The sequence below is a fragment of the Diabrotica virgifera genome, chromosome 7 (assembly GCF_917563875.1).
Source record: "Diabrotica virgifera virgifera chromosome 7, PGI_DIABVI_V3a".
Lineage (NCBI taxonomy): Eukaryota > Metazoa > Arthropoda > Insecta > Coleoptera > Chrysomelidae > Diabrotica > Diabrotica virgifera.
The window spans coordinates 58984901-59129079 of NC_065449.1; positions in this window are offsets into that span (position 1 = coordinate 58984901).

Here is a 144179-nt window from a genome sequence, read left to right on the forward strand (position 1 = left end):
ATAATTTCAGTCAACTCAGTAATACCATACAGTAGAATTACTACTATTAAACATAATATCAATACAAATAAAAAATATGCGATAATCATTCAAAACAACAAACCATATTATTTCAAAAGTAAGATAAACATAGCCTTAATCCTAAAACTTACCATTTTCTGCAATTTCGCGAGCCGCTTTAATTATTAATTTTAACAGTTCTTGATTTAAACATATTTTTCGCATTAAAGATTCAAAAATTTCTTCATATAATAGATATATTAATATTTTAATATTTAAGCACGAACTAATATTGGTCAGTACCTACACGTAAAAACAAAAAGATGCAACATTCCAGGAACCGTAATCGGCATAACAATATCAACCCACTTGGCTGGTACTTTTCGACAGTGCAATGTAATAATATGTTCAGTCACACAAACAATCCAAGTGGGTTGGTTGTCTTATGCGAAATCTTAAGTGAACTATTATTAAACAGAAATAATTTGGAGTAGTATTTTTCATGGTTTAATATTTAGAATGGCTTGGTTGCTTTTTACGCAATGTAGAATACACATTTTTATATCGATATGTGACATTATCCTGTTTTCCTCAAAAATGTGGGTTGGTTGCTTTTTGCATAACAAGGCCCAATTATACATCTGTAAGTCTTAGTCGCATTAATATGCAAATACCCGACAACGAAAACATTATTTTCGAATACTATGTGTAGTAATCACGGATCTATGTGTTGTTTTGTTACTTCCAATTTAACAAGCTAGAGAGAATTCGATAATATATGACGCACTGAAAGATGTATATATCTATGTATCATCATCATGATACCAAGACGGGTTGGGTATGAACTTGGTTGGGGATGTACGTAAATATCTATGTATCATCATCAAGATATCAAGACGGGTTGGGTATGAGCTTTACCCTGTTTTCAAACCAGAAGTAGTAAGCTCAAAAGACAATTTCACACCCAATAATGTCACTAGAAAAATCACCAAATACATCTTATTTTTTATTGATCATGTCGACTTTCGACGGTAACCCATAAATATTATATTGTACTAATACGTCGCTAAAGAGTCCTAATAAAAGCAGACAAAAAATCTAAAAATTAAAGGAGTAACGCAGAAAACACAAAAAAATCGCCGATATAACTTAATTAACCAATGAAATGCAAATAGTGTCAAAATTTCATAAATAACAATGTAGTCCTGTCGCCAGGAGGGGTACAACGGCCTCCTTAATTCAGATGGACTTACCCAAGTTTTTTTATGTATTTTGACCCGTAGAACAAGAATTTTTTGGGTAACAGTTGATCCAGATGTCGATAAGTTTGTTATAAACAAAGAACTTGAGAAATTACATAGCAGCGATTTTTCGCAAAACAAAACATTTTTTTGTATTTTTTGGGTGATTCTCAGCAAAAAATGTTTTTACAAGTTTTTTCGTAGGATGCATAGTTTTAGAGATAAACGCAGTTGAACTTTCAAAAAATCGAAAAAGTGCAATTTTTGAACCCGAATAACTTTTGATTAAAAAATAAAATAGCAATTGTGCTTACTGCATTGGAAAGTTCAAGTCAAATGCTATCGGTTTTAATTATTTGCATTGCTAAAAACTAAGTTTTTATTTGTTAAAAAAAGCCATAAACGTGTTTCCCGTGCCCAATGCATGCGTTTTAATGTACGTAATCTATGTAGAAATTGTGTGTATGCGCGCCTACTCTTTCAATTTCAAATGGGAAATGCATTGAAAACATCATTCAATCACTATGTGTTTATAGCTTTGTTTAACAATAAAAAATAAATTTTTAGCAATGAAAGTAATCAAAACCGATAGAATTTGACTTGAACTTTCAAATGCGGTAAGCAGAATTGTTATTTTATTTTTCAATCAAAAGTTATTCGGGTTCAAAAATTGCAATTTTTCGATTTTTTGAAAGTTTAACCGCGTTTATGTCGAAAACTATGCATCCTACGAAAAAACTTGTAACAACTTTTTTTGCTTAGAATAACCCAAAAAATACAAAACAATGTTTTGTTTTGGGAAAAATCGCCGTTATGTGATTCCTCAAGTTCATTGTTTATAACAATCTTATCGACATCCGGATTGACTGTTACCCAAAAAATTCGTGTTCTACGGGTCAAAATACATAAAAAACACTTGGGTAAGTCCATCTGAATTAAGGAGGCCGTAGTACCCCCACTGGCGACAGGACTAATGGTGTTAAAATTTCATAACAATGGAGTAAACTTACCTGATGTTGGACCAACTACAAACCAACATTACTGCAGGGTAAATTTGAATTACTCCTCCTAATTTAAAAATAGGGTATAATATATACCAACAATCTTATGATTCAATTTAAGCAATAAAATACCTCCTAATAAACTTTTCCCGTACTTTTTTTTCGAAATTTGCCCAGACATAAGGTATAGTTCATTCTTATATTCATTACTCTGATTCAAGAAATGTTCGTTACATAATATTATAAAAACAATGTTACTATATTCTTCTAATCTAAGGAAGCTTCAACACAACTTAATATTTTATGGAAAGAGAGACTAACGCTCTGAATTTTATGTGTTCTTATCTTTTTTTAGCGATATGAGCAGCATATTTTTTTACGAAATACATGGTTATAGATAATATTTTACTGCTCGATTTACTCCATGCCTCTGTGAGTATCTGCTACCATTTGGTATTTGGGAAGAGATAAAGTATAAACTGTGTACTCCAAAGGAAATTAAACATCCTTTCTGCACGCTTTATTCAAAATTATACAGAAAATAATTTGGCAGGGATACAAAAACTTGTGTATACTGTTACTTGGAGCAGTTAAAAAATAAATTTGTGTCCTTGTAATATAAGAATAAAAATGAAAAAAGTAAAAATAAAGACAAGACTTAACAGATGTAAGAGGTACACATGAAAATACTTATATAGGTTAATGAAAAACTTTATCTGTAATTTTTTTTACCACGTACATACATACTAACTGAATATATTATATCTGTATTTTTTTTCCACTTATAGACCTACTAACCTTATGTAGGGATTGTTATATTTATTTATTATATTTATTATTATCACGTGCTCCCACGTCTTTCGAGTTCCAATATCGGTGGGTCGTGGAATAGCTTTTTCTCTATGTCTCTGTTCCTCATCTCTGTATCTATTTCTTTCCTTAAGCTCATTCCGGGTGATTCTGATCTTATTTTTATAAGGATTTCCATGAATACATTTTCTTCTTTTTTATATTAGCTCTATTACTTTACTTTTACAGTCTTTAGGCATTGGCTATTCTCATACCTCCTTATAAATTTTCCATATTCCTTCTTTTACCATGCACCATTTCCGGAGCTATCGTATCACCTCTTTTTGTCTTGTCTGTTTTTTTGTGGGTCAATTTCTCCATTACAAATTTTCTGGTTATTTGCTGTATTTATTCTTTTCTGCTTATTAACATGTTTTACATACGTCATCTATTAGTTTAGTACTAAATTTCACAGTATTCTATCCATATTTTAGCTAGATTTGTTTCGTGTTTGTCGGAATTTGAATTGTTCTTTGTTGTTAACCTTTTCATTGAAGCCTTCTTCTGTCTGATAGTCTCCCAAAAATATTTTATGATTCCCCCATTTGACAATGTCAACAAAAAATGGTGAAAACTGCATCAAAAAGTAAATACAATGACAAATTAGGTGTCGAATAAGACCAAAAATGCAAGGATAGGATGGTACTAACTGAGATATTTTATATATTTTGATGAGGACGACAATCATCTGAGACGATTAGTTTTTATTTAGAGCTGGCATGGGAATGAGAGAAGCCCTCTTCAGTTTACTAGTTCTGACCCAAAAATGCTACGATCAACAGAAATATATATTTATATGCTTTATAAACTTTGAACAAGCATTTGATAGAGTAAGAAACAACCTACTACTATAATGTTTGGAAGAAGTCGGTTTCGATGGAAAACATATCAAATTAGTAAAATACTGGAGGTTTCCAAGGATGGAATCAATGTGAATGGCGTAGATATCAACAGCATCAGACACTCCGATGATACGGTGTTGATTACGGATTCCGACTTGGGTCTACAACGACTCATCGATAAGATCAACTCAACCTGTGAACAATTTGGTATACAAATAAACATTACAAAAACCAAAGTAATGTCAATCCAAAATGTACCTCAACCTTGCACAATAAACGGACACATTTTGTAACAGGTCAATAGTGAAGTACCTGGGATGTTGGATCGATAGCGGCCTAAATCCCCATCTATAAATAAGATCGATAATAGAACAGGTCAGAAAATCATTCGCAAAATTCAAAAAAATGATTTGTGATTCTCGAATAAAACTCCAAATTCCACTACGTTTATAAAAATGCTACATCTGGTCGACTCTTTCGATGCAGTTGAGACACGAAACCTTAAAATATCAACCATAAATCTAGGGCCGGCAGACTAAAGCACATAAGTCAAAAAAACGGATTTTTCTTTTTGTACATGCACATGTCCATATATTTTTTCTCCACCGACTGACTCAAGCACATACATCATACACGTTTATTTCACATTGATTTTAAGTATCGTACTTTTTCAACCTTTCAATTACTATAAATCTTTAGACTTTATAAAGAACATAAGTTGACTTATGTGAAAAAGTACAACTGATATATTCAGTTTTGCTGATTTATAAGCATGCCTTAAGTTGTTAGGTACATCAAGTACTTGACATTATCGTATTCCTTGTTTAAGAATATACAGATATTACCTTTAGGTACCTACTTAAAACATGGCTAAGAGAAAAGCGATATTCAATGAATATTGGGTAATGGGTATATACAGTCGGAACAATGAAAGAATACCCATGAACGATCACATCAATCACTTATTTTGTATTTGCTGTCTCTTTCTATAAATAACAAACGTTTGTCATAGAAAAAGACAGCAAATACAAAATAAGTGATTGATGTGATCGTTCATGGGTATTCTTTCATTTTTCCGACTGTACAAAAGAAGGTCTGCTTACATGTCATCATTAATAGAGATTGTAGAAAAAGCTTCTCAAAGACAACGCGAAGTAGACCCTGAAAACAGAAATTTCGTATGAAGACGAATAAATATTTTGTTGTAATAGATGTACTGCGTTAAGCTATTTGTAGGGTAGCAATGAAGAAACGGTCTTTAGTACGTGGTACAAAAATTAATGATATGCGTAAAACAGGAACAACTGTACCTAAAAATAAAATATCCGAGGACAAAAGGAAGGAAATAAAAAACCATATCTTGTCTCTTCCGTCGTAAGAAAGTCACTACACCAAAAGAGTACATCTTAGAAGTATTTGCCTTTCCTTCTAACAATCACCAAAATGTATCAACTATTTGTCTAGCAAACCTCCTTCAGACCAGATCAAACCAGATCAAGCTTACGAATCTAAAAAAAACGACACACAGATGTATCAAAATGATAGTACCGTATAAGTGCATACAATACATGTGATTTACAACAGTGTTTACCGACTCCATCATTGACTTCTTATGTAGCTTTTTATAAAACTCAATTGTGGACGTTCAATTTGACCGTAGATGACAATAAGACTAGAAGAGCTTAATGATATGTGTGGTATGAATCTACTACTGCTAGAGGAGCGAATCAGATTGCATCTTGTCTCTTTAAAAATCTTCAAACAAACCTACCTAATAACACAAGAAGTGTAATATTTTACTCTGATACCTGTGGAGGTCAGAATAGAAATTCTCACGTGGGTTCTATGTTTACGTGGGCTGTACATAACTTACAGTAGAGAGAATCAACCATCAATTTATGGTTCCCGAACATTGCCATTTAGAAGTTAAACAGTTCATAGAATTATAGAAAGAAAAAAGAAAACAGAAATCCAAATACATCTTCCTCATGACTGGAGTCAACTTATTAGGCCAGTAGTAACAAATTTCAAGTTGTGGAAAAACTGACTTTTTGGATTTTTGGACTTTTACTTTGGTATTGAGAAATAAAGATGTAGATGGAAAGCAGTTTAAATGGTTGGACAAAAGGTGGCTCCGCTATGATACGGAATTTAGAATGGTATCTTACACAGACACTTTACAAATGGAATCAAATTTTCACAAGATACATTTAAGACGGAGGGCATCCTTTATGGGTCGCCCCCAAAATCTCAACTATCATCAACACGCCTAACTTCACGCGCAAATTTGATACATCATTGTTCAATTTCTATAATATTCTAAATATTTATTTTTCTTAATATTATGTATCCGAGTTGCTGTGAATATGATAGGTCGTATCCGACTTGGGGCCTAAGCTTTTTGGATATATCAAAGTTGCGCGTGAAGTTAAGCGTGTTGATGACAGTTAATCTTTTGGGCCGCATCCATTCCTTATATCCAATAACATTCCAATTATATCACTATTGCCCTTAACCATATCAAAAGACAAAAAGATGACTTAGTTTCTCTACTAACAATAATACCAAATTAATGTTTTCCATAAATTTTATGTAGATTTGCCTAGTAAGGAAAATGTAGCTAATATGGATTGATGGAAGAAAATATTGTGTTGTAACAAACTAAAATTCCTAGTTGTGCTGTTAGACATAAGTCATATATACTTGTGTTCTTTTTAACATAAGTCAGGAAAAACAATTTTCCATACTTTTTTATAGAGTCATACTTAGCTACAAGTAAGGATATTATACACACTCTCATAAAATGCAATAAATGTTTTTAAGAAATATTGAATTATTTTTTTATACAGTTTTATTCGATTTCTGAAAATCTATAGTTTTTGATTTATGTGCTTTAGTTTTCCGACCCTACAAATAAACTAGAGGAAATTGAAATGTGGATCTACCGGAGAATCCTTAAAATTTCATGAACGTAGCATACCTCAAATGAAGAGAAGTGCTGCATAGAATAGGCATGGAAGAGAACTTTTCAACACAGTGAGAGGTAGAAAAACATCAACTAATAGTGAAAGGAAAGATTGAGGTAAAACGTGGACTAGGAAGGAAAAGACTATCGTGGCTAAGAAACATCCGACAATGGACAGGGCTAAAATTTGAGCAGCTAATAAGAACAGCTGAAGACAAACAAGAATTTTCAATTGTAGTAGCCAACCTCCATTGAGGAGAGGGCAGTTTAAGGAAAAAAACATGAGGACATATTTAATATATACTGTAGCAAAAGAATGAATCACCGGCAGCAAGTAGCATTCCAAACGGTTCCATCTCCAGAACATTATGACGGAAGCACGATATACGTGAAATCGGTGGAGAAAGACGTGCGGTTTGTGGAAAGTCACACAATAGCTAGAGGTGGCGAAGTCTGGAATGATCGAGAATAACGTTATTTTTGCTATTTAAGCGGAACGCGCTTTTATTTAGTTTAGTTTAAGCTAGAGATTTGTAAAGAAAACTTGTATAAATAAATTAATAAAGTCGTATATAAATACGATTGCTCGTTTGAATATTACAATACTTTCGGTATTTATATCATTTCCAGTTAAAATTTATTAACGGAAGTATGAAAAAGGCTCAGAATTAGTGTAGTCGTATATCAATAGACTCGAGGTTACACGAAGAGTTCAAATATATTGACCTCCTACTTCCGGTCAAGTTGGGTTAATCTTAGGACTTACAAAGTAAGTTTACCAATTGCTTGTTATTTGTTATAGCCTTCATCCAATTATGCTTTGACTCTAAAGAAGCGATGAAACTTGCAAAATGATTTTAGTATAGTAACTGTAACTGTCCAATGAAATGTGAGGTTATACCTGTAGAGATAGAGAATACGAGGGATAGAGAGAGAAAAATGGAGATATAGGGAAATAGAGAAATAGATAGATAGATCGAAATAGAAAGAGATATAGATAGAAAAAAAAAGAGAGAGAGAGAGAGAGAGAAAGAAAGTAGGTACAGGAATTCGATCGATATCAAGAACTTCCAAAGAAAAGACGACGGAAATTACACTGAAAAGTGCTTGTATTCCAGAAGTCATCTAATATGTGTATGCAGGCCGATATACCGGGTAGTGAATTTAAAAACGGGCCATAGGAAACTCAATGTAAAATGCTTCTCTAATTATTTTACATCAAAAGTCATGAGAAACTATTTGTAGAGGATTAAAATCTGTATTAAAAACAAAAGTTAAAATTCTAGGATTTAAACATTTAAAATTCCAATTTCATTGTGACCGAACGCAACTTTATACACATTCTTGCACTGTGTGTGGCCTAAATTTGGCAAATACTTTGATAAAATTTATTATGTTTTACAAAATTTTCGAATGTGTTTAATTCGTAGAACAATTTTAACAATTGATTTCAATAAAGGTTTAAATCCTCTACAAACAGTTTCTCATGTCTTTTGATGTAGAATAATTAGGGAAGCAGTAATTCAACAGTTTAGAATTATACATTGAGTTTCCTATGGCCCGTTTTCCAATTCACCACTCTGTATATACTCCCTTGGTTTATTTACGTATTCTGGCCGTAAGAAGTTTTTTTACAAAAACTTAAAAAGGCAACAATAATTATTAATGAAAAAATTGGCACCCAAAATGAAAAATTATGTGATTAGAAAAAGACAAATTCTTTCGAAGGGAGAAAACGCATATTTTACCTTTATGATATCTAATTATGATGTCGATATAAAAATCTGTTATGTCAATGGGTTATGTCAATGTGATAGAAGATATGGAACGATTCAGTGTTTCACTTCTGGATTTTGACTTTATCCAGAATACAAATTAATTATTTTAAATTTATTAATAAAATGTAATAAATTTTGTATCATTGGAGTAATTAAAAGTTAAAAAATGTGAGATTAGTAGTTATTTATCAAAAATATTTCAACCAACATAAGTTCTATTTTACAAACAACTAGTAAATATATTTCTTTTCGTTATATAAATCCAACCCATATTTTTCAAAATATCTTGCTTCAAAATTATGGTTCACAAAAACTATGCAAAGAGAGTATCGAGGAAATTGACGGCAAATGTTAAAATCACCGGCATAAAAATAAAATAATATGCATCGTCCAAGTAGGCTTATTTTATTACAGACTTTTAAAAGTGTTCAATTTTCCAATAACGCTTTTCTGCGTTGGATGCATTCTGCTTAATTAGGAGACTATAACCTACGAATTATATCGTGTATTTGGCAAATTTCAATATGATATTTTTGATAAGGTTAAATGTTTTTCTGTTTATTTATTCTTATTATTGCATATATCTAATAATATTATTATTTTAAACGTCATTGTTTTATTACATATGTTTCATTTCTAAATACACTCTTTCGTTTAATATTCAGGAGCAATGAAAATTGACTGAGGAATCTTAAGGCGGAAATACATATCCGCTCCGCGAACTCCGCGCCGTGTGAGCGCCGCCGCGCGTTCGTGGCGCGGTTAATGTTCGTTAAAATTTTTCATTTTGACGAACCTTCCGCGATCCAGAGGAAACTTACGAACATTTAGTAATTGTAGATAATTAGTATTTGTTTCGAGCTTCTGTCATGTGTCACATAATATTAATATATCTACGTCATACGTTATTGGTAATAACAATGATAGAAACCAAAGACGTATGGCGTAGATATATTAATATTATGTGACACATGACAGAAGCTCGAAACAAATGACAATCGATAAAAAGCCCTATTGGATCCGTTTTTCTCCGATCAGATCAGATTCGATATCGGCCGACGTCGGGAGTAGCTTCTCCGATTCTCATCGAGAAGTGTTTGGTTTCATTCCGATTGGTTGCAAGTTGAGTTGCAAGTTGGTTGCAAATTGGTTGCAAATTGGTTGCAAATTGGTAGCAAGTTGGTTGCAAATTGGTTGCAAGTTGGTTGCAAATTGGTTGAAAATTGGTTGCAAGATAGTTGCAAGTTGGTTACAAGTTGGGGGTTGCAAGCTAACATGTTTAAATATATTCAATGTCATCATCTCATTTTCACTTTCCACGGTAAACATCAATAAGTTTGATGTTTCCTACCTAACACTCCATTACTAACAAATATTCAACTCAGGCGCCCCAAAACCAACAAAGCACTCGAAAACCCGTCCAAATACGTATTGCGAACCATCAAAGCATTTGTTGAAAAGCCGACAGAAGTTATATCGTGGTGCGCCGTGTGTGAGCCGTTTGTGTGCCACTTGAAAACACGTACTAATCTAACAAATATGCTGCGCGCGAGCGGCTCGCACACCGAGCAGAGCGCATATGTATACCCGCCTTTATGAGTTCCGGATAACTTTTTCTTCAACATAACTTTAAAAGCAATTTCCTACAAACTAAAAAGCAACTTGCTAGTTTATTTGCTTGCCTGAAAGTATAATAGGGAGAAGAGAATATTGAAAACGTTTAAAAGTCTTTATGCTTTGTAATATCTTTTATGTCATAAGTGCGGATCGAAGGATAAAGTCCTGCTGTATAAAATATTCAGAATAAGGGTTTTAAAAGCGTCTACTATTCCAATAATTTTATAAGCCATTGACAGATTTATAAAATATGTCAGATATTTTTTAATCAATCCAACAATAAAATAATGTATTATAGTTATTTCGCTATAAATTTCAAAATAATTACACTGCTTTATATATTACATTCATGTTACCTTGTGTAATGCAAATGTAGATTACATGGATTCACTGTATTGGTGAGCTAACATTTCTAGGGAAACAAACAGTTAATTTTTTTTCTGGTAACCTATTCCTCTTCTTCTTTTTCTTCTTTTTGTGTAGACATGACTGTCGGTTTTTCAATGTGCCTCGTTTCAATGTGATCGTTTTCTTATTGGGGAATCGTCTCTCGCCGCCCTTACTTCTCTATTTGTTATCATTCAGTTTTTATATGGTCGTTCAATTCTACTCTAATACTTTTTTACCCAGTTATTAATTGTGCCCACCTTGCATATATCTGTCATATATCTGCACTTCTAGCTTTGTTCCATAGTGCCTTATCATCGATTTACCATTTACTTCTACGTTAGGTACATATTTAAGATGGAGGTACAGATTGTACCTCCATCTTGCTTGTGCTGTGCTCTAGGAGCAAAAGTATACTTAAGCAAGATTTAATGAAACTCAGTGCTCGATATCTGCCTTTTATTTCCGTATATTTCATATAGGAGCATTCAATCAATTCCTACTTTACTTGATTGCTTTATTACCGAGGGCCAAAAGTCTCTATTACCAACCGTCCATAATATTAATTTTAATAAGTGACAGAGGTAAAAAAAAAGAAAATTGAGTGCGATTTTTAATTTCAAATACCTCATTCAAAATAAACTTTTTGGTTATTCTAAGGGACTTTCGGCCCTCGGTAATAATGCAGTCTTTCATTTTGCGTTTACATTTTTCAAAAGTACTTATTAGTTTCCTCAGGATTCGAAAAAAAAATATAATGCATTTAAAACACTTTGTCGCGAAATTTTGTGCGTCCCCCCTTAATTCGGGAGCAGTTGTTGCGCTCACTTCTGTCACGTAAGCAGTCGCGCGATTAATTTAAATCTAACAATATGAATTGAAATACGAATTTAAAACAAATTTTTATTTTATATTATTTTTATTTACTTGATATGTTAAACATAAATACCTATTTCTAACAATTTTAAAGCAAATTTTTTTCTCACCAAATCCATAAATTCCACAAAAGAAATTTAAAATTTAAATTAATAATTAAAATACCTACGCATTACTACAATCTTCCTCGAGGCACTTACGAGTGGAAAGTTATGTTGCAAAATTTTTCATCAACTTATCACGGAAAAGGATAAAATTTTAGATTTTTTCTATCGACGCGATTGTTCCCGGATTAAGAGATTAGTATTGCATCGTCTGCATAGCAGATTATTTTAAGTTATTTTCCTCGCATTTTGTATCCTGTTCTGGTTCTTACTTTTTTATTATTTCATCCATGATCAGGTTAATCAGTAGAGGACTCACGGAACTCCCACTGGTAACCATAACTCCAAATTCCGAATTTAATCAAAATTTTACCAACGATTTAGTGACAGTATGCTTTCAAATTGTATAGTTGAGGAGCAGACTTTCTATATGCATTTTGTCCATTTTTTCAAATTTCCAACCAAAGATGGCATGGCAAACTATATGTATAGAGCCACCATTTTATGCCACGAAGGACGTTCTAATTATGTTGTCTACAAATTAAATGAAAAAGATACCTTGGACTTTCTATGTGCTGTATGCTGTACATATTTATGTCCATTGACGGTTGAGGAACCAACCGAAGTTTGTCCGTGCGCTGTGGAGTAATTGCGATTTGTTTGTCGTTGGCGATCGTTGTCATTGCATAGTAGTTGGTGTCTATAAGTTAAACAACTGGGTAGAGACTGGTGGATTGTTTATGAGTTTATGATATAAAAACTGCGTTAACCTCTTTAAAAATTGAAGGAATCAGAGCTGCCAAACGAATTATTATTAAGAGATTACAAAACGACAAGGATATTTTGCTTAAGACCGAGCTGTTTTACAGAAATGATAATCCATCCAAACAATTTTAAACGTTATTGAAACTTGGAAAGAAGCTTTTGACTTTACACTTATCTGCTGTAGAACTTCAAATTGAAATTATACTCCAGGCTGTGGGTGAAAAATAGGTCGATTTCAGGATATAATTCAGGAATTTTTGAAACCTATCAGGTGTTGTAAAGCAGAATAACTTATACTAAAATGTGACCAAAAATATTGTGAGCTTTTTTTTCTATTGCGATTTTCATTTGTTAAATTTGCAATTTTTAAAGATTTTTAATTTTGCAGCTTAGGATATTGATTCTAAAGAAAAACTTTTTAATAGAAAGTTGTAGTAAATTAAAAAACCTACAATTTGAGCTATGGAAAGTTTAATTTTGTTTATTGGTTATTGCAAAACAGCCTGCGAAATGTCCAAAATGGCCGTTTTTTACAATTTCGTTATTTATTGTACAAATAATTTTTTTCTATTTTTTAAAGCTCTAAAATAAAGATCTTTCAATTCCAAACATAAAAAAATATTGTAAGACCGGATTAACGATTTTGTTGCTTAGATATTACAAATTGTTTATCCCAAGAGGTCAAATGTCGAAGGTTATAACTTTTTGAAAAAAAATCGTAGAGAGTTGGTGAAACATCCAATCTCCTTCTAAAGAGTAATGTTTTTATATCCCGATGTAAATAAATGCCTAAAACATTTTTAAACCTCTAATTTTTGGGTTTGAAAATAAGGGGGCAAATTTCGTTATAAACATTTAGAGATGAAGCGGCCCTGTACCTCCTATGAGTTTCTAACTTACAGATTATTGTTGCTGAAGATGAAACGAAGATTTATAAAAAAATGAAAATTTTCTACAACCAACTGAAGCCGAGATAATTGTTTCTTTTTTTTTTTAAATCGTAGTGCCTTTATTTATAACAATTAAGAAATTATTTTACAGTCATTGACTAAAGAAAGACTTATTTTATCTTAAAATAAAAATTATTATAAAATATAGTTACATTTAATTATTAAAAATTATTTTTAAAATCGGTGCTTTTGCGAGCGGCCGAATTTTTCAAATCGCCCGGCTCGATTCAAATCCGCGCCCTCGGAAAATTTTTACGTAACTTGTATTAAATTTTGACCGAAAACAATTTAATAATATTACCATCACAGTTACCATTATAATATACAGTCTATTTACCACTGTATTTGTTTTCCTTGATAAACTTTTATATGTGAAATCTCATTTCTGAAGAAATAATATTACAAAAATGATACATATATAATAGGAAATATTTTTTCATTGATATATAAATATAATAGCTATTTGTATAACAAGGGAGGAAAGTGCTACTTTTCCTCCCGAGAATGAAGTTTACTGCCCGACGCGTAGCGGAGGGCAGTAATCATTCAAGGGAGGAAAAGGCACTTTACTCCCATGTTATACATATGGTTTTTCCACCTTCCTCAAATTAATAACAAGTCATTTTTCATTTTTACTTAATTTATTTATGTAACTAACCAACAAAATTTATTAGAACTAAAACTAGCAAGTAGGTACAATATAACTGTCAACTGTCAAATATAAGTCAAATTATTAATGTAAACATTGTTAAATCAGAATAACAATTTACTGTTTTTTACCATTCTGCAAAATACAGAGTGTTTTTAAATAAATGTTAAAATGTATAGATACTTACGTAATAGAAAATAGAAATTGTACAGGGCGTCAATAAGTTATATTTAATGAATGAAATACCATGACGTCACTTTTACTTTTCCTCCCTAGGGAGGAAAAATATTTTCCTCCCTAGGGAGGAAAAGTACAACTTTGCTCCCTACAATCAGGTCCGGAAAAGTATACTTTCGGTAGAGGTAGGTGGAAATAATAATGTTACTTCTTATTATACAATATAAAACTTTTTCTTCTTGTAGTGACTATTCGTTTTGGATGTTGGCGACCATCATGGCAATCTGTACTTGCACACTAAATTGGTACTGCTGCTCTAAAAAGATTTGTAGTTGTTGTGTTGAACGACATACGTAAATTTTCTAGCAAGGTAATCCTTCGCCTTCCTGGTTCTCAGTTTCCAAATGGGGTTTGCCAAATTGCCATGATGGTCGCCAACATCCAAAACGGATAGTCACTACAAGAAGAAAAAGTTTTATATTGTATAATAAGAAGTAACATTATCATTATTATATTTATATAACAATGAAAAAATGAAAAATATAGTTATATATTTCATATAATATATGTATCATTTTTGTAATATTATTTCTTCAGAAATGAGATTTCACATATATAAACTTTATCAAGAAAAACAAATACAGTGGTAAATAGACTGTATATTATTAATGGTAATATTATTAAATTGTTTTCGGTCAATATTTAATACAAGTTACGTAACAATTTTCCGAGGGCGCGGATTTGAAGCGAGCCGGGCGATTTGCAAAATTCGGCAGCTCGCATAAGCACCGATTTTTAAAAATAATTTTTAATAATTAAATGTAACTATATTTTATAATAATTTTTATTTTAAGATAAAATAAGTCTTTCTTTAGTCAATGACTGTAAAATAATTTCTTAATTGTTATAAATAAGGGCACTACGATTTAAGAAAGAAGAAACAATTATCTCGGCTTTAGTTGGTTGTAGAAAATTTTTATTTTTTTTATAAATCTTCGTTTTATCTTCAGCAACAATAATCTGTAAGTTAGAAACTCATAGGATATACAGGGCCGCTTCAGCTCTAAATGTTTATCACGAAATTTGCCCCCTTATTTTGAAACACAACATTTAGCTCGGCTTCAGTTGGTCGTAGAAATTTTTTATTTTTTTTATAAATCTTCGTTTCGTCTTAAGCAACAATAATCTGTAAGTTAAAAACTCATAGGATGTACAGGGCCGCTTCAGCTCTAAATGTTTATAACGAAATTTGCTCCCTTATTTTCAAACCCAAAAATTAGAGGTTTAAAAATGTGTTACGCATTTATTTACATTAGAATATGAAAACATAACTCTTTAGAAGGAGATTTGATGTTTCATTAACTCTCTACAATTTTTTTTCAAAAAGTTATAGCCTTCGACATTTGACCTCTTGGGATAAACAATTTATAATATCTAAGCAACAAATTCGTTAATCCGACCTTACAATTTTTTTTATGTTTGGTATTGAAAGATCTCCATTTTAAAGCTTTAAAAAATAAAAAAAAATTATTTGTACAATAAATAACGCAATTGTAAAAAAAGGCCATTTTGGACATTTCGCAGGCTGTTTTGCAATAACCAATAAACGAAATTAAACTTACCATAGCTCAAATTGTAGGTTTTTAATTTACTACAACTTTAGATTAAAAAGTTTTTTTCGAGAATCAATATCCTAAGCTGGAAAATTAAAAATCTTTAAAAATTGCAAATTTAACAAATGAAAATCGCAATAACAAATAAAGCTCACAATATTTTTGGTCACATTTTAGTAGAAGTTATTCCTGGCATCGTCCTTTACAACAGCTGCTAGGTTTCAAAAATTCCTGAATTATATCACGTTTTTTCACCCACAGCCTGGTGTATTAAACAAAAAACTCTTAGTGGAACTGTCAGGGGCGAATTGGGTCAACGATCCTGAAATAACATGGTTTCAACTATTAATTAGTCTTAATAATTATTATTTCTGACTCTGGTAACCAAAATGAAAATCGAGTTAATCTTGGTGAGACTGAGGATGATGACGTTATCGAAGTAGCTGAGTGCTGCGATTGTAATGATGATGACCATGGGGTCATCATGCATTTATGACATGCAAAATGTCATTACTGTTAAATTAATTTTTAAACATTGTTTTGTATTTAAAAATAAAAGACTATCTTTATGAAGCAACTCGAGTTTTTTTACATCTTTACTACCAAAAGCTGTTCATATCGCTTTGTGTAGACATTCAAAATGCGTTTTCTCCCAGGATGACAATCTAAATGTAGTTTGTCCAACACTTTTTCAAGTCTTTTGGGATATTATCAATATCAGATTTTGGCATAGAGGTATAATATTTGAAAGATTTTTTATCCGAATTTTAGGTCCGAGTTTTTAGTTTAATTTCTTGCCAAACGCCTAGCAGTTTTTCTCTATTTGCCAGAATTACAAAAAATGCATTTAGAAGATCTGCCCCTCAGTTGTTCTCACGTAAATACATAGTGTATGTTTCTACCTAAAGCCGGCCACTCACGGTACTGTGGTGTCGTTTGACAAGATCGTCAATGATATCAATCCTGCAGTACTGCAGCAGACAGGCCAGTCTCTCTGTGGTCAAATTGTACGATTTTATTTAATGCACGCTCACACACGATCAAGATTTTTGTCAATTAGTCGAGTTCGAAAAAATTGAACGACGCCGGTACCGTGAGTGGCGGCTTTAGAATCATCACCAACTTCCCTGATGACACCAGTGCCGGATTAACCAATAGGCCAAGTACTCAGTTGCCTAAGGGCCTCTGCCCCAAAGGGGGCCTCGCAGGGCCCAAAATGAAAAAAATATAATTAGAATTAAATAAAAATTATAAATCTTGTTATGTTGAAAAATTCAAATATCACGCAATAGGGCTTTTCATTCACACTCATTTGTTTCGAGCTTCTGTCATATCTTGTATAATCTATGTATATCATTAATATACACGGATTATACGACATATTACAGAAGCTGGTAATAAATGACAATCGATGAAAAGCCCCATACCATAAAAGTGATGGCGGACATTTAAAACAAATAAAATTACATTACAATTCATACTTTTGTTCACATGAAAAGCTTATGTTGTGAGAATATGTCGCTAATGAACGCCGTTTGGTAGAAGGAACAGTACTGCCTATCAGTCTGCACGGTTTCTTAGAAAAGTAGTAAGAGCAAGAGCAACAAATGAGTCAGCGGCCCCTCGCTACAACCCGTTGGAACAATATCGTATTTTGGATTTGTTGAGTCCGTGTACAACTTTTTTGCACCTCTACCCAGCGTTGGGAAGCTACGATCAAATGCTTAAATGAAATTCAACTAAGCGATCCCATTTGCTACGATCTAAACCTTGTCCTTAAAAGAACAAGCTGCACTAGACGGACTGCAAGGGATGATGCAACAAGAGCAACAAAGGTTACAATGCCTTCAGATGTACCCTTCATCCTCTTGTTGACGACCCTAATCAGAAAGCTGAAACAGTTCATGAGGCTAAGGGCAGGTTGTTCGAACGCTAATCAACAATGATCATTATCAAATATTTAATTACTGTCACTAACTGTCAATGTCTACTTTGTTTGGGTTGCTGAATTACAATTATGAAATTACTTAATTAATTATGTTAATAATTGTTATGTTAATTGATTACCTAATCTCATAATTATAATTAGTCCAGAAAGCCACTGCGGATCCGCTAGGAAAAATATTCTAATTCGGATTTTTTGCACAATCTTACTCAAAAAGGACTCCTTTTAACAAATTTGCATGTTGCCAGGACCAAAAGATGGTCAAAAATTTTTTAAACGTTTTTTTTTTGTTTTTTTCCTAAAATTATTTTTTTTGCATTGAAAAAAGTTTTTTTCGGTTTTTTGGATCATTCCAAACAGAAAAGGTCTCTAGTGACTTTTCTCTAAAAATGATAGTTTTTGACATATAAGCGATTAAAAATTGAAAAATTGCGAAATCGGCCATTTTCAACCCTCAAAAACTATGTGAGAAACTAATAATTTGAATGTTGCTAAGGTAGGTAGATATTCTTTAAACATCAGTTGATGAAATCCCGAAGAGGTTTTTGCAATACAATATTCAAAACTCCTTTGTTTTTTAATTGCTAATCAAGCGTGCGCGACACTATTTTCCACCGACAGTATGGTGCAAATGAAAGGAATAAATTCGTTATTTCCTAAACCGGCGACTTTAAGGAAAAATCCCGAAACAGGTCGATTTTTATTTTTAAGTTACGATATAGTGGCATATATGGTATACTAGTGACGTCATCCATCTGGACGTGATGACGTAATCGATGATTTTTTTAAATAAGAATAGGGGTCATGTGCTAGCTCATTTGAAAGGTTCTTTAATTCGCTATTCAGTAATATAAACATTTACATAATTATTTATACAGGGTGTCCAAAAAATTTTTATTAAATTGAATTATTTGACAAAAAAACAAGTAGAAGGACACGCTGTATAAATAATTATATACATGTTTACATTACTGAATAGAGAATTGAAGAACCTTTCAAATGAGCTACCACACGACCCCTATTCTCATTTAAAAAAATCATCGATTACGTCATCACGCCCAGACGGATGACGTCACTAGTATACCATATATGCCACAATATCATAATTTAAAAATAAAAATCGACCTATTTCGGGATTTTTCCTTAAAGTTGCCGGTTTACGAAATAACGAATTTATTCCTTTCATTTGCACCATACTGTCGGTGGAAAATAGTGTCACGCACGCTTGATTAGCAATTAAAAAACAAAGGAGTTTTGAATATGGTATTGCAAAAACCTCTTCGGGGTTTCATCAATCGATGTTTAAAGAATATCTACCTACCTTGGCAACATTCAAATTTTCAGTTTTTCACATAGTTTTTGAGGGTTAAAAATGGCCGATTTCGCAATTTTTCTATTTTTAATCGCTTATATGTCAAAAACTATTATTTTTAGAGAAAAGTCACTAAAGACCTTTTCTGTTTGGAATGATCCAAAAAACCTAAAAAAACTTTTTTCCATGCAAAAAAAAATAATTTTAGGAAAAAAACAAAAAAAAAACATTTAAAAAATTTTTGACCACCTTTTGGTCCTGGCAACATGAAAATATTTTAAAAGGAGTAAAAGGAGTTTTTGAGTAAGATTGTGCAAAAAATCTGAATTAGAATATTTTTCCTAGCGGATGCGCAGTGGCTTTCTGGACTAAATCAATAATGTTTTCAGCAACCCAATAAAAGTTGACATTGACAGTTTTGGTGACAGTAATTAAATATTTGATAGTGATCATAGGCCGTTCCAAGATGCTGTCAAAATTAAAACAATATGGCTACTGGAAGGCAAACATTGAATATTATTCTATCAGGTTCTTATGGTTTTAGATCATTTTAGTTGTTGTACAAAGATTAATTTAACATTTTCTCTGGAAGTATTAATTTAGAAAGATAATATGCCTCATTGGTGTTGTGTTTTGAAGTGTGAAATGCAAAGTAATCGTGATAAAGTTAGCTTTTACCACTTACCATCAGTGCTACATTCTAAGCACAAAACTGAACCAATTTAACTAAATAAGTTATAGTTATCATCTGAGAGACAACAACAATGGTAAAATGCAATAAAATATAAAGATTTTACTAGCAAAATGGAAATTCCCCTGTAATCATCTTATATCTGGTAAGTTACAACATTTGAACATTAACGATTTTTGAAGATGTTAACAGTCTAATCTTGTAGGAAAACCAGCCGACTTAACTGATAATAACAATCCAGATTGGGTTCCTTCAATAAATATGGGGTATATAAACACAGTGAAATGAGTTCCCCAAAATCTAAAATGGGAATTAAGGTACCAAAGGAGAATTAAAAGAAAAGGGTACCTACAAGAAAAAATTGCTTTTTTTATTCCTCTTGAAATGATTTATAAGACACTGGACTGTCTTATATTCTACAAATACTAGGTAGGTCTATGATTTTACACATTTTTCATTAATGATACATTACTGTTACTTTAGTAGATTTAGAAACAGTGGATTTAGTGGTAGATAGCAGTTATTTGGTATAAAAGCTAGTTTAGTAGAAGACAAGATTTTGCCAAATAGTCAAACATATATTACAATGGAAAAATTAACAAACACATTTTATGTCATTAACATTAACACAGGATTTTAAATATCAGCTTAAGAAATTAGCTTTATCTTGTGAAAGTATAGAAAATGATGATGCCAAAACTAAAAATTATACTGGTTTAGCAAATTACAATGTTTTTAAAATAGCTTTAAAGTATATTACACCATTTATCAAATACCATCAAAATACTGTTTTGTCACCAAGTGATCAAGTATTGCTTACTTTAGCTAAACTAAGCTTAAACTTAGATTATAAAGATTTGGGATATAGGTTTAGTATTTCACCCTACCCGGTATCAACTTATTTCAAAAATACTTTGTATATAATGTGTCTTAGGTTAAAAAAAATTTGTGTTCTGGCCTGATAGAGATATTTTAAAGAAAACTATGCAAAATTCACTTAAAGAATCTTTTCATGGAAATACTACAGGTATAATTGACTTTGGACGAATGTTGGTATGAAACGAATTATTTATTGTTCTGAAGCTAGTTATTTGAGGCATTTTTGTAATTAACTATTCTAATTGGGAAATAAGCCACAATTTAACTTAAAAAATAATTTTATTAATCTTTCGACTTCCAAATCAGACGTCATTGTCAAAATACAAAATATTATTATTTATGCATATTATTACCTGTAAATATTTCTTCTGATTGTTAATTGTAAAGGATAGAAAAATTACCATTTATGTTATTTTTTTAGAATCAGCTGAGAGAAGTGGTCTACAAAAACCCAGGAAGGAAACGGAATATGTGGCTACGAAAGGCAAAAGAAAGGTTTACAAAGCAAATGTGACACATTTTTTTGAAATATTTAGGAATATCAGTAAATTGCATTAAAAAAATGTATGAAAAGATTTTGTTCAATAAAAATGTTTATATTTATCAAGGATGTATTAATTGGTATGGCCACATATCGTCAGTGATGTAATAATACATCCTATCTGTTTTCTCATGAGTTTCGTGAGACTAAAAACTTGTCTTAGGGTCACCTCCTGTTTTCATATGATATTTTTTGACTTGTTTTGTAGTAAATTAAACTATCTATGAACTACAAAACAAGTCAAAACTTACATATGAACACAGGAGGTGACCTTAAAACATGTTTTTCCATCTCTCCTACAAAACTCATGAAAAAACAGATAGGAGGTATTGTCACATCAGCAAGGATGTACAGTGATGAGTGCCCTAATAACCGGCAAAATAGCACAAAAGACGGGCAACATATTTAGTTGTGAGATAAAAAGTAATGAAACTAGTCGAGCTGGGAAATTTAGCGAAATTAACCTTTAAATTTTATTTTATATTGATTGTTTCCCACCTTTACACATATCAGAGGAGTATATCAACTAAAACTGTCACTGTGACAGTGGTAGTTTCCAAACTCGTCTGATACGTCTGAAGGTGGTACACAATCGATACAATCTAAATGTATAAGTTAATATCGCTAAATTTCCCAGCTCGACTAGTTTCATTTCTTTTTATCTCACTACTTAATACGTTTTCCATCTTTTGTGCTATTTTGCAGGTTATTAGAGCGCTCATCACTGTATTTCTGGTATATCCAGGGAATGTCTACAAAATATATTTTGAATGTCCAAAGAACATTCGTGGACATTCATGGAATGTTCCAATAAGACATTCAGGTAATGTTTAAAATGCTGACACAGGATTTTCCTGGGATGTTCAGGGAATGTGTTTTCGGGGATATTCCAGGAATTTTTCAATGTCTGTGTACCTTCTATGGACATATATGGAATATTTTGGTGTTATTAGCACCACACTCCACTTGTGATTTGTAATCAGGAAGATTGAACACATTGTTCAAATAAAAGTCAATCCATTTGTAACTAAATAATCATGGATTGACTTCTATTTGAAAGAATGTGTTCAATCTTCACGACTACAAATCGCAAGTCGAGTCCGGCTCTTAGAGCTACTTCCTCTTCGGTATTATGTATTATACTACAGAAATTAGGAACTTTCCTTCTAAATATATGTATGCATCTTGGCCATCAAACATTTTTTTAAGGGGTTACAAAAAAAAAGTGACTTTTTAAAAAAATTATATCTCGAAAACTAAAATTTATTTTTATTTATAATTGGAACATGTAAAAGTATAGTACTTAAGGTAGTCTCAAAAAAAGTTTCAGCCAAAAATATTCATTTTTGTAGAGTTTAAGTTTTTTGCGGTGGGCAGCATAACTAAGTCCAGTCTCATTTGAAATCAAAAAGTTTCTTGTAGTTTATAATTCTGGCTAGTAAATGAACGAAGGAATTAAAAAAAATGAAATTTGAAGATTTTACATAAGTTTAAACACATTTTTGACCCCAATTTTTCTCATTTTTAAAGTAGTTTTTTTTGATAAAACAAAAATGACTTCATCTAATAAAAAAATCTTTGTTCATTCACTAACCAGAGGTATAAACTACAAGAAATTTCAGATGAGACTGGACTTGTTATGCTGCTCACCGCAAAAAAGGGCTGTTGTCGAAAAATTGCAGTCAACTCTACAAAAATGAATATATTTGGCTGAAATTTTTTTGAGTGTACTATACTTTTACATGTTCCAATTATAAATAAAAATAATTTTTAGTTTCCAAGATATAATTTTTTTAAAAAGTCACTTTTTTACCTGCAAGACCTATGTAACCCCTTAATAACTGCCTTTCCATGCTGTAGCAAACTTAACAAATTGTTGATTTCAAATTGTAACAGTTAAGTTTTGCAAAGTATGCTGCCCTCTTGTATCTTCTGTGTTATCTTCATCATACAATTACTTCATCTAAAAACTTTCTGCGATATATTCATTTTGTTGCTAAAATTATTTCCTGATCCATGGGTTGAATAAGCGATGTATTTTTTGGCAAAAACATACAACTAAAGTTGCCATGTTTTGATCATAGAATATTTTCAGAGGGATGAGCAGGAGCGTTGTCTAAAATCAAAAAACATTTCACCTCTTCCGGCAGATTCTCAGTTTCTTCTCTTGAAATTTTTTCACTGCAGGTACAGTCGGAGAAATGAAAGAGTACCCATGAACGATCACATATTATTAACATAATCTCTATCGTTTGTTATTTATAGAAAAAGAACAGCAAATACAAAATATGTGATTGTACCTGTTTGACGTGACCGTTCATGGGTATTCTTTCATTTTTCCGACTGTACAAATTCTTTAAAAGGTCAATTTTTTAAGATATCTGGGGTGAACCACTATGATGAAATTATTTATTTTTATAGCTCCACAATTATATACAAATCCTACCTCAAAATATTTGTAAGAATTTAAACTCTTGAATGCCTTCATTTGTTGACCTGTGTAAAAACTATTACTAAGCTCCAAATACAAAAAAACTATGTCCATGTAAGTAACTATATTTGTCCATGTTGTCACCCTTGAAAAAGTTTTTCTACTGTAGGTTAACTCATACCCCTTGAGGGAAAATGGATCTATATACCAAAAGCTTTTGAAAATATTTACTTATGTTTATTTATTCACTGCTTACAACTAAATACAGTCGTTAAAGTACTTCTACAGCTGGAAGCTACAGAAGTCAACAGCAAAATGTTCGGAAAATACAACTATAAAAAACTATTATACAACGATTAAACTATTATATAAAAACAATTATATAGACCACTATTTTATAACAACAATAACTATTTTATAAAAAAACTATTAAACGTAAAAAACTTAAGAAACTCAATGCGGTACAAATATAAATAATTTCAATGTTTGCCTTCCAGCTTTCAATTAGTGTCATAAACGTCAAAGTCTTGAAATGGCCTATTGTTGATTAGCGTTCGAATAACCGGCCCTGTGTTTGTTAACAGAAATGTCAAAACAGAAACATTCATAATGCATGAGTTTTGGGCAATAATTTTAGAACTCATTAACGCTGTCAGTAAATCATTACAGAGAGAAGAGATTGGACTTAAAACTGCAGTTCAGCTTAAAATGACTTTTGAAGTTCTTAATATCCCAAAGAGATAATTTTGCTTACTACGAGTAGAAGGTCTGCGATCTACAATACTCTGAATATACCGACGAGAGCAAACAAACGCGAGCAAGAAAACTACATTTTGACGATGCTAATTCCAATGAAGTTTTTCTACAGGAGATTGAAACGAATCTACCAATTTTGGATAAGCTAATTATTGAGCTGAGTCATCAGTTGACAGCGTATGAGTCAGTAACTCATTATATGGTGTTTTGTGTGCTTTTACAAAATTGAGTGATACTCAAATAAAGGAATGTGCTTCAAAACTACATGATAACTATACTGATTATATTGAACCTGTAATTTAAGATGAACTATGTATTGCAGTTCAAATGGATTGTATAGGCCATCTTCAGGTTCAGTACTGGTAGCGAAAATAATTTATTCCTGCTTCATAGTCTTTTTGTGTTCAAGTCGAAGTTTCGAAATTTGTCAGTAGCTTGAAAGATTACGCTAATGATTACAAATGTAACAGACGACCGATCATTTTAAAAAATGAAAATTATTTCCCTCAATTATTCCTATTGAGAATGATGTGCTCGAAAATTTGGAAGTTGAAGATATTTTAAGTAGTTTTGTTTTTATGAAACTCAGAAAAGTTGCTTTTTATGTAATTATAAGGCTTTGGAATCTCAAACTAAATTCAATCCATAATTATTTATTATTACATGATTATGTAATAAGTAATAGTATTTTATTCAACGAGCATGTAATTATGGGTATTACTCACGATGATGAAGTTTGCAACACGAGCCGAAGGCGAGTGTCGTTATTCATCAGATTGAGTAATAGTCGTTACATGTGAGTAGAATACTATACTTTTTTTACGACTTTCTTTTTTTTTCATTATTCGAAAAATTATTATACTTTAAAATGGATCATTCGTTTATTGATAACAATATCAAAAAAATCCAAAATAATTTTTTATTGCAAAATTATATAATAACAATTTCTTGACTCTTTCTTTGTTTTATTTCTTCCAGCGACACGTTTTACAAAATGAAACAAAAATTTAAATTTAAATCTACAAAATGTCCACTAAAATATCAAAGGAACACCTCTCGGAGATGGAGGGGTTATCCGAGATTTTGGAGGGAAAAGAAAAATTTCTTAATGACCTCCTAGCTTGGGTTGCCTAGTGGCCTCAAAATTCTTAATCCGGGACTGGATGACACCATTGAATAATAAAAATTGTATGGTTATTTATTTGCCAATTTACATATATTTTTAAATCTTATAATCCTTTTTCATGTACTATTTATCCATTTGAGTTATCCTATTTTCAATAATAAAATATGTTATTTAAGTTTTGCTTTTTTAGCTAAATGTAAAAATATTTATAAACTCTATGAGCCATTGAGAAGTATTAACTGTTTTCATGATGAATACACAACTCGAATTATTGATCGCAATTTGTTACAGCCACGTGTATAGTAATGAAATAATGTGAACTTTTCCAACAAAGAAAAAAATGGGGTGGTTACATACATTTTGATAAATTAATCGTCGTATCATAATTTATTTACGACAAAATCGATGAAGGAGAATAGTTATTTGGTATAAATGATAAATGTATTTATTATAACGTGTTTTTAGATTAACACGTTGACGGACAGTGCGTCAAATGTATAAGCAAGTGTTGTGACACTATAATATGTATTTTGCAAAGTAGAATGGGAGAAATGCAACGTCTATAGACGTTGTGCCACATTACATCAATGAAAATTCGACGTCTATAGACGTTATGTCCGTCAACGTGTTAACCAAGTATTCTCAAGAATTATTATAAGTACACATAATAATATATAGTTTCAAAAGTTATACCTATCACCTAAAATTATGCTCATTTTCATAGTTGACTTTTTCGTGAGCAGACTAATGGATTCCGCTAATTTTTTTATTACTTTAGATTTTTCTTTGGTATTTAAACACAGTTGGGCAAAGGTTTACTCAAACTTCTGTTACGTTTTCTGAATATTTTATTTTTTAAATCCTGATATCTTTAGAACCAAAGAAAACAGATGGTTTTATTCTATAACATGTTTTTTTACCAGAAGTAAAACTATATTATTAACACAAAATATTACAGTTAACAAAACTTTAAAATCAGAAAAATACATAACGTTTAGTTCTGGTCGACACCTACAAGAGTTATTTGTCGAGATGTCCAGGTGAGCAGTATGCACAGCGTAATATAAGAGAGACGAGATCGTTTAATGGAGGCTCGTGTGATGTTTTGGGGAGAATTTATTTGAGAGTAAGTACGGATTTTATGTCTTTAAATTGCTCTGTAAGAGAGGAAGCTCTTTAAATTGCGAGAGGTACATTATATAGATTTTCTTTCTTTAAACACTGAACGAAAGTTCTTTTCGTACTCTATATAGAAATTAATTTCATCTTAGTGTATGATAAGACATGGCCTCCTCACGTATCGTATGTCGTTACTCCATATTTAAGTGAAGTAAATATTCAGACAGATTAGTTTGAGGACTCAAAGAGGAACCTAGCTTTTGAAGAGTCGATCTGGGCGAAGTTCCTATCGTTGAGATACCAACTAAGATACCGTGAAATAAACAAGAACATGGCGGAAGGTGATAATAAAATAATACAAAGCGAAACAAACAAGAACATGGAGGACAGCGACGACTGTTCGGACGACAGCAAAAGGAAAAGAGATCCGGATGATGCGACTCAAAGATCAAAAAATAGAAAACTCTCACAAATACCTTCTAAAACAAATAGTAAAGAACAAAAACTAGATCTATTAATAGAGATGGTGTCGGAGCTCAAAAAGCAGAGTGACAAAACCAGTGAAGATATAAAAATGATAAGAGAAGAAAATAAGATATTGAGACAAGAAAATCAAAAACTAAAAGAAGAAAATAAAGATATAAAAGAGAAGCTAGAGGAAACAAATGATAGAATTGAATGGCTAGAGAGAGAGAAAAGGAAAAATAATATAGTGATGTCAGGAATTGAAATTGAGACAGAAAATAAAACAGAACTTAAACAATTCGTGGAGAACATAATAAGAAACACTCTACAGATAAATATTAATGTAAAAACAGCTCATAAAATAGGAAGAAAAGTATGCTTAATTGAAATAAATAATGAAGACGAAAAAGAACAAATCATGAAAAACAAATACAAATTAAAAGAACTGCAGCAGGAAAAGGTATACATAAATCATGACATGACAACAAAGGAGCGTAAGAAGAACAAGCAAATAAGAAAAATGGCAAAGAAGAAGAATTAAAAGGAAATAAGGTGAAAATTGGATAAAATAAAATAACTATAAATGGCGAGATATGGAAATGAAATAAGACTATGAAAAAACTAGAAGTAATAAATCCAAAAAACGAATAGCAGAAATTGAAAGCGGCATGAAAACAAACACAACGAACCTGGCAAATAAAATGGACACGAATAAAAATATATATGAAGCTACAAATATAGCGAGGAACAAAAATGGTGAGATATATAAAAATACGGAACATAAGGAAAATGAAAAGGAAATCATAAAAATGGCTACATGGAACGTGCGAGGTATTAACGGTAAAGAAGAGGAAATAATTGAAGAGATGAAACTACAAAATATAGACTACTTGGGAGTAACTGAAATAAAAAAGGAAGGTAGAGGAATAGTAGATCTAAATGATGATTACCGCTTATATTGGTCAGGAGTTGACTTAAAAGAATGGGGCGCGGGAGGTGTAGGCCTAATAGTAAAAACAGAAAAGACAAATAACATAATAGGTGAAAGATATATAAACGAAAGATTATTGGTAGTGGAAGTAAAACTAGATAATACAAATATAACCAGCATAATCGTAGCATATGGGCCAAATGATAATGCCAAAAAAGAGGAAAAAGATGAATTCTTTGAAATATTACAAGCAGAGATGGACAACGAAGGAGAAAACATTATATTAATGGGAGACCTAAATGGTAGGGTGGGAAGAGACAATAAAGGGATTGAACGATACTTAGGGCAACATGGAGAAGAAATGAAAAATGATAACGGAAACAGAATCATAGATCTATGTATAGCAAATGATATGGTTATAACGAATTCAAAATTTATGCACAAAGACATACACAAATATACTAGAGAAATCTCATCGAGAAAAGAAAAATCCATAATAGACTAGTTCCTAATAAAAAGAAAAGACCTAAAGATGATAAAAGACGTAAAGGTAAAAAGAGAGGCTGAAATAAGCAGTGACCATTACTTGCTTATAATGGAACTAAGGGTGTACACACATAACACAACAGAAAAAAGAAAGAAGATAACTAAAGAAAAAATAAAAAGCTACAAATTAAGAGAAATAGATAGTAAAGAGGAATACCAGAAGAAGTTAACCAAACAGTTCGAGACTATAAAGGCAATTAACACAGGAATAGAAAATAAATGGAAGCAATTTAAGGAAATCATATTGAAAACAGCAAAAGAAGTATGCGGAACAACTAAAATCACAAACATATATTCGAAGAAAAGTAAATGGTGGACAGCGGAAATACAACGTAAAGTGAAAGAAAAGAAAAAAGTATGGAAAATATATCTAAAAACCAAATCGGAGGACGATTTCGAAAAATATAAAATGGCCAGAAACGACATTAAACAAGAAATTAAAACGGCAAAAAAGAAGTCTTGGGAAGATTTTGGACACAAAATGAATGAAAACTATTTTAATAACCAAAAATTGTTCTATGGTACATTGAAACAGCTAAGACAAAAGAAAACACATAGATTAAGAAACATAAGAGATAAAGAAGGAAATATATTAACTACAGAAAGAGAAATAATGCAAAGATGGAAGCAGTACTTTGAAGAACTAACAGAATGGAAACAATATCAACATGAAAGAGAGGAAGACATGATCGAAAATACAGAGGAAATGCAGCAAATAACAAAAGACGAAAATTGCAGAAGCCATTGACAAATTAAAGTTGGGGAAATCTCCAGGCCAAGATGAAATCACAGCTGAAATGTTAAAGTACATGAGTGAAAATTCAAAAGAAAAATTCCGAGAACTACTAAATGAAATAATCACAGCAAAGGAAATACCATCTGATTGGAAAATAGATATAATAGTACCACTGTTTAAGAAAGGAGACGCAAGAAATTGCGAAAATTATAGGGGTATTACATTGACAAGCGTTCCTGCCAAAATATTCAATAGAATAATTGAAAAAAGGCTAAGGGAAAAACTAGAAATAAAACTAGAAGAATCCCAGCATGGCTTCAGAAAAGGAAGGAGTACCCAAGATCTGATATTCATATTGAGACAAATAGGAGAAAAACTATTGATGAAAGGCAAAGAGATACACATATGCTTTATTGATCTGAAAAAAGCTTTTGATAGAATAAGAAGGGAAGATATATGGAAATGTTTAAAGAAAAATGGAATAGAAAAGGATATGATAGAAATAATTAAAGCCTTATATAAAAATAATAAAATAAAAATAAGGACTCACAATCAAGAATCTGATGAATTCCAGGCAAAGATAGGACTAAAACAAGGCTGTGTACTAAGTCCATTACTTTTCTCAATGGTACTAGATGACGCAATAAAGCAATGCAAGGAGAAATCTAAAGACATGATATTGGGAAAATGGAAAACGAACAATGTACAAATACAAGAATTACTATTTGCAGATGATATGGTATTGTTAGCTGACACGGAAGAGAAACTGCAACAAATAATAAACACTTATATAAAAGAACTAAGAAAAATGAACATGGAAATAAACACAGATAAAAGTAAAACAATGGTTATGGCAACTACAAAAAAAGTGATAAAAATTAAGGTAGAAGGACAAGTTTTGGAACAAGTAGACAGCTACAACTACTTAGGTACAATTATTGAAGAAGATGGTAAAATAGACAAAGAAATAAACAATAAAATAGGAAAAGCAGGGACAATTTATAATACATTAAGAAATACGTTCTTTGGAAAGAAAGAGGTACCCAAAGAAGTCAAAACACAAGTGTACCAAAAAGTGGTTCGACCATCAATCGTCTATGGGAGTGAGTCGAGGACGCTAACAAAGAACAACAAAAGAAAAATCAAAGCTACAGAGATGAGATTCTTGAGAAAAATAGAAGGGGTCACACGAAGAGACAAAATAAGAAACGACACAATAACTCAAGCTCTAAAGATAAAACCCATAGAGACAATTATAGGGGAACGACAGTTAGGATGGTTGGGCCACATCCACAGACTAAACGACACAAGAATAACGAAAAAAGTATATGAAGTCAGAGTACAAGGGAAAAATAAAGTAGGTCGCCCAAGAATGAGATGGGAAGAACAAGTTAGACAAGAAGCAGAGAAGAGAGGACTGCAATGGAGTATGGCAAAACAATTGCCCAAAATAGAACAGCATGGAAAAGAAGTATCAAAGAAGCACCACAAGATTAAAACATATGGACAGAAAAATGGGTCAAATAAGTAATTTATATTTATTAAAATTGTATTGTTAAAATAAAAGTTTTGTATAATTATTAAAATGTATTGAAATGTAGATATTGAACTAGTTGTAAACAGCCCAACACCGAAAGGTACGAATCGGCTTAACTGATTAAATTAAAAATTAAAATTAAATATTCAGATATTGAATTGGCATGGGGTCTCTTAATCACTTATGGGACATTGTCGATAGACAGTTAAGACTTCGTTAGGCCCTTCCTGTTTCCCTGCAAGATATGGAAACTATAGATACTGTTATCTGAAACTGCATAGACCAAAATCAAATAGCCCATACTAAATTTACTAAATTTATCAAGATACAGTAGAAATAAACAAACCAAGACAAGTTAAATGCTACTAGGAGCACTCCCGAATCATAATTTACAATTTATATACATTGTAAATCCCAAGTCATGATTTCCAAAGTTTATACATTGTAAATTATGATTCGGGAGTGCTCCTAGTAACATTTAACTTGTCTTGGTTTGTTTATTTCTACTGCATCTTGAATGTAAATTTAGTATAGCTTAATATCCAGCATACCTAGGCGATGTTAAGCTGTTATTGGAATATAAATTGCAACACACGATATCTGGTATTAGTTTACGTTGTTTATTTCTGGTTTTTAAGTTTTGTTAACTGTTGTGATTTTTATCATTGTCAGTTTAGTATTTTTCATACACGGCGGAGACAAGACCTGACAAGACCGAGACGACTACTAGAAACAACAGAGATGAAAATACTTCGACGAATATCAGGGAAAAGTTTATTGGATAGTGAGAGAAGCGAAAAAATAAGAAGAGCATGCAATGTAGAAGACATAAATGGATGGGTAACAAAACGGCGAAAACAGGAGTGGAACGAACACATTAGTAGAATGGCAGAAGATAGGAGAATACGAATAGCACGAGATAAGTCACACAATGGATGAAGAAGTAGTGGCACACCAAGAAAAAGTTTGTGCGATAATTTAAACAATTTAGGAGGCTAATATTGAAGAAGAAACAGGCCTTAAGCCTGCATACAAGAAGGAAGACGTATTTTTCAATTAAACACATGTTCAAGTGTAAAATTGTATATTATTATCTTCTTTGTTTTTAAAGATATGAGCGAAATTAAAACTACGAAAATGCTTAAAAAATATTAGACTACAACATTTTTTCGATGAATATCTACTTTTGTACTTTTTCTTCTCTACGTAGGATCATAATTTATTTATCTCAAACCTAACGTAAGAAAAACGTATACTATAGAGAAAAATTACCAAAGACCTTTTCCGTTACCAAATATCCAAAGAAACTTAAATAATATTTGCCCGGCCCGAAAAAATTTATTTTTTTAATTTTGTTTGATTTTTTGTTAAATAAATGCAGCAATAACTCCGAAAATACGACATTTAGGTAAAGGGAATATTACGTGAAAAATAATCAGTATTTATTAAGGATTTCAAAATACAAAAAATGTATAGGGTGTCTTATTTGAAATAAGATAATTTATTAGATATCCAGAAAAACGGAAGATCTGACAACAATGCAAATACCACCATAATATCGGCCATATCACAAGAACTCTGATAACTTATCGTTTCAGAGATATTTGACGCGTTCCACGCATAAAACTCACTCTGTATAATATATCCCAATTGCCGTAATACTCTGAGAGGCACTCTGAAGGTACATACATAGCTACACATACACAGGGTCACATGCGTCCTAATTCATAAAAGACAGATAAAAATAATTTTTATTGGGCCTGCTAGACTCGACTCGGTACCTAGAGGGTTAATTGTCTTTTTATTTTATATTTTAAATTGATATTTATTTGAAAAATGAATAACCATTTTCAATTTCGTTGCAAAACGAAAATACAGCCGAACCATATTCCAGTCCAATCAGAGAGTGCCGCAAGCACCTCTACCGGTTTCGAAACTTATTAGTCTCTCATCAGGAGGCACATATGCTGCTCTCCCTGATCCAACCAAAACAAACCCCAGCGTGCAGTCCCGAATTGCAACGAACGAAATGGCATAGATGCCCTAGCGGCAACTGCTAGCAAAAGACTAAGTTTTCACTCTAATGGCATAATGGTGGGATATGTTATATGCCATTAGAGTGAAAACTTAGTCTTCTGATATTTATTTATTTTATTACAAATAATAATAATAGGTATCGATAACGTTTACCACAAAAGATGTGGATAAATCTAATTTGCGTTCATTATACATTTTCTCTTAGGTATTCCTTTTATTGACTTATCCCAACTGACTAAAGTTCAAGGTCCGCTCTATGTGCCGAAACCTGTGAGTGTATCGCCGAGGGAGGTACAATTTAAACCCAACCGGTAAAAAGATAAAAGCGTAATTTGGGGACCTTTTGGATACTGCCGTCATGGGCACATCTCTGAATTTTATCCTTGTTTTATATTAGAACAAAAAATATATTGTTTTTATATTAATATATTTGCATTTATATTAAGATACATATCTTTACACAGGGTGAGTCACCACTAACGGGACGGAAGATTACAGCGAAATGGTAAAAGATTTGAAAAAAAATTTAAATTAATAGTTTGTAAGTAGATAAAAGCTACATTTTAAAATTATTTCAACTATACAGGGTGTCCCAATAAATGGCGGCGTATCAAAGTTATATTTTTTTTATGGAATACCCTGTATTTTATTGAATTTTTAATTGTCCGCAAAAAATAAGGTATAGTTTCATAAGGCTTCCCTATACCTATGTACAGTGTTCTGAGCTATGTTGACTTTTCTTAAAATGTAAAGTTTTAAAAAAAGGCTTATTCTCAAGTTATTTAAGAAATTATAAAAACATTACTTTTACATCTAAATAGTTGGATATTGGTTGAATGTATTGAATGATTAATTATTACACATTTGTCTACAGGGTGTTCAAAATTTATAGTTTCATTAGTGGCGTATTCAATGTGTCATATGATGCGTATTTTAAATCGAACACCATGTATTAATTAATAATTATACTTAACAAATTTACCTCTTTCGAATGGTATATGGATGTCCTATACCTAGGTCTCATAGTTTTTGCGTAATTTACAATTATTTAAACAAAAGATGAAGTTAATTAATGTCATTGTATGACATTGTCATTCTATGACAAAACCGGGTGGTAATTATGTTGTAATTAATGCATTCCATGATTGATTATTACACATTTATTTATAGGGTGTTCAAAATTTACAGTTTCATTATTAGATTATTCAATGTAGCATAATATGATGGGTATTTTATTAGAACACCATGTATATTAATCAAAGATTGTACTAAGCACAGGTTCCTGGGTTAGGAAGTGCAGCATTTACAATATTTTTAATATAACCTTATTAAAAAAAATGCATCTTGGTCAATCCTGGTGACCTAGGTGGCCAAATATATGGACCGAATCTATCTATCCATTTATTTCTAAATTTTATGTTGAGGTTGTTCTTAACATCACGTCAAAAATAAGCAGGAGTAGGAGTCAATTTACAGTTTCATTATTAGATTATTCAATGTAGCATAATATGATGGGTATTTTATTAGAACACCATGTATATTAATCAAAGATTGTACTAAACACAGGTTCCTGGGTTGGGAAGTGCAGCATTTACAATATTTTTAATATAACCTTATTTAAAAAATTGCATCTTGGTCAATCCTGGTGACCTAGGTGGCCAAATATATGGACCGAATCTATCTATCCATTTATTTCTAAATTTTATGTTGAGATTGTTCTTAACATCACGTCAAAAATAAGCAGGAGCTCCGTCCAATTGGAGCCACATGTTTGTTGGCACGCTAAGTGGAAGGTTTTAAGAAGGATTCAAAAAACTTGTTTTAAGAAATTTAAAAAAGTTGCTCCATTCAGATTTTCAATGTTGTTCTGAAGCTATTTCCTTGTGGTATATTTATAATCAACTATTTTTAACGGGAATAAGCCACAATTTTACCAAAAAAATTAAAAATAAAATAATAATAATAGAAACGTTAATAAAATCATTTTTTTGGTAAAATTGTCCCATGTTTGGCTTATTCCCATTAAAAATAGTTGATTCAGATTTTCGTCAAAAAAATATGGGTCGATAACGTACTGGCTCAGAATACTGCCCCAAATATTAACACTTCATCGGTGTTGGCGATCAACAATAAAATGTTTGTTTACTGTATCATAATAAAATAAAAGCTATGTCTATTAACTAGACGATTATTATTAAAAGTAGTAGTATGGTATAGTTAGACCCAAACCCAGATATCCAAAGTGAAAGTTATCCTCCAACACCAAATTGTTCTATATGGTCCACATAATGTTCAGAAAAAAGTCACACCATTTTGAGCGTCGGGTTTGGGGGGGAGAGGGGGGAGAAATCTGCAAATTCGTAGTTTTTTACGTTTTTCGTCAATATTTCTAAAACTAAGCGGTTTAGCATGAACAACCCTCTACATAAAATTGTTCTACATTAAATTTGAAATAAAAAAAGCCCTATGCATAACCCTTTTAAAATTAACGGTTCCAAAGTTACGGAGGTAGTATACTATAATTGGTCCAAAAAAAGGCCTAACCCAGACATCCAAAGTAAAAGTTTTCCTTCAACACCAAATTGTTCTATATGGTCCACATATTGTTCAGTAAAAAGTTACACCATTTTTAGCGTCCGGTTTGGGGGGGAGATGGGGGGAGAAGTCGGTAAATTAGTAGTTGTTTTAAGTTTTTCGTTAATATTCCTAAAACTATGCTTTAGCATAAGGAATGTTCTATAGAAAAATATTCTACATGAAATTTAAAACAAAAAAGGTTCTATACATAATTGTTATAAAATCAACGGTTCCAGAGTTACGGAGGGTGAAATGTGGAGGTTTTCGATACTTTTTATATTTACCGATTTCTCCCCCCTCTCCCCCCTCTCCCCCCTCTCCCCCCCAAACCCGACGCTCAAAATGGTGTGACTTTTTTCTGAAAATTATGTGGACCATATAGAACAATTTGGTGTTGGAGGATAACTTTCACTTTGGATGTCTGGGTTTTTGGTATAGTTATATCATAAATATTGCCCAAAAAATATAAAAAGTATCGAAAACCTCGACTTTTCACCCTCCGTAACTCTGGAACCGTTGATTTTATAACAATTATGTATAGAACATTTTTTGTTTTAAATTTTATGTAGAACATTTTTCTATATACCATTGTTTACGCTAAAGCATAGTTTTAGAAATATTGACGAAAAACTTAAAAAAACTACTAATTTACCGGCTTCTCTCCCATCTCCCTCCCAAACCGGACTCTCAAAATGGTGTAACATTTTACTGAACAATATGTGGACCATATAGAACATTTTGGTGTTGGAGGAAAACTTTTACTTTGGATGTTTGGGTTAGGCCTTTTTTTGGACTAGTTATACTATACTACCTCCGTAACTTTGGAACCATTCATTTTAGAAAGATTATGCATAGGACCTTTTTTATTTCAAATTTAATGTAGAACAATTTTGTATAGGGGGTTGTTTATGCTAAACCAGATAGTTTTAGAAATATTGGCGAAAAACTTAAAAAATTACGAATTTGCCGATTTCTCCCCCCACTCCCCCCAAACCCGACTCTCAAAATGGTGTGACTTTTTTCTGGACATTGTGTGGACCATGTAGAACAATTTAATGTTGAAGGATAACTTTCACTTTGGATATCTGGGTTATGCCATCTTTTAAATCAACTATACTATACTATAGGTAGATTCGTCTGTACACAATACATTCTTAAAAAAATCAGGATCTTCTCCAAATTCTAAAGTCTATAAACGAAAAGTTAAACGTTCCTGTTCTGTCTAATGCTGGTGTAGTTGAGTTTTATACGGATGATAGTGGTTTTTCTTATGTATTCTACATACACTTGTTTGACTGATCTCCAATTGACTCGACAATTTTCACGTAGGTACTAGTATTTGGGTTTTCCCTAACAGAAAGCAGGACATCAAGTTCGTTGACGTCATCAAAAATAAATGGTTTATTTTTATTTAACTTTTCCTACCTATGCAACATTACCAGCAGCACGGAATCTATCGAGAAATTTCTCAAAAACGTTCTTTTTTGGGTGTCTTCTATCAGGATACTTTTAAGCGTAAACTTTAGAAGCTAAGGGCCGGTATTTCAATAGCTACTTAAGTTTTTGCTTGGCTAAGCCTGTGTCAAAAGAAGGAGAAGCTTAAGCCGGGTGTCGTATTTCCATCATTTCCTTAACTAAACTGATGCTCAACTGTAAAGTTAATTGGTTTGGTACCTCTGAATACGTCAAAATGCCAGAACTAACTGTTCTGAGGTAAAAACCACTGCTGTTGACGTTTAATTTTATATTGTCATCTGTATCAATGTTATTTTTACTTCACTTAATTTTGTGTACATGGTACATGTGTTTTTAGTTTATTGTCTATATTTTCTCTGGTTATATTTTTATTGTTATTTTGCATAAGCAATAGATCCGTCTTTGTAATTTTGTTTATTGGATATATTCCTTAAAATGTCAAATTGGAATGTAAGTTTATTTTTGTAAAATAAATATACCTACCAAGCATTGTAGAAATAAACAATTTTCATGTGCCTACACCTTCCAAAAGTAGTAAGAATTTTAATAATCGTTATTACGATTAATAAATTATTAGATTATTATTTAATAATCCAATAATAACGTTATTACTTAAAAGTTGGTTTTCAAAACAACTCTATAATTAATAATCTATAGAAATAACCTAAAAAAACAGAAAACAAATTTTAAGCAAAGGCTTAAACCAACTCCCGCGCGAGCTTAAAATTATTTGGTTTAAGCCTAGGCTTAAGCCTCAAATTGAAGTGGAAATACAGGCATCTAAGCTTAAGCAAAGGCTTAAATTAAGCTTTGGCTTAAGTGAGGTTGGAAATACCGGCCCTTGAGAAAATTTTAAAAATATTCCCCAATGCAAAGTAGAATGTCTACTCTTTCATAGAGAGTGTGATTATTCATTTTTAGGAACAATTAAATTTGAATGTAATTGGCTCCTCCAAAGCCATTTCTAAGTAAAAAAAAAATTGAATATCATACACGCATGTTTATAGTTTTGATAATTACCAGACCGTACTGTCATAAACTGACAATGTCATACAATGACATTAATAATCTTTTGTTTTAAAATCGATTTACAGATTAAGAATTTAAATAATTGTAAATTACCCAAAAACTGTATAGAACAAGAATTAATCAGTTTATCCAATTCCAGATTTATTTTAAAGGTTTCTTCTTTCACCCCTGAAATGTGGTGAAACTTACACCCAGGGTGAAAGCACACATCGGCACAATATCACTTGTTTCGTTTCACATGTTAGTTACGTGCAAGCCAAATTTCATGTCATTCCAAGTAGTTTTTTAAAATTTAGAGCAACAACCGTGAGTGCACGTACTATAAACCGTTATTTTTGCAATAATTAATTAATAACAAAGTAGGAACGTGGTTTAAGCTATCACGACTAGTGACAATCGATTTAGCGTATAAAAAGACGTATTTAGCGTATAGACTATAAACTTGTTGTAGATAACGCATTTCGAGCTTTTCGGCGAATAATCAATTATTTTGTTATTAACAAAATAAGAACACATTTTGAGTAATCGCGACTAATCGCATTCGATTCAGCGATCAAAAATACACCAGAGAAGACCTTAATACTATCAATTTATTTACAGGGCTTCTAATAATTTCTGAAAAACACCTAATTTTACCATAATTTGTTAATAACAATTAAACGCACCACATTTGGGCTTCCAGACCACTTCCATTGGATTCAGCGACCCAAAAAACCACCATCAAACGCGGCGAACTAAAAGTGTCCACGGGACCCCCTATGTCGCGAATAGCCTACTTCAGACAAACAGCTCCCCACTGCTCAACCTCTTCAGTTAGAGATTTTAAAGTGTTGATTCCTTGTAAAGACGCATCACCTGACAAAGGCACTCTGCTGAAACAGCTGTCTTCTTCTTGCTGGCACAGTAGATGGCATTTGGAAAGTACAATCACCGCGATGGAGGTCGGCAATCATCATAGCTAATCGGACTTTAGAGACGGCTGCTCTGAAAAGTTCATTTGATGTTCATTCGTACCATTCTATGCTTCTTTTTCCTTGAATTTTTCCCTGCATAATCAATTGTAGCAAGTTGTATCTCTCTCCACGTGTAATATGTCCGAGGTATTCTAATTTTCTTGTTTTGATGGTATTTAATATTTTTTTTTATTCATCTTTCTCAGAACCTCTTTGTTTGTGACGTGTTCTGTCCACGACATTTTCAGAATTCTTCTGTACACCCACAGCTCAAATGATTCTAGTTTTTTCATTGATGCCGCATTCAAGGTCCAAGCTTCCATTCCATAAAACAAAGTCGAGTAAACGTAGCACCTAGCCAACCTAACTTTTAGGTCCAACCTCAAATCTCATTATTTTATAATAAATTTTGTGCCAATATTGAAAAGAAAATTTTCAGTATTTTATTACTAGATAAAATGAACTTCTATCAAGTCACGATCGAATCCATCAATTATTACATTAAATATTGTACAGTATTGTATATACTTTTTTTTTACGTGAAAAAATCGCGTCGCTTAAGTGGAATTGGGCAGGACACGTCGCCAGGTTGCCAGAAAACCGATGGATAAAACGTATTGTCGAGTGGAGGCCGCGAGAAGGAGCACTACGGAGCAGAGGACGCCCACTAACCAGATGGGCCGATTATTTGAAGCATGTTATCGGTAACTGGATGCAAGCCGCACAAAACAGAGAAAGATGGAAAGAGCTGAGGGAGACCTATGTCCAGCAGTGGACGCGTACAGGTTGATGATGATGATTGTATATACTAAAATCACAATATAGATGCACTAAAAATAAACAAACCAAGACACGCTGAATGTTACGAGGTACAGTCCCGAATCATGATTTACAATATATAAACTTTGTAAATTATGATTTGGGAGTGCTCCTCGTAACACTCAACGTGCCTTGCACGTTGCTTGTTTATTTCTAGTGCATCTTTATTGTGATTGTAGTATTTACTCGTACTATTATTGAAATGTAGGTACAATGTATAAGCATACATCATAATAAATTTTTTTGAAATTTTTCATATCAAAGATTTTTATTTTAGAATTATAACTTACACACTTATGTACTAATATGATTTTCCTGGCTCCAAAAGTTCAAAAAGATCTGGCTAGTTTCTGACACCTGTCTGCGCTATCAATTTATACGAGCTATTCGACATAACTCGATATATCATCCAAGTTGATATGACACCCGTGTTCCATGACGTTTAGCAAAAATCTTATTTCGTTTTAAAGATCAAAAATAGTAGTCTAAGAGCTGGGAGCGGATTTTGTGCGTGATAAGTAATATGGAAAAACTATACGGGGATATGTTGAATTAGTTGTGTACATGACTTTCACCAACGGCCGGAAACCAGAGTTGGGGCCGAGGGTAGTTATAAGGGGTCAAAATCGCGGTTTTTATTTTTTTTTTATGACGCTCATGATCGAAACTGTTCACCAAAATTTGGGAAAAAGTAGGTCATGACGTACCTAAGTAAAATCTCTAGGGGCTCAACGCTGCGTGGCCGAAAAAGGGGTGGGGGTAGGGGTGAATATAAAAAATATAAGGGGTTTTTTGCGACGTTCGTGATTGAGATAGTGCACCAAAATTTGGGTATAAGTAGACCATGACATAAATAATTAAAATCCCCAGAGCCGGAAACCAGAGTGGGGAAGGAAGGTAGTTATAAGGGGTCAAATTTCCGTTTTTTATTATTTTTTTTTGTGACGCTCATGATCGAGATCGAGCGCCAAAATTTGGGAGTAAGTAGGTCATGACGTAACTAAGTAAAATCTCCAGGAGTGTAACGCTGCGTGGCCGAAAAAGGGGTGGGGCAGGGGTGAATTTACAAAAATGTAAGGGGTTTTTTGCGACGTTCGTGATTGAGATAGTGCACCAAAATTTGGGAATAAGTAGACCATGACATAACTAAGTAATATCCCCAGAGGCGGAAACCAGAGTGGCGGACGAGGGTAGTTATAAGGGGTAAAAGTCGCGGTTTTTATTATTTTTTTTTTGCGCTCATGATGGAGATAGTGCACCAAAATTTGGGAGTAAGTCGGTTATGACGTAACTAAGTAAAATCTTCAGGAGCGAAACGCTGCTTGGGGTACAAAGGGGTGGTAGGCAGGGGTGAGTATAAAAATATATTGGGTTTCTCTTGCCGTCCGTAATCGAGACCACGACTCCGTGATTAGTCCGTGATCGAGTGCACCAAAATTTGGGAATAAATAGATCATGACATTACTAAGTAAAATCTCCAGGGGCGGAACGCTGCGTGGGGACAAGTGTTGTGCCGGGTCACAAAAAAATAATACACACTGCGACTCTGACCCCTTAAAACTACCCTCATCCCCAACTTTGGATTAGCACGTCGCAGAAAACCCCTTATATTTTTTTATATTCACACCTACCCCCAACCCTTTATCGGCCACGCAGCGTTCTACCCCTGGAGATTGTACTTAGTTACCTCATGACCTACTTATTCCCAAATTTTGGTGCACTATCTCGATCATGAGCGTCACAAAAAAAAATAATAAAAACGGCGATTTTGACCCCTTATACCTACCCTCATGCCCAACTCTGGTTTCCGGCTCTGAGGATTTTACTTAGCTATGTCATGGTCTACTTTTTCCCAAATTTTGGTGCACTCTCTCAATCACTAACGTCGCAAAAAACCCCTTATATTTTTTGTATTCACTCCTGCTCCACCAATTTGTCGGCCACGCAGCGTGCCACCCCTGGAGATTTTACTTAGTTACGCCATGACCTACTTATTCCCAAATTTTGGTGCACTCTCTCGATCATGAGCGTCACAAAAAATAAAAACGTCGACTTTGACCCCTTATAACTACCCTCATCCCCAACTCTGGTTTCCGGCTCTGGAGTTTACTACTAGTACGACTACTTAGTAATGTCATGATCTACTTATTCCCAAATTTTGGTCCACTATCTCAATCACGAACGTCGCAAAAACCCTTTATATTTTTTATATTCACCCCCTACCCCCACCCCTTTATCGGCCACGCAGCGTACCACCCCTAGAGATTTTACTTAGTTACGTCATGACCTACTTATTCCCAAATTTTGGTGCACTATCTCGATCATGAGCGTCATAAAAAAAATAATAAAATCTGCGACTTTGACCCCTTATAACTACCCTCGGCCCCCACTCTGGTTTCCGGTCGTTGGTGAAAGTCATGTACACAACTAATTCAACATATCCCCGTATAGTTTTTCCATATTACTTATCACGCACAAAATCCGCTTCTATCTCTCCGACTACAGGATTCTTTATATTATTATAAAAGGATATATCGATACACCAGTTCCAAACTGTAACAAGTCAAAAATTATTAGTTATGAGAAAACATGGTAACAACTCGAAATGTTACACTTCGGAACAAAAATAATTACCGATTTATGACAAAATATAATATGTGTGACATCTTCAAAGAACATTATTTTAGAGTTGGTATTCTTTGGAACTCATAAATGTTGGTTATTAAAGCACTTTTCAATACTTAACTCCAAATCACTAACATTCACACTCTTTGGAACTGGTATGATGATATACTTAGGCATTTCTGTAAAATATATTTATATAAAATGAATTGTTTTATTACAAGTTATCAAGACAGACGCGAAGTATTTACATTTTTGAATACACAAACGTATTAAAATATGACTAGAAAGTGGCAAAACTTAAAATACTACTAAAAATAGTCATCATAATCATCATCAATCAGTCATTTGCATCCACTGCTGGATATAGGCCTTCCCTATTTCCGTCCACTGTCTTCTGTCCTGGGCGCTTAGAATCCAATTAGTGGTCATTCTTTTTATATCGTCCATCCATCGCGTAGGCGGTCTTCCTCTACTTCTTTTATCGGGTTTTGGTCTCCACTCGAGCAATCTCTTTGTCCATCTTCCATCTGTCAGACATGCCACATGACCGGCCCAGTTCCATTTAAGTTTAGCCACCTGATATACAACATCTGTGACTCCAGTTCTCAATCGTAGTTCTTCGTTTGTTATATAATCCCGCAATGACACACTAATCATCGACCTTTCCATCTTACGTTGAGCAATTCTTAGCTTCTTAACAGATGCAGTTGTTAACGCATTTCATGACCAAGCTATTTATACTTTTCCGAAAACTCCATTTCGCAGTCGTTAATGGCAATGTTTTCATTGGGGACCAGGCTTGTCATTAGCTTTATCTTAGATATGTTAATTTTTAACCCAACCTGAGAGCACACTTCTTGAATGTCTTGCAAAATAGTACATACATGTAAAATAATTTTTTGTTGTACTTGCGATTCTTACTAACCTCAACAGTGTAAAGACCCCATGGTACTATCTCTACATGGTAAGTATTTGGTCTTACATTCAGTTTACTCTCAAAATTAACATTAAACTCTGATTTTGTATTAACATGATTAGTAAGTCAATAACATATCGAGGACACATAATTTATATTTTAAAATAATATAGATATAAAATCAGAGTTTAGTGTTAATTTTGAGAGTAAACTGAATGTAAGACCAAATACTTATCATGTCGGGATGGTCTCATTAGGTTTTTTCCTGGTTTTTTCTCGCGATTTACTTACTATGGAATTATCAAAATATAAAATAATAACACGTTGCAATGAAAGATCAAGATAGGGTTCAATTGGTGGCTGCGAATGTTGATTAACATTCTCATTGGTGATATTCTAAACGTGTGAAATATCTTCTGCAATACATACTCTCCTTCTATCAAGTCGCTATCGATTTCTGCATGATTTATTATTATTTCTGCTTCATCGGCATGACTACAGTCAGATAAATCGTCATCGAACTGGTCTAAATTACAGTCTTGAACAGAATCAAATATACTTCTCAATCGATGTGTTCTTTCTCATATTAGTCCAAGTAATGAAGCTTAAAATAGGACAAAAACTCTCAATTTTTACAGAATGGATTGATTTGCTTGAAAATTTAAGAATAAGTAGTGGATAGTCCAAGGATCAAAAGCTACAAGAGGCCGAAAGGCGGCTTTTACCATGGGGGTGGTTGCCACCCTATCTCTGGAAGGAAATTTTGAAAGTTATACTTTTTTACCGGCGATATGAGGGAGAATTTTTATATGGTAAAACCTATGATCCCGGCGCATGCGCATTATAACTTTGTTCTGATTGGATGTTCAAATGACATGTTAAAAATTATTCAATATGGCGGCTGTGGCACAGCTGTAGTTAGATTATTTATGGTTGTTGCGTTTTAAAATTTGTGTGAAAAGAAACAACAAACAAAAGTTAGTTAATAGTTATACTGCTTTTTTAAATAGTTTTCATATACCTATATTTTTGGACTTTTGGACTATTTTGGACAAGGAAAACTCATTCTAATTTGGTAAGTAGTTTTTATTATAATCATATTGTAATTATACATATGGATTAGGTTGAAATACAGTAGAGCGTCGATTATCCGAACTAATTGGGGGACATAGGTGTTCGGAAAACCGACTTGTTCGGATAATTGAACTACAATATATTGATACATATTTATAGTCATACATATTTATCCACAAGTGAATAAAAGCCATATTTATATACCTACATATTTATTTATATCTTGATAATGACAACTAGCAACTAAACAAAAAGTGCAGTCTTTGCAACAACATAATTATTTTTGGATACAATATTGAAGAAAACTAAAGATATTTTAAGCGTCAATTACTAACGCTTGCTCGGATAATCGACGCTCTACTGTACATTTATTTTCTCAAGAATGGGGATTTTAGAGAGAAATCCCAAATTAGGTCCGATTTTTATTTTTAAATTATGACTTTTTGGCGTAGATTTTTATTTTTTTCTATGCATTTTATGATTGTAAGTATATTTGTTATATAATTTTTTTCAGAAAATGCGTATTTAAAATTTTTGCCAACAATTATTATCGTTCAGAAATCATTTTTTCTTTGTGGCATTTTTCAATGTGTTTGTGTGCGTTTTATTCTTTTATTTTTTTAAATTTTTGGTATTGTCTTAAAAATCACATAATATGTAGTAGAAGCATAACTTCTTACGTGCGTACAAAGTACACACACATTCATTTTTTTTTTATTTTATTTTGACCGCAAAAGTTAATAAAAACATTCATCATCAGTACATCACGTTCTATACATTTTTTTTTGATAAAATTAATGGTATTCGATTTATTCGCTATCGTATGTTTTATATCGAAAAAATCAATGTTTTTAATCAGTTTTCTGCTTTGCTTAACAAAAATGTACCTTTTGAAAAAATAAACAAAACCGTCTGTTAATTTTCTTTGAGACCAATACTATACTATATTATATCCATGTTAGCTCTTCTTTGTCAAATGCTAAATATTGTAGATTCAAAGTCAAAAAACGGGAAAATTATGCATTTTTCGAAAATAACTTGTTGCAACTAATTGAAAGTATTTAAAAATATCTATCTCCAGAAATAAAAAAATAGTCTCTAGCTTAAAAATTAAGTGACATAATAAAAATAATGTCAGTCCCTATTTTCCTCAGCGAAACAGTAATTGGAAACTTCCCCCTACTTACCACCCTAATTAAAATTAGTCGTTGACCTTATTTGGTCGTATTTATTTATGTATTGTTAATAGGTTCTAGAGGTTTGACCTGTTTAGAATGATTAGTTTCAAAAAAACTGGAGTTAAAAGTGAATAACGAATGTTTGTAGTTTGTTACAAAATGCCCTTTTCTTCCGAATAGAAAGATTATCATCAGAGATACGAAAAAATATTTAAATATAAAATTGTAGCCTATTTAATTCCCAAGAACACGGTTTAAAAAACTTTCTCTACGGCAAAATTTGAGTGACAATTAAAACTTGTAATAACATGCAAAACCACCTTTACCAACCCTTTCAAAGTCATCTCTTTTTGCGACTGAGGATTTTAAAATTTTATTGTAATATTGAGCGTCATTCTCATTAATTTAACCATCTTTCCTGAAATACCTAAGGATCTCGTTGCTTCATATAGCATATCTCGGCTTATTGATTCGTAAGCCTGTTTAAAGTCAATGAATAACAAGTATAGTCCCAAATTTTGTTCGTAGCTGTTGTTCTGTATTAGTTTTAATAAACATATGTGATCTGTTGTTGATCTTTCTGGTCTAAAACCTCCTTGGTATTCTCCAATGATCTTATTTACCTCTTTTGCAATCTATTTCGGATGATTTTTGCAAGTATTTTATAGGTCACTTCTAATAGCGATATTCCTCTATAATTTTCGCAATTTGTTTCATCACCTCTTTTGTAGATTGGACAGATGAGTGCATTGTTCCATTGTTGCGGCATTTCCTCTTTTTACCAGATTGTTAATATTAGTCGGAAAATTTTTTCTTGCAGCTTTTCTCCTCCTGCTATAAAAATCTCTGCCGGAATTCCGATTTCTCCTGCGATTTTGTTATTTTTTGCTGCAATATTGCTTCTTTTACTTCCTGTAGTGTTGGTTCTTTTTCCCGTTTTTGTTCTGTGTTATCCTGTTGATGTTGTTTTATTTCCTGGGGTTCTGCTTGTTTATTTGCATTTAATACTTCTTCAAAATACTCCGCCCATCTATTCAATTTTTATGTTGTTTCTCCTAAAAGCACACCGTCTTTACCTCTACAGTTACTTGTTTTACTCTTTTCAGTATAATACCACCATCAAATCGCGGCGAACTTAAAGTGTCCACGGGACATGTTGCGACTAGACTAAAGTTGGTCATTCAGAATTATATCTGTATTTTTTAATTTATTAATTTCCATAGATTAAAGATAGCTTAAGTCCTTTCTTTCGAATATAAAGAATTTGATACTGTTCATTAAAAGACTGATTATGATCTAGCAGGTGAAGTTCGAACGTAGAATCTGGTTTTATATTATTGAAAGCCCTTTTGCGTCTTGATGTACTATACGCTGTGAGCTCGTACGTAGAGGGGATATTTACAAATTCGCGAGCGCCAATAGTGGCAAGTCTGTAAACGTTTACCGGAAATTTGACATAAATGTCAAAGTGATTAATTTAAAATTAAAATTAAAAACATTAATTATAAAAAATATTAGTTGGTCAAAGCTGTGGTATATATTTTTACCTTAAATATACTTACGTTTTAAATACTGAATTTAAGTTTTTTTAATGTGCCGTAATATGTAATTATAATTTAATCTAAAAATCTTAGCGCCATCTACACGATAATTGTGAAAGTATCCGAAGTAAGAAATTCATATTTTATCAATAGAACGTCAAAATGATTAGCAAAATCTTAAAAAAATCGATTACAATTTAATTACTTTCTTGCGTTGTAAATGTTAAGCGATAACAGTTAAATAATAAATTTAAAAATTACCGGTGAAAGTTGAATTAGTAATCCGCTAGGAGCGCCACCAGCGAAGCTCAGAGCGTATACGTTTATCAAAAGTTCTGTCAGTTTGATTGATGTAAGTTTTTGGACAGTCACCAAATGTCAGTTTGTATATGTTACAGTTCAAGTTGATTCTCAGTTAGAGTTGACTCCAACTAGTTGGAGTCAACTCCAACTGAAACGAGCAGTCAAAGTTGATTTTAAAAATTGAAATCAACTTTTACTAGTTGGAGTTGACTCTTCCTGGATCGTTTCAGTAAATGTTGATTATACGAGAATCTCAAGTGCATTTTTGATGAGTGTGCTTTTCTTTATTTTGACCGTTTCAACTATTTATTAGTATAGGCTGTAACGTCGCCCCCGTTAGGTAAATTATTCTGATTCGATTTTTTGCACAAACTTACTCAAAGAAATATATCCGTATAACAATCCTTATAACAAATACACAGGGTGTCACGAGGTACCGCGATCGAAAAATTGTTTAACCAATTTTTGTTAACCAAATTCACAAAAATAATTTTTATCTACTCTATCTCATATTATGTAAAGCAGCGGTTCTCAATCTGTGGTACATGTACCACTGGTGGTACATATCATTATTTGCGGTGGTACACAAAACACACAAAAACTTAAAATAGTATAGAATATATAAATATAGAAATATAATAAAAGAAACTTTAGATGGTACATGACTCAAAAAGATTGAGAACCGCTGATGTAAAGGTTTTATTGTGTGAAAATTGTAAATATAGATAGCAGTAGGTACATGAAGGGTTTAAAGTGTGTCTGAAGTAACAATGTATTTTAAATCAGTTTTACTTTTTCGCACTGTTTTTTAGCACACTTTCATATAATTAAACATCCTTAACTTTCGCCTTCGGGAGGAAATCAGACACGCCCTTGCAACGGCAACTGAAATGCTCACAAAACAGCGACCACGGAAGCAAAGATGGATGACAGAGGAAATATTAGATTTAATGGACGTCTACTAAAAAACAACAAATCTGTAGGAATAGATGAAATACCAGCTGAGCTATTGAAGTTAATCAACGAGGAAAACTTAAACCTTCTTCTTGGACTATTTTATAATGTTTACAATACAGGGACTATCCCTAAAATATGGCTTGAATCAGTCTTCATACCACTGCCTAAAAAGAAGAACGCCAAATTATGCCAGGACTTCCGCCTTATAAGTCTATTAAATAACATTCTGAAGCTTTTCTTGCATATCATACAGAAGAGAATATATTATAAAAAATGTGATGAGGTCACCGGTCAAGAACAATTTGGCTTCAGGAAAGGTATGAGAACACGAGAAGCAATATTCTGTCTTCAAACTCTGGCACAAAGATACAAAGATCAGCAAGCAGACCTTTTTATCTGTTTCATAGATTTTGAGAAAGCGTTCGATAGGGTGAAGCACAAAACCTTGATAGAAAGATCGAACGACATCGGAGTCGACAAAAGAGATTTTAAAGTTATAGAGGCTATTTATCGGAATCAGACAGCAATCATAAAGACCAATGGTAATACGTCAAGGCCAATTGAAATAAAACGAGGTGTTAGACAGGGTTGTGTGCTATCACCCATACTTTTAACGTCTACTCTGAGGTAATGTTTGCGAACTATTTATCGCACTCTTCAGAAGGAATCAGGTTAAACGGGCAGAGAGTAAATAACATCCGGTATGCAGATGACACAGTATTAATGACTGATTCGGACCATAGTCTGCAGATACTGTTGGATAGGGTTACTGAGAGTTGTGAAAAAATGGGGATGAATATCAATACTGCGAAAACCAAAGTTATAAGAATATCAAGGAACAAAAATTTACCTCTTCCAATAAATATGTGAAACACCAACAGCTTGAATACGTAAGCCAGTACAAATATCTTGGTTGCTGGTTCAACAATTAACTTGATTATAAACAAGAAGTCAAGAGCGAGAATAGAGGTAGCCCGACAGGGGTTTATCAAAATGAAAAGCTTATTTTGTAACAGTAGCATTAATATCAGCCTTAGATGTCGTTTTCTGCATTGCTATGTGTGGTCAATACTTTTGTATGGAACGGAGGCCTGGACACAACACAACACTGATGAACAAGTTGGACGCCTTTGAACTCTGGCTTTATAGAAGAGACTTGAAAATACCTTGGACAACCCACACCACCAACGAATATGTTCTGAGGAGAATAGGTACAGATAGGGAACTGCTAAAAATCATTAAAGTCAGAAAAGTTAGCTACCTGGGACACATAATGAGAAAGAAAAAGTACCGCCTCACGCAACTGATCATCCAGGGTAAGATTGAAGGAAAACGGGGTCCCGGTAGGCGCCAGATTTCATGGCTTAGAAATATCAGAGACTGGACCGGCCTTGATTCAACATCTTTGTTTAGAGCCGCATTGACAGAGACAGATTTGCCAGTGTAGTCGCTAACCTCCACTAAAGGAGAAAGCACCACAAGAAGAAGAACTTTCGCCTTGTCATGGTGATGACATGTGAGCAATAAATTACAAAAAAAGTTTTGACAGTTTTGTGGTTTGACAGAAGTTTGAATTTTTAAATGTCAAAATGGTGCAATGGTGCATCTCACTCGCACTCACATTGATAGCTGCGTCAATACGCTCCTAGCGCTCATTGTTAATAATTAAAAATAACCGCTTAGTAATAAAATAATAACAAAAATTTCTTCAGTATCTTGTAGGGGGGTCGTTAAAATTCGTATGACAGTAATGACAGATGACTTTTGCATATTGTATACCTACCTAATTACTAAATCTGTAAAGTTTTGATTTATTTTGTATAAATATAATTGCGAAACACTACAGAATTTTACTTTTTGACATAAATTTTATTAATAATAAGATAAATTTTGTACAATATTTTTAATAATTAAAGTAAATAAATTTTAATTTCACTCAAATAAATAATCGATTGCTGCTATTGACCACTTACATTCAATCTCGGTTAATTTGATTAATAATCGCGGCAGGTAAAGTAACATTCTTCTTTCAATACAACAAAGTGTTACTTTACTGCCGAAAATGAGGGCAAATGAGTACAATAATGGATGATTTTAGTGACGTTTGGTGATAAACAATGATTTTAAACAATAATTTTTTCACTTCGTAAACATTTTTTTTAGATCCTTTGGGCCTTTTTTCTCTAAAATTTACTGTTGTCGAGTTATTAGCGACTTAAATTTTGAAAAACGTTAATATAACCATTTTTAAGGTTTAATAAGTCGGTTAAAGATAATTATTGTGAAAGTCGAGCGAGCGGCCGTAGAGTAACGGCATAATCGCTGGCCTCATACGCCAGTGCACGTGGGTTCGAGCCCTGCCAAAGACAAACCATTTTCATTTCCAATAATGACACGAGCCGTCTCACCGTGCCTCGGAGAGCACGTTAAGCCGTCGGTCCCCCTGGGCTACTGTACATCGACACTAGTTACTTGAAACAGGGTTAAAGATGTAATTGGCGCCGGAACTGTCCGAAAGGCAAAAATGCCATACGATATTATAATATTATCAAAGTCAGAAACTAAAAAAAAATCAAAGATTAAAGCTACCTCCATAAGATCCTGAAGAAATTTTTGTCATTATTTCATTAATGAGATATTATTTTTAATTATCAACAATGAGCGCTAAGCGTGTATTGAGGCGGCCGTCAATGTGAGTGCGAGTGAGATACACCATTGGACGACCGGAATGGCGCATCTCTTTAGCACTCACCATTGACGGCCGCCTAATACGCACTTAGCGCTCATTGTTAATAATTAAAGATAAAGCTTAGTAATAAAATAGTGACAAAAATTTCTGCTGGATCTTGTAGAGGGGGCTATAAACTTTGATTTGGTCACTTTTTGACTTTCATAATAATGGATTTTAACCGAGTTATTAAGCCTTGAAAATGGCTTGTTTCGCATTTTTCAAATTTTAAATCGCGTATAACTCGACAACAATCAATTTTACAGAAAAATCACAAAATACCTTTTTCTGCTCAGAATAACCCAAATGATCTAAAAAAAATTGTTAGAAGTGAAAAAATTATTTTTGTGAATTTGTCTAAAAAAAAAGTTTAAACAATTTACCGATCAAGGTACTGCCCGACACCCAGTAGATTTGTTATAAGGACCTCTTTTTGAATAAGTTTGTGCAAAAAATTCGAATCGGAGTAATTTACCTAACGCGGGCGACGATACAGACTAGACTAATTTGAACATATTCAGTAACATTTAATTTCTAGAATCGGCTGTTTGTGTGAATCAGAATCAACTTTTACTAAATGGCATTGGGAAGAGTATACTTTTCCTAGTTGGAGTCTACTTTTACTAGTAAATGTTGAATATAAATCTTCATTTTATATTTATAATCAACTTTTACTGAAACCAGCCGTTAGAGTTGACTCCAACTAGTTGGAGTCAACTCCAACTGGATAATCAACTTGAACTGTAACATATACACTACTCTTGCTTGCTACACTATACTTGTTTTTCTTTTGACTTACGGGTAAGAACAGAACAAGTAGGTCGCGGTGGAGGTGGAGGTGAAGGTGGAGGTGGCAAACACATTGTAGTGAATGGAAGAGAACAGAGCAGGTAAGTCGCGGTGAAGGATTAGCGCGATGCCATCCAGGACGTTTACATCGATGCTTTTGAAAATAAAATGAGTTTGTTTTACATGGATGTCACTGCGCGGCCTACAAGGATGCTTCCCTGTGATTGATCCGTTCGAAGTCAAGTTGTCATTACCTGCGCTATCTGAGTTGATACTTTTTATATAATCGCTTTTTTGTATTCAGTTTATTTTTTAATTTTCAAAGCCATTAGATTCAGTAAATTTTTGAAATATGAAATATGTCTGATTATTCAATGTGCAAACATCAGGATTGGCTGGGACATGTCTGAAGAACTTCAAATACGAAGAGGAGTAAGGCAGCATTTAGTCCCCACTAATATTTAACATCTATTCTGAGTTTGTTTTCAATAAAGCAGTGGATAATGCTCAATGTGGTATCAAAATGAATGGCGTCAATATTAATAATTTGAGATATGCGGATGACACGGTGTTAATTGCGAGCAATTATGAAGAACTTCAACATCTGATTAATAGGATTACCACAACGTGTGATGAATATGGACTCAAGCTAAACACCGCAAAGACCAAGGTGATGGTTGTCAGTAAGACGCCAATACAACCGGAAGTAGTAACAGCTTATGGTGAACAATTAGAGAGAACTAACAGTATCACCTACCTTGGTTGTAATCTAAATGAGAACTGGGACATGAGCAAAGAAATTAGAATACGTATAGAGAAGGCCAGAGCTGCATTCTTTAAGATAAAGAAACTTTTATGTGGAAACAACATTACTTTGAATCTTCAAATTAGATTAGTGAGATGTTATGTGTTCTCTACTCTTTTGTACGGTGTCGAAGGTTGGACTTTAACAGATACTCTTCTCAAGAAATTGGAAGCCTTTGAAATTTGGGTATACCGAAGAATCCTACGAATAAGTTGGGTGGATAGAGTTCGTAACGAAGTTGTTTTGCACCGGATGGGAAAAGTCACAGAAGTCGTCAGAACAGCTAAAAATCGAAAACTTGAATATTTTGGCCATGTTATGCGACACCCAGAGAGATATAATTATACTCCATTTATAATACAAGGCAAGGTAGACGGAAGAAGAGGGCCAGGTCGAAGAAGAACGTCATGGCTGAAAAACCTGAGAGAATTGTATAACAGATCCTCTGCATCCCTTTTCCGAGCTGCCGTTAACAAAATGGCTATAGCCAATTTGATAGCCAACGTTCGATAATCGAGCACGGCACATGAAGAAGAAGAGTCTGATTATTTACAGCTGACATTTCATCACTATCATCACTTGACTGACACAACATCGCAAAAGCCCAGTCTTTTTGTCACTCAAATTTCATTAAACTATTTCACTTGATAGTGGTTCTAGCTCGACTGACAGCGCAGGTGACCTCCTTGCGATGTGCTGTCGACATCGACCGCGACTTAACTAGTAGCATCCACCATGACCTACACCTCCACATCGACTTGTTCTGTTCTTACCCTTATTGTTCTTAATGTATTTGCCTAGTTATTATTAGTTCCGAAAACTGGTGCTATTCCTTTTTTTTATGTGTTTGGCTATTTTTGTTGATATCTTGCCTGTATATGTGATAGAGTAGAAGGTACTGGATTTTTTCTGGTTGTAGTGGGAAGTCTAATTTCTGGTCTTTCTTATGCAATGTCTGGTTAAAAATTTTGGTAATTGTTTGTTCTTTATACCCATTGTTCAATGTGCAATTATATCTCGAAGTTATTTTTTTGACATGGGTTTTTGTGTTAATCTACGAAACATTCGATAGTAGGCTGCTAATTTATGAGTAGATCAGTGCTGTCATTACGGGTACCCAAGTAGCAATTTTTCGACGCATTGGTTGTCAGTACAAACAAATGCACTGTATATAACGTTGCCACAGTGGACTTTCAGTTGTTTCGGCCAACGACCCCTAACCCGACTGACATTACGATGTTACAACGTTAAGTAATATCTTTAGTTATATGGGCAACTAAGTTATTACTATTGTGACAACTACATATCACAGTTAAGTTTTTTCAACAATCGCAACTACTTAAAAACGTTATAATGCTAAACTAATTTACGCCCATGGGTTTTCTGGCCGACCAGGTAGTTGTCTCTCACGACCCCAGGGCCTTTACGTATAGTTCGATAGATGTGTGACACGTTTACGGCAACTTCAGGAGCAAAAAAAGAATTTACTTTATAACCCTACTTTTTTTTATTATTTTATATTTTATTTTGCTGGAAATTTTCGATTTATTTAACAACCTGTTTATTTGTTTTTTATTAGCTGGTTTCTCCATTGTCCATTGTTTTATCAGTAGATTTGATAAGCTTAAATCTTTGTATCAGCTTTGCTAGACAGGGTTGCCAGGCCAGTTCTTACTCTTTCAGTACTATATCCGTTGCAAGATAATTTGGCTGAAACTCCGACAAAATATGTACTTTTTGTACATATTTTGTCTGAATTCCATCCGAATTATCTTGCAGCGGATAGTAGTTTTGCTTTCAAAAAATCAATAGAAATCAGTAGATTCTTTTTAGGCCCTGTAAATACAGTAAAATCTGTGTTAACGGTTACCTGTCAAAATCGCCCGGTTTCATAATCAACTTAAAGTAAACATTAAGTAAAGTTCACTTTAAAGTTGACATTTACCCATATATGAATTGTGATAAAGGTAGGTACCAACCTACTTAAAATTTAAAATCCTTAACTGATTATGAAACCGAGCGTTACAATCATTTTGAAAATTCTCCAAACCAATTATATGAAGATTTCCTTATTTAGATCTGGTATTTACCACTTTCATTTCTCTGTCGATCTATTATCATCATCTACGTCCTGTATCTTATTTTCGGTAATGACATTGGGAAATTGTAACAAAATGTCTGAAAATTAATTTAGAAATGGGGTGAATACTATTAAAAAGCAAATTTTATTTTAGTGATAACAAAATATGGAAATATACCAAACATCTAAAAAAAAACATTGCCTACTAGAATTTTTTAAATAATATCAAAAATATACCAAAACAGTAGATATCTACTAAATGTGGCAACGTTGTTAAGGAGAATGATGCACTTCATTGCACTGGTCACATGACCTCTGTCACCCAATAAGAGGGTGCGTTCTAAAGTGGTTGGGATAGTCGGTCCAGACCGTGTTTGGTCGGCGATTGGACTTCTCGGTTGTCTCATCCGTCTATGGTTGGTAATAAGGTATATTTTAAGTAATATTGGTAATGTTGTTTAATGCACCATTTTGGTTTTTTTGGGATGTAAAGAAAATAAAAACACAAAATATAAAAAATGCAGGCATTTTCTAATACCTTTAAAAGCACCATCAATATATTAAATTTATACAAAACATCTTTAACATAAATTCTGGCTTTTATATTAAAATTAGATTTTTTAAATATACATATTTTTTGTTAAAAAGGTGATAAAAAATGAGCGCGTGTGTTTTTTAAAGGTGGAATATCCATATTTGACGGTAATCTGAGATGGGTTTATAAATTTCACATCAGGTAATTTTGTTAAAGTCCTTATTTATGTGTTTATATAAATTTAAATACCTGATATGCTGTCAAAATAGTTTACTTTTTATATAGGTAAAAAAACATAACCAGCCCGACTCTTTGAGCAACCATTGCACGCAGTCACTTTTTATAGTCGCTTCAGTTGTCTTATGCAACGCTTAAGGTTGCCTAGGCAACGTCAAGACAACTCAAAAATCGTCCACCAAATTAGTGCAGAATTGGGTCGTCTTCTAGGCAATAACAACGTTGTAACAAAACGTTGCCACGCGGTAGACAACGTTGTCGCGTCGACAAATTGCTACTTGGGTAGGTTTGTATGAATATTGAAAACAAAGGTTTGCGGTGTTTTATTGTTAGATAACTTAATGTACTTATAATGGTGGCTATTACAACAAGGCTGAAGTTTATCCGTCTGAATAATAGTCATTATAAGCAAATTCTTCGCCGTTACTTCTTATCTATCGAAAAACATTTTTAGCATGCTTTTCTCTGAATTGGCTTTTATTTTCATTATCTTGTCATCAAAAACTTATGCTATACATGTTTGCTCTATCCTTCTACTTCATATTTTATTTTGTTCTCTTCCTTACCAGTTTTGTAAAAGCTTCTTTTCAATCGTTATCAAACCATTCCGTTTTATTTTTAACTGTATTTTTTTTGATAACGTATTTCTGGATGCTGTTTTTTGTTTCCTCCTTTTTTTGGCATTTTTTGTTCATATTTTCTTTATTTTCAGTTATTCAGTTTTGCAAAATCTTCTTTTCAATCGTTATCAAACCATTTCATTTTATTTTTAACTGTATTTATTTTTTGGTAACGATGCTGTTTTTATTGTTTCCTCCATTCTTTGGCATATTTTGTTCATGTTTTCTTTATTTGTTAGAAAATTTTATTTTTGCAATTCTTCTATGTATCTTAGCTTTTTCCTTTTCATACAACTCTTGTATGTTTAAAGTTTAGGCTGATAAAATCAAAAATTAATTTCCCTACACCTATAATTAGAATTTTCCATATTATGTAGTTTCCAGTAAACTGTTTTCAATTTATTTAGGTTTTATAGAACAAAAGCGGACAATGTATACGTATTTCAAAGTTGGCATTTGTGTTAGCTTTTAATTAAAACCTTAAAATTTAGTGAATGTAAAATATATAAAGCAATAAACAATGCTTTCAATAAAAACAGATAACGAGATATAATTAGATATCCACAGTTCGCATACATATACAGAGAGAGTCTGTAAAGTGGAATAAATTCAATATCTCAAATACTAATTGTTTTTTTGGAAAATGCTCAGACCCGTCGATTAGTATTTCAAATTGTCCTTTTTGACATTCAATAATAATGTATACAGGGTGTCCCAATTTAGAGATATGACGTCATCGTCGATTTTCTTAAATGGCAACACTGTCATTTTGATAGCTAATTTGATAGGGTTTGTAAAGTTATACATAACTGCAAAATATCAAATTTTTATTCTCTACCATTTACAAGATAATAGAAAATAACAAAGTTATATCTGTAATTTGGAATATATTCAATAATTAAAATACTAACTGTTTTTTTGAAAAATTCTCAGACCCGTCGATTAGTATATCAAATTGTCCTTTTTGACATATAATAATAATGTATACAGGGTGTCCCAATTTAGAGATATGACGTCATCGTTGATTTTCTTAAATGGCAACACTGTCCTTTTGATAGCTATTTTGATAGGGTGTGTAAAGTTATACACAACTGCAAAATTTCAAATTTGTATTCTCTACCATTTAGATGATAATAAAAAATAACAAAGTTATGAAAAAGAAGTAATCAACTAATAATTGAATTTAATTATTTCAATAAATTAAGCAAAAACTCATAATGTTGCCCTCAATTATTGTCAAATTGTCAATGGGCAACGTTATGAGCATTTTCTTAATTGAAATAAATAAATTCAATTATTATTTGATTACATTTTGTTCTTCATAACTTTGTTATTTTTTATTATCTTGTAAATGGTAGGGAATAAAAATTTGAAATTTTTCAGATGTGTATAACTTTACACACGCTATCAAAATAGCTATCAAAATGATAGTGTTGCCATTTAAGAAAATCAACGATGACGTCATATCTCTAAATTGGGACACCCTGTATACATTATTATTATATGTCAAAAATGACAATTTGATATACTAATCGACGGGTCTGAGCATTTTTCAAAAAAACAGTTAGTATTTTAATTATTGGATATATTCCAAATTACAGATATAACTTTGTTATTTTCTCTTATCTTGTAAATGGTAGAGAATAAAAATTTGATATTTTGCAGTTATGTATAACTTTACAAACCCTATCAAATTAGCTATCAAAATGACAGTGTTGCCATTTAAGAAAATCGACGATGACGTCATATCTCTAAATTGGGACACCCTGTATACATTTTTATTGAATGTCAAAAAGGACAATTTGAAATACTAATCGACGGGTCTGAGCATTTTCCAAAAAAACAATTAGTATTTGAGATATTGAATTTATTCCACTTTACAGACTCTCTCTGTATATTTAAATTACATATAGACGACTTTAAAATATTATATTTTTGATACGCGGAGTAAATACTATACATAGAATATGTTACCATAATGCATTGCATTTCCAATAATGACATATGAGACACCATAAACAATATATCACATAAAATTATCGAAGAGAAATAGTGATAGGTTGGTCTAAAAATGTAGTCTCTTTAATATAAAGAGCAATCTGAAAATTTGTTAATAACTTAACAGTGTCTAGTCGGACAAACTTTGATGTATGAGAACACTGGAACAGGGGAAATTTTAATTGTGGAACAGGTTAAAAATTTGGATCGTCAAATTACGAAAACGTTCCATGTATGTTGTCGGACAGAACTTCCAATTGATTTGTTAACGTTTCATTAAAATCTCATGCAAAAATCAGACTGATGTTTATCACCAACTGGGAATTTTAATGAGTGGAACACGAAGAATATGTCAAATGACAGGAATCATATAATAGCAGTCTGATTTTTGCATGAGACTTTATTGAAAGGGTAACAAATCAATTGGCTGTTCTGTCCGACAAAATACATGGGACGTTTTCGTAATCTGGCGTTCCAAATTTTTAAACTGATCCATAATTAAAACTTCCCCTGTTCCAGTGTTCCCGTACATCAAAGTTTGTCCGACTAGACACCGTTAAGCTATTAACACATTTTCAGCTTCTTATTAATCAACTTTTTTTGCTACGCGGGATCCAGGCCTATAACCTAAGCTACCGCTAAAGGCGGGAACACATTAGAGAGTCGCGGACGCGACTCGTCGCGAACAAGACAGTAGATGTCTTGAGATTCTCATCAAAGATCGAACGAAATCCTCGTCAGGACTGCGCCTCATCTGCGACTTCCAAATGCGTTCGTGAAGATTAAAAACAACGTAAAGAATCTAAGCTAGACTAGTCTGCGACGAGTCGAGTCGCGCTCACGACTCTCTAATGTGTTTCTGCCTTAATCGAACGAGATTTGACAACGATATAATAAATGACAAACATATTCAATAGGGAATAAAATATTGAAATGTTGTAATTGGTAAGTAGCATAATTGATTACCTATGCCCCGAAGTACCCCAAGTACCCCGAACTGTTCTTGACTCTTGTGATTGCCCCTGTATTGGTTCAAAGGGGGGAAGGGTAATACTCGTCGATGTCGTTGGTTGATTTATTTTGTTTTTTTCCATTAGTACCATTTTTCATGTTGAAGGAGGCTTTTAGCATCATCTCTTTGGTTTAGACTGTCGTGACTTTTCTATTTCTGGATTCTCTGGTTTCACGTTTTCTTTCGAATCCTATGTTAGGGTTCATTGTTTGGTTCAGTTTTAGTGTATGCCTTGTATTTGCGACATATTGTGCAAGTGATGACGTTTTTTCTCTCATTGGGATGGCATTTCGGTGTTCTTCACGTCTAACATGGATTCTTCGTTTTGACTGTCCGATGTACGACTTTTCACAATCCCCACATGGAATCTCGTATAGGTACCTTTTGATTATTTTCTAACGATATTTTGGTTTTTGCTGTTGGTAAAATAGTCGAGTTTTTTCTGCCCATGTTAAATAATATCGTTTCTATTTTGTGTTTTCTCAGCCCTCTTTCTATTTTCTCTATTGTACATACCCTTCACATATGACAGAATGAATTTGCCAATAGGTTTTTCGACTTCTTTTGGGTACCTAATTTTCATTCGAGAATTCTTTTTTGATGGTATGCGTTAAAAAGACGTTTTTTCTTAATTATAAAAATATAGTATTTGCTTTTATGGTAAGTATTTAGCAAAATTTATGTGAGACCAGACGTTTAGTTGTTTTTTTACAAACAAATGTGTTTTTTTATTTCTTTTATTGGTCATTACTCTCTTTCAATAGAATGCTGTTCATTCTTTTTAAATCGTGTATTTCTGAATAAGAGTGCGCAGTTTCTATTGTTTCAATAAAACGATTTAACAAAACTCTGGAAATAGGACGAGAATAATTACAAAACAAGCTTGCAGAAAAATAGACAGCAATTTAGGAACTGTATAATTTTGTACACGTAAATTGGAATACGTCGCAGTAAATAGTAGTAGTAGTACAATAAATGACGTGTATGTAGTTATGTACACTGTTTTCAGAAACTAAAACACATGTTGAAATTGCCAGTGGTTACATAAATATGTTTACCTACCATATAAAAAAATACAATTAAGTGTAAAATTAATTGTAAATATAATTGGTATCTAATTTGGTACTAAAATAATAATGAAACTATCTAAAATAATTAAGTATAATTTTTTCCAAAATACTGGACATTTGAACATTTGCAAAAGCCACTTACAAAACGGTTTAAAAACTTTTAGATTACCTACATATCCAATGCTATTTGAACTTAAAATTAAATAATATATTGTCGATATCCATAGATTTTATCTGTAAGTAGTATATACTGAGTAATTATTCGAAAATTTGATAATTCGAAAACTACGTCTAGACCAAGCCAAATTATTGTTAGTTAGTTGTCTGGTAAATTTAACTGGACCTAGACTTGGTTGCCAGTTTCTATTAATTGCTCAGTATATCCTCTGTTAGCTAATATCAATAATCATCGACATTATGTTATTTATTGTAAGTTCAAATAAATTCTCTCTGCAAAGAAAATGTTTTTAAACCGTTTTGTAAGTGGCTTTTGCATATTTTTAAGTATCAAACAAAAAAGTTAAAAAAAAGTTTGTTATCCTCTTGAATACTTTTAGTATTTAGTTAATTATTTTTTATGTTTTTGGAAGGTTTTTAATAATCTGGTCTTAACCAACTATAACTACGTAGGGCCTATTGTGAATATACAAAATGAAATTTAGAAATAATTTATAAATTTCATAAATGTATTAAATACGGAACCCAATATATTGACACTTAGTTTAGAAAATTGTTGTTAATTAGGTAATTTAAAAAATGATACCCTTATTTAAAGTGTGATAGTGATACATTAATTATAAAACTTTATGTATTTAATGTTTTGACGAAAATTACACATAATTTTAAAATTTCACTTTGTATTATTCACAATAGACCCTACATAATACACTTTTTCAGATGAGGTTGTGAAGTAGCTTCTAAAAATATAAAAATATATAGGGTGTTTCATTAAAACTATAAATCATGGACTATGCTAGACTTAAGAAAAGACCCTGTACAGTTAAGTTTACGTTTATAAAGCGCACGTTTGAATTTAAAAGTTGACTTTATAATTTTCTAAAAAGTGCACAAACAATTTTATTACATAAATAAATCACATACTTTATAATTTCAAAATTTCTCCCTGTTTTATTCATAATATATCCTATATAATATAGTTCGTTGAAATCAGGTTGTTAAACAGCTTTTGAAAATATAAAAATGAACGGGGTTCCATTAAAAATGAAGCTTACGGACTACACTAGTATTGCGTAGTCCGTATTACCTTGTACTCTACAGTTAAACTTATATTTAAGAAGGGCACATTTATATTATAAAAACCGACGGGTCTAAGTGTTTTTTTATAATTTTCTAAAACAAGGACAGAAATAAGTTGATTCCATAAGGGCCGGTATTTCCAACCGCATTTAAGCCAAAGCTTATTTAAGCCTGAGCTTAAGCTTAGTTGCCTGTATTTCCACTTTAATTTGAGGTTTAAATATAGGCTTAAACCAAATAATTTTAAGCTCGCGCGGGAGTTGGGAGTTTTAAGCCTTTGTTTTCTGTTTTTAGAGCTTATTTCTATAGGTAGATTAATAATTATTATAAAGTTATTTTGAAAACCAACTTTTGCGTGAAAACGTTATTATTGGATTGTTAACGATTATTAAAATAAAATCCTTAGGGCCGGTATTTTAAACCGCACTTAAACCAGAGCTTACTTTAAGCCTGAGCTTAAGCTTATATGCCGGTATTTTCACTTCAATTTGAGGCTTCAGCGTAGGCTTAAACCAAATAACTTTAAGCTCGCGCGGGAGTTGGTTTAAGCCTTTGCTTAACTTTTGTTTTCTGTTTTTTTAGGTTATTTCTATAGATAAATAATTATAGAGTTATGTAAATTAATTTTTACGTAATAACGTTATTATTGGATTATTGACGACTACTAAAATTCTTACTCCTTTTGGAAGGTGTAGGCACCTGAAAATTATTTATTTCTACAATGCTTGGTATAATAATTTATTTATTTTACAAAAGTAAACTTACATTTCAATTTGACATTTTAAGAAATATAATATCCAATAAACAAAATTGCAACAGACGCACAGTGTGTCAATAAAAATAGCTAGGTGGACAAAAGTCATATTTAAAACTAAAAGAATTATCATTTGAATATTGTAAATAATACCCCAAAACATGCTAGGTAGTCTAATTTTGTTTATGTCTAACACATCCCATCGTTGAGTAATATAGCCCAAAAGTAAGTATTCTCAGTAGTAATTGCACAAGAGCTCTAAAATTATTGAATTTTTCCCGAGTGACACTTTGACAGTTTTAATTTCACGAGCCAAAAGCGAGTGAAATTATGTCAAAATGTCACGAGGGCAAAAATTCTATATTAATTTTAGAGTTCGAGTGCAATTTGTTGCGATTATTTCATGAATAAAACTGTTCAAAACCAAAATGGTATTGTAATTTATTTATATAAGTACAAATTAGTACAATTAAACACAAAGTTTTTATAAATATTTGACGATTGAAAGTCATCACTATTATGTATCATTTTTAAAACATTAATTGTCATTAATGTCACTGAATGTATTTTTTTGTAGCAACGAAGGGCATCTGACGTAATATACTTAACGACCGGCAATTATCAAAAATTATATTATCGATTTAATTCAGACTTCTGTAGCTTTCTTTTGGTCAGAATCTCTTATGAATGAAATAATCACTGTAATATAAGTACCTTCCTCCTTATAAAAACTATTTATACACCTAGATCATTAATTATCATAACCGATAATATTAATTGATCTTGTAAAATATGGTTATATTTTTTGATAAAAACTTGCCTGGAGTGAAAATCATAAACATAAATTGCCTGCAGAATAACGCCAGGTAAAAGGATTGATGATTTAGCTCTATGAATCTTGACGATTAAAACTTTTTGCTCTGTCGTTTTTTACGTATATAGTGTACATTTGTACATTCGATAGTACATTTGCTGTAACTGTGTAATCTGTACTCTTTGCAAAAGTGTAACTAGCACTCCACACAGCAGATTACCCTTCATTTAGTGACCACAGATATTTAAATTACAAAGTGGTACAGTTAAACACTTGCATTTCTACAAAACAATGGATGTACTAGTAAACGCGTCAGCAGAGAACAGAGAAACGGTCTCTATTTACTACAAAAATCATTAAGCAATGTTTAGCTATTTTATGTTAAAAATTGATAATTTAAAATAGGTTTTATTTATATTCAAATTATACAATGCTAGTCAAAAGCCGGGTCCCCCCTTGTATCTTTTGAACGGTTATACTTCTAATAGTGAAATTTGGAGGGAAGAAATAAATAGACAAAGGCTTCTCAACTAGTCATAACAGGTGACGTAATAGTGACAGATGTCGTTACAGCGCCACTGTGACAGATAATTTTAAATGGGATTTTATGGCAAGTGATACCTCGTTTGAAAGGTATTTAAAATACATATTCAATCATTTTAATTTTGTTAGGGTGTAAGTTCGTTTTGATGAATAAATTAAATAAAATATAAAATTGTAGTTTCGCATTTAATTAATAAAAATTCTTTGTTACAAAATAAAAATATTTGTTACTCAAAAAAGTTTACGTTGACAATACGTAAATATAAAAAGGGAATTGGAAAATGTCAACTTTTTTGACAAATAAACATGAGCGGGCATTTGGAATATTTTAAATAAATGCGAAACTCGAATTTTAGTATTTATTTAATTTATTCATCAAATCAGTTTAAAACCAAAACAAAATTAGTATCAATAAATAGGTACGTCGGTAGTCCTATAAGTACTTAGTCTACAAAAGAAAAAAGAAAATTTTGGAAAAGTGGCAATTTATATATCTACATAGTCGTCTTTTATCTCCATACACTTGAACCAGCGACGCTCCAACTTCTTTAACCCGTCTGAAAAATACCTTTTCTCGAGGTCTGCAAAATAGGCTTCCGTGGCGGTGATGACCTCCTCATTCGACTTCAATTTCTGTCCAGCGAGTGTCTTTTTCAAGTTTGGAAACAAATAGTAGTCGCATGGGGCCAAATCTGGAGAATACGGTGGATGGGGCAACAGTTTGCAGCCCGATTCGACCAATTTGGCCATGTCGACGGCGAAGGTGTGAGCCAGTGCGTTGTCATGATGGAAGAGCACTTTTTTCTTTGCCAAATGGGCTTGTTTTTTCTTCAATTCGGCGTCGAATCGTCCCAATTATTCGGCATAATAGGGCCCTGTAATCGTTATGTCCTTCTCCAAGTAGTCGATGTGGATCACACCTTATGAATCCCAGAAAATATTGGCCATCACCTTTCCGGCCGATAGGATAGTCTTCGCGTTCGTCGGTGCACGTTCGCCTGGTGCTGTCCACTCTTTCGACTGTTTCTTGCTTTCTGGTGTATACCAGTGAATCCATGTTTCGTCGACGGTTATGAAACGACGTAAAACTCCTTTGGATTACACTTAAAAGCGTCAAACACTGCTCTTAAGTGGTCTCACGGTTGCGCTTATTGTCTGAAGTGAGCAAACGCGGCACCAATCGCGCCGACAGCTTTCTCAACCCAAAATGTCATGCAGGATGTGACCTACGCGGTCGTTAGAGATGCCTACTGTGTCAGCTATCTTGTGCACTGTCAGTCGGCGGTCTTCCAATAGAAGATCGTGGATTTTTGTCACGTTATTCTCCGTGCTAGCCATTTTCGGGGCACCTACGCGTGGCTCATCAAAAACCGACGTTCGTCCACGTTAAAACACAATAAACCAATTTTTGACAGTTGCTATCGAAGAAGAAGAGTCACCGTACACAGCATCCAAGTGCTCTTTGATTTCGCAGCATGATTTCTCTTCCAAAAACAGAAATCGCGTTACCGACCGATATTGCTCTTTTTCCATTTTATTGAAATCCGCGGACACGCTGACTCTCACACGCAATCACAACAATACTATAATTTCGATTTGGCTGAAATTTTGACATTAGCTGTCTACGAGAACGCATTAAATGACAGTACACTTCATTTGCGATAGTGGTACCATCGGCATCACATCATGAGAAATAGCGAAAGATATGGACTACTGCAACTAATCTTGCAACGAAAAGTGGAGGGAAAACGAGGATCACGGAGGCGAAGGATTTCCTGGCTGAAAAATCTACGCACATGGTTCAACACAACAACCACAAGTTTTTTAGAGCAGCAGTGTGTAAAGTACAGATCGCCACGATGGTCGCAAACATCCGAAACGGATAGGCACTACAAGAAGAAGAAGAAGCCATTGGGCGGAGAGGCTAACTACTTATCGGACTGCCCTAGTGTATTAAAATTGTAGTTTCGCATTTAATTAAAAAATATTTAAACGTCCGCCTCTAGTTATTTGTCAAAAAAGTTGACGTTGGCGTCAAAAATTTCACTAATATAAGTATAACCGTTCAAAAGATACGAGGGAGGACCGGACTTTTAACTAGCACTGTATATCACCTTCTAAAGAACGTACGTGATTTCTTTATAATTTAGTTACACTACCTGAAATCTTACAAAGCAATCGAAAACAATATAGAAACAACATATTCAAGTATTTCAGTTTCCGTTTCTTAATTGTGAAAGAGACTTCTACGTTGGTGGCGTGAGTCGTCCAGGATATTTTGAGGATACGTCGCGTCGGTACACCCACATTTCGAATGCCTCTAGCTTTTTCATCAGTGTTTCCGTTATTGTCCAGGCCTCTGCGTCATACAGGAAGATTGGAAATACACAGCATTTTAGCAGCCGTAACTTTAGTGAGAGGGACATGTTGCAATGGGTGAATATATTATATTTCTCATGTTGTTAAATGCTGCTCTGGCCTTTTCAACTCAAGATCATATTTCGGTTGTTTGATCCCATTTCAAGTTGACCACTGTTTCAAGTTATACATATGAGTCTACGTTTAGAATTAATTGGTTTTTCATTATAAATTGTGTGGCAGGTTTTTGAGTTTTTCTCAACAGCATCCATCTTGTTTTATTTATAAGACTAAGTTTTCACTCTAATGGCATATAAAAGGACATAATGCTATTCTACACCCCACCAGAATGAAAACAATGGGAACCTTTTCTGGTTACACCTCCGAGGCTTCTACAATGTGCAAGCCATACGGATGCTGGACTAAGGAAGATGAGGGAATTCCACAATTTACAATTCACGTCCCATCTACTCAGCGCGGTAAAGTTCCAACGGGAATGGTTCCCTTCGTACTCCAGTCAGAGTAAATGTAAATCAAAAATGAATAATTCATTCATTCTGGTGGTGTGTAGAATAGCATTATGTTGTTTTATATGCCATTAGAGTGAAAACTTAGTCTTGTTGTAGCAGTTGCCGCTAGGGCATCTACGCCATTTCTTTCGTTGCGATCCGGGACTTCACGCTGGGGTTTGTTTTGGTTGGATCAGGGAGAGCAGCATATGTGCCTCCTGATGAGAGACTAATAAGTTTAGAAACCGGTAGAGGTGCTTGCTGCACTCTCTGATCGGACTGGAATATGGTCCGGCTGTATTTTCGTTTTGCAACGAAATTGAAAATGGTTTTTCATTTTTGTTTTATTTATGTTGAGGTTAAGTCTTTTTTCCTCACTCGCTCTTTGTACCCTGTCCATAAGATGCTGAAGTTCATTAATACTTCTGGCAAGTACGACTGTATCGTTCGCATATTGGACATTATTTATATAATATATAAATAATACCGTATTTATTTTTATTATATTATTACAGTGCTTTTTTAACGGGGTGCCCCCCGTTGAGATAGGCAAAATGCCCTCACTCTCAGAATTCAATTTTTTTTAATTTTTTTACGTTCTGTGCAATTAAAAAATGAGATAACGCGGATTTTTAGCTCGCCACCCCCTTACCCCTCCTCCCACAGCCAAAAACGTAGATTTTTAGATTGAATTTTTTTTAGTTGGGTTGCAATTGATTTAAAAATTTTAAAAATTTCACACGTGTAGCTGAAGCTTTTACAAAACATGTCCATTTTTTATGGACCCTTAGGTCGAGTGTACATAACCTTAAATTTTTTTTTAACTATTTAAAACCTATAACTTTTTTTTGAAGGGGGCTGCAGGTCCAATTTTTGTTGCAGTTTGTGTATTTTATCAAAAGCTATCTCTCTGATTTTTTTCAGATTTTTCCGTCAGGTGCGCCATCTTGAAAAATCCGGAAAACTGTTTTTTTAGGGGGGTTTTGGGGATTTTCTCCATTTTATAGACTGCAACACATCAACTCAAATTTTTGTTAATAGATTACGTATAATTTGAAATAACTGAGTATATTAGGATATTCGAAAATTGGGCGAAACACTTTTAAACCCCCAAAAACCATGTTTGTTTAAAGTTTTGTAGGATTTTTGCGGGTCTAATTATATTTTTTTAAGGTCGATACAGCTTGAATATTTTTTTTATTTTTTTACGTTCTATATGATTTTAAAAATTTAGGACTCATCGCAATTTTATCCCACTTCCCCTATTCACCCTCCCCCACAGCCAAAAATGTCAATTTTTCGCTTTTTTTTTTAAGTTGATTTGCAATTAAATTATTAATGTTGTTCTGAAGCTATTTATTTGTGGCATTTTTGTAATTAACTATTCGAAATGGGAAATAAGCCACAATTTAACTAAAAAATGATTTTATTTTCCATCTGTAATGCGATAGAGAGAATTCGATAATCTATGACGCACTGAAGAAATGGTTTGGGACGATCTATATAAATAAGTCAGATTAAATTAAATTATTAGAAGATTTTTTTACGAAGCAACATTTTTGTTTAATTTATTAATATTTTATATTTTGACCACGACGTCCGTGGTGGACGTCGAAACGTTAATAATAGTTATTTATGATATAAGTCTTAAAAGTACCCGTTTAAGGCACGCATGTGAAAGTTTGCAGAATGAGCGATAGCGAATTCTGCAATTCACATGAGTGCCTTAAAAATGTACTTTTTAACACGCATATCATACAATATTTTTTCTACAAACGTAATTACAGGACAATATCTACAAAAACTTTTACTTGAACGTGACTGACATTCCATTTTATATTTTTTTTGACATTACATCAAAATTGTCTATACGGTCAATACGAACTGGAGTGCCTTAAAAATATTTTAAAGCACTAGTGTCTTCAAGTAGCATTTTTAACGCACGTATGGAGTGCTAAAAATTGCATTTTTAACACGGTTGTAGAAAAAATCCTTTTTTAGTTAAATTGTGGCTTATTTCGCATTTAGAATAGTTAGTAATTATTAAATTATAAATTACAAAAAATTCACACGCACAGCTGAGGCTTTTACAGAACATCTATTTTTATGGACCCGAAGGTCGAGTGTACATATTATAACCTCATTTTTTTTGTTTTTTAATAGGTACGGATAACTTTTTTTGGCGATGGCTGCTAATTTTTTTTGTGTTTAGTGTATTTTACAAAGCATCTACGTTTGGCTCATAATGCAAATAGTCCACGCTGTATGCTTGTCCCGTTAGGTAAATTATTCCGATTAATTTTTTTGCACAAACTTACTCAAAAACAGGTCGTTATAACCAATTCACAAGGTGCCAGGCAGTACCGCGGTCGGAAAGTTTTTTTAAACATTTTTTTAAACGAATTCAAAAAATCACTTTGGACAAATTTGTTTTAGATTCTCTGGATCAAGCTGAGCAAAAAAGGTATCTTGTGATTTTTCTATAAAATTGACTGTTGCCGAGTTACATGCAATTTCAAATTTGAAAAACGCGAAAATGGCCATTTTCAAGGCTTAATAACTCCATTAAAAATTATTATTATGAAAGTCATAAAGTGACCAACTCAAAGTTAAAACCCACCCTGCAATAGCCTAAAGAAATTTTTGTCATTATTTTATTACTAACTATTATTTTTAATAATTAAAAATGAGCGCTAAGCATGTATTGAAGCGGCCGTCCGCGAGAGAGAGATGTACAATATTCATTGGACGTTTTAAAAAAATATCGATTGGAAGTCGAAAATACATACGTTTTAAAAAAACAAAAAAGGAATTTTGAGGTTATATGTATTGTACACTCGACCTACACGGGTCTATAAAAAATAGGTATGTTTTGTAGAAGCCTCATAAAAATTTTAAATTAATTGCAACTTTAAACAAAAAAAAAAAAAAAATAGAAAAATTAACGTTTTTGTGGGGGCAGGGGGAGGGGGTGGTGGGCTAAAAATACGATTAGTCTTAGTTTTTAATCACATATAAAGTAAAAAAATGAAAAAAAATATTCAGGCTGTATCGATCTCAAAAAATATCAGTAAACCCGCAAAAACCCTTACATAACTTAAAAAAACATGTTTTTTGGGGGGTTTTAAAGGTGTTTTGCCCAATTTTTGATAATCCTAAAATACTCACTTATTTCAAATTATACATAATCTATTAACAAAACCTTGAGTTGATCTATGTTGCAGTCTATAAAATGGAGAAAATCCCTAAAAACCCCCTAAAAAAACTGTTTTCCGGATTTTTCAAGATGGCGCACCTGATGGAAAGATCTGAAAAAAATCAGAGAGATACCTTTTGATAGAATACACAAAATCCAAAAAAAATTGGACCTGCAGCCCCCTCAAAAAAAAAAAATATAGGTTTTAAAAAAGTTTAAAAAAATTGAGGTTATGTACACTCGACCTAAGGATCCATAAAAAATGGACATGTTTTATAAAAGCCTCAGCTATACGTGTGAATTTTTTGAAATTTTTAGATCAATTGCAACCCAACTAAAAAAAATTAAATCTAAAAATCTACGTTTTTGGCTGTGGGGGGAGGAGTAAGGGGGGTGGCGAGCTAAAAATCCACGTTCTCTCATTTTTTAATTGCACAGAACGTAAAAAAATTGAATTCTGAGAGTAAGGCCATTTTGCCTATCTTAACGGGGGGTACCCTTTGTTCGGAGAAAATATTAAAAAGGAGAGAGAAAAGAACATATCCCTGTCGCACACCTTTTCGGATCTCAAGGCTCTCTGTGAACGAGTTGCCAACTTTTAAACTGGCTGTCTGATTCCAGTAGATAATTGTCCCAATTCGGATGTCCTTAACATAAATTCCTATGTTTTGGAGAATTTCAATTAGTTGGTCATGTTTTAGATTGTCAAAGGCCTTTGATTAATCTACAAGACACATGAGACATCCTTGTTCATCTCTCTACACCTATGTACTCCTACTTGCAGGCAAAACACTGTCTCCCTTGTGCACAGATCATTCTTAAAACCAAATTTTGACTCATTGATTTCCGCCTCACCCTTGTTATAATCTATGTTGGTCACACAATTTAATATTTGTTTTTCTGTGAGAACATCATGGAATATTATCACAGTTACTAATCAGAAGGTACTGAGAATAACAAAAAAAAAACAGGTAGAAGCAATACCTGGGCATATAATGCGTGGTGAAAGATACACCATGCTACAATTTACCATGTAAGGAAAAATAGTGGGCAAACGAAGAGGATACGTATATCCTGGTTCAGAAAATTGAGCGAAAGGTTTGGATTCAGTACGGACGAACTCTTCACAATGGTTATTTCTAAAGTTAAGATATCCCTGATAATAACTAACTTTCGCAGTGAAAATACTACCTGAAGAGAATGAAAAAAGTCTAAAAACAAGATTTTATAGTTGTCTATTGTGAAAAATGTTTTAAATAAACTTTTCTTCATACATTTATTGAAACGTTCGATAGAAGGCAAATATTCAAACCTTAATCGTCTGATAAACATGAAAAACAACCCTTAAGATTAAAAATGTAAAAGTCGGAATTAAAACAAACTTTGCCTTTAAATTTAAATTAAACTGGAATAGCTTTAATTAACAGTTACTAAAAGTAAACACGTTTGTGGTTCCAGAAAATTACGAAACTAAAACGAATATAAAGTTAATTTTTTAACAAAGCAAATCCCACGGCACGAAGTAGAATTAGAAGTGTAAATATACAAAGTTGATTAGGGTAAAACTCAAATATGCTTTTAAGCGGTCTCTCTATAAAACTAAATTTCTGTTATCCTTATATTATAATTTACAATTGAGTAAAGGACTATTATCCTGTTTTTTTTTGCTCTAGTAGGCGGTAAATACAATAATGGGAGACCTTGATGTCAGACGGGACAAAGGCGGATCTAGGACCGATTTTCGGGAGGGGCCACGAACTTTTTTGACACATAAGTACCGGAGGTCTGGAAGTAATTTTAAAAAATTAGGGTTACAATGGTGAGTTTTAAGACACTTTTTACAACACTTTTGAGTGCCATAAAAATATTCAAAACTTTCAAAGATATTCAAATTAAGATATTCATAAATCATCATAAATAAACTGATATTGTCTTGATTATTTACGAACCGATTTTATTTTTAAAAAATGTGTTGAATAGATGATCGAAGACCACATCCAAAACTATAAAAAATGTAAAGGGTGCTATTAAAAGAATTAAAGTTAAAGGTTGTAACTAAGGGATGAATATTTAGGGGATGATTTTTTGTACGAGGCTTTGAGGCTTTTGTACGAGGATTGATTTTTTGTAAAAGAGGAAGGCCAAGAACGACATGGATACAAGGAGTAAGACGATCAATGAGTGTACGAGGATTAGAAGATGAAAACTGCAATGATAGAAGATATTGGCAACAAGGCATCGGACAACGTCGGAGGACGTTTTGAACCCGAATTTATTTATATATATATATATATATATATATATATATATATATATATATATATATATATATATATATATATATATATAAATATATAAATTTGGTTATTGGGTTATGCAGCAAATGAAAAAGTGTACTCTTTTAAATTTAACTTTAACATAACCCAATAACCAAATTTATATAATTACTGTCAGCAAAGACTCATTTTCTTCTTATATATATATATATATATATATATATATATATATATATATATATATATATATATATATATATATATATATTTGTACGCCATATTACAAATGGAATAAATCAGTTTTTGTCCCATTCGAAAATCTCTATTCGTTTAAGAGATATAGCCTGGCTAAATTAGTCTGGGACACCTTGTATATAGTAAAAAGTGAAAAAATTTTATAAAGAGAAGAAAATGTATGTATGTATATATCTGTTTAAGAACGTCTTTAGACGTTGTCCGATGCCTAACTTCCACGTCCTTTTAACATCCCATTGGTCATCTCTAAGATCCCTTGTACTTATTGCTTTGGTTTCCCCTTCTTTCCATGTCTTTTTGGGTCTTCCTCGTTTTTTGCGGTTTGTTGGTACCCACTGCATAATATTTTTGGGCAATCTTGTGTCCTACATTCTTTAAACATGACCATACCAAATCAACTGATTCCGCTCGATGTCTGTTGTTAAGTAGCCATCTATTCCCATTCGTCGTCTTATTTTCTCATTTCGAACTCTTTCCATGTGGAATATTCCTAAAGATCTTCTAGACACATCCATTTCTACAGCTTCTATTTTGTTTCATAGATATAGTATTTTAGCTGCATTCCTAATGCGGAGCTCCAAAGTATTCCATTTAGGCAGCTAATTATTCTTCTAGCTTGTGTTAAAGAAGAAAATAAAATAATAAAAAACATAGTAAGAATAATAGGTATTTATGATATAAGTGTTAAAAGTACAATTTTAAGGCATGCAGGTTTCGCATGCGATGCAATTCACATGAGTGCCTTAAAAATGTACTTTTAACACGTATATCATACAATATTTTTTCTACAAACGTGTTAAAAATGCAATATTTCAGTTTAAATTAAATTTTAAAAAACCTTTTAAAAAACCTTTTTCAAATTGCGCAAATTGTACTATTAATATTAATGTTAATACTAAAATGAAATATAAATATTTTGACGTTTGCTTTCAAAATTTGACATTTCACTTTTAACTGCAGTGCCTTAATAGTATATTATGCAACGAGCTTTCAACGATGGTCACTATGAAGTGAGTATGAGGGATACGAAACGAGCCGCCTAGCGGCGAGTTTCGTATAGAGTACGAGCTTCATAATGATAATTAAATGCAAGTTTTATACACGAATTTTTCTATGATCATTTACAACAAAAAATATATTAAAATTTATTAATTTTGTAACGCAAACAAATTAAGTAAATTGTCAGTTTGACAGTTTGTTTACATATTGAGAACTGTCAAAGCGTATGTACCTATTTGACTCGCCATTGGTCACTGCGCGTGCGCCGCCTTTATCGCGAATACCATATCGCGATTATAGTGGTTAAAAATCTGTATCTTAATGAAAATCTGTATCATAATGAAGTTCATTATGATACAGATAGTGAAATTATAATTGATATATTATATTATGAGAATAGAAAATAGTATATTGTACAACAAGAGAGAAAAAAGACATATTTCTCACGAGCGCAGAAGTTTGTTCAAGAAATCAAGCGAGAGAGAAATATGTCATTTTCTCTCGTGTTGTACATTGTACTTTTTCTAATGGATGCGTTTTTGTCAAGAGTTCAAAATTCAAAATTAAATAATTTAGGTGCTTTTAGGTATATTATATGCCTACATTGAAATAAAATACATATATACACATAGGTATTTAATATTCTTAATATTTATATACTTTATTCATTTAAAATTATAATTCACAGTTGAACAGTCTTAAAAGGTAATTTTTGATAAGTTTTGACAAGTTGTTTGACATTTTGTTTGACAAACATAATTGTGTTTGTATTGTGCATGTTACCATGGCGATCATATGTATGTAAACCGGCGGTGAACCCGTGATAAAAAATATTTCTCACTGTAATGGCTTACTTTTCTCACTGCCTGAGAAATTGTTCGTTTTGAATGTATGTAAGTAGTGAGAGAAGTTGCACATTGTATAGCATCCATAGAAAAATATTTTTTCTACAACCGTGCTAAAAATGCAATTTTTAGCACTCAATGCACAAAATGCAATACACAAAATGCTACTTTAAGGCACTAGTGCTTTAAAATATTTTTAAGGCACTGCAGTTCGTATTGACCGTATAGACAATTTTGATGTAATGTCAAAAAAATATAAAAATGGAATGTCAGTCACGTTCAAGTAAAAGTTTTTGTAGATATTGTCCTGTAATTACGTTTGTAGAAAAAATATTGTATGATATGCGTGTTAAAAAGTACATTTTTAAGGCACTCATGTGAATTGCAGAATTCGCTATCTCTTATTCTGCAAACTTTCACATGCGTGCCTTAAACGTGTACTTTTAACACTTATATCATAAATAACTATTAAAGCACCCAGTGCTTTATAGTGACATTTTTAAGGCTCATATGGAGTGCTAAAAATTGCATTTTTAACACGTTTGTAAAGAAAATTATATAAATACTATAATAAAATGGTAATACAATAAAACACTGCCTAACAGGTGAAACCAATATATTGAACTGAGATATAACTCTGTAGGTATAACCATCCAATTATTGGCGATGAATTTGCCGTTATAGTCAGTGCAAAGAGGTATTTATTGAAAATACAGTTGAAATTATTTTGCATATATTTACATTTTGGTTTCATTTTAAAAATAATATATGATATTATGCAGATTGTAAAATAGCGAGGTGTATTGTACCGTCAACAATGGCAATTCTGTCAATAATTATTTCAAGTAAATAGCCAGTAGAATATGAAATTATAAACTATATACTTGAAATTAAATAAACAACGATTTCATATTATATATTCTAATGATTCTTTACAGCTATTTTGGCTGTTTCTTGTACTCCTTACGCCCTTCCCTTTTACTTTTCCAAAAGTTTTCATCAAAATTCTTACTTCTTTTCGCCTTTTTGATATCTTATTTTCATCTATTTGCTAGACGGCCTCTCCTTCTTCTACATTGTGGGACCCAATTATAAATTTGGTTCGGTAACCATTTGTGTGGAATTCTGCTCATGTGTCCTTACCGGGACAGTTGTTTCGATTCAATCCTGTCATCAACAAACATTGTTTCTTTACGCATTATATTCCTACACGTTATTCCGTATTTCTGACAAGTTCGAATAACTAGATATCTTCTAAAAAATCCTGTTTCGACCACATTCATTTTTCTTTTCTACCCTTCTGATAGTATCCACACTTCTGCTACGTAGGTTACAGTGCTTTCTACTAGCGACCTGATGAACTTTTTCTTTGTTTGCTTTGATAATTTAATTCGATAGTATTGAATATAACTTTAGAATGTTAAATCTCCCTATTATTTGTTTTATATTTATATCTGACTTCTTTTTACATTTAACTGAAATTCCAAGAATCGGTTACATTGTGTTCTTGTAATTTCCCCTGCATTAATTTGTATATCCTTTGTATCATGTTTTCTATTGTGAAATACTCGGTTTTCTTAGCGTTCATTTCCATACATCATTTTGATAGAGGAGTGCATATAGATTTTCACTTCGGAAAAAATCAAACAAGATAGAACTTTTTGTAATTTCATTAGGAAATGTTTAATAAACAACATATCAAATAGTTCTACCGAGAAGTGGGTGCTTCATTTTTTATTAAACAAATGAACTACGAAGTTTGATGTTTTTTTAAATACCTCCGAAAATATAAATTTTAGAACAAAACTGATTTGACCATTGAAAAAGAAAATTTTACAAAAAAACCTTATATAAAGAATTTTCTAAAATTAAATCTGTATCTTCTATAATTTTTTATTTATAACGCTAAAGTCACCCTTCTCAAAAACATTGGCGCACTGTAAACTAGCGTACGGCGAAGTGCACCGTTGAGTTATTTTAATGTAATTCTTTAACTAATGGATCAAATGAAATTTTACAAATCGAACGGTTATAATAAAAAGAAATAAAATGTATGGGCATAAGTACGGTGGAGGCCGAAAATGAGCCTTACATGAATTTTGTTTAAAAATTATTTAAAAATTTGTAACTAATACAATTTTTCTTATAAAACCCTCAGTTTTGCACAACTTACTTTTCAAGCATCGTACTAAATGATGTTTCATTCAAAAAAACCTCAAAAATTTAATTCAAATGATATGACGTCTTAAAAAATGTAACTTATTTTACTTTAGAATTGAAATAGAGAATTTCCTTTTGAGAAAATTAAGAAAGATAACAAAAATGTAATACAAAAACCGAAAATTACCAGCTAAAAAAATGTTTATATAAAGTGATCAAAACTTTTTTCTGTAAAACTTACCTAAAATAAATTTAATAATAAACTTCAACAATAATAAATGTTCAGCAAAATTTTTTTTTAGCTCTTATACAGTATGTGTGTGTAAGAGAAAAAATGGCTCGGATGCGGGTCCGTTGGCCACAGATTTTTATTTTATTTTTACCTCAATTTATTAGTTTTGTTATATTTATACCTATTTCACTTAAATGACTATATTTGTTTCTCTCAAGTAGTTAATGTTCCATTTTATGACAACTTATTAGATATTCTATACTAATTGGAAAATGAACTTGTGTTTGTCGTAAATTGTAATATAATTGATTTATATATCTCTCGTTAATTTTGCATTCAAAGAAAATATGGTTCAAATCTCTAATCGAAACATTATCACAAAAACAGACTGATGAATTACTTAGTTACTTTGTCCTAAGCCTTTCTACCTTTAGGTGTAAGGTTGGTGGAGTTGAGTTTGGCATTGTAGTCTCCATGCTTTCCGATCTTGCGTTAGGTTTCTTGCACTTTCCAATGTCAATCCCTTCTTCTCGACTTCTTTCCTGATTTCATCTACCCACATAACTCTTGGTCTTCCTCTTTTGTTTTTCCCCTGCACTCTCGTTTCGAACCCTCGTTTTGTAAGCCTCTCGTTCGACATTCTACACACGTGCCCGAACCATCTAAGTTGTCCCTCCACTATTTTTTCATTAATTGTTTCCAGTTTAAGTTTTGTCTAATTGTTTCGTTTCGTATTTTGTCTGTCCTCTTTCTGTTTGCTATTTTCCTCAGGGACCTCATTTCCATAGCATTGACTCTGGATTTTTGTCTCCCCGTCAATGTCCATGTCTCGCTGATATACATGATTGTTGGTCTAACTACTGATTTAACGACTGCCGTTTTTACTTTCTCCGGTATTTCTTTTTTCCCCAAAAATGTTGTTTTCATAGCGTTAAATAAGCTTCCTGTTCGTCCCATTCTCTCGTTTATTTCCATGTCTTGTTTACCATTTGCTTCGATTATTACTCCTAGGTATTTAAAATATTCCACTTGCTCTAGTTGTTTCCCGTCATTGCGTGTGTCTTCTTCGTATTTGAAATTATCATTGTTTTTGTTTTCTTTGTACTAATTTTCATATTTATGTTTGATAGTTCTTCTTCTAGGATTTCAAGATTGTTCTGTAGGTCTTCTCTGTTTTCTGCTATCAATACCATGTCGTCTGCACTGATGAATTAACTATTCCTAAATTGTGCAGATGTGCCTCATATTTTCCGCGTCGAGTTTTTAATCTGACGATAGTAGAAATATCTTGCTTTGGCAGGTTATACTTAAATATGTATTCAGGTGGCGAAGGAAGTTCTTGATGTAAAGAAAATTATAAATTTTTTGATATGGTTGAAATATTTTTCCATTGTTTTTTCCATATTTTATGTATTCTAGCTTTGACGTCATTTATTGCATATGTCGATAAGATTTGAGTTAGGATATCACCTTTTTTTATTGCATCTTTGGCCAACTCATCCACTTTCTCATTACCCAGCATACCGGCATGCCCTTTTGCTCATATAAATACTACTTGCACTTTAGACAAATTATTTTTTATATTACATAAAATTTTTGATTTGTATGAATTAAAATCAGTGTTTTCAATTGCATATATTGCAGATCTAGAGTCTGTTATTATCACAGCTTTTTCAATATTATTCTCTTTGATCCATTCTAGAGCTTTTTCGATGGCTATAATCTCAGCTGTAAAAATACTACTAATACTAGATAATTTGTAATTATTATGTTGATGGGTATTTTGCACATACATAGCATATCCTACTCCTGTTTGATTTTTAGAACCGTCTGTGTAAATTAGGCGGCACACATAGTGAAAGCGGTTACCGCTAGCGGGCAAACCGCGCGGTTCTCGCGCGCGGGTATGGTAACACAGTGAAGACGGGTAAAAGCGAGAGAGATCGTTCAAATCTGGCAGTTGCGTCTACTACTTGTAGCAAAATGTCGTCTTCCGATGATGATATAATTGCTTTAGATTCTGTTTTGGCTAAACTGAAAAGAAAGAGAGTTGATGTACATCCTATTAATCGAGAAAGATTAATTTATGGAGAATATCATCATCTATTTCAAAAATTAAAAGATAATGAACGATTCTTCCAGTATATGAGAATGACTCAAGAGACTTTTAAATATATTTTGGAGAAAGTGGAGTATCGTTAAAAACAATATTAAACGCTCAACTTACAGTCAACCAACAGAATATCGAAAGAGTTGAGAATATACATATCTGGGTACGAATTTAAATAGCGAATGGGACTACTCAGAAATTAAACAGCGAATAATAAAAGCGAAAGCAGCATACTTTAGAATGAGACCCATTTTCAACAGTCGAGACATATCATTAAAAACAAAATACCGTTTGTTGAAATGCTATATATTCACAGTTCTGCTCTACGGAATGGAAGCTTGGACACTAACTGTTACATCTATGAATCGGCTCGAAGCTTTCGAAATGTGGTGTTATAGGAGCATCTTACGTATATCCTGCGTTGACCGAATTACTAACGTGGAATTCCTGCGTAGAATGGGGAAAGAGTGTGAGTTTCTCATAACCATCAAAACAAAAAAATTAGAATATCTAGGACATGTAATGAGAAATCAAGAACGTTACGGCCTTCTCCAACTGATTCTTCAAGGGAAGGTATGTAAATGGTAAAAGAGGACCGGGAAGAAGACGCATTTCCTGGCTTCAAAATTTACAAAAGTGGTATAATACCACTACCACTGAACTGTTCCGCGCTGCGGTAGACAAAGTCAAGATAGCCATGATGATCGCCAACATCCGGAACGGATAGGCACTTTAAGAAGAAGAAGGAGTATCGTTTAATTAAAAACTGGTGTAATTTACATAAGCAGGCTATCCTTCCGGAAGAAAGGCTTGTTATAACATTGAGGTAAGTAGTTTTGTTGTAAATTTATTTTTCAAGTACTGATTTAGTTAACAGTTAATACTGGAATAGTTTTCGAAATACCTAAGTCACACAAAATTACGGTTTCAATAAGATTGATTTTATTACTTTTGTTTATTATAATGTACAATTATTTATAAAATTAATCCATGGAGAACTATTAATTCTTATTATAAAAGAGCGAATAAACTAAATTATCATTGCAGTAAACATTAAAACCGCGCGGAAAAAACTAAATTCTCATTCTAGCAAAAGCGGTCAGGCGGGATGAGGCGGTTGGCCCGCGCGGACCAGCTTTGGCTATGTTCGTGTACATTTAAAGACGTGCATTCTTTTTGAAAACGTTTAAAAGCGGGTCCCGCTAGCGTTGCCCGCTAGCGGAAACCGCCTCCACTGTGTGCGCCGACTTACTGTGTAATCCAGTCGCTCAGTATAGATTTTACTAAAATATTATTTAACTTTCCGATGACCAACCTTTTTTTGTTACACAGATGACCAAGGGGGGGGGGGGGGGGGAATGACTCCAGGTCAAAAATGTCAAAAATTACAATTAACAAAAAAAATGAATTTTATGGCATGGACTTTATGTCATTCAGCCAGTCACAACATAAATATTAGTGTCATGTGTAGTGTGTATGTTGAGTAAGTGTCTTGTTACTTTGCAAAGTCGACGTCATTAGCGTAAAACTATTTGGAATTACATATAATAGACGGTATTTTACTAAACATCAACTTCAGAATATATTTTTTATTCGTAAAATATAGGGAATTTTTTTTATTTCAAAATATGAGGATATCTAGAATGATATTAAAGTCAAATAAAAAAATATTGAGTTAAAAATTGAAAATACTTTTGAATTTATTAATGAAAAACATACGCTGGGGTCACAATTTCCCCCGCTTGGTCATCCGAAGGTTAAATGATTTGATCCTGTATATTTAGGAATTATGATTCTTGGTTTTTTATCAAATTAATAATTTACTGTTGTGTAAATCTGTATAATTCCTGGTTTCAATGAATGCATCTGTTAGTGGTGGTGAATTTTTTATTCTCCAATATTTGCTAGTTAAGTTTTCCATGTTTAATAAAGCCAGATTAAAGTTTAAAGCTGAGTATAAATCCGGCATAACTGAAATTCCAAGCATCATCGGTTACATTATGTTACTGTAATTTCCCCTGCATTATTTTTGTATATCGTTTGTACCATGTTTTCTATTGTGAAATACTCAGTTTTCTTAACGTTCATTTTCATACATCATTTTGAGTATTATTTAACTAATTTCCTAATCATGCAGTTGGCATGGTCCTTCGTATTCCAAATGGGCTTCACAAGTGGTTTTGAATTTTTCCTGCTTATAGTATCTTGGCCATTTTCAATTGTATCTTGCATATGAGTTTTTTGGAATTCTTATCTCATTTATAGAGTTACACAGATTTGGTGTATGAAGTAGCGGCCCATGATTTCCAATATTCTAAAACGGATTAAAAGGTCTACAATTTCTGCTAACTTGTTTGTTGTGCGATAATGCAACTAAACATGGAGATAGAATAAAAATAGATAAATTGGCTCCAATTAGAGGCTTGTTTGAAAAAGCAGTCAATAATTTTCAATCTGCGTGTACATTTAGAGCACGCACTTTTAAAATATATTATGGTACTTATGTCAACGAGAAAACACAGCAAATCGCAATGTAAATTACGTTTGTATATATATATATTTTTTTGTTTGTCGTGTCTGTTTGAAATAATTTTTTTTATTTGACTATAAAAGTACGATTCTGAAAACTACTGCAGACAGCAGACAGCAACTGCAGGTTGTCGCCATGACGACGTCATTACTTTGCACTAATAATTTGTATATTTATTAGCAACTGACGTTCTGCAGGACAGCAGACAGCAGTTGCTAATAAAATACAAATTAATAGTGCAAAGTAATGACGTCGTTATGGTGACAACTCTAACTGCCGCCTGCAGTTGCCGTCTGCCGCCGATGTCGGAATCGTACAATATAACGTTAGATATATTGATTAAAGAATAAAACCGTCTATTTTTTTGCTGTTAAAGACATCAGAGATATTAAAAAAACAAAAATGTTCACAAAATAATAAACTTCCATATAATTTTGATATATATTCACCCCTGTACCTTTTCCTCCCTACAGGGTATCTCAAACTTTTGTTTCGGTTAAAACACATGTTAAACTACAACAACGTTTATTTTATTTTAGTCTAAGAGCTAGTGAACCCTCCGACTAACGGTCGTCCTGTAAGGCTAGAAATTTTTCTAGTGATAATTCATAGCACACCAAGGCTAAAAACCATGATCTGGCAGGCCTCAGCGGTGCACGTGTATCTACCAGGTGAATCGAAAAGTGCAAATTTAGGGGGTAAAATAAACTTTCTCCTGTACGGTTTAAATTTAAGTATGTGTTTGAGTAAGTCATTTAGAAGAAATGACTGGCGATTCTGAAGAGCATAAGACCTTGCCAGGCGAGGGGAAAGATTAGGAGTTTTTCCCAAAATTTTTTTCAGGTTTTTTGTATCATTCCAAACAGAAAAGGCCTTTAGTGATTTTTCTCTTAAGTTAATAGTTTTTGTTATATAAGCGATTGAAAATTTTGAAAATTGCGAAATCGGCCATTTTTAACCCTAAATCGGACATTTATCTAAAAATTTCAATGTTGCCAAGGTACGCAGATATTCTTCAAACATTGATTGATGAAATCCCGAAGAGTTATTTGCAATAGAATATCGAAAACCCCTTTGTTTTTTTAATTGCTAATCAAGTGGGCGCGTCACTGTAGTATAAGTGAGGACGTTTGAGTTTGCATAAATTCATTATCTCGAGAATGGGCAAATTTCAACATAATTATTTATACAGGGTGTACAAAAAAATTGTTTTTATTAAATTAACTTTGATTAAATTTGAGAAATAAAAGAAATTTTTTTTTGTACACCCTGTATAAATAATTACGTTAATGTTTACATTAATTAATAGAGAATTAAATAACCTTTCAAATGAGCTATCTCACAATCCCTACTCTCATTTAAAAAAATCATCGATTACGTCATCACGTCCAGATGGATGACGTCACTAGTATTATATATATGCCAAAAAGTCCTAATTTAAAAATAAAAATCGACCTGTCTGAGGATTTCTCTTGAAATTTGCTCATTCTCGAGATAATGAATTTATGCCAACTCAAACGTCCTCACTTATACTACAGTGACGCGCCCGCTTGATTAGCAATTAAAAAAACAAAGGGGTTTTCGATATTTTATTGCAAATAACTCTTCGGGATTTCATCAATCAATGTTTAAAGAATATCTACGTACCTTGCAAACATTGAAATTTTTAGATAAATGTCCGATTTAGGGTTAAAAATGGCCGATTTCGCAATTTTCAAAATTTTCAATCCCTTATATAACAAAAACTATTAACTCAAGAGAAAAATCACTAAAGACCTTTTCTGTTTGGAATGATTCAAAAAACCTGAAAAAAATTTGTTCGATGCAAAAAGAATAATTTTAGGAAACACCCCTAATCTTTCCCCTCGCCTGGCAAGGTCTTATGCTCTTTAGAATCGCCTGTCATTGTATACATTTCTTCTAAATGACTGACTCAAACACATACTTAAATTTAAAACTTACAGGAGAAAGTTTATTTTACCCCCTAAATTTGCACTTTTCGATTCACCTGGTAGATACACGTGCACCGCTGAGGCCTGCCAGGTCATGGTTTTTAGCCTTGGTGTGCTATGAATTATCACTAGAAAAATTTCTAGCCTTACAGGACGACCGTTAGTCGGAGGGTTCACTAGCTCTTAGACTATTTGTTTCTGAATATATCAGTAACATTCAAAAAACAAAGTGTCCACAAAACATAAGACTAAAATACAATTTCAGTGTATATTTCAGTGATATAAAAAAAAGAGTAAAATCTATATCTCCTTACATAAACAGATATATAGAACAAACAATATTCAGGACATTTTTTACAATATTATACCTATAAGAGAAGACACAATATGCATAAGCAAATACTAATTGGAGAATAACTAAAAACAGTTATTATGACATAAGAGCATAATGACTCATTTGACCTGCGCCTAACATCCAAAATATTGGTAGAATTACTTTAAAGTCAGTATAAAGCAAGTAAGGTAGCAAACTTGTGAATAGTATAATATGTTATAGTCAAAGCCCGAATTTCAGGCACTCCTAGGTTTAACTAGGCAATCCTCAGGTCTGACTGACGGTTGTAACAAAATGAACTTCTGTTGGAGTGATATACTCCAACAGAAGTAATGAAAAAGAAAAGAAAAGACTAGGTAACTAAATAGTTGGGATGAAAAGAGAAAGGTGAGATGGCTTCTACGTTGAGAAGCCGCAATAGGAAAAAATAAAAAAAAAAACTACTAAAGTGCAGTAGTACTGAAGAAAAGGGGATTAGAAGGGATAGAAGTAGAAATGGGAAGAGACAGAGGCAAACTGAATAGAGTTGGCTAGCAAGAGATGCAAGAAAACCACTTGACACTCAAGGATGGATACGGCTCGTTTGCATGCCTGTCGAAGAACAGTAGCTCTATATAGATAGTAATGATGACTAAAAGATGAAATAATAAAATAAGAATAATGTACTGAAACTGAATGAAGATGGATAATTGCTAAAGATGAACAAAATAAATAAAACTAACTAATCATGGGCGCCATGAAAATGATCTTCGATCATTTTCCCAGGTATCTTATACTGCTGTCAAATATTAAATATATCAAACCTGTAATAATGAACATAAAGGAGTAATAAAATAATTGATATACAAAATAAGTAAATATTTATTAATAATAACTACCAGATTTTTAACAATCTCTGAGTTAAGCAAGTTCATATTATGCTGTGACTCTAACATGACAAAAGTTATACAGAGGTTATATCTAAGATAACAACAATAATGTTATCTGTTACAAAATTACAGGTATTAGTACCTCTTACTTACATATAGGGTACAAAATTACATAAGTCTTCTACCAAATGGTTATAGTACGCCTGCTACGTACAACTGAATTGAAACCGACAAAGATGAAAATAATACAAATAAATAGGCCCAAGCCTCACTAAGAGAAAATACAATAATGAATAAATAAAGTTAAATATACAATTGACTAAAGTAGAAATGAAGTTGAGATAAATACCGACGATGACCTAAATTAACCGAACAAAATGGAATAAAGCGAATAACAGTAAAATATTTGGGAAACAAGCTAGTAATATTAAAAAAATAAATTTACCCGAATTACATAAACCAATAATAAAGTATTAAAAACCTAATTTTCTCTAGGCTTATTCCTGTGCACAAGAAGTTACCGTAGATACAAAGTTTGGGAACCAAATAATCTAATATACAAATATGTCATATTAAAAAAAAAACCAGGGGTAAACTAAATCTGGAAAAAAAATTAATTAACATAGCGCATTAAACCGAGAGTCTGAAATGTAAAAAAAAACCAATAGTTACTAAAACACACTAATTGTTTCCAAACGAATCCCACTGATTCCTAAAAAGGTTGCGGTTGCATCCTAGAAAATGATGCACCAGGATGGTGCGACTAGGCCCAGGTGCCAAGACGAAAATTGAGCTGGAACGCTCCCATAGCTTGTTCCCAAAATTACTACCCAATGATGACTTGACTGTGGCTGTAGTGGTTTCTCTAGGTGGTCAAATAAGGTCTATGACTTCATGGTAGGGTTTCTCCCAAATGGCTAAAAAACATTCCCAGTTTTATTTCTCATTTTAAACATGAGCAAAAAGTAAAGGGAAGAAGAAATAATTGAGGAACTTTTTAGAAGCAATAGTATAGAAAAACCGACCATTAAAACTGGAACAAAAACCAATCTCAGGTAACCTTGAACTGTTTTGAGTGTGAATACATGGACAAATGACATTGAAATGATTTATTTGAGGAAATATCTGTAAAAATATATTGAATTTATAAAATATTGGATGTTGAATAATTTAAAACCTACAGAGAAATGGTAATTATTTTCAATATTAATTTGAGGACTTCAAAAATGTTTGGTTATGTAAAACCAAAAACCACATTAATATAAAAGATCGATATAAAGATAATATAAAGATCGAAATAATCTACATCCTTCCCTTAATAGATTGACTAAGAAAGTTTAAAAATGAACCAAGTATATCAAATGTTCCATAACAAAAACCAAGGCTATACATAAAAAAATTATTATGAAAAAGTAGATCTCACCGAATGATTCCTATTTATACTCCAACAGGAGTTGTCACCCACATGTCTCCTCACTCCAGACAATCCCTGGTGGTAACTTTTTACTTTACGTTAAATTTCTTATGTGATAAAATAAGTTGGAGGAAATCATCCGCCATTCTATATGGTATATCTATTCGACACCACAGCTCACAGTCAAGTAAAGAACGAGAGGCGTTTCTCCGCCAAGGTAAACGTCAAATTCTCTCAGAACCCGAATAATTATCGATATGTGGAGTACGTTCCATCACCGAGGTATGACGTCACCTCAGTGGTCCTATACGAGAATTTAAATGAGAGACCGAGGGAAAATAATAATAATAATAATTAAAGAGCTAATTTTGTAACGTGAGCGTTACAATCCCCTTTTACTCGGGAAAAAAATTTTATCCATAAAATTTTTTTTCTAAACTTCAAAATATTAACAACTAAATTTACAATAGTCTAACAATCCACGTTGATTCGCAAGATTACCACTAAGCATAAACTAAGGTTCAAGGAAAAAATAAATACATATATGACTCAAACTCATGCTAAAATGTTACTATGTTACTCTCTGTTACCAATATTAATGAATTGCTTCAAAAACCAAACAAACTAAATATTGTACTAAAGTTCATACTAATAACTAAGTGTCGAATTGGGCACTAAAACCAAAATTGAGCCATCCATGGACATCAGATTTATAAAGGATATATCCAAGGAGGGAACAACCAGGAAAAGGTGTGAGCCAATTCGAACCATATCAAAAGTAAATGTACCAAAGTGAATAAAAAAAATCAGTAACTAAAATAAGTAAAGAATTGAACACTTAATCCAAAATTGAACTAACAATGGACACCAGATTCATAATAGTATATCCAGAGAAGAACAATCAGGAAGATTTATGGAACAACTCTCACTAATGCCAAATAATACCAATAATAAACATACCAAAGGAATCCAAAACTCAATAACCAAAATAGATGTGGAATCGGACACTTAATCCAAAGTCGAACTATCAGTGGACACCAGATTCATAAAAGGCATATCCAAAGAAGAACAACCAGGCAAATTTATGGATCAATTCACACCAATACTAAACCACATAAACAGATCAGGTCTACGTACACCCACATACGGTAATACGAACCTATCCAACCAAATACACAAAATAAATGAAGAATCGGACGCTTATCCAGAATCGGACTATCAATGGACACCAGATTTATATAGGAGTATATCCAAAGAAGAACGATCAGGCAAATTTATGGACCAATTCTTACTAATACTAAATAAACTAAATTATTGGATCCAATGGTAACTAATACTGAACAAAATAAATAAATTAGGTCTACATACACCCTCATCCGGTAATATGAACCTATCCAAACTAAGTAATCAAAATAAGTCAGGAAAAAAATTACTAACAGACTAAGTAACAGAGATGTAACCAAACTAAATCAAAGGTATGATAAATACCTAGTGTATTGACTAAAATATTATAGAAACTACCTAAACTTAATTTGTGCTGGTATTCGCGAACTATAGCATGTTGCTACAACAGATGTATGAGAATAACCAGACTCAGATAAGGTACCAATAATGTAAGAATAAGTAAGGAAGAAAACAGAATGAATGGTGAACTTACAAGGTCTATGGCACTATGATAAATAATAGGAGAAAGAAATATGTGATAAGTGATAGGAAAAAAAAAATTGACGAGAACGAGCACAGTTTTAAATAAAACTGCAAATTCATGCGTTCTCACATACTTGGAATTATTCAGGAAATATTCCAGAATCTGAATAGCAACTAATGCCTAAGGAAAGAAGTGGGAATATACTCTGATGAACAACTCATTTGTCTAAACACTCCAAATACTGACTTAACAAACCTACTGCGTATAGGGATAGTCAACAACAAACGTAATATGAAGTACGAGATAAAATATAAACTAAATACTTCCCTATCAAATGGTAAATATGTAACTGGAATAATTGGACTAATTAGACAAGAATAGTTAGGACATGCTGCAGGCATTTCCTGACCAGAAATATTATGATAGATAAACATCTGTCTACTCTGCAATGAAAGACATAGATTGCGAAATCGGATAGCAATGGCGCCTTGCTGAACTTCGAACCCACGTATTCACCAACTTTGAGCATCAACAGACTAAGTAGTTTCTAAGAAGAAATATGAAAGACTCAAGAATTCATACATACTTACATCAAAATTCCAAACTAATTCCAGAATCATACTGTATAGGAAATAAGGGTCTGAATTATTATAAAGTATTTAAGATATTGGAGACAAATGTCAATAGAGTAACCTAATAACAAATTAAACCACAACATCTTTCCAATATGGCAAATTCAATAACAAGATTTAAATATGATCAAAAAAAAAATTAGTAAGTAATCAAATATTCCAAATAATATAACACATAACCTGAGATAAGTAGTGCATAACATACAGTTCCATAATAATATCCATATTAAACAAGAGTACTTGTATGAGCTTACCTATCCAAATATATAAATATATAATACTCAACAACCCTTCTAACTTAGGGGTTAGGTGTGCAAAAACTAGACAAAAATACAAGTGAAGTTCTTATTAATTGTATAATCCTGACAGGATTAGCAATTAATAATATTGACTCATAATAATAATTAAAATGCACCATACCTAATACCAAAAAAAAATAAACTCATACATAAAGTACTACATAATAATTAAATTAATAAGTAATAAATTAAAAGTCATCAACAACAAAGCCAAAGATGAAATCAAGCAATGTATGTAGGTACCTGCATTATCAGATGACAAAAAAAATATCAGACTAAAATTTCTAACCATACTAAAGATTGAGCTAAGCTAAAGACAAACAGAAGAAGAGATTAGCTTGAACAACACTGTTAAGGTAATCTTCTGAAGACTGTTCTATAACTTAGTAGGAAAATAGTATCAATGTTTCCTAACTAATAAAGAATTTATATTTAAATCTCAACCTAAAGTATCTGATTTCTATGAGCATTATATTATGGTACCCACATTGATATAATATTATTATCAACAATAATAAAACTAGAACTGAGATGGATAATGGAACTACTTTACTATACAATAATTATAATTGTTATGTTTAACACTACCAATTAAAGAAAAATAATTTGGATGACCATCTGTAATCATCCGAACCATGCGAATTCAACGTATCATGTGTAGAAGCTAATGTTGTGGACTGATTGTGCTTTGTGGTGTGTGCCTGTCTTACCAAACAACCCAAATATCAAAAATAACAAATATAAAATATAATCTAAAGTTTGTAAGACAAATATACATATGGAGAAAATATTAGCGACACACCAACAAATCAAAAATGCCAGCAAAATATATAAATGATCAAATCAATAAAGTAAATGAAATACCTAAATACTGAAAATGATTTCTAGTTATGTATAAAATATAACCATACTAGAAAAAAAAATGCATATAGTCACAGATTAATTGTACGTGCAAACATACCACCATTGGTAGAAGGACTAAAAATTCATAATAAAAGAACATATGTCAGATATGTATACTCAGTCTAAATACACAAATAAGTTTCCAATAAAAATACAAAATTCAAACTAAAATATGAGCTGTACCACTATAACTGAAAATGAGGTATCAAAAATAAACTAACCAAAACCAAAAGCAGTATAAGTCTACCTGTTTAGTATTAATAAAAATTTAAAGACCAAAAATAAATCAGAAGTAACATGTATACAAAGATATCAAAAGTTAATAAAACAGAAAATTCCAATAAAAGAAAAATGAACTAAAAGAACTACTGTCTTAGAACCATAAAACGGTTGGCACCACGCATTGGGCAGCCAGTGTAACAAAAATGAGAAAAGCTTCTGTTGGAGTGATATACTCCAACTGAAGTAATAAAAAAAAGACTACCAAAGTACTACCATCCTGGCCAGTGTAACAAAAATGAAGAAAACTTCTGTTGGAGTGAAAATAAAAAGAAAGATATACTCCAACAGAAGTAAGGAAAAAATAAATAAATAACTAATGGGACATAGATGTAGATAGAGAGTGGGGTGTGTGTAAAGAAAAGGATGAAGTGACTTCTACGTTGAGAAGCCGCAATAGGAAAAAATAAAAAAAAAACTACTAAAGTGCAGTAGTACTGAAGAAAAGGGGATTAGAAGGGATAGAAGTAGAAGTGGGAAGAGACAGAGGCAAACTGAATAGAGTTGGCTAGCAAGAGATGCAAGAAAACCACTTGACACTCAAGGATGGATACGGCTCGTTTGCATGCCTGTCGAAGAACAGTAGCTCTATATAGATAGTAATGATGACTAAAAGATGAAATAATAAAAAAAGAATAATGTACTGAAACTGAATGAAGATGGATAATTGCTAAAGACGAACAAAATAAATAAAACTAACTAATCATGGGCGCCATGAAAATGATCTTCGATCATTTTCCCAGGTATCTTATACTGCTGTCAAATATTAAATATATCAAACCTGTAATAATGAACATAAAGGAGTAATAAAATAATTGATATACAAAATAAGTAAATATTTATTAATAATAACTACCAGATTTTTAACAATCTCTGAGTTAAGCAAGTTCATATTATGCTGTGACTCTAACATGACAAAAGTTATACAGAGGTTATATCTAAGATAACAACAATAATGTTATCTGTTACAAAATTACAGGTATTAGTACCTCTTACTTACATATAGGGTACAAAATTACATAAGTCTTCTACCAAATGGTTATAGTACGCCTGCTACGTACAACTGAATTGAAACCGACAAAGATGAAAATAATACAAATAAATAGGCCCAAGCCTCACTAAGGGAAAATACAATAATGAATAAATAAAGTTAAATATACAATTGACTAAAGTAGAAATGAAGTTGAGATAAATACCGACGATGACCTAAATTAACCGAACAAAATGGAATAAAGCGAATAACAGTAAAATATTTGGGAAACAAGCTAGTAATATTAAAAAAATAAATTTACCCGAATTACATAAACCAATAATAAAGTATTAAAAACCTAATTTTCTCTAGGCTTATTCCTGTGCACAAGAAGTTACCGTAGATACAAAGTTTGGGAACCAAATAATCTAATATACAAATATGTCATATTAAAAAAAAAACCCAGAGGTAAACTAAATCTGGAAAAAAAATTAATTAACATAGCGCATTAAACCGAGAGTCTGAAATGTAAAAAAAAACCAATAGTTACTAAAACACACTAATTGTTTCCAAACGAATCCCACTGATTCCTAAAAAGGTTGCGGTTGCATCCTAGAAAATGATGCACCAGGATGGTGCGACTAGGCCCAGGTGCCCAAGACGAAAATTGAGCTGGAACGCTCCCATAGCTTGTTCCCAAAATTACTACCCAATGATGACTTGACTGTGGCTGTAGTGGTTTCTCTAGGTGGTCAAATAAGGTCTATGACTTCATGGTAGGGTTTCTCCCAAATGGCTAAAAAACATTCCCAGTTTTATTTCTCATTTTAAACATGAGCAAAAAGTAAAGGGAAGAAGAAATAATTGAGGAACTTTTTAGAAGCAATAGTATAGAAAAACCGACCATTAAAACTGGAACAAAAACCAATCTCAGGTAACCTTGAACTGTTTTGAGTGTGAATACATGGACAAATGACATTGAAATGATTTATTTGAGGAAATATCTGTAAAAATATATTGAATTTATAAAATATTGGATGTTGAATAATTTAAAACCTACAGAGAAATGGTAATTATTTTCAATATTAATTTGAGGACTTCAAAAATGTTTGGTTATGTAAAACCAAAAACCACATTAATATAAAAGATCGATATAAAGATAATATAAAGATCGAAATAATCTACATCCTTCCCTTAATAGATTGACTAAGAAAGTTTAAAAATGAACCAAGTATATCAAATGTTCCATAACAAAAACCAAGGCTATACATAAAAAAATTATTATGAAAAAGTAGATCTCACCGAATGATTCCTATTTATACTCCAACAGGAGTTGTCACCCACATGTCTCCTCACTCCAGACAATCCCTGGTGGTAACTTTTTACTTTACGTTAAATTTCTTATGTGATAAAATAAGTTGGAGGAAATCATCCGCCATTCTATATGGTATACCTATTCGACACCACAGCTCACAGTCAAGTAAAGAACGAGAGGCGTTTCTCCGCCAAGGTAAACGTCAAATTCTCTCAGAACCCGAATAATTATCGATAGGTGGAGTACGTTCCATCACCGAGGTATGACGTCACCTCAGTGGTCCTATACGAGAATTTAAATGAGAGACCGAGGGAAAATAATAATAATAATAATTAAAGAGCTAATTTTGTAACGTGACCGTTACACGGTCTTAGTCAAAGCCCGAAATAAATTATAGTTTCGGCCTTTGACTAGTCAAACCTAGGAGAGACTAAGTTGGCCAGGCAAAGGTCGAAATTTAATTTTAAGAAATCGGGGTTTGACTAGTCAAACCCCGATCAGCTATGCAAATGTCGTAGTTTGTTAGATTCTGTTTAATAAAACGTCATTTTTTAAATTTAATGTTTATTCTTTTGATATTGTGGTAATTAAAATAAAAAAAAATAGTTATTAGGTGACTCCAATAAGAGTCGAAAATCGTCGATTCAGATTTAGTCCTGTCGCCAGGGGGGGTACAACGGCCTTCTTAATTCAGATGGACTTACCCAAGTTTTTTTTATGTATTTTGACCCGTAGAACACGAATTGTTATGTAACAGTTGGTCCGGATGTCGATAAGATTGTTACAACCAAAGAAGTTGAGGAATTACATAACAGCGATTTCTCGCAAAACAAAACATTTTTTTGTATTTTTTGGGTCATTCTAACCAAAAAATGTTCCTACAAGTTTTTTCGTAGGATACATAGTTTTCGAGATAAACGCGGTTGAACTTTCAAAAAATCGAAAAATTGCAATTTTTGAACCCGAATAACGTTTGAATAAAAAATAAAATAGCAATTCTGCTTACCGCCTTTAAAAGTTTAAGTCAAATTATATCTGTTTTGAATATTTGCATTGCTAAAAATTTATTTTTTGATTGTTAAAAAAAGCTATAAACACATAGTGTTTCCCGTGCCTAATACATGCGTTTTAATGCATGCTACTTAGAAATAGCCCCGCTTGCACTTTTACCTCCTCTACGTACTCGTTCGATTTTAAATGAGAAATCATTGAAACATCACTCAAGCACTAGGTGTTTATAGCTTTGTTTTAACAATAAAATAATACATTTTTAGCAATACAAATAATTAAAACCGATATAATTTGACTTGAACTTTCAAATGCGGTAAGCAGAATTGCTATTTTATTTTTTAATCAAAAGTTTTTCGGGCTCAAAAATTCCAATTTTTCGATTTTTTGAAAGTTCAACCGCGTTTCTCTCGAAAACTATGCATCTTACGAAAAAATTTGTAGGAACATTTTTTGGTTAGAATGGCCCAAAAAATACAAAAAAATGTTTTGTTTTGCGAGAAATCGCTGTTATGTGATTCCTCAACTTCTTGGTTTATAACAATCTTATCGACATCCGGATCAACTGTTACCCAAAAAATTCGTGTTCTACAGGTCAAAATACATAAAAAAACTTGGGTAAGTCCATCTGAATACAGGAGGCCGTTGTACCCCCCTGGCGACAGGACTAATTGCTGGACTGCGCTCCCTGTTCTAAGTTAAAAAATAAGATTGTTTTGCCTTCGCATTGCAACTGAATAAAAATGGTATACATTTTTATTTTTATAAAAAAAATAGTGTTTATTCTCACATGTTGAGGCATTATAGCATTTAGAGTTGCAGAATACGTTAGACCTTTTACACTTACATAATTTTAAAGAGCATTTCTTATTGCAGTAGCATTTTATACAGCCTTGTCCTCCATATTTAGAATATTTTGTACTAATTTCTCTTAGAGACAGCTTTACGTCTGGGACATCTTCGAAATTAAGAAAATTCTCTTTTCATTCTCTTATTTGATGTCTTAAAAAAGTGTGTTTGATGTTCAATATTTCGTACCAGCTCTATATAAACCGTCAATTGTTTTATCTTGTATGATATCCGAAATATTTCGAGCATCTCCTTTGGTTCCATCAAAGTTGGGGATAGGTACTGTTACAGTTTTTTAAATAATTATAATTTATTAACACCATAACAAATGAGAAAATTATTTAACATTAAATATTTAAAAAAATTACCATATTTTTTACACAGGATAAAAATATTTTGAGGAAATAGATTCCACAGAATTGTATGAGTTTAGTATACAATCCCAATATTTCCAATAATTCTTCTTTTTTTAATAAAACTTTATTTGAGCTGTTAATATTGTGAGGTAGGAATTTTTTTGTTGTACGTTTCCAACTCTGAATCTCTCAAAATGCATCTGAGTTGAGCGAACGAAGTTCGACTATTATTTACACGTAATTTGGTTTGACTAAGCATACGAATTTTATTTTAGCACAAACAGAGGGAATGAGAATGTCATCGTCAAATGTGAAAGAAGATATTGCAATCGAAGAAAAAACTAAGGATCACCACAATACTAACGAAGCCCATGGACCGTCGTCACTAGGAGAAAAAGAACATTGTCAAACAATTCAGATTACTTCTTAAGATGTGGTTTGTTGTATTTGCCAAAAAGAAAACTGTGACGCACATACATGCATAATTTGTGATCAGGTGGTACATATTGTGTGCGCTGACAGCACACTTGGTGCATAATATGAAGGTTTTCAAAGAAAAGATACATGCATGCGTTGTGCAGAGACAGAAAAGATTAAAATCAATAAAGGAAATGCGATTGAAGGTCTCCATGCTAATTCTATGAAACAATTAAGTAAAAAAAAAATTCCTCCAATTTCGATCGGAAAAACTGTAACATTACCTATCCCCAGCTTTGATAGAGCCAAAGGAGATGCTCGAAATATTTTGGGTATCGTACAAGATAAAACAATTGATGGATTATTATAGGGTTGGTACGAAATATGGAACAATAAACACAACTTTTTCAAGAAATCAAATAAGAGAATGCAAAGAGAATTTTCTTAATTTCGAAAATGTTCCAGACGTTAAGCTGTCTCTAAGAGAAATTAGTACAAAAGATTCTAAATTTGGAGAACAAGGCTGTATAAAATGCTACTGAAATAAGAAATGTTCTTTAAAATCATGTAAGTGTAAAAGGTCTAACGTATTCTGCAACTCAAAATGCCATAATGCCTCAACATGTGAGAATGAGAATAATCACTATTTTTTTTTATTTAATTACGACAATATCAAAATAATAAACATTAAAATTAAAAAATCACGTTTTATTAAACTAATCTAACAAATTACGTCATTTTAATAGCTGATCGGGGTTTGACTAGTCAAACCCCGATTTCATAAAATTAAATTTCGACCTTTGCCTGACCAACGTTGTCTCTCCTAGGTTTGACTAGTCAAAGGCCGAAACTGTAATTTATTTCGGGCTTTGACTAAGACCGTCAGTCAGACCTGAGGATTGCCTAGTCAAACCTAGGAATGCATATGACTATAACATATATGTTATAGTCAAAGCCCGAATTTCAGGCATTCCTAAGTTTGACTAGGCAATCCTCAGGTCTGACTGACGGTCTTAGTCAAAGCCCGAAATAAATTATAGTTTCGGCCTTTGACTAGTCAAACCTAGGAGAGACTAAGTTGGTCAGGCAAAGGTCGAAATTTAATTTTATGAAATCGGTGTTTGACTAGTCAAAGTTTGACTAGACGTTTAATAAAACGTCATTTTTTAATTTTAATATTTATTATTTTTTTATTGTCGTAATTAAAATAAAAAAAATTAGTGTTTTTCTCACATGTTGAAGCATTATGGCATTTAGAGTTGCACAATACATTGGATCTTTTACACTTACATAATTTCGAAGAGCATTTTTTATTGCAGTAGCATTTTATAAAGCTTTGTCCTTTAAAGTTAGAATCTTTTGAACTAATTTCTCTTAGAGGCAGCTTAACGTCTGGAACATCTTCGAAATTAAAAAATTCTCTTTGCACCCTCTTATTTAATTTCTTGAAAAAAGTGTGTTTATTGTTCCGTATTTCGTACCAACTCTATATACACCGTCAACTGTATCATTTTGTATGATACCCAAAATATTTCGAGCATCCTTTTTGGCTCTATCAAAGCTGGGGATAGGTATGGTTACAGTTTTTCCGATCGAAATTGGAGGAAATTTTTTTTCACTTAATTGTTTCATAGCGTTAGCCTGGGCATGAAGACCTTCAATCGCCTTTTCTTTATTTATTTTAATCTTTTCTGTCTGTACAAATCGCATGCATGGAACTTTTTTTTCAACACCTTCATAGTATGCACAAAGTGTGCTGTCAGCGCACACAACATGTACCACCGTATTACAAATTATGCACGTATGTGCGTCAGAGCTCTCTTTTTGGCAAATAGGTACAACAAACCACATCTGAAGAAGTAATCTGAATTGTTTGACAATTTTCTTCCTCTCCTAGTGACGACGGTCCAGGGTCTTTTTTAGTATTATGGTGACCCTTAGTTTTTTCTCAGATTGCAACTCCGTTCGCTCAACTCAGACGCATTTTGACAGATTCAGAGTAGGAAACGTACAACACAAAATTTCCTACTTCACAATATTAATAGCTCAAATAAAGTGTCATTTAAAAAAAAGAAGAATTATTGGAAATATTGGGAGTGTATACTAAACTCATACAGTTCTGTAGAATCTATTTCCCCAGCTTTGATAGAACCAAAGGAGATGATCGAAATATTTTGGGTATCATATTTGGGTATTATAAGATAAATCAATTGACGGTTTATATAGAGTTGGTACGAAATACGGAACAATAAATACACTTTTTTCAAGAAATCAAATTCGAGAATGCAAAGAGAACTTTCTTAATTTCGAAGATGTTCGAGACGTTAAGCTGTCTCTAAGAGAAATTAGTACAAAAGATTCTAAATTTGGAGGACAAGGCTTTATAAAACGCTACTGCAAAAAGAAATGCTCTTCAATATTATGTGAGTGTAAAAGGTCTAACGTATTGTGCAACTCTAAATGCCATAATGTGAGAAAAAACACTATTTTTTTTATTTTAATTACAATATAAAAATAATAAACATTAAAAGTAAAAAATTACGTTTTATTAAACCCAATCTAACAAATTACGACATTTTAATAGCTGATCGGGGTTTACCTAGTCAAACCCCGATTTCATAAAATTAAATTTCGACCTTTGCCTGACCAACTTAGTCTCTCCTAGGTTTGACTAGTCAAAAGCCGAAACTCTAATTTATTTAGGGCTTTGACTAAGACCGTCAGTCAGACCTGAAGATTGTCTAGTCAAACCTAGGAGTGCCTGGAATTCGGGCTTTGACTATAACATATATATTAGAGAATGACACTTATCTACTAGTTATAAAAAATTGAAACAAAATTACTGCTCTTAGCCAAATCAAAACTTTGTAACTTCTAAATAACTTTAATTGAATTAGACATCAAAATAATATAAAATATCGTTAAAAAAATAACGAAAAAGTCGCTTAAGAACATGAGGGAATGGTTTGAAGGCAGCAGTGGAGAACTATTTAGAGCAGCAGTCAACATGGTCAGCACAGCCTTCGAAGATAGAACTCAAAGAAGAAAAACGAAATTATAATATTTCTACACAGGTGCTCCTAATATATTACCTATAATAAAAAAGTAACAAAGGAACCTCTAAGAATACACAGTCGTTCTTATATGTGTACTAAAAGTATTGTTTGTTAAAATCTGCAGACACCTGTAGTTTCTTGTTGATAAAATAATTGATCACAACAAATATTATACGTAAAAGAGAAGTCACTATATAAGCAAGTACTAATTGGAGAATAACAAAAAACAATAAATATGACATAAGAGCAAAATGGCTCATTTGACCTGCGCCTAACATTCAAAATATTGGTACAATTATTTTATTGTCACTTATTAGGCTGAGTAAGCAAAGAGATGAAAAGCAAAACGTACTAGTTTATTGCAAAATTTGTGAAAAGTAAAACTCTGTCATAGCTCGAACAAATACAGAGACAAGAAGATAAAAAGACAACACAGAAAATATTACAATGGAAGCCGGTAGGAAGGCGCAAAAGAGGAAGGTCAAGAACGAGATGAGGATGACGCAGAAGACGAGTTTAAAACCATGAATATACGACAATGGAGGTTTGAATGGAAGGATGGACAGACAAGCGAAGACTTACTAGGGTTATGATGCCAAAAGAAGAAGAAGTTACCTAGTAGTTAGAAAGAATTGAAAAACAAGTTAAGGATATTAGCCAAATCAAAAGAAAGTTAAACCTAGACGTTAAGTAAGATGTAATTTAATTAGACATTAAAATAATGGTAGAGCAGCCCAAGCGGGGATTTTTGCAGTTACTCGAGCGCATCAGATTATTATATGGGGAGAAACCGGGTACCCTGCAGATGTACCTCTTCCATATTATATTGGCTCTTAACACAGGGAAATTCGTTAAGGGGGGCCCGAAAAAAGAAATCTATCCTTAAAAATACTCGAAATTGTCAGATTAAGATAAGGTAAGTACGAAAAAGAGTGCATGTTTCAATAATCTGACGATTAGAGCTGGGCGTAAGGAAATGGGTGAGTCAAAAAGTTTCACACAAAGAAAGCGATTATTTCGAGAAACGAACGTTAGATCGAAAAACTAAAAAATACGCCTTCAATATTTTTCAAAAATTATCGAATGGTTCTAAACATGACCCCTCACGAAGAGGGGTGATGGGTTACTTTAAAATCTTAAATGGGACCCCCAAATTATTATTGCAGATTTGGATTATTTTCGTAAAAATAAGCAATTTTATTCGAGACATTTTTTCGAATTATGGAGAGATGGTGCTATAATCGTAAAAAACGATTGTTGTAAATGGAAAATTAAATTAAAAAATGGAAATTCCCCACTAAAATGGAAAACTGTACTTAACTGTTTTTGGTTTTAGGACCTAATAATCACAACCCAATAGGTCCCAATACCACTCGATTGACTGCAAATTTAGCATACTTTGCTCCCCTACCATAATATAATATGGCAATATAATGAAATTAGTAATTAATGCAATAAGCTTAAGAACTTGAGGATATAGTTTGAATGCAACCAGTGCCGGATTAACCATTAGGCAAAGTAGGCAGTTGCCTAGGGGTCGCAGGGCCCAAAGCGAAAAAATAATAATTAAAATTAAATAAGGACTATAAATCATACTTATGTTGAAAAATTCAAATATCGCGCAACACCATAAAAGTGAGGGTTGACGTATAAAACTACATTACAATGCCTAATTTTATTCACATAGAAAGTCTATGTTGTGAGAATAAATCACTAATAAATGAATGCCCTTTGGTAGAAGAAATAGTATTACAGAGAAACAGGAAAAAAATTCGAGCGTGGAGCAGAAAACGCAAGAAAAAGCAGGAGAAAGGAAAGATCCTTAAGCAAGATCTAAAACAGAACCAAAACTTATTTAAACTCAGTTTCACATAGAAATCCATAGCTATTGAAGCTGCAGCCAATGAAAATACACGTGATCAAATAGAAATTACTGAGGGAAGCATAACCTCCGTAACTAAAGAAGATGAAAAAACATGTAACGACAGTTCTATTCCAGTTCAAGAAGTTAAAGAACCAGAAACCAAAACTAAGATAAGATAGCAATTGAAGTTAAAGATAAATTGGGTCCTAAATTCGGAAAACGACATAGGATTACGAAATACAGTAAATGAAGAAGTACGGAAATTTTGGATTGGGAAAGGTCCTCATAATGTAAAAAACTTTGAAGGAAGTTTTTCAGCTTAAAAAAGAAATTTTAAAGGCATTACCATTTTTATACAATCTACGGTTTTTCGAAAACATATCAGTGGAACAAAAATTAAAAAAAATTGGCTAACGTATTCCCCCTCAAGTGGAATCTTATATTTTGGGTTTGTTCAGTCCGTGTACAACTTTTTGTCTGCCTCTACCCACCATTGGGAAGTTACGATCAAATGCTTAAATGAAACTCCACTAAGGGATCACTTCGTCACGATCTAGTCCTTAAAAGATCAAGCAGCACAGATGGACTGCAAGGACACATGCAACAAGACCTTTGTCTAAAGGTTATAACATAACACTTTCAAATCTGTTCTTCATACTCTTACTGAAGACACTAATAAGAAAGCTGAAACAGCTCATGAGGCTAAGTGTTTGTTGAAAGACATATCAAAAAAGAAACATTCATAATGAATTAGTTTTCGTCAACAGTTTTAGAACGCTGTCAGTAAATTATTACAAAAAGTGAACGTCAAACTGCAGTTCAGCTTCTAAACTCACTTTTGGAGCTCTTAAAATACCAAAGAGATAGGTACTTAATTTTGCTTACTGCGAGCAGAACTTCTGAATATTTCAACTCGAGTAAACAAAAAGCGAGCAAGAAAACTACATTTTTATGATGCCAATTCCAATAAAAATTTTCTACAGGATGGAAAAAAGTTAATGGTTAAAACGTATCTAACAATGTTCGATAAGATAATAACTGAGCTGAGACTTTTGACAGTGTAATACGGGTCAGTGAACTTAGTAATTGGTCTTTTGCTTTTTTCCAAAATTGAGTGAATAAAGAAGTGTGCTTCAAAACTATAGGAAAACTATCCTGATGATATTGAATCTGAACTTGAAGATGAACTAGAGCAGTTTAAATATTTTATAGCGAAGACTTATAGGTAATAGTGTATTATGCAACGAGCATTTAATGATGGTTATTATGAAGCCAGTATGAGGAATACGAAACGAGCCATATGCTGCGAGTTTCGTATAGAGTACGAGTTTCCTAATGATAATTAAATGCAAGTTATATACACTATATTTTCTATGATCACTCACAACAAAAAATATATTCAAATTTATTAATTTTGTAACACAAACAAATTAAGTAGTTTGTCAGTTTGACAGTTTGTTTACATATTGAGAACTGTCAAAGCGTACTGTCAAAGCGTATGTATTTGACTGGCCATTGGTCACTGCGCGTGTATCATCTTTGTCGCGATTCTATTGGTTAAAAATTTGTATCTTTATGAAAATCTGTATCATAACGAAGTTATGATACAGAATCTGAACTTGAAGATGAACTAGAGCAGTTTAAATATTTTATAGGGAAGACTTATAGGTAAGAATGTATTATGCAACGAGCATTTAATGATGGTCATTATGAAGCCAGTATGAGGGATACGCAACGAGCCATATGCGGCGAGTTTCGCATAGAGTACGAGTTTCATAATGATAATTAAATGCAACTTGCATACATTATTTTTTCTATGATCATTCACAACAAAAAATATATTTAAATTTATTAATTTTGTAACACAAACAAATTAAGTAGTTTGTCAGTTTGACAGTTTGTTACATATTGAGAACTGTCAAAGCGTACTGTCAAAGCGTATGTATTTGAATGGCCATTCGTCACTGCGCGTGTATCACCTTTATCGCGATTCTATTGGTTAAAAATTTGTATCTTAATGAAAATCTGTATCATAACGAAGTTATGATACAGAATCTGAACTTGAAGATGAACTAGAGCAGTTTAAATATTTTTTACAGCGAAGACTTATAGGTAAGAGTGTATTATGCAACGAGCATTTAATGATGGTCATTATGAAGCCAGTATCAGGGGTACGAAACGAGCCATATACGGCGAGTTTCGTATAGAGTATGAGTTTCCTAATGATAATTAAATGCAAGTTGTATACACTATTTTTTCTGTGATCATTCACAACAAAAAATATATTCAAATTTATTAATTTTGTAACACAAACAAATTAAGTAGTTTGTCAGTTTGACAGCTTGTTTACATATTAAGAACTGTCAAAGCGTATGTATTTGACTGGCCATTGGTCACTGCGAGTGTATCACATTTATCGCGATTCTATTGGTTAAAAATTTGTATCTTAATGAAAATCTGTATCACAACGAAGTTATGATACAGAATCTGAACTTGAAGATGAACTAGAGCAGTTTAAATATTTTATAGCGAAGACTTATAGGTAAGAGTGTATTATGCAACGAGCATTTAATGATGGTCATTATGAAACCGGTATGAGGGATACGCAACGAGCCATATACGGCGAGTTTCGTATAGAGTATGAGTTTCATAATGATAATTAAATGAAAGTTGTATACACTATTTTTTCTATGATCATTCACAACAAAAAATATATTCAAATTTATTAATTTTGTAACACAAACAAATTAAGTAGTTTGTCAGTTTGTTTACATATTGAGAACTGTCAAAGCGTACTGTCAAAGCGTATGTATTTGACTGGCCATTGGTCACTGCGCGTGTATCACCTTTATCGCGATTCTATTGGTTAAAAATTTGTATCTTAATGAAAATCTGTATCATAACGAAGTTATGATACAGAATCTGAACTTGAAGATGAACTAGAGCAGTTTAAATATTTTTTACAGCGAAGACTTATAGGTAATAGTGTATTATGCAACGAGCATTTAATGATGGTCATTATGAAGCCAGTATGAGGGATACGCAACGAGCCATATGCGGCGAGTTTCGTATAGAGTACGAGTTTCATAATGATAATTAAATGCAACTTGCATACACTATTTTTTCTATGATCACTCACAACAAAAAATATATTCAAATTTATTAATTTTCTAACACAAACAAATTAAGTAGTTTGTCAGTTTGACAGTTTATTTACACATTGAGAACTGTCAAAGCCTATGTATTTGACTGGCCATTGGTCACTGCGCGTGTATAACCTTTATCGCGATTCTATTGGTTAATATCATAACGAAGTTATGATACAGAATCTGAATTTGAAGATGAACTAGAGCAGATTAAATATTTTTTACAGCGAAGACTTATAGGTAATAATGTATTATGCAACGAGCATTTAATGATGGTCTTCATGAAGCCAGTATGAGGGATACGAAACGAGCCATATGCGGCGAGTTTCGTATAGAGTACGAGTTTCATAATGATAATTAAATGCAACTTGCATACACTATTTTTTCTATGATCACTCACAACAAAAAATATATTCAAATTTATTAATTTTGCAACACAAACAAATTAAGTAGTTTGTCAGTTTGACAGTTTGTTTACATATTGAGAACTGTCAAAGCGTATGTATTTGACTGGCCATTGGTCACTGCGCGTGTATCACCTTTATCGCGATTCTATTGGTTAAAAATTTGTATCTTAATGAAAATCTGTATCATAATGAATTTCATTATGATACAGGTAGTGACATCATAATTGATATAATATTATAGTATGAAAATAGAAAAAGCAATTTATTCCTGATCCACAGTAATTTTGGGTTATATCGCAACAGGCGAACAGACATTTTCAAAAATGAAAATTATTAAAAATGGAGAAATCCTGGGGCCTCATAGCTTGGATTGCCTAGGGGCCTCAAGATTCTTAATCCGGGTCTGAATGCAACAGTGCAGAACTATTTCGAGCGACAGTCAACAGGGTCTGCATGGCCATGAGGAACGATACCTTCGAACTTGAAGAAGAAAAATGAAATTAAAATATTTCTACCCATGTGCTCCTAATATATTGCCTATAATAAAAAATTAACAAAGCAACCCCTAAGAAAATATAGCTGTTCTTATAAGTGTACTAAAGCATTGTTTGTTAAATATGCAAATATTTGTAGTTTATGTTGGTAAATAATGTATCGCAACATTTTTAGATAATTTGTTATCTATATAATATAATTTATCCAGGCAAAACTTAATATAATATATTTCTATATTCAGTAAATATTTGTAGGGCTTTATTTCATTCTCATATTTTAACCTATTTAGTTGATTTACCAAATTTTTTATTATGTAGATAAAGATTCTTTAAGCAAAAACCAGCATATTTTGTAATACCAAAATACTTTTGTTTGTGGAACACAGCGGTAGCAGCAAAAATATCAAATTTCTTTTTTCAGTATCACTCACACAATTTCACAACCGTTAATCACAACCGAAAAATGAACACCAAAAGTCAAAAAACCTCAAAATTAATTCAAAAAACGGGAAAAACAGCGCGAAACAGTCTGTCTTTACACAAAATCGAAAGTGGGAAAACAAGTGAAACGCGTCCACAAGCTACTGTGGGGTGAAGCGCAACTGTCAGTCCGAAGGCATGGCCTACTACCACTTGTGGCTCGGCCTCGGCGTTGGCAGATCGTGGAACGTAGAAGGGATCATGGAAAGAGGAGGTTGAGGATGCGATGCTATGAGAATAGCGGTGCAGACGGAAAGAATTTTAGAAATTTTCAGTGGACACTTTGACTTGCATTACTTCATGAATAGAAGCAATTTGTAATCGTTGGCAGTATTTGGGTCAATGATTCCGAAGCATTAACGGAAAAATGTCTGCATAATGTTTATTAAATGAAGAAAAGTGTAAATCAATAAAATGCAAAAAGTATTTATAATGTTAAAATCAATTTAATGCAAGCTAGAGTATAATAAAAATACGTATAGCCCAGTAAATGACCGCTTTGGAGTGTAATTTTCAGCGGCAACTCCGAATTGCATAAAAATTTAGATTTAGGTTTTACTTACCCTCCACTTCAAAGTTGAATTTGTGCCGTTGGTTGCTTTTACTTGGGAAGTGACAGTCACCCCTTCTCGGGGGTAAAAAACGCCTGTTTAAAATAAGCCCGGAAATGAATAAACTGACTGATTATAAGCAACTTTCGTACTATAGAGTTTTTATGTCAATAATTTTTGAGTTATTTGCGATTGAAAACGTTTATTTAAAAAAAAACTACGTTTTCAGACGGTTTTTCGCAAATAATTTAAAAAGTAAATATTTTATCGAAAAAAATATTCTTAGCAAAACTCTAGCTTATAATAAAACGAAAAAAAATTTTGTATCAGTAAAGCCTATAAACCGAGTAGAAGGAAAGTTGTAGCTCATGAAAAGTACGTTCTTATTCATATAATTCCAAATTGACTATTTCAACGTGAAATCACCAAAAAATTAAGCAATGTTCGGAAAAAACTTATTATCATTTATTAAACTGTTTAAAAAAGCTTTATTATTATTTTTTACAAAAGTTTCTGGCAACAAAAATAAACGAGTTACGCTTAAAAAAAGTTGACCCCTTCTTTTTGGTAAAAAAATCGTGAAAAATCTCCCTCTATTTAGCACAAAAAATAAAATTATTAATCGTTAGTACATTCTTTCACGGTTTTTGTTCTAAATTTTAAAGAACCGCTTGGATTGACATGAAATTTGGCATACGCATAGCTTACATGTCAAAGAAAAAAAGTGATATTGTGCCGATGTGTGCTTTGCCCTGGGGGTGACTTTCACCCCCTCTTGGGGGTGAAAAAATATATGTCCAAAATAAGTTCGGAAATGGGTAAACTGACTAATTTTAAGTAACTTTTGTTCCATAGAGTTTTTTCACCAAATCAACACTTTTCGAGTTATTTGCTAGTGAATATGTTCATTTTTCAACAAAATAACCACATGTTTAGACGGTTTCTCGCAAATAACTCAAAAAGTAAGTATTTTGTCGAAAAAAACGTTATTAGCAAAAATATAGCCTGCAAAAAATAAAAAAAAATGATGTACGCGTTAGGTCACTGGACCTTGTAGAACCAGAGTTATAGCCAATGAAAAATAGATTCATATTCCCCAAATTTCAAATAGAATATTTCGACGTGAAATATCCAAAAAATTAAGCACTTTTTGTGGAAAACCGCTCCACAAGTTTATTTTACTTATATTGTGTTTATATGATCTGTAAGTTTCATCGATTCAAAGTGCTTATTTTAAAAAAAAATTGGTTTTACAGTAAAATTTTTAAAAAGTTTAATTTTGAAAAATATGCTTTTTTTCAAAATAACTTAAAAATTGCTAGATATACCAAAACATTACTTTCGAAGTTGATGACTTGTTTAATGATAATATTGAACCTAACGCTAGAAGTGAGTCTGAAAATATTACAATGGAATTTGACCTCGCAAATAATATTAAAATTGAAAACATCGACGAGAGCTTAGCGAACGAAACTTTGGAAACTGACACTGACTGTGTTCCCTTAGTGGAATATAGTTCTACTGATTCTGACGTAGAACCCACAGAAAATAAAACTAATGAGTCAAGGAAGAGAAGTCGAAGTCAACGAGGAAAGGCTAAAAGAGATACATGGTTTCAGCAGAAAAACAAAATTAAAAGGCTACAGGGGGAAGAATACTTTGGCAGCAGAAAAACTGAAGCGGGAAAAATTGTTTTTGATATTAAAAAAGGAATGAAAAAAATGAAACCACGTTGTACCTGTACAGCTAACTCTAAAACAGTATTTCAATGTGCCACTGTTACTGAAGAATCTAGAAAACAGGTATTTTATCAATTTTGGTATTTATCACGGGGGGAAAAAATTCTTTGTGCAAAGTTTAGTTGGGAAAAATCTGTGGCTCAAAGAACGGGGGATAACGATACAACTAGGAGAAATCAATCGTTATTTTATCACCTGATTACGCATAACAGTCTACAAAAAGTAAGAATTTGTAAGAAAATGTTTCTCAACATTTTATCGGTTGGAGAATGGTCAGTTTCAAATTGGGTGGGTAAATTTAAAGAAAGCCAAGGCCAAGTTGAAAATTATAATGAAGAAGAATTAAAGGAGGAACAGCAAGAATTGATCGATATAAGAAAAAGTGCAGCAAATAAGGCTAAAAAAGATTTATTAAAATCCTTTTTTGAAACTTTGCCTAAGCTTGAGTCTAATTACTGCAGAAAAGATACCAAAAAGATGTATTTAGAACCAAAGTGGCAATCAAAGGCACGTTTGTATCGGTTGTACCAAGAATACTGTGTCTCAAAATAAAGCTAACTTTTTATCGTCGATATGTTTATTTTATGAAATGTTTGATGAGTGCAGTCTGAGCTTATTTCAACCAAAAAAAGATGAATGCGACATTTGTTGCACATTCACAGCAGGAAATTTAAGCGAAGATAAGTATAACGCTCTCTTTTCCAAGATAATACAAACAAATTACATGGATTCAAACCTTCCAGGCAGTATTATCAACAAAATAATTAAAGACAAGTGGCCTATGTTTCAATATATTTTTATTGACGGCTCCAAAATTCAAAATAGAACCGGAAGTGCAATATATCACTGGAATTCTGAATACAAAGAATCATGCCGATTGCCTAATGAAGCTTCAATATATACTGCCGAATTATCAGCTTTATTACTTGCGCTAAAATATATAGCCTCTGTTGGTATGGACAATTATATCATTTTCACCGATTGTAGAAGTATTGTGGACAAACTCACTTCTATCCAATCGACAAAAAGTCTAAACCACATTGAGATAGAAATTAAGAGTCTATATTATGATATTACTTCCTCGGGCAGTTCAATTATTTGTTGGGTTAGAGGACATTCTGGAATATTTGGAAATGAAGAAGTCGACAAATTAGCTAAATCTGCAGCTTTAACCAAACGAAACATAAACAACATACTTCTACCAGTAACCGATATAGATAATATCAGTAAAAACCATTGCAAACAAAATTGGCAACGTGTATATAACCAAAGTACAACGGGAATAAATTTTAGAAATTGTCAACCACTAATTCCCAATGAGAGATGGTTTAAACAAGAATCAAATAGGCTATTTATAAAAACAATAAACAGAATGAGGTCAAATCACGCACTAACCCCAGCATACAAACACAGCATAGGTATCAGTGATAACCCATATTGCGCCTGTGGTGGAATGGGAGATCCACAGCACCTAATATTGGAGTGTGGACAGTACAGACAAAATATTAAAGTGATGTATGAAAAGTTAATTGATCTAAATTGTCCTTTACCTGTCAATTTAAACGAAATTCTTTTTCCAAAAAATAAGCAGACGTCAAAATGTCTTTACGAATATGTAACGTCCTGTAAATTTAAATTTTAAATAGGCTTAGATAATAAAATTAAAAATTGTAAAAATATAACACAAAATTGAAAAATGTATTCATTAATATATTATAACACCCTGTAAATTTAGATAATAAGTAGGCTTAGATATTAACTTAAAATTGTTATTGTAATACCATACAAAAAAAAACAAATAGTCTGGCTAATTGGCTATGTCAAAGCCATTAATAATAAAAAAAAGTATAACGCTCACATTGAACAGAAGAAAAAAGCTAGGCAAGAAAAACACAAAGACAAAAATTATGCGAACTCTACTAACAGCAAAACGGCTGTGTTTACAATGGACCTACAATCAGTTTTGTTAAGTCCATACTTAAACGCTTCTGCGTTGTACTATCGCACAAAGCTAAAGGTCCACAATTTTACGATCTTCAATCTCACCAATCAGGATGGACACTGCTATTTGTGGGATGAGTGTGAAGGCGGTCTAAACGCAGATGAGCTTGCAACCATTATCTACAATTTCATAACAACTGAAATCCATAGAAATACCTACGAACATGTAATCTTATACAGTGATGGCTGCACATACCAAAACCGGAACTCTATACTAGCTAATGTCCTCCTGCTCGCTTCTCACAAAACCGGTATAACTATTACACAAAAATTCTTGGTCAAAGGACACACTCAAATGGAGTGTGATTCCATGCACGCAACTATCGAACTGAACCTTAAAATTAGGGAAATTTACTCTCATTCAAGCTACGAAGCATCTATCAGATCAGCCAGACTACATCCTAAGCCATACAAAGTACGATATATCTACCATGACTTCTTTAAAAAGTACAGCAGCCTCAAATTCATTGAATCGATCAGACCAGGAACAAAAAAAGGAGACCCCGGTGTTACAGATCTCCGTTGCATCGAATATAAATCAGACTGGTCGTTGCAAGTGAAATTAGAATTTGAAGATAACTTTACTGATCTTCGGAGAAGAGTACGGAAACCCGATGATGAAGTAGTTGTTCCCTCTCTCTACAAAGCCTGAATTCCTTTGGAAGCAAATAAGTTCAAGCATCTTCAAGAAATGAAGTCGGTAATACCCAGAGATGTTCATCTTTTCTATGACACACTACCTCACAAGTCCGGAGGAAAACTATGTAGGACTAAAAAAATAATGAGTGCTCCTGTATTCTTCAGGTAAGAGTGGACTATAAACAAAGTACAGACTGACATAATTAAGAGATAATTAGAAGGCTGAGGTAATTAATACATTTTATTACAGCATTGAGTTTGTTATTTAGATTAAGTCAATGATTCTATTGTTTCAAAAATCAATATATAATAATTTCGTAGTTTAATGTTAATTTTGTTAAATATGTCAATAAACTAAATAAATAAATTATTTTTATTTTTTTATATAACCCTTTTAGTATTCAAAATTATGTTATACAGATATACATGAATCAATAATTAATATGAAAAACTCGTATATTTTAAATATCTAATATGAAAACCACGTATATATAGAACTTAAGAATGAATACTTCGTAGGTCAGGTAAAAAATTAAATAATAATAATATATGTGCAAAATTTGTGTGTAACTATCGAAATGTGTCCAAATTAAAAATATGTAAAGATAGTTTTTTGTTTTTATGTTATAATATGCAGTAAATCAGTTTTTGCCTCTCCTGTAAAATTGTATTTTATTGAGATACGAGGTTTTCACACTAAGCTATCGATATGTAACAACAGGTCTTATTAAGGTTTTATATAGGTTCATCTTGGTTCTCTTGCTCAGAATCTTGCTTCTCAGCAGATTTATATTCATTCCATATGCTTTTTTGCCTTTCAGAATTCTTTCCTCTGTTCTCTCTTTTCCAGTTTCCCCTATTGTTGCTTCCAGGTAGCTAAAGGTGGATACAGTTTCAAATTTATGGTTCTGTGTTATTAGATATTTCTGATTTGTTGTGTCGTCCTTCCCTAGCGTCATGTATTTCGTTTTGTGCTGGTTTATCTGAAGCCCTATTTTCTTCGCTTCCTTATCTAATTTTTCAACGGCTTTTATAAGTGTCATCTACTTCTTCGCTATTATGACTAGATCGTCTGAAGTTCTAGTACTAGTTGAAGTTGATCTGTAATAATGTTTTTGTTTGCAAAGTTTGTCCTACTTATTATTACTTCCAATATCAGGTTAAATAGTGTTGATAAGATAGAGTCACCTTGTTTCACGCCTTTGTTCATATTGATTTCGTAAGAAGTTGTTCCGTTGAAGCTGATCTTTGCTGTGGTGTTCTTTAGGCTCACTGTTAGCATATGTCTTAATTTTTCTGGGATTCCAAGGTTCTCTAGCTCCTCCATTATTTTCGGTCGATTAATTGTGTCAAAAGCGCTTGTGAAATCTATGAATATTAGGTGTATTTCTCTGTTGTATTCTCTCGATTTTTGGATTATTTGCTCCACTGTATGTATGGAGTTAATTGTCGATCTTCCCGGTCTGAACCCGTTTTGATATTCTCCTAATATTCGTTCAGCGCATACTTTAAATCTCATGTTTATAATGTTTTCTAGAATTTTATATGCGGTATTGTTACGGGTTAAAAGTCGCTAAGCAACTAGAAACGATTCTTATAAATAAGATTGTCATAATTTTTGCTTTATTGTCACAAGTACTGGCCTAAACAATTATAAAAATCAGGCTTCTATATTGTCTTGAACATTAGCTGCTATCAAGCCATTTTTAAGTCCGAAATCATATAGAAAATCAGGCATGAAGTAGGCTTTAGGTATACATTGCTACCTGTCTAGTAAGTGTCATCTCTTTGTCTTTACCTGTCTAGTGTCATATCTTGTTCACTTTTGATTTACACTTCATGAGGACAAGTTAGTGTTGTCCTATGAAACTCCTTGAGGATATTTAATCAGAAGTAATCCAGATAACTAATTAAGAAATATTCAATTTGATGAAGTTGAAGATTGTCTTGCTCAGCAAGGATTTAAAATATCTGGATATTTAGGTCCCCAAGACCTTTCTTTTTGGCCATACGCTATCTTTAAGGTAAGCTTTGTTTTTTTAACACCTGATTCGTTGTCTAAAGGGAAACCTTTAGTAATTTTAATTTATACCTTTTGCTCTGCTTGCATGCTGATGTATCTATTCATTTCAGGCCAACAATTTTTCTTTCTCCCCAATTCATTTTGATGTTGTGAGTTTTTTTGAAACACCCTTGTCCAGGGTCGATATTTATATAACCTGTATATCTGTGAAGTATCCAAGTATATAAATGCAGTACGACATCATCCACGTGTATAACATCGACGAAAAAAACATAAGGTAGGATCAAACCAATACTTCTCTTAAAAGAACGTTGTTTTGCCTGTCTAAGCCACCACACCATACAGCAGTCTGACAAATATCTCGGTTTTGTATTTTTTTCTTGTAAATAGTACCTAAATATAATATTACATAGTTTTAAGAATTATAATATGGGTGTACGCTGAAAAGAATATTCTTAGAGGCAAATATAAACTTTAGTTGAGCTTTTTACCTTTTCCTTTTGGTTTTTTTATATTTTCAATTAAGATTAATATGAATTTTTTTAGTTTTGGTTAATAAGAATAAATAGTTTGTGAATTCTACGATTTTTTTGATTTCTTATTATTATTTTTTTGTTTGGTAGAAAATAAAACTAGTTATTTACCTTCGCATACCTTCAATAAAAACCGGTAACATCGGCGAAGAGTAACAGTATTCAGTAAAGTTATTGCTCTGTAATTCTCGCACTCATCCCGATCTCCTTTTTTATATATAGGTACTATTATACCTCTGTTCCACTCATCTGGTATTCTGTTTTGTGTCCATATTTGTTGTATTAGCTGGTTTATTTCTTTATGTAATTCTCTTCCTCCGTATTTTAATAATTCCACTGCTATTTCATCTTCTCCTGCTGCTTTTCCGTTTCGGAGGTTTTTAGTTTCTTTTAGTACTTCTTCTTCTGTGGGAATTTATACTTCGTCACTACTTTGTATTATTGGTCTTACTTCCTGATCGCAATGTGCTTCCTCCGTAGTAAATAGCATTTTTTCATAATATTCTTTCCATATTCAGCTGACCTGTTTGTCTTCAAACACGGTTTCTCTTTTTTGGTTTTTTAGTCCTCTTGTTTAATGTTGGCGTTATTATTTGTTGCTCTGAGTTTTTTGTAATATTGTTTTATTTTATGATTTTTCCTGTCTTTTTCAATATCCTTCAGCTTTTCATTTAACCAGCCATTTTTTTCTTTTTATTTGTTGCGTTGGCTTTGTTTCTCGCTATTTTGTATTCTTCCCTATTTTGTTCTGACGGGTTGTTGATCCATGTCATTCTGGCCGAGTTTTTTAAAGTTATGTATATCTGGTTCGCAGTCTTGATCGAACCAGTCTTTATTTCTTTTTGTTGTTTTTTCTTTCCTATTACTTTGTTTGTTGTTTCATTTATTTTGCTTTTTATTTCTTGCCATCTTTCGTTTATATTTGTGGGTTGACAATTGAGGTTGGATATTTTTTCATTCTGCTGTTGTTCGAATTTGTCTCTTGGTTCCATTTATTAGAGTTTGTTTTAGATTGATATCTTTTTTTCCATTTGAGAGCGCTCATTTTTATTATTACCAGGAAGTGGTCCGTGTCCGCATGTGCCCCTCTGTAAGATTGCGTGTCCAATGTTTTTTGTACTAAGTCTTTGGTTGCTAGGACGTGGTCGATTTAATTTTCACTAGGTTTTACCAGGTTTTCACCAGGTTTTATATTAATAGGTCATAAAGTCATATTTGACAAAATTAATACTTCTCTTGTTTAACCTTCGGATGACCAAGCGGGGGAAATTGTGACCCCAGCGTATGTTTTTCTTTAATAAATTCCAAAGTATTTTCAATTTTTAACTCATTATTTTTTTATTTGACTTTAATATCATTCTCGATATCCTCGTATCTTGAAATAAAAAAAAATCCCTATATTTTACTACTAAACAATATATTCTGAAGTTGATGTTAGTAAAATACCGTCTTGTATGTGTAATTACAAGTAGTTTTGTGCTAATGATGTCGACTTTGCAAAGTAACAAGACACTTACTCAACATACACACTACACATGATACTAATACTCATGTTGTGACTAGCTAAATGACATAAAGTCCATGCCAAAAAGAAAATTAAAAAAAAAGAAAAAAAAGCTTCATTTTTTTGTTAATTTTCATTTTTGACATTTTTGACCTGGGTGGGGTCATTCCCCCCCCCCTTGGTCATATAAAAACAAGGAATACTAAGCTCATGTTGGTTAATGCCCCTATTTTTCCCATTGCTACATACGAAGATGAAACATGAACTCTCAAAAATATCGATAGAAGTAAGATCGAAGCCTTCGAAATTTGGGCTAAAATTTTAGGCGTTTCCTGGACAAAACACAGAATCAACCTCTCATTTCTGGAAAAGTTTAATATAAAATTGAGTTTATTATATTTATTATTTAAGAAACTATAAAATAATGTTAAACTTTTACCTTAATGCAGTTGCATTTTTCGCAAATACACAACCCATCTTAGCCTAATAAAATAAAAAAAAAATCAAAATGTAATTCCGTACAGGTTGGAATAAATTTTATATCTAAGCTTAGGTGAATTCAAAAGATATTTTCAAAAAAGTATCCAAATCATATGAGGTAATCATTGTTTAAATAATTAAAAAGGGGTCATTTTTGCACAATATTTACTTTTTTTTACCGCTGAAGTAATTTGCATCTAATGAAGAATTTTAGGATTTTGTTCTACAAACCTGAAGGATAAATCTTTTACGTAAGACTTACTAAATTAAATTTGACCCCCTATTTATTTAAATAATTATATATAACATTTAAAAATCAAATTTGCAAAAAAATATTATTTGTGTTTTAAATAAGCACTATAAATTATTTTATTTATTATGAGAAGTTGCGCTATGATACCAGTATTAGGCAAAAAAAATTGGTTAACAATATTTAATAATTTATAAGATATTTAATTTGTTTATTAAATGTTACTATATTTCCAATTGTAAAAACGCGGTTGTTACCAAAAGATAAATCTGTGTAAAACCTCATTACTGTTATTTTTGTGTTTGTTTTCGATAAGTGTATTGATACATTCAAATTTCAATTTAACTCCCCTCTAAAATGGCATTTGAAAATTATTCTAATTTGTTTATAATTTGTTTTTTTAATATCGTCGCGGGGATTAAACATTTTGAAATGCTGTTCCGATAATCGGGTTCCTGGGAATTTTTCAATAATTAAAATTTTTTTTTGTCGTTTTTTCTCTTTTTTTCTTATAGTAAAAGATATAGTTTTGCTTATATAGGGGTTTTCATTAAGAACGTCCAATCTCTGAGTTGCAGATTCTAGACCTTAAAATATTAAGATTGAACTAAAATCACTTAAATAAAATATGGCTCTTTATTGAGTTACAGGGTGTTTTATTTAAAAATTTAAAAATTATTTTTGCTCTGTATTTTAAAACTATTCGACGTGTCCTTTTCATACTTGGTAGAAAGTGTAGGTACTATACACCCTATGAAATATGTAAAATACAGGTTTTCGGCTATTACCAGAGGTGTACGACAGGGGACAGTAAATCGTTGACCCTTACCAAATTCTACGTCACTGATGAAATTGCCATTTTGGCCAAATTTTTAGATTCTCCAATACTCTCTATGTAAATAACTTACTCTTCACTCGTAACGATAAAGTCATTAGCTTTAGACATATTTGAAGTTAAACATGTAACGGCACAATTATTTAGTTATTTTGATTAATATATTGTAATTTTTATTTTCAAATACATATCTCGAAAACTAATGATTTTATCGTTAAGAATTAATAATACACTCTTCAGTCTTAACGGTAAAATCATTAGCTTTCGAGATATTTGAAATTAAAAATTAACCGGCACAAAACATTCATCAAAATAACTGAGCCGTTACATGTTTAACTTAAAATATCTCGAAAACGTAACTTTATCGTTACGAGTGAAGAGTAAGTTATTTACATAGAGAGAATAGGAAGGGTCAATAATTTGCTTTCCCCTGTCGTACGCCTTTGGTAATAGCCGGAAACCTGTATTTAACATAATTTCATAGGGTGCATAGTACCTACACTTTCTACCAAGTATGAAAAGGATACGTCGAATATTTTTAAAGTACTGAGCAAAAATAATTTTAAAATTTTTAAATAAAACACCCTGTCAATAAGGAGCCGTATTTTATTTAAGTGATTTTAGTTAAATCTTAATATTTTGAGGTCTAGAATCGACAGCTCAGAGATTGGACATTCTTAATGAAACCCCCTCTATAAGAAAAACTATATATTTTATTATCCGGAAAAAAAGGAAGAGGAAAAAACGACCAGAAAATTTGATAATCAGTGAAAAATTCCCAGGAACCCGATTATTGGAACAAAATTTCAAAATGTTTAATCCCCGCGACGTTATTAAAAAACTAATTATAAACAAATTAGAACAATTTTCAAATGCCTTTTTAGAGGGGAGTTAAATTGAAATTTGAATTTATCAATACATTTATACAAAGCATACATAAAAATAAAAGTAATGAGATTTTAAACAGGTTTATATTCTTTTGGTAACAACCGCGTTTTTGCAATTGACCATATTGTAATATTTGATAAACCAATTAAAATATCTCATACATTTTTTTCCTCAATACTGGTAACAGCGCAATTTCTCCTATTAAATAAAATAATTTATAGTGCTTATTTAAAACGAAAAAAATGTTTTTTTGCAAATTTTTTATATATATAATTATTTAAATAAATAGGTCAAATTTAATTCTTTAAGTCTTAGGTAAAAGATTTATCCTCCAGCTTTGTAGAAAAAAATCCTAAAGGCCTTCATTAAAATGTAAATTACCTCAGCAGTTAAAAAAGTAAATATTTAGCAAAAATGACCATTTTTTAATTATTTTAACAATGATCCCCTTATATGATTTGTATACTTTCTTAAAAATATCTTTTGTACTCAACCTAAACTTTGATATACAATTTGTTCCAACCTGTACGAATTTACATTTTGATTTATATGTAGTGTAATCTTATTTTACTAGACTATCTCTAAAATGTCTAAAATATCTGTGAATAACGATATATATATAGGTCAACTGTTTGGTTTTTATATAACTAAAAACGACCGAAGACGATAAAATATTGTACGTTGTTGTAGAATATTGCAAAAATTCCCAAATTAATGTTTTCGGAACAAACGAGATTCCTAGAAAAAGCGCAATAAGGACGTAAAACTTAAGAGGTATAAAAACTTAGATGTTCGAAATAGTACATAATATACGTTTCTAGATCAGTTAGAAAAACGTTGACGACTGTTAAAAATATTGCACTGGCGCTACGTTAAGCGACAAAAACGGTTCAATTGTTTCGGAACATTTTTCAAATGCCTCCGTATCTTATGATCGTCATGAAAAGTTTGCCGTTCATAGTAATTTACGTAACAAGTTCCGAAAGTGATATTTTACGAGACGAGTAGGAAGTTTCCAGGGCGAGCTGTAGGCGGGTCATGGAATCCTGTGAGTCTCGTAAAATTACTTTTGGATCGTGTTCCGTACAATATTTTTTCCGCAGCCGTTTTGTATGTTAAAAGAATATAATGTATAAACTTTACTTATGAACTTTTATTAAACACTTTAAAGTTACTCTCGTAAATTCAACATTAAAAAATCTACTTATGAATATTAATAATAACACAATTTCAATAATTATTTACATTGATATTGTTAGGAATATTAACAGAAGTGGCAGTATTGAAATTACTGTTAGAAGTGTCAGTACTTTTACTACTTTTTGAGATATTAATTTGGTTAATAAAATACACACGAACATTAAATGACAAGCGTTGTCATAATAAAATACAAAGTTGATGTTATTGTCAAAGCCGTTACCTAGCTACCCAAAATCGTCCCGGAAGTAAAAAAAGCGTCCCGAAAGTGAAAAAATTAGTCCCGAAAGTAGCTACTTTCGATACGAGTTGTGTAAAATGATACATTGGTAAACATAATAATGATAAAATAGTACAACAAACAAAAACTAAGGCTGATAGAGTTATGTAGAGAACAAGAACTTTATACAGTGCATTCGTAAAGTGTGTAAACGGTCTATTATCTCATGAGTTAATTATTTTCAAAGCTAAAGCTCTGACAGGTCGATTTTTATTTTTAAATTATTACTTTTTGACGTATATCCCATAATAAAGAAGACATCGATTTGGGCGTGGTGACGTCATCGATGATTTTTTAAATAGGAATAGGGGTCATGTGGTAGCTCATTTAAAATATGATTAAATTATTTATTCAGTAATATAAACATATAACATCATTATTTATACCGGGTGGCCAAATTTTTTTTTTAATTAAGTTAATTGCCGCAAAGGAAAGGAATATATTATGTAATTTAGTATGTTTATTTGACAAATAAACATTGATTTTCGTTTAAATTAAATGATCAAACTGCCAAAAAGCAGGTGTGTGGTTGTTTGACATTTAGTTTAAGTGAAAAGCAATATTTATTTATGAAATCAACAATTTTTTTATACTATGTGGTATCGTATCAGTAAAATGTATTTTGAGTTAAATAAATTACATACATTCTTCTTTTTGCGTCAATTAATTTAATTCAAAAATTATTTTTCGGCCACCCTGTATAAATAATGATGTTAATGTTTATATTACTGAATAGATAATTGAATCACCTTTCAAATGAGCTACCACACGACCCCTATTCCCATTAAAAAAATCATCGATGACGTCATTATTTTGTACTATACGTCAAAAAATCATAATTTAAAAATAAAATCGACCTGTCAGAGCGTTAAGTCTGAAAATAATTAGGTCATGAAGTAATAGACCGTTTCCACACTTTACGAATGCCCTGTATAATAAACGGCTTCTAAAACAAAATCTCTACTTATGGGTCCAAAACCACAACCAACAAGATAATAAAAATCAAGATTTAAATATGGGAATTAAGAGGAGCAGAATGTGTATCAGACCATCAAGTTGCAAACAGAATTTTGTGTTTATGATATTACTAGTCACACTCAAGAAACAGAAAAAATCGAAAATAAAACAGTGGACACTGAATGCCTAAATGGAATTATGTATAAAATACTTCGGTCAATAGCCGGCTTAAGGAGTGGCAAACATGAACTTCTGGATCTGGACGAAATCCTGGATCCGAACGCAACTCCCAGCGTAAACGCAGTAAAACAGGCGGCAAAACGTATATTGGATAGACACGTACTAATAAGGATAAAGTAATATGGAACACAGACACCAATTAGTCCAGAATCATAACGGATTTCGATTTTGTGGTACAGAATCTGAAAGAGGCAACTTTTCCTTGCATGACTGGGATGCAGTATTCCATTTCCTATATTTATTGCAGTGACACTTAAAACCGTGACAGACACGCAAACTTAAAGTACGCGAGTTTAAAGATCGCGGACTCATACTGCATTGCGATGCAGTATTTTTAAGCTTTCCGGCTATTTCATTCATCATCCCTTTTGCGACCACTACTCCCCTCATCAGAACATCAAGGAGTATTGACCTTAACAATTGGGTTACAATTGCACATCCAGAGCTAACATCAATATTAGATATCAACCCGTATTGATCCAAACGTTGTCAGCATTACACCAACACATACATAAATAAATCGAAATCTTTTAATAAATATAAAAAAAATCTTTAATAAATATAAATAAAAATCTTTAAAACCATCACATATTAAAAATTGTACATACCACATTCACTTCAGTCTACTTCACAAACAAAATAGCAGGCACAGATTTTTTGGTTGTCTCGCACCAATTATCCCACCTCCCTCAGGAATTTCCATAAACTTGTTAACCTTTACAACATTCTCCGTCTACTCCACCATATCAGAGAACAATAACCACATGTGGTTATTGTTCTCTGACCATATCCCGTTAGCATAACTTGAGCAAGATATCTTGTTAATGAATACTCATGAAGTAGCTCCTTGCAGCCGAATCATTTAGTGACTTGTAACCGTTGATCTGAAGATGCTCTGCATATTATAGAGAGCGAAACCGGTCGTCGGAAGTTACAATAAATGATTGACAATACGTCTGTTTTTTATTTCATTCATTTTCATAATTGTTTCAGAATGCTTGACCGAGATGGTGTACCAAGAACTTCTTCGCTTAGTTACACCAATTATAGCTAAACAAGATACGTGCAGGAGATAAGTTATTTAACCTCATAAACGTTTAAGTGTAATATTACGATTTTTGATAACTGGAGGAATATATAAAGATTTAATGTATTCATCAGCAATATCAAGACAGTCATTGAGATACATAATTCCTGAGACATGTGACGCAATTTACTCTGCACTTAAAACTTAGTTGAAGGTAGGTAGATATACCTATCTAATTCCCGGTCTTTTCACTTTCGGATAACCAGGCGAAACTAGCAACACGCCAGAGATGATTTTATTCTATACTGATACCAAATGTGGAGTTGATATTTTACATACAATGGCGTCACCTTACAATGTGTCTAGAAATATTAAACGATGGCCACAATTTTTTTAGGTGGTCCTAAATATCGCCAGTATAAATGCTTACCAAACATAGATAATAACCCTAATAGGAAAAATATTGCCAGTATAAGCGCTTACCAAACATAGATAATAACCCTAATAGGGAATTTACTAAACGACGAAGACAATTTATTAAAAAATTATGAATAGACCTAGTAAAAAGTTATTTGCAAATTAGGGCTGCATCCTCAGAATTACTTTCTCATATTCGATAAGCTGTTATGAAATACTCTGGAATGCCATCACAAAACCGACCTAATCCACCACCAGGTAAAAAAGCATTGCAAATACTGTAAGATAAGTAAAACCTGATATTTTGAACAGTTTTCACATGGTGGTTATGCATGGATCTTTTAAATAATTATATTTACTCAAAAATAAATGATCAAAAATAATTTAGTATAGTTTAAAATAGTTTTTTAAGGGTTTCTCAAAACTTATAAAAAGTAACTTGTCTTCTTTCAAAAATAAACGATTCAATTATTTAAAGGAAATTGCTTAATTATTAAACATATAGGTGCAACTTAAACGCAATAAAATTACGGCTTGCGGCTCGAAGTCCGGAGCAGTTATACACGTACAAGTAAGATTTCAAACCAGTTGGATCGACGGCGTACCTAAAGTACGCGTACTTACGGTGACACAGGTGCTAAAAAGGTCGTCGAGCCATAAGTTTGCGTACTTACTCGCGTGTCTGTCACCGCTTTATGCTTAATACTTACATACATGAAGAATGCTAACGCGATGCTGTGGTACTTACCTGAAAAAAAAAAACTTTCAATTAGAATAAAAACTGGTAAGTAAGAAATCTTAACACTCAACTGGTATGGTGGGTCAATATTGATCCAACAAAATTTAGTTTGACAATTTAACTAATATTGCATTCGGCGCACGGCACTGGTCAGCTATGAATTCTCCTCTTTTCTACATGAAGGTACTCTCAGTTGTTAGGGATGGGAAAAACCTACCGGTTATAACTTAAAACCGGTTTTTTTCCTTTGCAATAATCGGTTTTCCGGTAGTTTTTTTGTCACGGTTACAACCGGTTTTTTCTTTTTAAAGTAATAACCGGTAAAAAACCGGTTAAGTGGAAAAAATACTGAATTTAGAGAAAAAATGGGAAAATTTTTGAATGGGAAAATCACTGATGACTGATTTCTATACCGATATGGACTGATATCGATTCGAAAGTAGTATCGCAAACTAAAGCGCAATGTAAATGTAACTTATTTGGTATTGGCTATGACTAAAAAACCTAACACGGGTTTTTGGAATAACCGCCAGGTTAAACTGTAGGTAAAAAAGCCGGTATAACCGAAAACCGGTACTTTTGTCAATAACCGCCATCCCTACTCAGTTGTTGATTTACAAGCATTGCGCGAGCGGGCGACTATTTTTTAAAAACTTAAGTCTTCAAATAATTTCAAGGTACAAAACACCATATAACTTTATAGGTTTTTTGATTGAAATTCTAAATTTTTTATTTCTTTTTTTACAGGACGAGCAAAAAATAAGTTAGAAAAAAAGTATTTGATCAGATGGGCGTTTTTTAAATATTTCTATTTAGACCGGACAGTATAGTCGCCCCCGCTAGCGCAATTATTCCGATTCGATTTTTTTGCACAAACTTACTCAAAAAGAGGTCCTTATAACATATCCACAGGGTGCCGGGCGGTGCCGTGGTCGAAAAATTTTTTAAACAATTTTTTTTAAACAAATTCACAAAAATAATTTTTTTATTTCCAACAATTTTTTTTAGATAATCTGGACCATTCTGAGCAAAAAATGTCTCCTGTTATTTTTCTCTAAAATTGACTGTTGTCGAGTTATACGCGATTAAATATTTGAAAAATGCAAAAATGGCCATTTTCAAGGCTTCATAACTCGATTAAAAATGATTATTGAGAAATTCAAAAAATAACAAAATCAAGACTCAAATACCTTCTTCAACGTCCTGAAGAGATTTTTGTCACTATTTTATTACAAAGCTGTTATTTTTAGTTATTAACAATTAGCGGTATAGTCCAACTGTATCGTCGCCCCCGTTAGCGGAACTATTTCGATTAGATTTTTTTGCACAAACTTAGGTACTCAAAAAGAGGTCTTTATAACATATCCACAGGGTGCCGGGCGGTGCCGTGGTCGAAAAATTTTTTAAACAATTTTTTTTAAACAAATTCACAAAAATAATTTTTTTATTTCCAACAATTTTTTTTAGATAATTTGGGCCATTCCGAGCAGAAAAGGTCTCCTATCATTTTTCTCTAAACTTGACTGTTGTCGAGTTATACGCGATTAAAAATTTGAAAAATGCGAAAATAGCCATTTTCAAGGCTTCATACTTGCTCAAAAATAGGTCCTAATAACATATCCACAGAGTGCCGGCCAATGGTCTTTTTAGACCACGGCACCTGTTATAAGGACCTATTTTTGAGTAAGTTTGTGCAAAAAAATCTAATCGAAATAGTTCCGCTAACGGGGGCGACGATACAGTTGGACTATACCGCTAATTGTTAATAACTAAAAATAACAGCTTGGTAATAAAGTAATGACAAAAGTCTCTTCAGGACGCTGAAGAAGGTATTTCAATCTTGATTCTGCCACTTTTTGAATTTTATAATAATCATTTTTAATCAAGTTTTGAAGCCTTGAAATGGCCATTTTCGCATTTTTCAAATTTTTAATCGCGTATAACTCGACAACAATCAATTTTAGAGAAAAATTACAAGAGACCGTTTTTGCTCAGAATGACCCAAGTTGTCTAAAAAAATTGTCGGAAATAAAAAAATTATTTTTGTGAATTTGTTTAAAAAAAATTGTTTAAAAAATTTTTCGACCACGGCACCGCAAGGCACCCTGTGGATATGTTATGAAGACCCCTTTTTGAGTAAGTTTGTGCAAAAAAATCTGATCGAAATTGTTTCGCTAACGGGGGCGACGATACAGTTAGACTATAGCGCTAATTATTAATAACTAAAAATAAGAGCTTTGTAATACATTAATGACAAAAATCTCTTCAGAACGCTGAAGAAGGTATTTGAATCTTGATTTTGTCACTTTTTGAATTTCATAATAATCATTTTTGATCGAGTTATGAAGCCTTGAAAATGGCCATTTTGGCATTTTTCAAATTTTTAATCGCGTATAACTCGACAATAGTCAATTTTAGAGAAAAATGACAAGAGACCTTTTTTGATCAGAATGACCCAAATTATCTAAAAAAAAAAATTGAAAATAAAAAAATTATTTTTGTGAATTTGTTTAAAAAAAATTGTTTAAAAGATTTTTCGACCACGGCACCGCCCGGCACCCTGTGTATATGTTATAAGGACGTCTTTTTGAGTAAGTTTGTGCAAAAAAATCGAATCGGAATAATTACGCTAGCGGGGACGACGATACTGCCCAGTCTAATTATTATTTTGTTAGTTTTTGTATCAACGTGCAAAAAAATCAATGTTTATGTTTAATTCATAATAATAAGGTACATAATCTGTATCCATTTATTTTCTAGTTTTGTATTTTTCCTACACGTTTAATTAACATAAACTAATTTCAACAAAATATATTTCGCATATACATGTAAAATCGTGCAGGATTTACACTCGCGGGTCACCATTGACCCAACATACCTTAGAAGGTTAACTACATCACCATACCAGTTGAGGGTTAATTTAGAGACAAGACCAACAGCAAATTTTATAATCTAGTCACAAATAGCTCTGATTTAACATGGGAGTATAATACGTATATAAATTCCATACACATGGAATGGCATAACGAGCGCAATTTGAAGTTCTAGCGACGAAGGAGCGAGAACTGTAAATGCGGTCGAATAAATGAGATGGATGACAAATAATAAAGTAAATATGTTCCATTAGGATAATTTAAAAATGTATTGTTCTATCTTTTAAGTCTGCAAACTTTTGTCGGGTTTCAATCTAAGTGATAGCTTCACTGTTATACATTGATTACTACACATAGTTTCAAAAGTTATGCATCACCCCTCGTATTCACGAAGTTTACGCTTTTATAAATCCGTATCTTTATCACATATTTAATGAGCCTTTTTTATAAAAAATATACCATTTTTATTATTTTATTTGATTACCCATTTAATTGACCTGGTTTTGCCAAGGTGTAAACATTTGAAAAATTTATTCTGGTGAAGTTTTTGAAAACGTGATTAAAAATGAATCGCACTTTAATTTCTGAGTTGAACCGTATAAAAATTATCGATTTAGTTGAAGAAGGCCATTCACAGCGGTTCGTGCGGAAAGAGTGAGTGTTTATCAGAGTGATGTCTCACGGATATGGAATAGGTTCCTGGAGGCAAACTCGATACGGAATAGAGCTCGGTCTGGTAGACCCCGAGTTACCAATGATCGACTGAATGGATATATCAGAATTTCCATCTGTAGAAATTATTCTATGTCTGTGCCAGCCCTCCAAAGAGAATTCAGGCATGCTACAGGAATCAGAGTATCGTTGGCTACAATAAGAAGAAGAATTTTAGATTCAGGTTTGAGGAGTCGCCGACCAATGAGAGTTCCTCAGCTACAACTTAGACATGTTTTGGACAGCCTCCAGTGGGCTCAAGAACACATACATCTCCCCCAACAATTTTGGAGTTTTGCACTTTTTCCAGACGAGACGAGAATCTGTTTAAGTAATGATAACCGGCGAATTTGTGTGTGGCGAGAGCCAACAAGAGCTGCACAACTAGCCACACACGATTTCGCCTGTTATCACTATTTAAACAGATTCTGGTCTCGTCTGAAAAAAGCGCAAAATTCCAAAATTGTTGGGGGAGCTGTATGTGTTCTTGAGCCCACTGGAGGCGGTCCAAAACATGCCTAGGTTGTAGCTGAGGAACTCTTATTGGTCGACGACTCCTCAAACCTGAGTCTAAAATTCTTCTTCTTATTGTAGATAACGATATTCTGACTCCTGTTAGTATGGTATAGTTAGACCCAAACCCAGACATCCAAAGTGAAAGTTATCCTCCAACACCAAATTGTTCTATATGGTCCACATAATATTCAGAAAAAAGTCACACCATTTTGAGCGTCGGGTTTGGGGGGGAGAGGGGGGAGAAATCTGCAAATTCTTAGTTTTGTACGTTTTTCGTCAATATTTCTAAAACTAAGCGGTTTAGCATGAACAACCCTTGACACAAAATTGTTCTACATTAAATTTGAGATAAAAAAAGGCCCTATGCATAACCCTTCTAAAATGAACGGTTCCAAAGTTACGGAGGTAGTATATTATAATTGGTCCAAAAAAAGGCCTAACCCAGACATCCAAAGTAAAAGTTTTCCTTCAATACCAAATTGTTCTATATGGTCCACATATTGTTCAGTAAAAAGTTACACCATTATGAGCGTCCGGTTTGGGGGGAGATGGGGGAGAAGTCGATAAATTAGTAGTTTTTTTACGTTTTCCGTCAATATTTCTAAAACTATGCTTTAGCGTAAGGAATGTTCTATAGAAAAATGTTCTACATAAAATTTAAAACAAAAAAGGCTCGATACATAATTGTTATAAAATCAACGGTTCCAGAGTTACGGTGGGTGAAAAGTGGAGGTTTTCGATACTATTTATATTTACCGATTTCTCCCCCCTCTCTCCCCCAAACCCGACGCTCAAAATGGTGTGACTTTTTTCTCAACATTATGTGGACCATATAGAACAATTTGGTGTTGGAGGATAACTTTCACTTTTTATGTCTGGGTTTTTGGTATAGTTATATCATAAATATTGCCCAAAAAATAGAAAAAGTATCGAAAACATCGACTTTTCACCCTCCGTAACTCTGGAACCGTTGATTTTATAACAATTATGTATTGAGCCTTTTTTGTTTTAAATTTTATGTAGAACATTTTTCTATAGAACATCCTTACGCTAATGCATAGTTTTAGAAATATTGACGGAAAACCTAAAAAACTACTAATTTACCGAATTCTCCCCCATCTCCCCCCCAAACCGGACGCTCAAAATGGTGTAACTTTTTACTGAACAATATGTGGACCATATAGAACAATTTGGTATTGAAGGAAAACTTTTAATTTGGATGTCTGGGTTAGGCCTTTTTTTGGACCAATTATAATATACTACCTCCGTAACTTTGGAACCGTTCATTTTAGAAGGGTTATGCATAGGGCCTTTTTATCTCAAATTTAATGTAGAACAATTTTGTGTAAAGGGTTGTTCATGCTAAACCGCTTAGTTTTAGAAATATTGACGAAAAACTTAAAAAACTACGAATTTGAAGATTTCTCCCCCCTCTCCCCCCCAAACCCGACGCTCAAAATGGTGTGACTTTTTTCTGAATATTATGTGGACCATATAAAACAATTTGGTGTTGAAGGATAACTTTCACTTTGGATGTCTGGGTTATGCCATCTTTTGGATCAACTATACTATACTATGTAGCATGCCTGAATTGTCTTTGGAGGGCTGGCACAGACATAGAAGAATTTCTACAGATGGAAATTCTGATATATCTATTCTGTCGATCATTGGTAACTCGGGGTCTATCAGACCGAGCTTTATTCCATATCGAGTTTGTCTCCAGAAACCTATTCCTTATCCGTGAGACATCACTCTGAGAAACACTCACTCTTTCCGCCACGAACCGCTGTGAATGGCCTTCTTCAACTAAATCGATAACTCTTATACGGTCCAACTCAGAAATTAAGTACAATTCATTTTTATCACGTTTTCAAAAATTTCACCAGAATAAATTTTTCAAATGTTTACACCTTGGCAAAACCAGGTCAATTAAATGGGTAATCAAATAAAATAAAAAAACAAAAATGGTATATTTTTTATAAAAAAGGCCCATTAAATATGTGATAAAGATACGGATTTATAAAAGCGTAAACATCGTGAATACGAGGAGTGCTGCATAACTTTTGAAACTATGTGTATATTGTTACAAACTATAAACACGATTGAAATATGATCACATCGATGAATACTATTAGAATATTTTCAACTTTGTGATTATATTTAACTACACTTGAGATCTAAAAAAGAGACTCAAAAGTAAAATAAATTATAGTTTTTGATTACGCTGTTTGGAAAGTGTCTATTCACACACAATGTATATTTACAAGTAAAATGTTTTGAACAGAAGTAATTTTTATTGCAATGACACAAATATTTACAAAATTAGTAACTTAAAAACATAAGAAAGATAACTTAATATTGTATGTGAGAAAACATGCTATTAATGAAAGTCATTATATAATGAATGTAAAAGTAAATTACAAAAACCAAATAAACAAAAACAAAAAAAATCTGAGTAAGTCAAAATTAATACTGAGTATTTCCTCCTTTGCGTTGTATTACACTTTCGATGCGACATTATTAAGTTTCTTACTGATTCCTTCAAAATCGCTTCCCGCTCTTCATCTAAGCAGTTTTTAGCTTCGCCACTGTCACTGGTGTTGAATTACGGACCCTAATTCTGCGTTTGAGCTCATAGGTTTGAGCCACAGGTGCTCAATGGGATTCATATCCGGACTTAATGAAGGTCAGTCGTTGTTGTTATATTGGTGTTGGTCAGATAATCTTTCGTAAGCCGCGATGTGTGCCATCGAGCGGTATCATGCTTTAGCATGAAGCCGTCGCCCATGTAGCCGGTGTAGGAAGCAACATTGTCTTGCAGAATATCCGTAATGTAACGTTCTGCTGTCAAACCACCACATGGCATGAACGCAAGCTTTACTTTTCCTTATAAATATAAAGTACTCCGCAATATACACGAACCACCTTCATAGCTCACTGTTTCGATCATACAGCACTGAGCAAATCGTTCTCCGGGCCTCCGATAGACTTGTCGTCTCCTGTCATTGCTTTACAAGTGCATTCGACTCCCATCAGAGAATAAAACTCTGCATCATTGGCCAAGGTCCCAATTGACGTGTTCTCGGCCAAACTGAAGTCGAGCTTGTTTTTGACGTACGTTCAAATTGGCCGTATGTTAGCTCACCTGGGAGTCAAAGTGGCAGCCTTAAGTCTTCTCCTAACTATTCACTGAGTAAGGGTGACATCTCGAACATTCCTCAAGGATTATTGAAGTCCAACTCCTGTCATTTGCCGATTCCGCATGCACTCAGGACAATAAATCGATCACCCCTTTCTGTCATTCCATGTTGCCGACCCGAATCTGGTCGTTGACTGTAGCTACCAGTTTCCTGGTATCGACGGTAAGCCCTTGAGACTGCAGACTGTGTCATAAGGAGGCGACGGGCGACAGTCCTCTGACTATATCCCTCTAGTAATTAGGCAATTACCTGGATCGCTTTCACTGGCGAAGTATCCATTTTGTAAAATATTCACTTACTGCACTTAGAAGTGTACACACAGGTCAACATTTGAAAAGCGACTGAGACGACCACCGGCAAATTCATAGAGGTCTAAATTGCGTAGAACATGCCCGTTACAATGTTTGCTGCATTCCCTATATCATACAGAAGACGACAAATTTTACAACACGTTGCCAATTTGAATAAAACAATTATTTTTTGAAAGCTCTATAATAGACAAGTCTTTGCATTAGTTGTTTTAATTAAAACAACACAACATGAAATTACTAAGCATAAACTACAATTCATCGAGTGAGTCGATTTTTTTGCTCTCAAATATATATTATGCGGTCTTATATTGAAAAGTGTATAGCGATACGCTTTAATTACTATTTTTGCTAATTTTAATTTTAATAATTTTTCTCAAAACGAAATAATATGGGTCATATAAAAGTCAGAGTAATATACAAACCAGATGCTAAGAAAGACACGGTTGTACGAAACGAAATGCATCCCTAACCATATGTTTTTGGAGTGTTCAGTTTAACAAACTGAAGTCCCCATAAATTAATTACCATATCAGACCATTATGTCAACAACTCACTTTGCACATGCATTCTTTTTAAAACTGCAGAAGCGTTTCGGTTTTTATACGCCAGATCTAAAAAAATTATTGCCCATCTGGTCAGAGGGTAGAAACACAAACAGATTAGCGTCTGTGGCTTTCTTACAGTCTCTTCACAGCATGCGAACCATCCGAACACACCCGACTCTCGCTAACAATCGACCCTCTTCCGAGACCTAAGCAAAACACATTTTTGTTACCAAAATAAATAAATATTTTACCGTTCGTCGTTAACTTATTTTTATTATTTTTAACTAATTCCGTCAACTCACACCTACCGGAATATTGGTGACCCCGTTAGCGTCTCTTTGTAAAGACAATGAAGTCGACTTTATCAAGTAACGAGACACTTACTCAACACAGCTCGACAAATAAGGCCAATGGCCTTATTTGTCGAGGCATTTAAGCTAAATAAGTCCATTTAATTTCGTATATAATTTTTGTGTACCTTATTTATTTTCGCCCTTATTATAAAGTACAACATATTTTATTATCTTTTGAATATTATTGTTTTCACCCAATTTTGAAAGAATGTGGAAATGTTGAATTATCCCCTTCCGTCTGTCCGTCCGTCCGCAAACACAACTCCTCCGTCATTATACCAGCTAGAATGACAAATGGGGTGTCGTATGAAAGCTTATAATTCAAGGATGGTACTAAAGGTGAGAAATTTGACATACAACTTCCGGTTTTAGAAATGCAAGCGGAAGTACTGTTTTAAAGACACCGGAATAGTACAAGCGATATATTATTCGAAGCGCCTTAGTAAGACGAGAACAAATATATACTTCCAGTTTCACGACTGTCTGTCCGTCTATCCGTCCGTCCGGGAATATAACTTCTCCGTCAATATACCAAGTAGAGTGACAAGTGAGGTGTCGAATGAAAGCTTATAATCCAAGGATATAACTAAAGGTGAACAATTTGACCTGGGACTTCTGGTTTTAGAAATACTACTGAAAGTACTGTTTTAAAGTCACCAGAATAGTACAAGCGATATATTATTCGAAGCGTTTTAGCAAGACCGGCACAAAAATAATATATTATACTTCGTCCGTCCGCGTATGCAACTCCTCCGTTATTAATACAGGTAGAATAACAAATGAGGTGTCGAACGAAAGGTTATAACCCAAGGATGGTATTAACCTGGGAGCAGTCGCGCCGGGAGAAAAATCTCACATTTTATCCTTTTCCGTGTTAACTTGATGACAAATTTTTCAAGATTGCTTTCCACTTGTAAGTGCCTCGAGGAAGATCGTAGTAATGCGTAGAATTTTTTTTTAATTTTTTTTTTAATTTTTTTTAATTTTTTTTATTTTTTTTGTGGAATTTATGGCTTTGGTAAGAACTAATTAGCTTTAAAATTGCTACAAATAGATATTTTTAACATAACAAGTAAATAAAAATATTATAAAATATAAATTTAATTTAAATTCGTATTTAAATCTATATTGTGAGATTTTTTCTCTACGCGTAAAACTTACGTTACAGAAGTGAGCGCAACTGCAGCCTTCTGCTTGACATCGGACTTCCGGTTTTTGTGTTGCAACCGAAAATACCATTTAAAAGTCACTGAAATAGTATAAGCGATATATTATTCGACGTTCCTTAGCAAGATGAGAACAAATGTATACTTTTGGTTTTTATATAATTTCCGGTTAAAAAGTTCTAACCGGAAGTGCTATATTATAGTCGCAGAAATAGTACATGTGACATATCAGTCGAACCATATTAAAAAAGTCGAGCTTAAATCTTTAGTTACAGTTTTGAAGTAATTTCCGTTTAAACAATTATGACTGACAGTTTAGCAAAAATTACTCAAAATTAGTGAAATCGTATATCAATCGACGCAAAGTTACACGAAGGGTTGAAATATCGACTTCCCATTCTACTTTCTATCACTTTGGGTGAAAACCCAGGACACAGTATATAGAGGTTCCACAGTAAAACCACTCCTCTGTCGGCGCTTTGATCTCAAGAAGTAATACCGGCAGTACGCAATTGGTAATTCACCAGTGGTGGATGCGGGTTTTCCCTGTTAAAATCCGTACGTTTCTATGCGACTAGCAATGCGAGAGTGGGGCAAAAGCGACTAAGAACATTGCGCGGTCGCCATGCGCGACTACAGATTTTACTTCCAATTTTTCGGAGAGTGGTTCTACTGTGTGCTCTTTATACTGTGCCCAGGACTTACGAAGTCTAATTACTTGTTATAAAAGGACCTTCTGTTTATTTGTAAAAAATATTTTTAATTTAATTAGCCTTACACAAAAACCACTTCAAAACAATACCAGAAAGAAAATCAAGTGTTTTTCTTACCCTATCTTGGCGGTATTTAAATTTTACATTCATAGAAAATAAACCTCAGAAAGTGGGTAACTGTTTGTGAAAGGCGAGAAACGAGATACTCCAAGAGTTTCTTAGCTGAATTTTTGTTTATCTCCAGCGGGTATAAGCCCCTTTGTTTTACGGTAACCGATCTCAAGAGCATTTCAAAGTCGACGCACTTGCCACAATGTTTATATTAGTATGCAGGTGAGGAAATAAAAGCTTCCATTGTATTAGCTTTAGAAATAATACTCTCGGGACTAAGTCCTTGCCACTATTATCTCTGTTTCAACATTCTTTAAAGTAAAAATGCATGTAATATTAAATATTTTTTCAGCTAAGCGTATTCTTAGCTAAGCGTATTCTAAAAATTATTTTTGAAAATAATCTAAATTCAATTATTGGATAAATTTCTTAGGGGAGTGCAATTAAAACGAAAACATGCCTTGTTTCGGAAAAATTCAAACAAGCTTATATTTTTCTAAAACTTTTTTTGTTGGTTTGTATACTAGTATGATATAACTAGATCCAAACCCAGACATCCAAACTGAAAGTTATCCTCCAACACCAAATTGTTCTATATGGTCCACATAATGATCAGAAAAAAGTCACACCATTTTGAGCGTCGGGTTTGGGGGGGGGGTGAGAGGGGGAAGAAATCGGTAAATTCGTAGTTTTTTAAGTTTTTCGTCAATATTTAAAAAACTATGCGGTTTAGCATGAACAACCTTCTATACAAAAATGTTCTACATTAAATTTGAAACAAAAAAGGTTCTATGCATAATCCTTCCAAAATGAAATGAACGGTTTCAAAGTTACGGAGGTAGTATAGTATAATTGGTCCAAAAAAACCCTAACCCAGACATTAAAAGTAAAAGTTTTCCTCCAACACCAAATGGTTCTATATCGTCCAGATATTGTTCAGTAAAAAGTTACACCATTTTGAGCGTCCGGTTTGGGGGCGAGATGGGGGAGAAATCGGTAAATTAGTAGTTTTTTTTAGGTTTTTTGTCAATATTTCTAAAAATATGCTTTAGCGTAAAAAATGTTCTATACAAAAATGTTCTACATCAAATTTAAAACAAAAAAGGTCCTACACATAATTGCTATAAAATCAACGATTCCAGAGCTACGGAGGGTGAAAAGTGGAGGTTTTCGATACTTTTTATATTATTTGGGCAATTTATAATATTTTTACTGATTGAAAGAAATTTTTTTAACAGGATTTGCTATTTTAGTGGCCGATGGTATGTTAGTGATAAACCCTTGAAGAAACGTCAACCTCACCACCCAAAATCATCATCAATTACCCAAAAAATTTAAAAAGTATCGAAAACCTCCACATTTCACCCTCCGTAACTCTGGAACCGTTGATTTTATAACAATTAGGGATAAGACCATTTTTGTTTTAAATTTTATGTAGAACGTTTTTGTATTGTTTACGCTTAAACATAGTTTTAGAAATATTGACGAAAAACGTAAAGAAACTATTAATTTACCGACTTCTCCCCCATCTCCCCCCCAAATCGTACGCTCAAAATGGTGTAACTTTTTACTGAACAATATGTGGATCATATAGAACAACTTGGTGTTGGAGGAAAACTTTTACTTTGGATATCTGAGTTAGGCCTTTTTTGGACCAATTATAATATACTACCTCCGTAACTTTGGAACCGTTCATTTTAGAAGGATTATGTATAAGGCTTTTTTATTTAGAATTTAATGTAGATCATTTTTGTATACAAGGTTGTTCATGCTAAACCTCATAGTTTTAGAAATATTGACGAAAAACCTAAAAAACTACGAATTTACCGACTTCTCCCCCCTTTCCCCTCAAACCCGACGCTCAAAAAGGTGTGACTTTTTTATAACCATTATATGGACCATATAGAACAATTTGGTGTTGGAGGATAACTTTCACTTTGGATGTCTGAGCTATGTCATTTTTTGAATCAATTCTATCATACTATGCGACATGTTAAAGTAAAAAGTTCTACTCGCAGATTTGGCCGCTTACTGTTTATTAATTGTTTAAACAATAACAATTGTTTTGTATAAATAATTTTAAAAATATCGTTACATTCATCAATTTACTTTGATCAAATATGCTTCTTTTTTGTTTTTGATTATGCTGAATCCGAATATGGCATTGCAATTTGAAAATTCTTATAAAAAAAGCTCTTATACAGGGTGTCTGCGTAGCTAGGAACCACATGGAAAACTTTTTTATTATAAATTTTACGAAAAAAAGTTATTCTTAATGAAATGCTCTGGATAGTCAAAAATCTAAAACATAACCGTCAGATATCAAATTTTATCAATTTTATACGGGTTATGTCAAAAATATGAATTTCGTTAAAGAGTAAAGTATCTTTATATTCCAGAATATCCAGAAAAATTGTTTAAAATTAGAATTTATGTCTAAATATACAATAACATCATTCTAATCGAAAAAATTTTTCAATTTTTTCTCAAATTAAGGATACTCATCATTTTATTACAATTATGATAACTATTTTATTATCACTTTTACGAAAAAAAGTTATTCTTCATAAAATGCTCTCCCTGGTCTAAAATATAAGATACAACCATCAGATATCAAACTTTTTTAATTTTATACGAGGTATGTAAAAAATATGAATTTTTCTTAAGTGTTAAGTGCCTTTATTATTCACAATATTTTAATTAGGAGGATGTAATTGAACACTAAAACAAATTTTTTAGTTCCAAACAACTTTTTTTAATAACAATTTTCGATATTGTGAAATGTAAAGGTACTTTACTCTTGAGTGAAATTCATAATTTTTGACATACCTCGTATAACATTAATTAAATTTGATATTTGATGATATCATCTTAGATTATATATGAAGCAGAGTATTTTATAAAGAATAACTTTTTTTTCGTAAAACTGATAATAAAAAAGTTATCAATAGGTTGCAAGTTACGCAGACATACTGTATAAGAGCTAAAAAAATTTTTTTTGCTGAACATTTATTATTGTTGAAGCTTATTATTAAATGTATTTTAGGTAAGTTTTACAGAGTTTTGATCACTTTGTATAAACATTTTTTAGCTGGTAATTTTCGGTTTTTGTATTACATTTTTGATATATCTTTCTTATTTTTCTTAAATAGAAATAATTTAGTTCATTTGTAAAGTAAAATAATTAAGTGCTATTTAAAGATTACATCCTATAGTGCAGTCACTGAAGGTTTTCACCTCCGATTTCGTTGAACCTCCATCGATTTTCATGAAAATTGCTAAGTAATTAGAGGATACCTCAAGGAACAAAGGTGACATGATGTCAACTGGCGCTTTTACCCTGGGGTTGGATGCCACCCCTTCTCGGGGGTGAAAATTATTTTATTAAAAATAATACCATAAGTCGATAGAGGGTCTAATTATAAGCAAAATTTGTTTATACAGTTATTAAAACAAATCAACACTTTTTGAGTTATTAAAGACCAAAGATTTTATTTTTTCGTAAAAAAATGCATGTTTTAAATCGGTTTTTCACGTATAAATCAAAAACTATAAGCTTTTACAAAAAAGTTGTTATTACTGAAATTGAAGACAATAAGAAATTGAATACATTCCTCATACAAAGAATTAAACTAATGTTAGTTCAAAGTGAGTTATTGGCAATTAAATGTGTATTTTTTCGATGAGTACTCAAATCTAAGTATTCAAGCTTAAATAACGGGACACGATGCAATGTGTAAAATATTCCTGCAAAACATTTGTCAAAGTACTTCGGAATACCTATCAAATGAGCTTCAGAACAAGGTAATAGCGTCAAAATTAAGTAAGTTATAATGAAAATAAAAGAACCGTTTCGAATTTTTTAGGAAAAAGTGAAAAATAAAACATACGCCATCTCCACAAAAATTAAAATTTATAGTAATCCTTATAAGAACTTCTTTATATTAGCATAAGTAATGTTTTCGATAATTTTGACCGGTTTAGAATGCATATTTAAAAAAAAAGATACAATTTAAAAAATCATAATTTTTAAAATTATTGTAATTCTCATATTCTTTTGATAATACTCCAAAAATACTCAATATACGTAAAAAATTATATATAACCAAATTTTAGTTTTTTCTGTGCCAAATAGTTTACCTGTTTTACTATTTCTATAGGGTAAGAAATAACCGAGATAGAAACGTTTAAATCTTAAATTTTGCTGGGGGAACCATGCAACTGGGACCATTTAACCTTTTATTTTTAAAAAAGTAAGGGGTCTAAAAGATTAGGTTCAACGTGCTTAAATAGCACTTGGAATTAACTTTCAAACAGTTTTTAGACGAACCTGATGTCGTAAAGACAAACGGAGTTATTAAAAAAAAACAATAAAATTTTTTGGAAAAATTATTAAAAGATAAATTTTAAAAAAATTTTGGAGCATAAATTTTAACGCTATCAACATGTTCGGGGCTCATATGATAGATATTTTTAAGTACTTTGACAAATGTTTAGTGAGATTATGTTATAAAATGCATCAATGTCCCGTTATTTCAGCTTGAATACTTACAGTTTTTTACTCGCCGAAAAAAATATACATTCAATTATAACTCACTTTTAGTTAACACTAAAAGGTTTTTCTAGTAAGAGGTTTATTTCATTTTTTATTAGCTTCAATTTTGATAATTATAACTTTTTTGTAAAAACTTACACTTTTTGAGTTATTGATGAAAAATTGGTTAAAAACATGCATTTTTCTCAAGAAAAATTAAAATATTTGATCTTTAATAACTTAAAAAGTTTTGATTTATTTTAATAACTTTATATAACAAATTTTGCTTGAAATTTGTCCCTCTATCGAATTATGGGGTTATTTTTAATAAAATAATTTTCACCCCCGAGAAAGGGTGGCATCCACCCCCAGGGTAAAAGCGCAAGTTGGCACCATGTCACCTTTGTTCCTTGAGATATCCTCTAACCACTCACCAATTTTCATGCAAATCGATGGAGGTTCAACGAAATCGGAGGTAATAGCTCATATTCACCTTCAGTGACTCCACTACTAAGCTTTAAAAAACACTTATAAAACTGTAATAGATCTATTCAAACTTGAGTAATATCGTCTTAAAGTGGTGGTCATTCTATAAAACTACGAAGATTTCAAAAGTTACATTTTTTGAGACGTCATATCATTTGAATATTAAATTTTTGAGTTTTTTTTTTCAATGAAACGTCATTTAGTAAGATGCTTGAAAGGTAAGTTGTGCAAAATTGAGAGTTTTATAAGAAAAATTGTATTAGTTACACATTTTTAAATCATTTTTAAACAAAATTCATGTAAGGCTCATTTTCCGCCCACACCGTACTTATGCCCATACATTTTATTTATTTCTATTATACCATAAGATAGCTTAATTATTCTTCTTTCATGTTCAATTTGTAAAATTTTATTTGATTAATTAGTTAAAGAATTACATTAAAATAACTCAACCGTGCACTTCGCCGTACGTTAGTTGACAGTGCGCCAATGTTTTTGAGAAGGATGACTTTAGCGTTATAAATAAAAAATTATAGTAGGTACAGATTTAATTTTAGAAAATTCTTTATATAAAGTTTTTTTGAAAAATTTTCTGAATTTTTCAATGGTCAAGTCAGTTTTTTTCTATGTTTATATTTTCAGAATTATTTAAAAAAAAAACATCTAATTTCGTAGTTCATTTGTTTAATAAAAAATGAAGCACCCACTTCTCGAGTAGAACTTTTTGATATGTGGTTTATTAAACATTTCTTAATGAAATTACAAAAAGTTCTATCTTGTTTGATTTTTTCCGAAGTGAAAATCTATAAGCAGTCCCCTATCTTACAGATTCAATTATTGATGTTACAATTCAAGTGTTGGTACGCCTCTGGTAGTAAAATAATTTCTACTTTCATAAAACCTATCGAATAACTTTCCCGATAAAATTCCCAAGAAATCCCGGGTATAATGCATTCAAAAGATATTTTACCCACCCAAAAGTTGTACCCTGGAAATCCCGGGTAGCAAACATTCAAAATGTGTGGTTTAACCTAACCAATAGAAATTTCGAAGTTGTTCTCTTCCAACCCCCTGGCATTAGCTAGACATTATAACCATAATTTTAAGCAGTAACGCAGTCGGTATAAATTTGTAATCAAGGGTAGCTGGACATCGCTTTAGTTTCGTTATAATCGGCGTTCTGGGAAGATCGTAATATACAGTTTATTGTTTGTTGTTTCCGGTGGTGGACAATATGCGCCACGATTATATTAATATAAGTAGTAATATAAGTACATATTTCAATTGTTTTTAAGTGATTGTGGCACAATATATATTTTTCTTTATAAACAATACTTTTTCTCCTGTAAAAAATTACATTTCAAAAAATTTTTTATTAGTAATTTTATTTATCAGGGAATCCAGTTATTCCATGATTCCAGTTATAAATTCCAATTGGCTTACTGAGAAGGAACTCAAAGTATTCACTGATGCCGAATAAGGTTTATAACAAACAACTAAGTGTATTTAAAAAAAAAACAAATCCGCTGTTTTAAGTGTATTTGCTTGTGGCATATAAAGTACGCCACGCGTATACATAGTTATGTTATAACTTGATGCGCGAGTAGTTAAAGGTTAAATACTATATTGTTTTATTTAATTGTTACGTCTTTGTTATAAAATTGCTTCTTGCTATCCATTTTACCTAGGTAGTTTCCTAAGGTAAAAAGAGGGGTAGCATATGTTTGCAATTTTGATGATCATAAAGATTTGACACTCACAGTTGTGTAGATCAGAATCGTACCATTAGGTATATAAGTTTTTGTTTTTTCTTAGCTTCAGTTAGTATGTATAATAACTTACCACCAATCTAGTGAATGTATCGTAATTCTGAAATAATAGAACTTTAATCCTTTTTCTCTTAAAACTCTCAACAATAAAATTGGTCCTTTGTTGATGTGACTCCTTCAAATACTAGGGCGGTCCGATAAGTACTTAGGCTTCAAAACAAATAGGAAAATTTTGGAAAAGTGGTGATTTCTGAACGCACTCTCCTTTTAGCTCGATACACTTGACCCAGCGATGCTGTACATTCTTTAACCCGTCTGAAAAATACCTTTTCTCGAGGTCTGCAAAGTGAACTTCCGTGGCGGTAACGAACTCCTCATTCGTATTAAATTTCTTCCAGGCAAGTTTAAGTTTGAAAATGAAAAGAAGTCCTATAGGGCCAAATCTGGAGAAAACGGTGGACGGGACATCAGTTCGTAACCCAATTCGACCTATTTCGCCATGGTGCCGTGTAACGGTTTGACGTTACGAAATCAGTATTGAACTTTTTAATTATTTTTATAATTTATTTTCTATTGATTTCTTTCAAATTCTCTAATTTTCTCGTAAAGGACTACTTACGTGACGTCACATTTCGGCGTCTACGGAACATAATTGTTGAATCGTTCCTTGACGTTTAATTCGTGTTCCGTGAGAGTTTGACGTTCTCGTCTTTGAACGAGAGAGGAATGATCGGCACTTGGCTGCTGGCTCTCGAATGGTTTGGACAAATGGCGGGTTGATTTCCAGTGTAAATTATGAAGACTTTTATTAAGTTACTGTTCAACGTCTAAGTTTAATTAAAGTGAAAAGTTACCACCCATTGCTCTCTGGAGAAATAATTGAAGTACCATCGATGGAATCTAAATTAAAATCACAACGTAAAAAAAACTATTATGTTGTAATCATTTTTAGTTAGTCATTGTGATGCTTTTTGTTGTGAAATATTTAAATTATTAGTCCCATTGTTAAACTTTCTTAGTCAACCTATTAGGTGAAGTTTATGTAGATTATTTCAATTTTTGTTTAATATTCATTCAAGGGAAATTATAGGTATATTAATATGTTTTTGGTTTTACATAACCAAGCATTTCTGAAATTCTCAAATTATTATTGAAAATATTTATCATTACTTCGCTGTAGGTTTTAAACTGATTGAGCATCCAATATTTTTATAAATTGTCAAATAACTATCTTATGCCTGGTTTCATACCATTTCATGAAGGTATATAGTAAGTGTCTAGATGGCTATTATTATATTAATATCATATTCTCTCAGATAAGTCATATTTTAAATTCCAATTTCAAATTCAATGTCATTATTTGTTCATATCTTCACACCCAAAATAGTTCAAGGTTACCTGGGATTAGTTTTTGTTCCATTTAATGGTCACTTTTTCTGTATTATTTCTTCTAGAGTTTTTCTGATTTATTTCTTCTTCTCTTTACTTTTTGCTTACCGGTTTATATGAGAAATAAAACGAAGGAACTGTTTTTAGCCATTTGGAATAAAGCTAACCATCATGTGAAGCCGTACCTACTTTGACCACCTAGGGAAGCCACAGTCAAGTCACTCTGGGAGTATGTCACATGGGAACGAGCTATGGAGCTTACCAGCTCCTGATTTCCTTTACACTTGGACTTACAGTTTTGCACCACCATGGTGCTCATTCTCTGGAACACAGCGGCGAACCTTTTGGGAGTAGGTCAAGAAATGTGTCGGTTTGGGAACAGTTAGTTGAGACATTGAGTATCTATGGAAAATCATATCACAGACATTTGGTTGATTTATCGTATTTATCGTAACTTAAATTATTTCACATTCATTGGTATATTCAACTTTGCTTAACTCATTATTGTATTTTCTCTTAGTCAGGCTTGTGCCTATTTATTTGTATTATTTTCATCTTTTTCGGTTTCAATTTAGTGGTACGTAGCAAGCGTACTATAACCATTTGGTAGAAGTCTCATGTGAGTTGTGCCCTAAATGTAAGTAAGAAGTATTAAATTTTGTAAAAGGTAACATTATTGTTGTTATATTGGATAATATGTAAACCATAATTTTTGTCATTTTAGAGTCACATTATATGCATTGTTTAACTCAGAGATTGTCAAAAATCATATAGTTATCTTTAATAAATGTTTATTTATTTTGCACATCCTTTCTTATTATTCCTTTATATTTACATTTACTTATATATTTAATATTTGATAGCAGCGTAAGGTACCTGGGAGAATGATCGAAGATCATTTTCTTGGCGCCCATGATTTATTTGGTTTTTGTTCAATTTGTTCTTCTTTAGCAATTATTCTCCTTTATTCATTTTCAGAACATTATTCTTATCTTAGCATATATCTTTTCTAGTCATCACTATCTACTTCGAGCTACTGTTCTTCGACAGGCATGCAAACGAGCCGTATCCATCCTTGAGTGTCAAGTTGTTCTCTTGCATCTCTTGCTAGCCAACTCTATTCAGTTTGCCCCTGTCTATTCATACTTCTACATCTATCCCTTTTAATCACCCTTTCCTCAACTTCATCATCTTATCATTATTCTCCAATACAAGTACTACTTCAACTTTTCCTTAGTATTTTCCTACTTCAGCCCTTCCAACAAGAAGCTCTTTCTATTCCCTTCATTTTTGTTTCATTAGCTACATCTAGCATACATTTGTGGCTAACGGACCCGCATCCAAGCCATTTTTTCTCTCTCACACACACACTAGCATACATTTAGTTTTCCTTTCTTTTTTCTACTTCTGTTGAAGTTTATCACTCTCTTTACTTTCACTCCAACAGAAGTTCATCTTATTTTTGTTTCAGCCGGCGAAGATGTGAGTCGGGGCGTGGTCGTGGTGAAAAAGTGCTTTTTTGTCCCTAATTGGAGCAGTTTTTTCTGAAAGTCGGCGTCGAACCGGCCCAATTATGTAGCATAGTAAAGCCCTGTGGCCCTTTTCTAGGAAGTGGATATATATCACACCTTTTGTATCCCAGAAATTTGTGGTCATCACCTTTACGGCCGATTGGTCAGTCCTCGCCCTTTTGGAAGCACGTTCGAGGGGTGACGTCCACTGTATCGACTATTCCTTGGCCTCTGGTGTGTACCAGTGGAACCATGTTTCGTCGACGGTTATGAAACAACGTAGAAATTAATTTTGAATACCCTTACACAGCTTCAGACACTGCTCTGAAGTGGTCTCATATTTGCGCTTATTGTCCAGAGTGAGAAAACGCGACAGGCATCGCGCTGTTAGCTTTCTTATGCCCAAAATGACATGCAGGATATAACCAACGAGATCTTTTGGGAGGTCTACTGTCTTAGGTATCTCGCGTATCTTCAGTCGGTAGTCTGCCAATACGAGATCGTGGATGTCTTTCACGTTACCCTTCGTGGTAGCTATTTTTGGGACATCTGGGAAGTGACTTAATCAAAAACCGACGTACGACCACGTTGAAACTCAATAAAATGGTTTTTGACGGTCGCCATCGACGAAGAAGGAAAACGAAGTAGGTATCGGAAGAAGACGCATCTCCTGGCTCAACAATCTGAGAAAGTGGTATAATAGGGATGTTCACAAAAAATTTAATAGTCATTTTAAACATGTAAAACGATTAAGAAACACCCTAGGAATAATTGTCTAAAATATTAAGAAAATTAAAAAGCCTTTCTATGAAAAAACTTCATTAGAAATCTAGCATTATTTTAAATTTAAAGAAAACGCTTCTGACGTCAATAGTCGTACTCGTATACTCCAGCGCGCGCATGTCGACAGTATTCTTTTTTTTTGGGTACCTGTTTGACGTTAGTTCAGGTCATTTTATTTTGAATTTTGTTCTCTTAAGGATCCCCCAAACCAACGCGAAACTTTCGCAGCCGCAACCTACGCGGAATCGCGGCGAATCGATAGGTACGGCGACTTATGAGCGTGTTCACACTAGTTGGGGCGGTATCCGCAACGGTCGCGGTAGATCAGCGTTGTTTTCATCAAACGCTGCATGCACGGTATTTTCCGCTGCCGTTGTAGTTTCGCGTGAATTAAAAGGTCTGTTACAGAAAAACTCATTGAAATTGTGAAACAATATCCTATAATATATATGATTTAAGTAAAAATTAGAAAAATATAAGAAAAAAGGATAAAATCTAAGATAGTATAGGGTTAGAATTGGGAGAAAATGATTGAATTAAAATAAATATTTTAAATTAGTAAAAATGCATGAATTTTCATGAACTAGTCATCCATTCTCAGAAATAATAGTTGGTTAATGATTATGAAATAAAGATAATAACATCAATAAAGATAACATCAGTTAAAAAACCAACTGTCAAGCGTAGGCTTTTCCTGGTCATTCTCAAGTAGTTTTCTAATGCTGACTTCTCAAGGTTCTTTAGTGTTCCCTTACAAGTCTACATTCAGGCCATTGTTCCCATCTTTTCACGGTTTGCGTGCGGGAGTGACATTTTGACAATTTCCTAGATTGTTGTAATTGACCAGCCAAAAAGATCAGCAGGCCTAAAACTCTTACGCCTACTGCCTTCCTAGATAGCTGGTCAGCAATGCGGTTGCCGTTATTTCCATTGTGCTCCGGGTAACTATGTAGTTATCGGGAAGTTTATCTGGCAGTTTTATTAAATATTTGTCAAATAAACTTCTCGTTAATTAGTTATCCGGAGATGAAAAGACCGCCCTAAAATTATAATTTGTTCATATTTGTATGGCGAACAGTCGCGTTAGGTTCCGCGCCAATGTGGGAAAGCCTTGTCCGCTACCGTTTCGCCTGCGAATGTTCCGCAACGAAAAATTCGCGTCGCAAAAGTTTCGCGTCGGTTTGGGGGATCCTTTTATTGTTTTATCAGGGCTAACGTGGAGTTTTTCGTAAATTTGTTTAGTGTGGATAGACTGTGTCTAAGGACATATTTTGCGTGGTACAAATAAATAAATAAAATGAAAGGTTTTAAAATAGCTGATTCGCTTAACCTACGTACTACGTACTGTAAATGTAACAATGGTGTCTGATTTCTTGTCATCTTGTAAAGAAATAAATCAACCACAGAGTAGAGAAATGTTTATTTTAATAAGGTACAGGGGTGAAAAAAAAAGAGAAAATTTAGTGCGATTTTTAATTTCAAATATTTCATTCAAAGGAAACTTTTTGTTTAGTCTAATGGACTCCGGACTTCGTTTATTCGGCCCTCAGTAATAATGTAATCTTTAATTCTGCGTTCAAATTGTTCAAAAATATTTATTAGTTTTCTCAGGGTTCGAAAAAATTAATGCATTTAAATAGCATTTGCATATATTTTGCCCTACTAATTTAAATGATGTCTGTTTATAGGGTCTGTCGGTAATAAATAGGTACTTACCTACTTTATTACTATGTTATGGACACCAAGTCTTTTAAACCTCCAGATTAGGGATTGCAATCCAGCAGCATTTTCAATCCAGCTGGATTTTTGCAAGATTGGGCTGAATCCAGCTGGATCCAGCGCGAATCCAGCAAAATGTGGAATGAAAATAAAAACACGATTTTAATGTTTTTTTTTGTCTGTATGCTAAGATTTTAAACAACAGAAACATGAATTATTTAGTTTTTTGAAAGTGATACCTTAATAACGTAGGCCTTACCTACTTCGCACAGAACTGCACATATAGCCGGTTGCGGAGAAAGCCCTTCCGGCCTCTGTTCTGGTCGGTTTTAAGGTCATCAAATAGTCATAGACCATTGACAATCGAACGCCTTTCACTCCTTCGGTCTCATAAACCGCCGTTTCCTTCTCCAAAATATTTTCGTAATTTTTTTGAGACCCAGTTTTTTTTTGGCTATAAATGTTTTATCTTTCTCGTTTCAATTCAATCTCAAGTTCTTGTTCCAAAGTAAAATTTACGGGCTCCGGATTAGTTGGCCCTTCTTCTTCCATTATATCTTGGACTGGTTCCACAGTTACTTCTTTATTTATACGAATCAACAAATTTTTCATCTCTTGTCGCATTGCATTCTTTTTCGGCATGGGGAAGTAACCAGGATTGTTTAGTCCTTCGTCATACTTTTTTTGATTTTGTCAATACACTAATGTATGTACCTGTAATCTCAGAGAGGCGTCGTTCCGTGATTCTGTTGCGTAGTGCTTCCGGTAGATCGGCATTAAGGCTAGAGTCCTGGCTATTTAGTTTGTCTAAGACAAATTTAATGGTTGTGTCGGCCGTTAACAAAGTGGACTCTATTCTGCAAAGAGCTTCTACAGCCGGTTAAAAGTAACGATTAACTCATTGGTAATTGACCACTCGCCAGCAGGGAATTTTATCGCAGAATCAATGTATATCAACGCTTTATCGATTCAAACTTTTAAGCTACAGAGACTTTCCAGCATACTGAGCTACTGCGAGCGCGATAGAATGGCAAGTTGACGACTCACGGCTTTGAATAACGAGGCCAATGAAGACATTAAGTAAGTTATTTCGAATTTGACACGTTTGCGGATCCGCGCTGCTGGATCCAGCACGGCTTGCTGGATCCAGCATGTAAAATAAGCGCTGGATCCAGCTGGATTGCTGGATGCTGGATCCAGCAATTGCAATCTCTAAAAATTGAAAGATCATAAACTATAAATATACCTAGGTACTTTTTATTTTTGTAAAAATTTTCTTGCTAACCCATTTCTTTGCCTGGATATTGAGAAACCTATATTTAGAAGTCCAAAATACGAAGTTTTCGACTGTATGTAGGTATTAAGAATTTTTATGATTTATTTTTTTATAACCAAGCTAACTTAAATCTAAAACATATTAGATAAAACATAGAATTGGGTAAAAATGAGTACTTAATTTAAAAACCGATTT